Here is a 144,179-nt window from a genome sequence, read left to right as displayed (position 1 = left end):
ATACTAATTAAAAATTTGGTGAATTTAAAAATAAAAAATCAACATCTATGTCTGAAGGCTGGGACTTTTCACCCGATGTGTTACCTATGCAATAACAAAATGCAAATTGTACAGGTGAATATTTTCTATCCTGTGATTTTTTCATTTATTTAAAACTCTGGTTAATCTTGGGAAAGAAACTCTAAAGGGGATCGTTTACTTTTTTTAAAGAGATAAGCCGTAAAAATATTATACTATACAGGGTAGGTCAGCAAAACGTGGACTGTTAATTAATATTTATTTTCTCATGATTATGGAAATTTTTAGTTACTATTTTTTGATATTCTATTTCTGCCGTCCTTTTTATATATACAAACTTTACTATTAATTTCATCATTATGAGCAAGCAACGAGATGAAAAAAAATTGAGAACCCTTCTGCAGGACGTCAGGAAGTGGAGGGCATAATTTAAACAAGGATACGAAATGTTTGTTAAGTTTGGAGAAGATTATAAAAGAGGATTTCACTAAGTCAGTGAATCACCTCCCCATCGGTTTTTCTGTGGCTCCTAAGGCCATCAGAAGGGCTATAAAGTACAATTTAGGATTAGTTTCCAGGAAGCTCGAAAGGTACAAGATAATTCTCACATGGATCAAGGCAAATGGATCAATTGTGAAGATGCCTCTGTTTTTTTTCCATGCTGGACAGAAAATAAACTAGGAGGCCTACTCTAAGGTGATTAGGTACACCATCTTGCTATGGCTGCAGACCAATTACCCGGTGGGTCACTGCATGTGGACTCAGGACTGCCCCCTTTATCACATGTCAGCCAAGTGCCAAAAGTTATGCGGAGTGAACATGGCTCGATTCTGGTCAAAAGAGATATGGCCCCTTCCTCACCAGATTTGACCCCACTTGACTTTTTTGTATGGAGTAATTCGGAGAATGAAAGCAACAGGATATCACACCCAAATGTGGACTCATTGAAGTTCTCAATAGTGACTGCATGGTACAGCTTAACAAAGGAGTTTTCCATTAACTCCTGCATACCCTTCAGGTGATTGATAATGATGGCGGCTATATTGAATTAAATAAGTTTTGCAAAAACCTTGTCTACGTATTTTGTACACACTTTTTTTTTTTTTTTTTTTTGCCAATTATTAAAATTATGAAATTATTGATGTATTTTTAAATCTATCTCTCGAGAGTTTGTTTTGCTTCCCTACTCTGTATATAAATTAACTATTACAAGGTATGCATTTATGAAATTAGACTTTTGGCTATTGGTCGCCAGTTAGATATTATAAACCGGTGCAAAAATCTAAATGCTTATTTTGGCGTTTGACAATAATATTTAACTCATTGTTTGTATAGTTTCATTTAACAACGTACTTTTTTCGCTCGTAAAAATGTCTTATTTTGTGCCTACAAACTACGATGTGCGGATATCATTGTTTTTCTGTTACCAATTGAAGAAAAACGCCTTTCAAGCTCATCAAATGCTTGTGAAAGCCTATAGTGGGCATGCTCTAAGCAGTGCTTCAGGTAGTTTGAAAAATTCCAAAGTGGTGATTTTGACGTGAGAAATGAAGAGTGCGAGCGGCCCCTGAAAAAGATTGAAGACGCCGAATTGAAGGCATTTTTCGATGAAGATGAAAGCTAAACGCAAGAACAACTCACAAAACAATTGGGTTTGATTATCGGACCGCTGGAACCATGATATACGCCAAAAATGCCGGAAATATCAAGCTAGGTAACACAAGGTAATTTTCCTTGATGACAACACACCAATCCATCGTCTCTATAGCCACCCACCAGCATGTTGAATCATACAACTGGGAACCTCTTGATCATGCAACTTACTCAACAGACTTGGTGCCTTCCTATTATCACTTGTTTGTGGGCCACGCAATCAATGATTAACGCTTCAATTCTCACGCGCAAGCCAAAAAATGAATTGATGGCTGTTTTGCAGCCAAAAACGAACAAATTTTTTTTGGAAAGGCGTCCATGATTGCCTGAAAGATGGGGATAATGTGTGGCTAGCGAAGGAGTATACTTTGAAAATTAAATTTGAAACCATTTTTTCACAATTCACGTTCATTTTTTTTTTAAATCTAATTTCATAGGATTAAACATGGTATTTTTAACCTTCATTTAGTTTATGGGACTTTAATATGGTCCATGTATGCCCAAGAGGTAATTCTTGATAAATTTTGAAAAAAAACATTATCTCTTGTTTTTGTTCTGATGGGCCACATCTTTATGTTGAACATTGGATGTAAATTTCATTGCATGAATAATATGAAACTCACTTCATTAGGAAGGATCTTATATTCTAAATCTTAAAAATGTTGAACTGTAAGGTTTGTAAAATTTTTTTTTAGGCAAAAGACATCGTATATAAATTTTCAACGGTTTTTAAAAATATTTAGAGGTAGCTCAATGGCTACAAAGTTTTGAAATCTTCGGATTTTTCTCCAAAATGAGTTTTTTGGCCTAAATATCATTTAAACACTTCGTTTTACAACAAACCTCAAAAAACAAGAAATTTAAGTAAATAAATTTTATATCAAAAATGCGTTATAGTTTTTAGACCAACGTTTTGTACTACTTGGTCAAAAAGAGCAAAGACTAGAATCGCATTTTTATCCGAATCTCCATCAGATGCTCGATAAAAAGAAATTATATCTTTATTCGTAATTTATTATTATTAAACAATTGGAATTTGTTAATTTATTTCTTCAAACGTAAAAATCAGATTATGTTAGAATAAATTTAATCTTTTTTTTGACCTTTTACTAACCTTTTTTCGAAAAAATACTTTATAAGCTAAATCCTTTAAATAATTTGTAATTTGAGTATTAAGAGATACTCATTGTAAAGATATTTACCCTCTCTGACCTTTACTTGATCCAAAAAAATATTATTGGTAAAATTTTAATCAATAAGTAAAATAATTATAACTCTTTTTTTATATGCTGAGATAAAAATTTGGAGTACTGCTATTTTGTTCCAATTTTACGTGATCAAATTCAAGGCATGTGCTTTGACAAAACAAGTTAAAATATGGGTAGAACTGCTAGAGGTTGTGATCATCATCAGAAAAGAAACTTTTACCTCTCGCATGTAGGCATCATATTATGGAATTAATAATAAGCACAGCATTCAATCATCTTTTGGATCATAGTCTTCTCCTGATGTTCAAATTTTAAAAAAAATTAAAAAAAATGTTCATCCAATAATACATCTAAGTATGATACTGGAATTTAAAATAGTGAAATAGTTAGTTTCGTAGATGATGTGCTACAAGAGACCCTTGATTATGCGAAGAAATGTATGGAAACAAATCTTTATATACCGGTAGTTGCATAAATACGCGGACTATTTGTGGCAAATAATTAAATGTGTAATCAAGTTCATTTGACGTATTTTTTTGAGAATTATATAATAGAAAATTTATTCTGGTATAAAATTTAATATAATTACTGAATTTAACCGCCATCATCTGCTATGACACCCTCAAAGCGCCGGCGGAAGGCCGTACACACATTGATGATATAATAGTCTTCCATGGATGCCCATTGCTCATTGACGCTGGCCTTCAATGAGTCCACCTTCGGATGGCAGGGTGCACAGGCATTTTGCTCAATTTACCACCCCACACTGTAGTCAAGGGGATTCAAATCAGGTGATTGAGGTGGCCAAATATTTTTGCTCCAAAACGGCATGTTGTCAGTGAGACAATCCTAAGTGATTCCAGAGGTATGGGCAGGTCTTTCAGATCTTTTCCCTCCTTGACAAGCTTGTGGACCTTGAACACAGTAGTCCTGGATAGGCCAGTGTCCTTGATTATCTCCTTGACAGACCTACCGGCGCGGAGGAGAGTGGCAACCATATGACGTTTGGCCTCGTCATTTATCGTAAACGACTTTGTTTGATGCGAGTAAGAAAAAAAAACAAAGCCAAAAGATTTACCGAGTTACTTGTGCTAGAATTTTTTATTTCCGGTCACGGAACCTCGAGATATATGCGTTTAAAAATTAGTCTTCGTACTTATACACTGCCGGTATACGAGAATAAAGAATTACTTAATTTGGTAATTATATCCCTTGGTGATTTGCATCCACAAAGTGTAAAATTTATATCACTTGGTTGCTATAGACCAAGCCCGATGGCTATCAAAAGTTTTATAGTCCCAAAAGTTTGGATGTTTCAATCTCAATTCAAATTGACAGACATAGATGAGCAAGGATTGCTCAATATTTGTGTGTTTATAGTAAGAGCGTTACTCCAAGTCTGGAGTTCTGCTTCCCAACCCATAAGTGCATCAAATCGTGACTTGAATTTAATAAAATCTCTCTTTAAATATTCCTCTATTAATTCAGACAAAATCAAAAAAAATATTATATTACTAATGGTCTTTACTCTCAAATGAATTAAATACAAAAACTTGGAAGATTTCCAATATTACTAATGGTACTTGTCCGTGGAACTTGTTGGATTAGTTCTATTTCACAGTGCATTAAGTTCAAAGTCCAAAAGTCATAAAATAAAGGCCATTCAAAGTTTGTGTAATGAAACTCAAGAAATTCCGTTCTTTACTCTCAAATAAATTAAAATACAAAAACTTGGAAGATTTCGCAACAGAAAAATCAAAGAAACTCTTTCAATGTCTGCACATCCAAAATACATTTCTTGAGAGAATCCTTACCTATAGAATAATCTAGATATGTACTGACAAGCCATAAACACTATCATATACTTTAAAAGTTTTTATTTATCTCGCTGAGCGTGGAGTTGTTCTTATTAAAGAATATAATGGTCTTCTAAAATCTGATAAATTGCAGCTCCAATTCCTTCTCCAATTGGTCGAAAATCATTGATGCTTATATATTCCTGATTCAAGAAAAAATATTCTTTTAATATTATGATTTAAAAACATATGTTCAATAGAAATTATTAGAACTGTATTACGTTATGTTCAAAATATAGATTAATAATAAATTATATAAAATAATATAAGAAAGTGTTGTCATTATATTTTCTCAAGGTTGGGATATTTCTTAAGCTAACTCCATAATAATCTTGTATTAAAATGATACTTCTAAACTAAAACTACCCCATAATAGTTTTTCATTATGACTACTATAAAGGTTTTGGAAATATAAGTCGAATTTAGATTATTAAGGCTGCTTTTTTATCTCTAAAAAGTGCCATAAAAGGTCAAAAAAAAAGTCAAATTTATGGTAATTTATCTTGTTCTGTATACTTCAATATCTAAATTTACCATTGTTAATGATATTGGAAACATAAATTGTCAATATCGATAATATTTCTCTTACGAGTAAACAGATAGGCATATACCAAAAAATGCAAGTTAAGGGAATCTGTGCTCTTTTTGACCAGTTATAACCAAACGTTAACAAAAAAAATATATAAAGTATTTTCGATTGTAAATTTATCTAACTTAACTTCTTGTGCTTTAAATTGTGTTGAAACATAAAATTTTTAGTTGATATTGATTTTTTTTTTAAATCCTAAAATCTCAAATTTAAAATATAAACTCCACCTTACGCTTCATCTATGATCTTCTATGTCTATAATTAATCATTGAATAGGGTAAGTAGAAGGTTGGAAGAGTAGAAAGCCTTATTTATAATTATTATTTTTTTTTATTGGAGTTTAAAGTATTAACAATCTGTTAAGGGTATTTCTCTCTCTTTGCATCAATATGATGTAGATTGCTATTGGCAGAAAGCATTAATACATTATAGAATTATTAGTATGTTTTAATTGGATGCACGAACAAAAAAAAAAATATATACATTGGTTTGTAGGGTACATACATATAGTATGTACCTTTTTTTCAATAATTTATTTTATATTATTTGTTCTAATAAATGAAAATGTATTTACTTATTTTATAAATCCAATTAAAAGTTTTTGTATAAATTTAAATGTACAAACAAAATATTAATTTTTATCATAAAAAAAAAGTTTTAATCAAGTTAGATCAATTTAGTTGATTAATATAAAGATCCCTCCTACCCCCTCATATTAAGAATGATCTTGTTTGTTTATTTATCATACGTATCTAAGATAGGGTTATAGGAAGATTGCTCACAGGAATATTCTCCTGCGAAATATTGTCATCAGAAAATTGCTCTCATAAATATTGTCATTAGTAGATAATTTCCAAAAATTAAACTATAAAAGTATTTATTTATTTACCAATCTGTTCCAACAAAGGATTCGTAGATAGTTTAATCATCTTCAGAAACCCCCATTGAACATATTCGTAGATAGCCTCCTTCAAACTGCCGTTGTAAAAAAGTATTGGGAATTTTAAAAGGGTACTTTATGGTTCTGTAGCACATACACGAAACTAGGTAGAAACTGGAGGATTACAAGACTCCCCCCTGGAGGATTATTTAGAGGTTGAAGAGGTCACAGGAGGAGTCCTCGAGAAGAGGAGCACTATCATTGACCGTTCCTCGAGGAGGTATTTCGTCTCAATACGAAATAAACTGACAATACAAGTATGGTATGTTAACAAGGATCTTAAATGCCAGTCTTACAAGATGCAAACTGGCTAGATCTTATAAGCAAGAACTCGTTGCCCACAGCAGCCCCAATCCTAATCTAATGGATAATTTTGTATGAGGTTCTCTTCTGCCACACACTAATAGACGTATCCACACAACTAAGTCAAGTCTGGTGACCGCTATCATGGATCACTTCACCTCTATGCCAAGGTATCTCGTCATTAAGGTATGCTCCTGCTTCAGAGACCGTGTAAAAGCTGAGGTCAATTGTATCGAGTTAGCCTCAAACCGCAACATCTACAATGACCTTGTTTTTATTTTACGGATTTATGCTCTTTTTTTTTTGTAATTACGAGAAAGGGAGCGGATTTCATCTTTGTGCTCTGTATATGACCATATCTTTTGCAGATATTCTATTTGTTTTAAAAAAGTCTACATTATTTGATATAATTGTGTAGAAAAAAATGAAATTACATTTCATTTTCTTGTTTATTTTAATTGTTTTTAATCAAAGTCAATAAATGATACAAATGTAAATAGTTATAATTTTTTCTTCTACTATTTCATAAATAATAAATTTTAACTTTGTATGTTACAAGTATAGTAAGAAATAGTTTATACCAAACAGTCTTGGACTTAAAAGTATCATATACTTTATCATGTTACTAAGTACATATTATTTAGATACGTAAAAAACTGTTTGTTAGGATTCAATATAATAATTAAATAGCATAACACTAAGATATAGATATACCTTAAAAGATGTGTTTCTACTCTGATATTAATTTTCTGAGAACAATTAAGGAACATAAAACAGTAAATAGATTTGGACTAGCTCCATAACAACGTTTTTCTTTTTATTACTTAATAAAATATATACACTAATGAGAAGACAAGGGAAAAAATAAAAACAATATTGGACAGGCATATCCATAATATTTTTATCTTAATCAATATTGCATGTTTGTAGACAACTGTTATATACTAAATATTTTTTTTTAATTCCGAGGGAAGTTCTCTTAACCTTGTAAATGTTAGGTAATAGTATATCAGATGTCAAATATATCATATTTTATTGTTTCATTGATTTGAGTCCGAAAGTATCATTGATGTACATAACAAACAAAGAATTCATATCTATGAAACTGAGTCCATTTATATGGTTGTATTATTGTTAGACTCTTTTGTCATTGGAAAAAAAGTGGAAGACGATACTGGATAATTAATTTAATGTTGTCCCCTTTTCAAGATATCTTTATCAGCAAAGCTGTAAAACATATTCAACTCTCCTATTGCCGTCAAATATGATAAATAAATATGGGAGCACTTACGAGCAAAATATGTTTATAAATTATCTGTGATCTTATCACTTTAGAAGAGTTATATTTGAAAATAGGAATTTCATTTAACACATTTTCGATAGTTAGTGAGTCGGAAGTGATTTTCTGAATTAATAAAGCGCTTGTTTTAATTGTTTAGCCTTATAATATATTTGATAATTAACTACGATTTACACTTTTTATAATTATAGACTTCTAAATATCTAGATATTTAGTAAAAAAATGAAAGATTTTTGTTGAATACTCTCAAGGACCCCTTTTAATATATTATAATACACCCCAGACTGTACAAGTGAACCACTGGTCCAAAATGTTGATTATTACCCACTGCCCGGCTTCCTTGAGCATTAAAAATCCCTTCTAAAAGTCCATTATAGCCTTGGAACCACGGATTGTACAAGTGAACTTGTGTATGGAAATCCCCATCGCTCACAATCTCAGAAAAATCATGTGAGGGATTGTATCACAAACCATAAGCATCAGTAATTGCATATATATTTTTTGGGTTTGTAATCGTAAGTCATTAGTTTTTGTCAGAGTTTTTGTCAGTGTCATAATTTAATCTTCGTCAGACATTGTCATTGTTCCGTCGTAGTTATCTTTTATTTCGTCTTCTTGAGAATTTTGACTTCGTCATGGAAAAAAGTTTTGTTAACGAAACCATTTCGTCTCGTTAGGGTTGACGAAGCTAACACAACATTTTGAAAAAAAGAAAATGATACTTATTGTCAATATCTCAAATATATCTTCTTCTTTTTTGAGATTGGGGAGAGGGGGGAAATTCAGTATATTTTGTTTTCAATAACTTTGAATAAAAGCAGGGTACAATTCAAAAATTATCCAGAGTAAACCAACTTTTTACGATATAATGGGTACAATGTGCATATTCTACATAGAAAATGTATTAAATTAACAAATACATATTCAAAAATATTTCAAAGGATTTTTCTCATATTCATTTATTGCTTGTATTGCTCTAAATATCTAATTGTTTGCCTCATATAGAACATGGAGCATGTACTCCAAAACTGTTCTGTAATGTGAGGCAGAAAAATAGCCTTGGATAGGGTATAGCGGGAACTGTTCCAGCACTTTTTACTTTTGGCTAATTTTGTTTATATTTATTATTTATTTATGCATATCACATCAGTCAAAAATCAAATCATAAAAGTTTGTAATCCAATACAGAAAATATACAATGTCCAAATAATAATTATAAAAATAAAAAATACTAACAAGTCAAGGTAAGAATTTGAAATATTATATGTTTAATTAATGGCGGAAGAAAAGAACAAAGAAAACCCGGTAGATAAGTAATCAGATCAAGAAGTGAGGGTCTCAAGCGAGCTCTTTATAGACCCCTCGCTTGTTCTTTTCCTTTTCTCCAATATATCATTCAGTATATTATATGACGTAGTATCGATCATTCTATGTTGACGTGATTACGGGGGAATTTTGTTGATTTATTTAATTTTATAATAAGTAATAACACCCAAGAGCCATCCCGAATCCCTCTGGTGTAGAGATTTCCTTGGTGCGTCGGTAAGCTTTATACATGGTAATAATTCATCATTTTCCGGTAATCTCTGACTGGGAGAGACGGCTTCTAGGATCTCCATTCCATATCCCATAGAAACAAAAGTCCACTTTCCATCTTTACGCTGTAGTCACGAATGACCTAGGTTTTATCATCTAGTTTACTTTCTGAATCCAGTAAGGAAACATTGAGCTTCCAGGAAGATTTCCAGGTTGAGGGAGGACGCTTAAATGATGCTAAAACTGGGTAGTGATCTCAGATGTTCGATGGAAGCATGCTGAATTCGTTTAGGATGTTTGCTACTCGGTGTGAAGCGATTATACAATCAAGTCTGCCCCTTATTACTTTGCTAGTCCTCGTTTTTCCATTAAAATTCATTTTTGGGGGAGGTTATCGCATGTGAGACCTAAGTCTGGTAAGTTATAACCTGATATTATTTGTTCCAGATCTGAAGCACTCTTTTTATTGTATGAACCATTATAACCCTGGGCTTCCCGACTTGGTTTTTGGGTTTCATTGAAGTCCACGCTACTAATAATTCCTTTCCGTCCAAAGGGACTAGTTTTGAGAACCAATTTTTAGAATCATGGTTTGGGCTATAAACTGCAAACAATGTTGTTTTGTTTCCAAGGAAATCCAAAGAGTCGACACCGTAATTACCTAACGGACTATTCCAGTTGGCCTTGAATTTTCATTGATTAGCACTATTACTCCTCTTGCGGGGTGAGTTGACTTTCTGATAGCCTTTGAATAGAAAAGGATATGTGCCTTTGGGAGAAGATGGGTGATCTTGTTTATATCCTGTACTCTTGAATCGACAAGTGTTATATTATCTGGTAAAGGCAAGGCACTTATGTAATTAAATCCCTTGGAGGCCCTGCTAGATGAAGAAATTGAGTTTACATTGAAAGATACAAGAGGTGTCATAATAATAGTGGTGGTTTAAAGTTTGCTAAAAGATTGATAAAAAGTAGCTCTTGAGAGCTTCTGAGGATGCCCAAGAATTATCTGGAACATTAACCGATCTGACATCAGCCAATGACTTTGAGATACCGACCAACGAAAAAAAAAACTGCTTCAGATAAGTTGCCATTGCTGTTTTCGAAAAAAAAAAAGACAAAAAAAACCTTCAATCGGTTCTCTTCACTGGATATGGCAGAATCATTTATTTGTACAAAATCAATCTTTTCAGGTTCCCTCTCCGTTTGGATTTTCTCTGACCCGGAAATATTAGATGAAGACAGTTCCAGAAATAATATGGGATTTTTCAATGTCTTGTCATCGGCATTTTTACCACTGGGATTCATATGAGATTCTTCAATTCCTTCAAGTGGATGTCCTTCAGAGATTCCACAACGACTTTATGTCCCTCAGATCTCTCATCTTTGGTTTCTATAGGACTTTCCTGCCTCAATCTTTGGACTTTGCTTTTTTATAGACCTTAGAGCCTTCATATTTGGTCAATGAGTACCCAAATCTGAAGCAGTTACTATATTGTTAATATGATTGATCAAAAACCAATTTGATGATATTTCCTTTCAACGGTAAAAGTTGAGGAATTTTACGAGGATCTCCCGTTACTTCGAGCAAGAGAGATCCCGAACCAATGGTTTCAACTTACTCATTTATCGCTGGATGTTCTGATAAACTTTTTTGATTTTTTGTTGATCTCACAGGTTCAACCACCGACACTATTTTAGTAAAGAGCTTCAAATTCGAGCCTAGGTCGGCCCCTTATACTTCGAAAATTTATCGTAGTGCTTGGTTTGGAATGGGTGATTTGTCAATTTTTGATGTGAAGATTTTAAGCCTATGACATCAATTTTAAATTTTTATTCTGTTTACGTCTATTTGTAGTCCATGGGAAGAGTTAAATTTGAGAATTTTTGTATGATGTAAATAGGCATTTTTGTGCATACAAATGCACAATCCGGGATCCATTTCTGCACTTATATGTGATAGGTCATAGGTAGGCAGTACAAGTTTATTGATCGCTACTTCGTAGTCTAGGAAAACTTCTTCATCTGGAGTACTGTCATTTAAGTAATTTACTAGTAGTTTAAATAAAGGCCATAAGGAAGCTTTTGGTATCGAAGGTACTGCAGAAATTTCTGCAGCCTAGGGGTATTCATTATTTCTCGATGAAACATGATCTGAGATGTTTTGAACAACGACCGAGGAGAGTTTCCTCCCTCTCGTTATCCCTCATCCAATGGAGAATAGATTAGACGTTAGGCGTTATAAAGGTAGCCTAAAATGCTTAATTTAAGTAATTGCTATAAGTGATCAAACGATAGTTCAATCAGTCGATCAAGAGGAGTGAACAACCATGATTGTTTACCTATATCTATTAGACTTTTCCAACTCTATGGAAGAACGCTAACCAAAAAGCTAGCCGTGATCTTAATGTTACAAAGGTAATTACTATCTTTTGTATGGCAAACGTAGTATATGCAAGGGATGAGAAGGAGTACACACTCCCATTATTAAAGGAAAAATAGGACGTCAACCCAGGTGAATGAAAAGGGAAAGAAATCTCCTTATAATAATCTTACTGTTACTGGTCCCTTACCTTTGACGGTCTATAAGCAACTCTCAGGCAATCCTACGGCGTAGCTGAAAGTCCAAATCAATCCCCCTAGGTTTCCGATACTGTCAGAAAATCCTCACTACATAGTTTAAGCCCTCAGAATCGAACAAAAAAACGGCAAGAGCAAGAACGGCACTTTCACACTCTATCAAAATCCTTTATACTTTTGGCTAATAGACTCAGAGTAGGTTGGGTTTAGACATGTTCAAATGTGTCACACTATACATATATATGTCTGGTATTTCTGAATATATTTAAAAATGACAACGTGTTTGCAACACTCCCTGTCACAGGAACAGTTGCTGGGAAGGTTAAAATAGTGATTAACGAGTTTCAATTAGAAATTAAGAAAATTAGACAAAACAATATTTTTTGAAGAATAAATAACAAGACATTTCAGGTGTTTAAATTTTATATTAACGCACATAAAAATAATTTAGATTTATATTAATTATATTTGCTTGCACTCTCACATAGCCCTCTCCAAGATATTGTTCTGACCAAATTTATTCTAATGAAGTATAAAAAATATATATATATAAGGACATATAACCATCCCCCTTATACTAAGTTACAATACGACAAATTTCTTCATAATAGTTTGGTTCGGACATTGATATACTATGTCAGATGGTAACAAAAGGAACAATAATTATAATATATAAGAGTTATTGGTACCCCAAAGACAATGAAACCCTGACTCCGTTATTACACAAAAAATTAGTACTCTAAAACATAAGTAGAAACAATCTGAAAATCAGATTGTATCCAATATTTCGAAGAAAAGCTTACAAAAGTTATAGTTCTCCCTTCCACGCCCAGGTGAGACCAATGTACCACCTTAATCTTAATATTAGATCATTTGCTTATCGTAAATCGAATTTTCTTGTTTTTTGTTTAATTGCTAAGTTGCCAAAATATATTTCATATTTTATTATGATTTTGAAATATTTTCACGCTAATCTGAATGTCATCACTTTTCGATATTTAAAAAAAAAAAACATAAAACCTAAATAACTTTTTTTTATGAAGAAAATTATCTGTCTGTCAGTTATATGTATTTAAATGTATTGATACATAAATCGTTATAATATTATTAAGTAGTAATGCATACATTAGAAGTTATTTATGTTTAAATTATTTTGGGCACTGGGTGCCAAGGGATTTTTAACTAAATTTGAGACTCAGTCCAAGACGGGGGTTTTATCTTAAAGTGTGGTTTTTCTTGACCGACTTCGATGGATAATTTGAACCAGACCCTAGACCGAAATTCATTTGTATTCAAATCGTTGAACATTTTTTTTAAATCTCAATATCCAGTCCATTTTTTTTCGATCTTAATCTCGGAACCAATTTTTGCCCACTTCTCATTTATGAGTTGTACGAATATGATTTATGCGCCACATTAGACTTCGTATGACGTTATTGTGCCAATGTTTACAATTTTACAAGGCACATGATGTTATCAACAATTCATCTATAGAACTGGGCAAAACCAAATTTGAAGCCAGGCATCCTCCTCATCATGATTTCAGACCGATCCAGGACTTTCAGACCAAAGCTGGACACTGCTAAATATGTACATTGAAAAAAGTAATTATGAACTAAGTAATTAAATTATAACTCAGTAGAGCTAATGTATTTAATTTTTCTAATCTATATGAAAAACATGTACTTTGGTAATAAGCTACATTATCCTTGTATAGAATCATTACTTGTATTTCGATCGTATTATTTGTATATGTACAAATCCAAATTCAACGTGGCATTCTATATATCATTATATAGAAATGATATTAAATGCATGCATATTTAAAAAATTAAAAGCATTTATAATGAAAGATACACAAGCCTAATATTTCGTTTTCTATTCAATATAAATCTATATATTTATTTAGTATGTATTTGTTTCAGTAACTGAAAGGAAAAACTGTTTTCTTTGATGTGAATATATGTAGTATAAGCTTTTGTGAGTTTACTTTGTGTAAATATATAATTTAGAAAAAAATGTTTAAGAATGAACTATCCTATATATATATATATATAGGATAGTTTGGCAGGTATATTTTTTTATTTTTTCATAGTCTTCTTTTTTTTTCAAAGAATTCCGATATTTATTAGTTAGTTGTTTCACTCTTCCCCCCTCCCTTATTCTTCTTTAAATATAAAAAATATCTAAAGAAAGAAACAAAACTTTCAGATATTAGTAAATGCTTTATGATAATAAAAACCTTTAAATTATTCTTATAAATAAATTTTGTTATTGAAGAATCGAAAAATTTGAAATATGAAACAAAACTGCATTATAAGAAAGGCCTCATTTTATGTATGTAAGTAAGGATTATTACTACGGTCAAGTATTATAGGAAGGGACAGTAGGGGGCAAAAAACTTAATTTTTTGTGAAAAAGTAAATGATTTAGGTTAAAAATCGGTACCTAATTGTACAAAAAACAATTGTTAACAGTTTTAAAAAAACATTTAGAAGTGGCTCAACGCCCCTAAATTTTTGAAAATTTACATTTTGTAAGAAAAACTGAGTATTTTCTTAAATACGTTTCATATACTTCAAATTTAAGGTTTTTTGTAAGTACAATCAATTGAGCTACTAAATTTACTTTAAAATTTATTTGATAATTATTTCAACAAAAAAAAATATTCATATGATCAATATAATTTCAATTGAAGTTGATTGAATTATAGCCCATGAATCTGTTTTTATTTCTTTAGCATATCCCAACTCAACCATTGGACTGATAAATATGAAAATTTGTAATTACGTTTAGATGATATTAAATTCAACGAAAAAATTTAAATTTCTAATTACTATGGTCTTAGTGACCTTTTTATGCCCTTTTCACGCAAAGTTACGATTTTAATTCAATTTTAACACATAAAATCATAAATAAAAATCGAAGTCATCTTATTTGAAGATGGGTATAAGGTAAAAAATTTATACTATTTGCTTGAAGACTCCATTAATAGAATTAGTTAGTTGAACTATTTTCCAAGAGTGTTGGGTGCCACATTGTCATGAGATGTTCTTTTTTTCAAAAAATTCAAAGAAAATTGGTCATACATAAACAAAACTAACTATAAACCTGTAACTGCAGATGAAGAGGCGGGCAATTTTTTGGAAGGAACACGATATATTACTATTGAATTTTTTTTTTTTTAATCCGAAAAAAGGTATAAAAGAGGCTATTAATTATATTTTGTGACAATGCCCCTGAGTGTAGAGTTAAGTTTATGTAGTCTGGTGCAATGCACTCTAATGTAAGAGTATGTATTTAAACTTTGGTCAAAACATCTTAGGCTTCCAATTCTTCTTTGAACGATCTCAGTCTAATGAAGTTGTTTATTGAATATTCTCAATTAATAGACAAGCTTATATATTCACTTTTTGCAAATTTTCCAAACATTTGTGGTATTTGTCGGAGGAAGAACTCATTGGACTCCCTTTCTTCGACGATAAAGTTAGTTTAGGATTTTATACATAAAAATATTGAAGACTTTGTCCCGAAGAATTCAAAAAAATGGAAGAAATTTTGTGGCTGTCTGATAGTTTTTTAAAAGTTGACCCAGCACTTTAGAATAGTAGGGGCATCAGAAAAAATTTCTTCGCTCCACGTATACTATGATATTGTGGAAAGGGGAGGCGATCATTATATAATATAGCGGGTGAACTGAATAAATATTATAAATTAAGTACTTGTTCATTTATTTGATATATCATCAAGAAAAAGAATAAATATGTATCCAAATGAACTTTTTTTTTGTAGGTAGTATTTTCGACTAGGGTGACCTAGATTTATATTACTGGTTTTATGTGTTTAAGTTGAATTAAAATGGTCACTAAGGTCATAGTTATTAAAAATTTAATTTTTTTCACTGAATTTAATTTGATTTAAACGTGATTGCAAATTATATTGTTTATCAGTTCAACAGTTGGGTTACAATATACTAAATAAATAAAAAATTGGTAATAAGCTAAATTTTAATTAACTTCAATGACTTTTTATTGTAAATTTAGTAGTTCGATTTATTGTTTTTACAAAAAAAAACTTTAATTTAAAGTATATGAATAGTATTTAAGAAAATACTCAGTTTTTTCTTTCAAAATATAAATTTTTAAATCTTTATGTCCGTTGAGCTACCTGTAAATATATTTTTTAAACTATGGAGACTTTTCTTATATGTTTCTTGGACAATTAGGAACCATATTGTAACCTAAGCAATTACTTTAAAAAAATGATTTTTCGTCACCCTAAAGGACATTCATCTAAAATTATCCCTATATTACACTAGTCAACAAAATTTCCACTATCCCCTTCCCATTAAATTGGGGTGTGTTTCTGATTGTTTTTACTTCAAAAACATACCTAACATGACCTTCATAACCTAACATATTTGATGTTATAGTAAATAAAGTGCATTCTTGAAATTATTTTCCCCACCATTCACATAATTTAGTGTTTATTTTCCTCCTTGAAAGACATATATATATATAAGGTATAAAATATTGTTTTTGGATTAAAAATATTTATCCAATACTTCTGTATCTTTTTTTTGAGAAAATAATTCCCTTTAAGTACCAAAAATAAAGAATTCTTTCTTTGAAAGTCTATTAAATTTCTCATTTTTTATTACAATGACATAAATAATAGTTTTTTTTGTAAAATGTATGATTAACAGAAGACCCCCAAGAAATAGCTCAAGAAACTGGCAATATTTATTCTAAGTAATATGGTTTCCTTTAATGTTCTCCAGACTCCCTGTGCGAATTTTGCTAGAATGGGTCCCACATAAAGAATCTTTTAAAATGTAAACCATCTTTACAATGATCCTTGCCACCTCAATATGAAGAAACAGACAATCAAATTAAATATACCCTTAAAAATATACACGACTCAACTAAAAAAATTGAGATTACAAACTTTATCAGTAATTACAATAAAAGATACAAGTCTACGGGTCTGCAGGTCTACCCTTTTAATTTTATCGCATCATTAATAATCAAAAACCCCTTTTCGACATGCAATCTATGAGAATATATTTAAAATGGGATTTGTTCCAAATTTGATCAATACTGGATCTCTGGCACGGATACTAAAGAAAAATCGTTCGGGTTGAAGAAATGAAAAAATTTACATACCTATTTATCTTTTAAATACCATTTAAAAAGATCTTACAGGTGTTTTAAATAATGGAATTGTCAAATTGTCGAAGACACCATTGACTGCTCAGAAAATGAAAACTTTATTGAATTTATATTTAACTTTGAGAAAGCATTTCATAATATCTCCGATAAATTCATAATCAGGAAACTGTATAAATATAAATTTCTTGATGGATTATTAAAAAAATATCTGCCTTGCTGACGAACTCTTCTTTGAAAATCGACATACCAGGCACCAAAATACGTTTGATGTCCATCGAGAAGCACGAAAAACAGATGTACCTTCTCCATCTGTATTTATCAGTTATATTTTCATAAAGCACATTGTAACCCTTATATATGCAAATGAGCTGACGTTTTTCTGTAAAGGAACTAGAAACTAGAGAGGAAGTGCTACAATCAAGCGAGACTTGAAACAATACAAGGGTTCATAAAAACATCAGGAGTGTCTAAAAATATTGGAAAAACACAAAAACTTACCAATTGTGAGGAGTAGTGGAGGACATAGTATGGCATTATTTCCAATTGAGACTCACCCAGCTGAATTGGTTTGTCGTTACATCTCCTTCAAATGACGAGTGTCCCAAAATAGACTACATTGTTGTCACTATCCAGGTGTTAATCCTCCTGGCAAAACATACAAACAAAATTATTCCACTCAGAATCCAAGGCTTCATGTCCACCTTTAATTTTATTATCATGGACTCCTTCTCCGGTAGAGGCACAAAATAATAATTCATCGCACTGTTTACAAATAACATCCTACCAATGAGCGTTGTTTGCCATTCTTAACCTGCTTCAGTATCTGAGAAAAAAATTTAAAAAGAAAATTTACTTGTTTTTAATCCTCCTTGAAAGGGGGTGGGAAGAGGAAAATAAGAGGTGTACCTTTTCTTAAAAAGAAAAAACAAGTTTTTGACTTTTTACTGTAAAATCCATAAATTTATTAGCACTGATCTTTTATAAACTACTAAAAATTTATATAATCTCAATTTAAATGATTAATTTTTTTTTACATTCGTTATAATACATAAAATTGTTATTGTTGCTTATATTTTGTTTTGACCTTATAAATTCATAGAATCTCGTTTTTTTTGTTTTTCGGTTTTTTTAAACCTTTATTGAGACAGAAAATAATTTGTCAAAGTTGAAATTATCCAAAATTTTCTGGTGAAGATGTATTGATAAAAATATCATTAAACACTATATTTTAAAATTTATTCACCAGATTAAGGCCTTTAAACATAAAATATTAATATATCTAAATTCAAACCCTTAGCATCTAAAATCAATAAAATACAAACATAAAATATTGATAGCGAATCTACATCCAAAACAACAACTAGCACGTTTTTTTTCTGCTCCTTCTAAAAAAATTGAGTATCTTCTGGAAAAGTCCGAAAATGTCTTGATGTGTTTGAAGAATGATATCTAATAATATCAGTGGCCCAGTCCCAAGTACCCTCGATTGCCCTGGGTATCTTCAACTCCAACGCTCCATATTTTCCCACCTCCGAAATTAAAATTCGCCGAATATCCTCCGCAACCACAGGTTCTCCTACAGTTATATTCTTAGCTAGGTAACTCTTTACAATGAATAAAACATTTCTTATCGACCTAGGTTTAGAAGTACTTTCTTTCTTTTTTGATGGCATGCTGAATAGAATTATCGCCGTTATTATATTAACATTATTGTCCTCCAGACCCTTAAGGTTTAAACTAATAAATGATGTCAGAATATGTAATTGTGGTCATTCGGAAAAAGTGTGTCTTATGGTATTGAATAGTTTACCACAATCTTTACATGGATTGCTGATGAGTTTTCTTCCATCAGCAATTCGGGAAGTCGAAGACATAATCCTATGCATCCAATTACGAGATAGATTTAGTTCCCTAATCCATCCCTCACACCTTGACGACGCAGAGACCACTTCTAAATTATAAAAATTCATTTTCAAATGCCTAGGGACTGCTTCATTGTGTAGCTTGGCATGTCTAATGAGAGGAAATTTAAACTTCCCGGTAAAAAAAAAAAAAATAGAGTGACTATCAATATCATGTACTGTTAGCTAATTTTTTGTAAGTGTCTCCCATTCCAAAGACACAGGGACAAGTAAATTCATAAAAAAATATGGGTTTTTTTTCATGATTTTTAAGAATTTTATCCACAGTCGTTCCACAATCTTAAGTGGGAGTCGCTTTTCTAAGAAACCTTTGTGTTACCAAGCATAGGGGAAAAGTCGTCGATATATCCATTATTAAGATCAGTTCCAAGTATAACATATTCATAGTATGACTATATGTTATCATATATCTCCACTCCATCTTGGGATTCTCCGTTATATTAACAAATTATTTCGAATAAATTTTTGTGATTATGTCCACAAAAGATTTGAGGCCACCACCCAAACGATTTCTATGTCTCTTTAAAGCAGAAATGTAATTCCCATAAAAAATATTATCTAACCAAAAAATTTCCTCCAATATGGCATCATCCGCCAATATTGATAAAGAGGTAGCACCATACCAAACATTTGAAATAACAAAAGTGTTAAAAAGGTCTATTCTTTTTTTAAGGTTAAAATTTTGCCAGCCTTTGATAAAATTATTGACTCACATTTTAGTTCCAGCCAATTTAAATCTGAGGTATCAGAGCCAACCTATTTAATGTCTAAAACAGTTATCAATTGTATGGTAGAACAATTTAAAATTTTCTAACCTTTTTCCGGATGCCATGAGCCAATCGGGAGAATTGCAATCGTTGATTTATTGATTTTCAATCCATACTTTTTTTCGAACGTTGTAAAATAGGATAAGATAATACATATTCGTCTTTGCAATTGAGCTTCCAAGTTCGCTTCTATCATCACGGTCACATCATCGGCATAAAGATCTATAACTTGTTTAATATTTCAAAATTTACACCGAATTTTAGATATTTTCTTGTCATGGCGGTTCTTAGATCTTCCATTGCAGCTACAAAGAGGAGGGAGGCCAAAGGATAACCCTGCCGACAACTTTTACTCAAGCTAATCGGTCTGCTCTTTTTACTTCCAACAGTAACTGTCGATGATCCCGCAGCAATTAATGCCCTGCAGGGATAAAAAACGGCTTGGTATTAGTTTTTTCACCAATCTCAAAATGTGAGAATAAGAAAGGGAATCGAATGCTTTTGAAGAATCTATCGCAATAATAGCTCCAAACCGCTTGTTCCTATCCACTGCTTCAATTGCTGTCCGAATATTCCGGGAAATGTCAGATATTTTATTTCCTTTCAAAATCATTTTTGCTTTAGGCCTATCTTTTTATTTAAAATAAGTTCCATCCGACTTGCTATCACTCCAGAAAGTATTCTGTATGTTTCGTTTAGTACAGTGATTGGTCTCCTATTGTCAAGTTTTAAGCCATCTCCCTTTTTGAGGATAAAAACAATTCGTCCGTAAGTTATATCTTCTGGTAGATATCTCTTTTTTGCCATAAAGTTTCCCATTTTATATAAATACAGGACAATCTCTTCTCTGCATGTCGTAAATATCTTTCCCCCAATCACATCTGGATCAGAGGCCTGATTATCTTTAAATAAATTTCCTAATATATTCAGATAATATCTCGGAAGAGAATATAAAATTTATTTTCCTTTAAGTGAAATTACTTCTGAACCCACCAACTAACTTCTGGAAGGTTTTACGAAATGCCTCTTCAATGTCCTCTTGTTTTTTTAAAGTTTTACCCCATACTATATTCTCTTTATTACTGAGGTTGAGTATTTATTTCTGTTGGTAAGGTTTTGAATCCTTCGATGGGGATTATTTTCATTTTCTATTTTAGACCTCACTTTTAACTCGGCAATTTCCGCAATCCTGAAAGAATTATAAAACTCAGAAGTTATATTTCGTTGAAAAATGAATCCATGTTTAAGGTGCGTTCCAAATTATAGTTAAAATCCTCCATCACTTTTCTTTTTTCACTAATGCAGCTTCTAGCAGTACTAAATATATATTGTGCGTTAAAGTGAAAAACATAATTTGTTTACAAAAAATGAAGAATTAAAACTATATGCAATATTAGTTTTCTTTTTTTTTATGCATTTTTCATCATCGATCAACCACAAAGGGAGTTTCCGGGGCTTTGAAGAAGTTTCGAGTACAAAACTAACCACTACCATCTTGTGATCGGACAATGGTTAAGAACTATAGAATGCATTCTCAGTATTTTTATAGATGAATTTTGACACAAGTACTAAATCAATTCGCGACGTTGATCGGCCTCTTCTCCATGGCACATTATTACTGGGGCTAAAATAGGCTGTTAAGTCAATCAAATTTAATTCACATGTAAGTTTCTCCAGATATTTTTTATTTTGATATGAGTTGCTGACACAATGCAGGTCAACGTTAAGGTCTCCTACAAGTAAGATTTGTTACAAAATAGGAAACCTGATTAAGACATTATCTGTACTAAGTTTTTTAGTTTCCCCTACACAACCGCTAAATACAGATTTGACTGTATATAATCAACTGCCTTCATATTTACGTAGTTATCTATTATGTGTGCAAGCTATCCATAACGACCCTTTGGTAAGATCTCTTGGGCAAACACTGCCATTAAGAGAGCTTATTTTGTATTATTAAATATCATATTCAATTCTGAACCAGTCCAAAAGTATGTAATCCATTGAGTATTTCTTTTTTAAATGGCACAGGGTCCGCCTTGGAATCGGTACCAGGAGTGAGAGCATTACAACTGCTGGAACTCTGGGACAACCAGAACGACAGGTGGTTAACCTTTTGCTCCAAGGATATATCAATTGTCATGCAGACGAAATTTCCGCCCAATGTAATGGTGTTTGGGGACGTTAACTCCGAATACATCGTCCAGCCCCTCATGATTTCCACAAGGCCTCAGATTCAACACTGCTGCCTACTTGGACACATTATAAAGGCCATGTTGAAGCCTGGATTGACATGGTTTCCAATGGTTGGCAACCATTTTGAAGACTTCTTCTCTCCGGACTTTTGGCCTCAAAACTTGCCAAATCTTATTTCAATTGATTTTTTTTATTGTTGTGTGTTATCGAACGACAAACAGCCGAAGTCCTGCAACATCACAACAAACTTATCAGTTGGATCAGTATGGAATTTCAGGATTTGCCAAGGGACCATGTGGCGAAGGCCTGTCCGCGTTTTAGGCCTCGTATAGACACTGTAATTTGAGCTGGAGGTGATTTGATTAAATTAGATAAATCAGTATCCTTCAAGCTTTCAGGATATGGTTTTATTTTAATTTAATTTTTCTTTTCTGAATAAAGTTTAGTTATATTATATGTATACATTTAATATAATGGAGATTTAAATATCACAAAGAGAGAGAAACATAGAGAAAGGTTATCAAAATGATACATTAAAAATTCTCTTTGACAAAAAGCAATAGAAAGAAATTATGAAACAGAATACTTGAGTGAGTAAAAAGAAGGGGAAAATGTGTACCTAGAAAGCCAATTTGAAAATATAATTTAATTTTGAAATTAAATATTTTACGATGAAATATTTTTTCATTACTTTAAAAAAAAATAGTGTATAATATATATGTATGGGTATTTTAACTTAATTATATTCCAATATGTGATTCAAAAAATATTAGGTAAAGAAAAGAGAGAGCTTTTTAATAATTCATAGAATTTCCACTATAAATTGTTATATAGCTATCATAATTCAAATAGTATACCTACATATATATATGGAGTGAGTTGACACAAAAAAAATCTTGCAAATAAATTACGAAACGAAGAAATGTCCAATTTATTTTTTTACATCATAATTCCTTTGTACATTCTAATATATCATAGACATTCAAATCAAATTTAGGTTTTATATTCCGGTAAGACCAGATAAGTCTGAGAGGATAAACTATAATTTAAGATAACTTTAGAAACTATGATATTTAATTTGACCCGGATATACCCTTTCAAATAAAATGTATCTATTTATAGGTCTTTCAGAATGACAATGAATTTTAACTACTTTAATTGGAATTTAAGGCCCTGCAAGGAATGAATAAGAAAAATTTGATAATAGATAAGATCCAAGAATACAATTGTAATTTAGGTTCAATTTTCAAGAAAAAAAATTATAACTTACTTTTGTATTGACAGGTTGCATATTTATATTTTCAATTCATAAGAAGTTTCAAAACGTATACCCCTTTGTTCATGACGAAACTTTACAAACCTTGTGTCTTCCAAATCTTAATGGACAGATCTGAGATTTAAAATATTTCCAGAAACTATTTGATAAAGTCTCTGAACAAGGTAAAAGTAAGGCTTGTGTCGATTTTTTCTCCATTGGAATATAACGACAAATAGCCATGCAAAATTAAAAAGACTTTGAATAATCACTCTATATGATAAACGTGACATTATGGATGTTCAATTATTATTCTCCACATAATTTTAAGCAAAAATATAAACCTATTACTCTCACCCTGAATACTAAACAAAGATACCTCTTCCAGGAATCTCTGATGACAACACCATCTACCTTCCAAAACCAAATATAGACATTTTAAAGCACAGTTTTTATTATGTATTGGCTAGTCTCTAGAATGCTATAACCTCTATGCATTCGTCAGGAAAGTGAGGCTAGCCTCAATCGATTATTCTTTTCTGTGTTGGTTGGGGAAAAAAGTAACTTCGTATTTCCCTCCCCTTTTTTTTAACTAAGTAGGTCTTGTTTATTATTGGTCACATCGGAATAATACGATAATTAGTAGTAAAGGTGTGAGTGCTTACTAAAAATGCTTCATGGACAGTATTGCGCTGGGTCGGTTTAGTCTTGAATTGGCATGCGTTGAGTATGGGGGTCTCAAATTCTTATCTATAGCCAATTTTCTTTGGGGGGAGGGGATACAAATTTGGCCTCAATAGAGGCCAGTGGAAATTGGTTGTCCGAGTTTTTACCAATTGGGACAAGAGCTTCTATGAGAAGGGCATTATAATGTTGAATTCTCGTTGGCAACAAGTCATCAAACAGAACAGGCATACATGACATAAACCGGATGATTGTAAAACTTCTCATAAAGCATTGAAATAAGCGAACAATACTTAATTACTTTTTCGCCTACCTATAATTTATGACATATTTAAATTTTGGGAATAATTTGTATATTTTATAAATACTTACTATAATTCTACCGTTATAGGCTTTCAAATAAGCTTTTAGCTTTGTAACAAGCTTGTTAATGGAACGCAAAATTGAACATCTTCTTATTAATACAAAACCATACTCTAGTTTATTTACATCGACGAAAAAGGGCTACCCAACTCCAACAGGGCTAGCTTCGCCGATGATCCTACAGCAGGGAGGTCACGTGATCCTGATCCCATCCTCGACCCAATGTTGCGTCTTGACGAAAGTTAAGAGGTTCCAATTGTTTAAACCAATGAATCAAGGACGACCAAGAGAAATGAGGTGAAGGAATGCGTGGAGGAGTAAAACACTTTTACAAGAACATCTGTCTTCTTATTAATACAAAAACCTACTCTAGTTTATTTACAAAATACATGACTATTTATACTACGTAAAATACAGTACTTATAATACATACAAGAAGATAAGAACATGAAAGGAAATATGAAATACATAACAGTTCTCAAATGAGGTTGCCTCTGAAACTTTCAAAGTGGAAGTCGTGATTTACTATAATACAGTGTATTTTATGATTAGAACGCTGAACAGAACAGAAATAATGGCTTATTGCTGAAAGAAAAAAATTTAACGGAACGCTTACAAACCTGAATATAAATCTCCCTATATCTAATAATTGACAACTAACTTACTCTTATGACAACATTGATTGTCCATGATATATACGACATTTATTTGTGCTGTATAAAGTTACTATAAAGGACACTAACTAGTCAATTCATTCGGTTGTTTGTCTTGTCGTCGCTTATAAGACATTGCAAAGTAACTAATTTTAAGCTATGAGGAGAATTCAAATATAAGCCGTACTCAATTTAGGAAATATTAATATAGCTTACTTTTTTGTTGACGGGCCAAATATGTAATTAAATAGACTGAAAGACCAAATGAGTTAAACTTCCCAGGTTAAAAAACACTCGTTAAGTGGTTGTTGTAGATAGTCAAAGAGCATACATTTCAAAATCAGATACTTGTTTTTGGCATTCGTTTCTAAAACATCCTTTTTAAATACCCCTTTTTTCATTAATTTTTATAATCCAACTTCCTTTTATTTCATGATAACTTTTTTTCTTTTAAAAAGAAGGAAATATGTACCCCCTTTAAAAAAAACTTTCAATTTCCTTTCCCTTACGTCACAAGTTAGTTTGTAAATGTATATATATAAATATGCAAAAGCACCGGCTCCAAACCGTCTCTAACATCTACATACATAATAAAAAAAAGTATTCCTTTTTGTGGCCGTTGGATTTTTAAATAATATTTTTAAGAACATATAAGAAAGGAATGAACTTCTTTCATTTAGAAAGACATTATTTATTTTTTCAAAATCTAATAAAATATTTGCTAAAGTGTTTATTCATTTATTGGAAAGAATAGAGAGAGATAATATTGAAGAAATTATTATTGACTTAATCTATTTTCATGATTCCATTTGCACATGATGAGTTTTGACAGATTTATATTTTATTTCTTGGCAATTTTTTTAAACAAATAATATATTATTGTAGAAAAGAATTTATGTTTTGTATACTTATTTTTATGCATTTTGTTTTTAAACTGTACGCATGGATTTGCAAAAAAATCATAATTGAAGAAGGTTTTTAGAGAAATATAAGTTAAACATATTAATATTAATATCGATAAAGAAAATGTGTTCTTCACTCGAAAAAAAAGGTATTAAAATATCTTATATCTCTTGTTTCGTTGTACATTAAGGTGTCCTAAGACGTATAAAATTAATTTTACATTTTAAAATTTGACGAAAAATTCCCATATTTTTTTAATTACAACACTTACACAACACAAATATATATGTAAATAATTATCTATAATAGAGGTTCCCAAACATAGTTTTTGAAGCACTTGTGCACCATGGTGCAAAATTAAGGGCTCTGTGAGAGATTATATAGATAATAAATAAAACATTTGTTTAAACTTTTTTTAAACATTTGATAAAAAAAGAGTATAGGGTTCTGTAATGTTAAAAAGGTTGAAATTAACTGCTCTAGAACTTAAAAAAGACCTTAAACTTTATTTCAAGTGTTGGGAAGCACTTAGGACATTTCATAGTCAAAGTTACAGAAAAATTACTTAACGTACGTATTTTTCAACTAGTTTGCTTTTTAGTAAATATATGTTCATTTGTTGTATAAAAATTTGGGATCTCTAATTTAAAGTCTATTTTGAATCCATTGATATTTTACCAAATTAAAAAATAATATATAAAAGTATTTTGATTGTTCTTCGCCATTATACAGGTAAAAAAATTTATCTTTTTTTTTTTTTTGCATTAACATTTCTTCTTAGAGAAACAAAAAAATTAATAAAATTAAATTGTCAATTCTAAACCAAAATATTCCTCTCAATTTTAATCTACTTCAGAAGATTAAAATATTCTAATGAACAACTACATTGGAAGAAATTATTATCTTGAACTCAATGTGTATAGGTTCGAAACTTGGTCATTTCGAGAAAAATAAATATACTTCAAAGACAACTCCAACCTAGATTGAAATACTATATAATTTACTTATACTTAATCGTAGTTGGATTTTCAACATTTAGCAAATTCGATTTCGGTTTACCCAACAAAAGTTTTTATATGATATTAAAGTTACCTATGCAAAGTTTCAATCTCCTATGAGGTCATCTATAGGCTGCACATTTCTATCAAATTATAAAAAAACACAAAAACTAATTAAAATAAATTATATAAAAATTATTTTAATATTAATTAATTTGATAATATTACTTTTTGGCCTCAAAGTAAGAAACGAGAGAAAGAGAGCCATTATAACGAAAAGGTCTCAAAATTCCAAGCAAGAGTATGCTGTGCTACAAAGGTTCTGAAGCCTACGCGTCAATTTCTTTATGTGGACATTAATAATTATATATAATTATTTAATATTTTATGGATATTTTCCAGTCATTTGGTGGTACATACCCACTTTGAAGAAGAAGAAAAAAAAATCTGATCAATTAAAAGAAAATATTATATCCCTTGGAATAAATTGGAGCTATAACAAAGTGTATAAAAGTTGTAATTTGAACGCTTGTTAAAGGAAAGAAAATGATTTTTTAAATTTTTATTATACCAATAGAGATATCAGAGTTGAATACCATTTTTTTACAATTGGAATTCCCGTATGATATATCAATGAAGTTCTTAAAAACTTGTTGTAAGAAAAAAAACAATGTGATGTCATACACCGATGTATCAGCTGAAGCATTTGCTCAATCTTGTCACTACTAAGTGTTTTACCGATGAGAGAAAAATTTCTTCTAATCTAGAAGAGGCAGTTGTTGAAACTTATTGCTACTTGTACATATTTGTATAGCTGAGATCAAATAAATAAGAGGTATGCATTTTTCAAGATACTCTATGTTTTTTTGGAAGGGTATTACATATTGTACCCGTATTGCTTAAAGATTAATCAATTCGTCAAATACACATAAAGGTATGTAAATAATTGTGCCTATTTAAATATATATGCATGTATCTTGGGCTTAATCAACAATTAAGTAATCTCCAAATTTTATGTATTTCGTTTTGTTTGTTATTTAGGAAAGAAAAATCAACAAATTGAAATTGTTTTATGGATATCTAATGTAATTGCTATGAATTAATTATTGATTAACATAGGTAGGTAAGTACATATTAGTAAGGGTCAAACGAGAGAAAAAGAGGTGACACTATAAATAAATCATTTTTTCATAGATTAAAAGCTACAAGTGTTCCTTTCCTTGAGTACGTTACTGTTGCCTTACATATAATTATTACAAAAAAAAAAGAATAAAAAGAGGAAGTAATAACCATCAAACAAATGGTTTGTTCCTTTATCTTATTAGCATATTGTTTGAAAAAGCACAATATGTTACAAATTTATAATGAACTTAAAAATAATGAAATAATCAGTTTCTTTTTTTTTTTTACTTAATTTATGGTTTAGAAGATGTAAATAAATACATAAATGTGTAGTTCCTACATTAACCGCTCAATAACTCTTTTCAATTCAATCTTGGTTCTACATCTTTATGCTAATTTAACAAAAATACTGCATACTGGGCATGAGCTCTATTTAACAACCAATACAGTTTTTATATAAATGGATTTCTCCTATACTAGTCATCCGATTTTAATAAATACCTATGTTAAATGAAAGATGAATTAAAATTTTATTATTATTATTTTATATAATTGTCTTTAGCGTCAATAACAGTCTCGACTCGGTTAGTAGATTCTACAATCCTCATATATTCCCTCTTTTGAGTCGCAATAGGATCCATTGGTGTGTCGCTCAACTGCACCAATCACCTAGAAATTTATTGGTTTGAGATCCTGTGAGTTTGGAGGCCAAGAACTGGGTCCAAAAAAGTGAAGAAAAAAATTGAAAAACAGGTAAATGTTTCCTTTACAGTGGGGTATAAGGTAGAGTATTGTTGCCAGACGAATGGCCTCCCAGCTCCCACTTCCTCAATCCTGGGTTTGACATGTCCAGTTTAAAGAAGTTTGCAATCTCAATATGGTGTCGTCCGGTGCAGATCGCAACAAGGACAGTCTACCTTTTCCACGATTGTGGAATGAATACTTTGTTGGTTGATAACATTTTTTTTAAATGACGTCAAACACTTCTGTCTAGCCCACAAAAACAACAAACAACGTTTACATGTGCATATCTTACTAAACAATGGCCTGGATAAACTAGAGTTGGTTTTCGATATGAAATGCTTAGACCCGGGTGAGTGAAGGACCGAACTAATTCGGCCATTTAAAGAACCTCTGTCAGGACTGGGCAAAAATAAAAATATGGACTGGATAGGTCTTACAGATAAATCGGTTTGGATTATTTGAAAACCTGTCTAAGTTTCGGTATAAGGTCTAAACTGAAATATCGGTCCAAAACATTTTAGAAAAATCCCTTATGACTGAGTAGAAAAAAATTGATCTTGAACCGACTTTCAACACTAATATACACAGACAGTATGAATAAGCAGTAGGTATTTATACAAGTTTGCATCGAATAAATATTTTTTTTAAACAAACCAATGAATGAAAAAAAGGTTTTTTTTTGTTTTTTATATTCAAAATATTTATATGCTGGAATAATATTTTTTCTTAACTAGAAAATGAAATCTTTTTTTTTTTCCCCTTAATTTGTAAAGGCTTTTATCAATTATTTTTTTTACCATAATCGTTTTAAAAAAATATGAAATTTTTAAGGTCTAAAGTTTTTTCTTATAACCTTACAGAAGAAGTTTCTTTTATTATTATTTAAAGAAGACATTCAATTACTTTTTCACAAATTTAATCAAAACTTTTATTTAGAAATTATCTATCATTATTATATTAATATTTTTTTCTTGTATAAGCGGTCCGTTGATTTTACACAAAAAATGTCATATATAAAATATTTAAGCAGCTATTAAAATATTCACTTTATTATCAAGTATACAAATCTAAATTGTGATAAAGCTTTTTGTTTTGCGTATTCTGTAAAAACAATTAAAATTCCTTACTTTCTATAGTTTAATATTAATTAGGAAACATAAAATTAATTATAAAGGAAATTTCATTGGCGCATGAATTTGTAAATGACTGTTATTTTGACCACGATATTTGTTGTGTTGGATAAGGAAAAGGTTTTTCATTTTACAAAATTCATATTTTGTCATATTCATTAATTAGACAATTTAAAACATATAAAGGTAAAAATAAAGTTCTTCAAAAATATTTGAACTCACAAAATATTTTAGTTTTTAAGCTTTTTTTCTTTCATAAACTTGATAAAAATCAATATAAGTCGTATTCTATAGAACTACAATAAATATATCTCAAATGTGTGTTTTATTTGACAAAATGTAACGGCTTATTTTCCAACTTTTGCTCAACTTTATTTTCGTTTATCAAACCTCTGTTATAGAATTCAATAGCACGTCTCAATAGAACTCATACAAAGGACCAGTTTATTGGAAAAAGTTAGACAATCATTCATCTTTTTTTTAAATGTTATGAAATATTGTATTTTATGTTGTTGTTTTTTACTCTTTTGATAAAGACACAAGTATTTAATTTTGACAAAATGTATCCTCCTTATTTAACTCCAAAGCAAAATATGTAAAGAAATGTACACATTATGTACTCATAATTTTATTTTCTAGTCTCCATAAAAGTCATCCTTACTTAACTTTATGGGGGGGAAAAGGATATATTCATTTCAATTACAAATTTAATTATGTATATTTTAGGTACTTACATCTTATTTATGTACATTGGTCCTTTTATAAACTTCTTTTGAGTCATCAATCAATCTCTACGTATAACATATGTTGATATATTATGTAATGTTTATGTATAAAACGATTCCTCTCACTCTCAAAACGGTACTTGAGATCTACTCTCATAACTCCAAACAATGTTAAGAAGTCAAAACGTGACACATACTTACATATAGGGATTGAGATTTTCACTAGGTATGCTGCAAGGATCTAAGAACCTATATATGACTCACTTAATATCAAGCTTGGAGATTGAAGGAAAACATGATCGAAGTTCATGTTTTTTGAACGAATGAAGGATTTACGGGAAAAAATGAACAATGAACGCAAAAAACAAATGGCTTTCATTTTGTGATTCTTTGACGGAGTCTTAAATAAAATAAATATATATTGAAAGATATGGATCTAATTTTTTGAGTACAATTATCAATTACTATATAAATTGATTACTTTTTATAAAATCTCTCACAGCACACAATTTTCAAATCACTGGACTATGGAATTTGTCGTGTATGAAAAAGGTATTCCAGGTTAGATTAGAACTTAATTTTCTACATACCAACTCATTTGTTATTCTTATATCTTTATATTTTAATGTAATTTGAATTCTATTTAAGAAACGGTGATGAACGTAGTGTAAAATCAATCACATTTTTGAGCATGCTTAAAAATTTCTAAGGTTGAAATTTTTTGTTGCCTCGAAATGATTGGTCTAAGATTATGTATCACTACTCACCAGGGCAGTGATGTTAGGAACAAGTTAGAAGTAATAAATAAGGTTTCAAATTTGTTTAGATAATATCATAGATTATTTTTGGTTCCTTTACTTTGAATCTTATTCAACTGGCTGATTAAAAGGTAGATTTTTTTTAAACAAGAGAGCATAAATTTATTAAAAAGTGGAAGTTACAGCAAAGTTTTCTTTTCATTAATTATAATCTTTGATAGTTACAGAATTGCCATATTATAAGGGAATTAATACAAGTTCAGCAAACATATCATATAAATTTAAACTATCAATTCAGAGGCCCCAGAACGCAAATACATATATATGTAAGGAAAATCTATCACAAGGGTTCTGTATTAAGATTTAAAAGAGTTTGTTTGTCTCTCCGACTGTGGAGGACAGATTTAGAGGTACATGTGTTGCTAATGCTCGGTGCCTCATGTTAAAAAGAAAAGGGAAGTGCATATTTGATGCGTCAACATAAAATAATTATGAAAAAAAATCAAGAAAAGGGCCGAAAATATCAATTTATTTGATTACATCATTTATACACACAGCCTAAATTTTCATAGACATCGTGTCAATTATAGACATTGTTGTTAAATTTTTGGAATGAGTAAAAATACACAAGAATTTGATTACAGTTTAAAGACTTTGTTTGATTTAAAAGACTTATATTGTCCTCGATGATGTCTTTAAAATAAATATATCAATTTCTCATTTTTTTATTATGGAAATCAATTTAAACTATTTTAAGTAGAATTTGCTGCACATACGAGGAGTTAATAAGAATACTTTTTGATAAAAATGGACGATAATTTGTAGAAAAATATAAATGTAACCCCCACTCAATTTTGAGGAAATTCATTATAACTTGATTTTTTCTCGACGTGCCACATATACCTACATATAAAACTCAAAAAATAATGAATGTAACTTTATATTAGGTGTAATAACAAGCATGTGTAGCTGAAGTCCAGTACATCAAATTGCAATGTAAAAAAGGAGTAATCGTGCATATCTACATTTTTAAAAGCAAAGTTTATCGACGCTTAATAGCTCCGATTAATGCAAAGTACACTTATATGGACAAAATCTGACTTTACTGGATTCGTTACCAAGTTGTGGTAATATTATTTTTTATCGTTCCCACAAAACTTTATTCTTCCCCATTTTTTAGACTACAAAAAAATGAAAGAATGACCGCGAACGGAAACTTTTCATAAATTGAACAGAAGAACGGTAAAAGGGTGAACGTGTCCAAGCCAGTATAATATTTACTTACAAGGATGGTGATATTAATCGTGTGTTGTTGTTTTTTAAGCTGGCCTACTTTTTTGGAGTTGGTAATCTGAAGAATGAATTTTCTTTTCCTCAACTGATGTCATTATTATTTAACTCGTGAGTAGCGAACTTCTTTTAAAGCTATATTTAAATATATTCAAAACCTGATTCCAATTCTGTGTGTGCTCATAAAAGACGGAGAGTAACATAAAGAGTTTGTAGCAGAGATATAATTGCTAGTCCTCGTTGGACACAGAGTAGAATGGAGGATGACAATTGTTCATTTTCTTCCACCACCACCACCACCCCCTCCTAGGTATATCACAGCTGATCTAATGAAATGATATAACAGCTAAGCTCCTCTCCTCCAAAACATTCTTCAAATTGTCAGGGTTACCACTTTGATTTATTTTTTTAAGATGCCCAAAATACAAATGAACTTGAAGACGATAGATGTATATTACTAATAATACAGAAATTCAGTAACAAAAATTACTAGGAACGGTGATACGCATAAATTTCTGATGTAGAGTGAATATTTACCAGAGCTGGGCAATGTACATCTCTATACCTCCCACATGAAACAGATACGGAACCATCTAAAGAAATGGCTCGGATATACGCTACGGACTAAAATGAACTTAAATCCAACTCAAATCTACAAATATTGCATTTTATCCATCAAATAATACTTCTTTATATATGTATTAGTTTAATCTCTCAAAACCTCCCATATAATAAAGTAGTGATGGATCATCATAAGCTTTTTTAAATTTTCAGTATATGATTTTTATTTTGCAAAACTCTTCGAGTTGACTCGTTACACATCACTGATAAAAAGGAGGGTGAATACAAAGGACTTCAAAACAGTTTGTAGTTTACTCATTGTAGAGCTCTAACATAAGTGTTGCGAGCAATGGCAAGCCGCTCGGGTCAACTACTTTCTCTGCTTTTGTAAATTTTGGCACAAAACATTCACAACTTATGAAGGTTATTGAGGTATGCAAGACTATGAAAAAAAGATAAGGAGGTACGGAAAACACAAACGGACGTACACGTACAGAGGTACGGATATAGAATATAAAAATAAAATGGTACGTTGCTCCCAGATTTTGGCTTGTGTTTAAATATGTATTTATACTTTTCATCAGGTTTAATATTTGACAGATACGAGTATCTCTTTCTTTGTGCTTGCCTATGTGTTCTGAAGAAATTAACGAAGACACCTTTCCACTTACTTGAAGCTACTACGCACAACGTCTTCCGGAATATTTGTCTCGACGGCTACCATTGCCCTCCCTTTGACCATACCCTACATTGCAATGTCAATGTGGTTAAGATTAGGTGAGGATGGATCCCAAGAGTTTTTATCCCTAAAATGCACGAAATTGTATTATTGTTAGTTTTGAGCTTCCTTTCGGGTGTGGTCTTGAGCCCCATCCCACTGTACCAATATTTCTGATTAGGGTATTGAAATCTCTACAACACACAATACCCTTGATTTAACTCTAATTCTCCAATTAATCAAAAAATCATAATACGTATAAATCAATGTGTATATGTAATTTTGTACTGTGGTTATAGAGACTGATTGAAACTTGTACTTATATACTTATTTTTCTGCCTCTCTTTCTTTCTTCCTATCTTGTGGTGGTACTTGAAGAAAATATATATATATATACATTTGAAAGGAGGCGACTCTTGTTTTGTTATTGTTCTTTGAGTAGGTAACTTTTGTGTGTGTGTGTGTGTGTGTCTTTCCAAGTTTAATTATAAAGGAATATATATATATATATTGACTCAGTAAAGAAAGGTATTTATATAATAATAACAAGAGGGAAGGAGGGGGGAGGGGGTTCCTTCTCTCTATAACTTTAGATAGCTTCTGTTCTTCCTTTCTAATTTCTTCCCTTTAATTTCTTGTCACAAAGGGGCAATATCGAGTAACTTAGAATTTTTAACAACCTTCTGTATTGTAGTTATTGTTACTGGGTGTGTGTTTTGTATTTACTCCTAGTACATGCGTACATTCAAATCACACTATAGTTATATACATATGTAATATGAATGTATTTTGTATTATTTTGGACTGTGGAGGGATATCAAAACGTATTATAAGGATCTTCTGTTACTAAAAATTATTACTACCATAATCGATTTTGCCAGATATTTATCTCAAAGAAGACTACTTTAATTATAAAATGTGCATGTGTGTTTAAAACTTATTGTTCTACTAGGTGTAAATTTTATTCAGGCATACTCTATAAGAATGAAACATTTGTGTACTTTGCTCTTAAACATATATGTATTACTACTTAACACTAAATATTTTGTGATACCGTATAAAATGTATAATACTCAGCTTTTATCCAATATGAATATACGTGTATATATATATAGACAAATAGCATCGGAAGAAGAGTAAGTCTCACAAAAATATACTTTATATATATAAACCTATATATACACTTAGATATGTACACGCACGATAGATGTGGTATCCCGCCTTAACACCTTACAAACTTATTCATACACGAAAATATGTTAGAGTATTTGAAAACTTTTTTTTGTAGACTAAGAACAATAGCAGCTAAATACAATGTATTAACGAAACTTTTGGAATCATCATACCTCTAAAAAATCATTTAAGAAAGTACCTTATGATGAAATTCTTATACATATATCTATGTTAATGAAGCAAAATCTGACTGTCTGATCCTTTGCTCCCTACTTTTGGCGAACATAGAAGTACAAAACAATCAGATATTTAAATGTAATTTTCTTTTGATAATTGATAGGGCCTAAAATTACTTTTCATTCCTTAAGACCGGAAGAAGTTGATTTCTATGTTCGTAAACAGTTGGAAATAAAAGTAGGCTTAGGAAATCGAAGAAAAAGGGATCATTTATGTCAAAAGATGCTCCAACTCGGAATTCCGCACATTCCATTTAGGATGACAGGATAAAAATTCACGCAAGAAAAACTACTAGGCCTCATAAAAGAGTATAGCTGACTCCTTCTTTGGGAAAGACATTACAGGATAGAAACAGTGAAGATTACTCTCATTAATTCATTAGCAATTTTATGTGAATTTGTACGATGCACAGTATTGAGTATTAGTTATTACTATTTATACGGGTATGTGATACTTTTGAATATTAATATAATATTGTCTGTTTGTTAATACACTATCATAAAAAATGAGATTATTCAAAAAATTCAAAATCGAATTAAAATCCATGGAAATGCATACTTTTGAATATGTTTTTATTTAAATAGAAATATTTAATATTTTTCTATCCTATTTTTTATCTTTATGAATGATAAATGAATTATAAGTTTTTAAAGAAGACTGTCGTTTTTTATCCTTTTTCATTATAAAAACGGAAATATTTCGAGTCCAGAATAAGATACAGAATCAATAAAAACACTTTTATATTAATAAAAAATACTTTAAAATAAGTTTTACTTTCAATTTGGTGATAGTCTTAATTGTGAAATGAATTTGAACAAAAATATTTCTGAGTTAGTATAATCCAAGATATTTCTTAATCCTGATGTATCATAGATAAACTGAGATCAGTTTTAGGTTTTCCGCCCAAATATGACTTTTATCCTTTTTTTTAATTCAATTGTACAAACTTCGTTTTCCCTAGTATAATACATAAATATATGATCCTTCTAATGTTCTTCATGAACCAGTGCTTGGGAATCCTGATGTAGATAGTATAAAAAAAATAGTTTACAAAAATCAATTTGTAGAACACAAAAGTATAAATTTCAAACTAGAAAGACAATTTATGGATTTCCCAAGATAAAAGTCATCCTTAACATATTATTTTATCCATGGGCAAAAAAAAAAGATGATATTTTATGAGAAATTATGTATGTAGTCTATGGCAAACTTTGGTTAGTTAGCCAAAAACTTAACTTACATTTTAGCATATTATTCAACATGTATAGGTAATAATGATATATAAATGTGGTTTTTTTCCAAAATCATATGCAACTTTTTACACTAATTTCAAAGTAAAGTTAACAAAGAAAAAAATGTAAAGTTAAAGTTTTATCAATTTTAATGTTGGCAACTGTTTAAGCCTACTTATCCATTGTACAAGTTGGTAGAGTAGAAATAATCGATAAAATGCAGTATTTGTCTGTATAATTAAGATCATAATTAATATAACCAATAATATGAATTTCAAATATCCAATTAAAAAAATTATTATATACGTGCATATAATTACAGAAATTAGATAATAAATTGTTCAAGCTTAACGTAATCACCAATTGGTAGTTAAGATTATGTAAATTTAAAAAACAAAAATAGGTAGAGGTTTTCGAACCTTGTGTTAATTTGATATTGTTATTTTTTTATTATTGTCCGAACACCGCCCAGCTACTTTTTGAATTTAAACACGAATATCTTATTGAATAATTCACAAATTTACTCCATTAAGTCTTAAATGAACCACAAATCATTACATTACCATAAAATAATTAAGACTTGATTAAACAATAGTGTGTTTGTCAAGAAAAATACCCTGAAAACTAATAATCTGAATTCGTAAACTAAGAAAATAAGTCACAGCTTAGGATTGAGTGTACTCAATTCTCTCAAATAGTCATAGATAATGCAGCAATATTTCCAAAATGATTGATCCACAAAAGTGGTGAAGGACAACTCGTAGAAACTTTTTAGAAATTGAAGAAGGTCAATTTACATCTAAGCACCTAACAAAACCCCACTTCCACATAATAAAAAGTGTTTATTCCTTGTACGCTTTATTTTTTCATTATAATAAGGCGATAGAAACGGGTAGTTACCATGGTATTTTATTACCAGGGTGTAATTTATAGCAATCTAACATTAATTACAAATAACTTTCAAAATTACAGAATAATACATTTACGCAACTAAGTTATAACTTAGTTGCGTAAATGAACTAGTATAGGTGACAAAAGGGGCATTAGCCCATCACTTTTTGAAATACAATAACAATTAATGTGACGTCATTTTTATGGACCTGCCCCTCTGACTTTTGAATGGGTTTTAGTAACCCAAGTAATGAGTGAGAACGCATGAAACAAACAAGTTATACTTATATTTATGATGACGTCATAAATAATTGAACCAACGAAAAAGTATAATTGGAAGTTGTAGTGACAGTATTTCATTTAAGAATAAACAACCACCCCTTTGACATTCACCAATATAAACTAGAAAAATAAATTAGAAAGAAAAACCTCCCGAATAAGCTTGGCACACAAATTTTGAGATACTGTATCCGATATCTGTACTACCAACTCTGTCTTGGGAAGCAATAGATTATATCCAGTGTAATGATATACTAATTCCTGGGATTCCTACTATATCGCATTTACTGTTTATTCCTTGCTCCGGATTCTAACTCCAGCCAATTATGAATTGAGTGTCTCCACTTATCCTTTCAAAGACGTTCTATAATAATCTACTGTTGTCTACTCCTAACTCTTGTAGTCCCATTGATTCATGTATGTATTTTCGGTCGTCATTTCCCATAAATAAGGTTTTTTTTTGTTTTGTTTTTTTAATACATATATTTCAAAGGAAATATTCAATTTCGCAGAAACACAGGGCCACTCTCCGACGCTTTGATTACAGGCTAATACAAGTAAATCACGCTCATGCCCTATTCATTTGTTCAGCTAGCATTTAAAGTAAAATGTTGGTATTTTTTACATTGATATTATGGTAGTGGTATAATCCGAACACATCAATGCATTGTAAATTTATTTATCTAATGTTTCATAATTTCTTATTATTAAAAAGCAGGTAATGACGTATTATGTGTAGGTATTTGTTAACTTTAGAGCCCATAATGTATACAATATTTACAATACTTTGTTTCGACATAATGTCTATTTTTTTTATTTTTTGTTTTTGTTAACATCAATTTCCACATTGAAGTGACAACTCACTGTCAGGGATATATTTTAATCATATTAAAAGTACGCATACTACTAGTAATATTATTATTATATAAGAGGATTAATATTACTACCCAAAAACTTTAAATCACTTTTCTTTTTATAAAATAAACCTTCTTCAACTTGGATCTGTTTTTGAGATTAGTATATGCTTTCCTATTTTTTCCTTCTAAATCCTATTCTTTTTTTTTTCTACTCTGTACATACATATTTACAAATAAGATGGTTTTTAGGTAGTAACAACCAAAGTCTAATAGGAAAGTATATTTTTTTACTTCACACATACATAATTATTACTTTTTTCTTACTAAAGCATATGTAGGTAGATTAATATGAAGAAGAATTAATTTGAGGCGATAATATTTATGCCCATAAAAGTTATGTATAAAGATAATTACGACTATATAAGGTAAAAAAGGTTTTAATTTGATAATGAAATAAGTAGTCTAAACTTTTATTTTACTCCTTCACGCACACACATCTATATACCCCCGAAGTGTTGGACAAAAATTGGAGTTAAATAGTTTCTAAGAGAAGCCAGGGACAGTTGCAAAAAGTCATTTTCATCAAACATCTAAAATACACCATAGCTACATCATAGCTTTTTTTGACAAATTATTGTGAAAACATATCAGACATTTTGTCAATTTTTTTTTTTTTTTTTTTGGGAGATATATTTTTTAATTAACATATTTATTTTGAAACTTATTCATATAATTTTATTAATACATCATGTACTTTAATATAAGAATTGCACATGTATAAATATTATCCTAATTAGTTATGAAAATAGTGTGTATAATAAGCATGTTAAAAAAACGAAACCAACATGGTAACCCTAACAATTAAAAGAGTTGGAGTTCACTCGAACCATAAACGGTTGGATTCATTGTTTACAAAAGAAACATGGTCTCTCTTCCGAGGTTATACTATGTACACTACCTAAAGATAGTAAGTTGGTAACCACTCGGATTTACAACATAAACGAGGAATAATCTAACATCATATTGTGAAGCCCTTTGACTGTATCCCCAACCGAGGCTTTAAAGTCAACCCAATCATTCATCCTTTCTATATGGTCTAAAAATTGTTGTTTTTTTTGTTTTAAATACTAAAAAATATCTATTTTTACATAAATTTACACCTAACAACAAACAGGTTTGTTAGTCAGGACAGGGTTTTGAAAAGTCTGCTAAGAGTAAATTTCTTCGATTTATAATACTGATCATTGTTGTACAATTATTAGATAGTATTCATTTATTACATATTAAAAGCTAATAATTATACCACTTGAAAGGTTTTGCTATGTATTCCTTAAAAAAATATCATTATGAAAAACTTTTAGATTTTTAACTCAACTTAGATTTATGTAACTGTTAAAATCGTCCCCGATACGGAAATAATTTCAAAATTGACAGGATGAATTCAAATGCAATTTTATAAAAAAGCCAACTTATAATTTCTAGACAGATTCAAACACTAGCAGACCGATACATAGATATTTTAGTTTATTTTATATCCTTAATTTATATTTTTTTAATGTTGCAAAATTCTCTAGAGACAGTTGCAAAAATGTAACAGGTTGCATTTACATGCAATATATGAAGTAAAAAACTGCTTACTGGCATCTTTAAATATATTCAAACAATAGCCAGATATAATTGAACCAAGAGCAATCAGTTAATTTTCTATTTTCAATATTGATCTTTAATATATGACTGGACTTTGTTTCATTTTTTTGTTTTTTATATATTCCCGAATATCACTTTAGAGGTACTATTTCGACTACTTTTACAACTTGAACTTCTTTTGTCGGAACAGTATAAGCGTTTTTCTTGTCTCTAAGGGAGGAAGGCGGTGTATTACAAAGAATCAAGTGGAGTTGTTTTCTTCCTACATTGTTACTTAATTTAAATTTTATACTATTAGCAAATAATTCGATTTATATGTGCATAAGGATAAATTAAGGAATTATTTTGAGTATGAAGAACACTGTTGACGTTTCACACTGTCTCTTCAATTGAATTTATAGTAGCTGCTATATCTTTAGATGCGGAACCATCTCGATTTGTTATACATGTTATAAGCCATTAAATGCATTTTAAATATATATCTCTTAGTATGACCGATGAAGGGATTTAAACATATTTATTTAGGTTGGTAACATTGCTCATTGTTTTAGTGCGATCTGAAGACCAGCTTGCTTGCAACAGCTGGATCTGTCAGTCTACTTCACTAGTGATCCACGATTTTTACAATGAACGATATTATTAAACAAAGATTTTGCCTTAAATTTTATGTTACAAGCCAAATTTAATGTGCTGACGCATTGAAAATGTTAGGAAAAGTTTTTGGTCAATCTGTTTTATCAAAAACCCCTACATATAAGTGGTACAAAGCGTTCAAGGAGGACATTGAGATCGTCGAAGACATACAGCGTTCTGGACAACCTTCGTCCCCTACCACCGAACTGACATCGACGCAGGGAAGGAAATTGGGTTGAAAAACAGTCATACCAGCTTAAGGGAGCTAGCACATTGCCTCAACATTTCTCAGTAATCAAATTGACTAAAAATTTGGGGATTATACGGGTCGCTGCACGTCTTGTTCCAAAATAGCTGAATTTTCGGCAAAAACAGAAACGTGAGCAAGTATTTTTGTACACGTTTGATTGTGCAAATTCCGACGCAACGCTCATGGGACACATTATAAATGGGAATTAGATGTAGGTATACGTGTATGACATGCAAACAAGGCAAATATCATGAGAATAGAGGGAGAAAAACGAGCCAAATTCGAAAAAAATAATCCCAAAATCACTGAAAAGTAAAGTTGCAACTTATTTTTTTCTTTGATATTTGCAGTCTAATGCATCATAAATTCGTTCTGAAGTGAAAAATGGTCGATAAGGAGTACTATTTGGGGGTACTAAGGTGTTTGTGGGAGAAAAATCATCTAAAACTTCCAGAATTAAGGAAGAACAATTTATTGATTTTACGCGACGATAACCCACGATGGTAAGGAGCCACGATTGTGAGCAAATTCAAAGCCCAACACGCTATAAATACCATTGGTCAACATTAACACCATTTTTAAGCTATTGAATCCATAAAACAAAATTAGTGGAAGGAGCTAAAAGCCATGCCAAAAAAGTACCTACAAAAATGTTTCGAAGACTGTAAAAATGTTTAAATATGTGCATTGCATCCAATGGAGATTACATTGAAGGTGACAAAATAAATTTTAACAATTAAATGTGAAATTGGTGTTTTATTTAAGTATTCCCGGTACTTTTTGGAAATAACTTTTTTTTGACTAGCAGAGAGTGCCATCGTTGCAGGCTGAATAGAGGGGAAGAGAAACAAAAAATGAAGATAGATTAAAAGAGACAGAGGGAGAAAGGAAGATAGGAGAAACAAAGAGATATAGAAGAAGATATAGGTAATAAGGTTTTATTTCGGTCAAAAAAAGCCTCTTAACAAACTCAGAGGCCCAAAAAATATCATAGGAATATGATTAGTTATTTTATACGTCTATTTGCTAAATTTGCGACTGATATGTTCGACCATTTTGGATTCCATGTGTGATTACACCAAAAGCAGATTTGTAAATATATACAGAAGTGTCCAAATATTTTAAACCTTTTAGATTTAAAACTTCGGTGATTGGTTGTTATGCAATCTGAGTTTAATTCTCTTCTGATATAAAGATGACCATTAAAGATAGATTTTATTAGTCAAGATGCAATCAGTCTCAGTTTTGTTAAATACAACGTTTAAAATATTCCAGAGACTGGAAACGTTGATGATAAACCAAGAAGTGGGCGCCCAAGGTCCACTTGGAACCCGATTAACATCCGGAAAGTGAAATAAAAAATATACAGAAACCCTAGCATATCAATGGCAAAAGTGGCTAAGGAGATGAACTTGTCAAAGACTTCGATGAATCGAATCCTCCATAAGGACCTATAGATGGTTTTTCTGAAGTTTTGTTACCGTCAAAATCTCACAGAAGATGCACAGATGAAACAGATTCAAAGAAGTAAAACGTTATTAGAACTTTAGAGAGGAAACATTGTCTTTCCGGATGAGAAGAAATAGATCATGGATCAAGAATTCAAACGTCAAAATGACCGAATCCTGGTGTCATCATCAAAATATGTATCAATAGACCAAAGAACTATTCCAAAACGGGTAAATAGTCGATTTCAAGTAAAGGAGATAAGATTCCTTTGGTTTTTATTCGAGAAGGCCTTCGTATGAGGACGGTTGACTACATGTCATATGTTTTGGCGCCTGAGGTCCTTCTGTGGTTTGAAGACAATTCATCTGAAACGATCAAGATTACCTTTAAGAAATATGGGCTCCAATACATGCCAGCGTTCAAGAGTGGCTTAAAGCAAACATTCCTTTTTGGGACAAATCTATGGGGACCTCTTCTAGTCCAGATCTTAATTCCCTCGACTACTTTGGAAGATCTCCGTGCCTCAATACAGTATGAATGGGCGAAACTTCCCAAATATATATGGAATAAAATTTAACACGTTTTCAAAAATATTTAGTTCGGGTGGTTTTCTTTAAGATTAATCTATCACTCAATCTATAAAATTTAAAAAGTTTTAAAAGTTAGGGTCACCCCTGTGATAAAAAAGGGAGGGTGTCTCAAAAACTTTTAGAGTTGCTAAAGCCCCTCCCAAAAAAAAGGACTAGTGACAGCACTGTCACTCAGTGATACATTTCTGGTTCTATAAAAAGGTAGCCTTTATTTATATAAATATTTAATATTTAAAAGGATTCCATGAATAGCTGGATAAAATTAACCATAATCAAAAAGTAGTATAACTGTCATCGATCTCCCACAAAATAAAATATGACAAATCAATTGACATATTATTAACCTCATCTGCACTGAATAATTATTATTGATATAATAACTTAATAAATATAAAATATGTGTATGAAATGGCAAGATATCTATTTGTGCAATATATTTTTTAGAATGCATATAATTATTATGGCATTATAATATATGTGCTCAATATAATATGGTGATGATGAGGTAAGTACCCTGGATATGATAGAATTTAACAATAGTTGTACCATAGATAACTTTAATTTAAAAATGTTAAATTTTATATAATATTTCATAGAAACTTATTTCTCTACAAAGAAACACACGTTGATATATATAGATACTTTTAGCCATGTATTTCTTTTGAGATAAGAAACACAGACATACACATAAATATATTTTCTTATTAAATATGTGAATTTTATCATTCTTTGATGTCTAAAAAATCTTTCCTTTAAAATACATAGTTTATCTTCTTATTTCTCTATTTTTTTCTCATTTTTTCTTCTTCTTTTGTTATTGTTTTTAAAGCTAAATTCAATAATCCTGTGCAGTCGTATTGGAACACCATCTGTTTCTTGTTTGTTTTTCCTATGATCCTATATTTCATATATTATGAACAATGTATATACATACCATATCATGATTAATTTTAAAATATTGAAAATCTTTATTATGATAAAGCAACGTCTGAGTTGAAGAAGAGGTTTAATATTTTTATTTGAAAATACATACCCATATATATATTTATACAAATGTTCTCAAAGCTTTTGTGCTTGGTGAAGCCGGTTGTGTATTAAAAGGTTCCAAAATAGAAGTATAGAAAGAAAAAATTTGATACATTCTTCTAATATTGTGACATTATTGAATACAACAGCAAGGTGTTGTTTCCAACGATTCCGTTTTGGTAATATGGACGTCAAAAATGTCAATAAAATAAGGGTAATCGTCAAGTTGGGCAGTCATGTGAGCACTTATTACATTCCCCCAGGAACTGGATATTAGCCAAAAAAAAACATTTTAGAACCATCTCAATCGGATAATCCTAATTATGTTTCTTGCAGGGTCAAAATAAAACGAAAAACGCTAAGAACTTTTTACTTCAACTAATATATGTATATATATTAGCAGTAATACCAGCCCTTGTCCGGCTTATTAGGCGTCCACGAACATACAAATTTTGCTTCAATAATATATGTAACTCTTCATCAAATCCTTGGTGTTACTCTTACCTTTTCAAGAGCACACTCACACTTAACTACTCACTCAATACCGCATGAGTATTCTCCAAAAAGATGAATACTTGAAGTGATTATTATCATCAAGAATAATAACAGCGTGAGAAAAACTAATACTATGATTTGATGAGCCAGGAACCTCATCTAAAGTCACATTGACTTCTTTTAAATTTTATATAAAGTACTTTCAGCATTTTTTTAAATTTTTAATATGAGTTGAACTACACGCCTGCGAGATTTCATTCATATTATACAGTGTTTTCTGTACATTTAACTCCCATTTTTATTCTTTATACTGTATTGGTATATGATATGCAATAGGGAGCACTATGTACAATACACTTTGTGACTCATTATTAATATAGATAATAAAAGTAATTAAAGTTTATATTTCTCCTTTTCTTGATTTGATTTTGTACAAAAAAAAGTTGTATTAACTCACATCATATATATAAAACTCATTTAAGCATCATCTATTAATAAATCTCCCATGTAGTTTTTCCTTTTAATCCTAATTTGATTTAAATTTATTTATTTCGGGGATTATTTTAATTTCAATTTGTTTAAACTTACAAAAAAAATAAAGTCTGAGTGTTGGCATTAAATTATAAATTCATAAAAAATAAATTTTTTGACCAATAACTGCTTTTAAATTTTATATATATACGCCTCCATCTAAACTTAAATTCCTGTAAACTATTTTTGTAACAATTCTTGCTTAATCTGGTGAAATTATCAAATTTCTATTTTTTTCTCTTGATAGATTGAAAAAAAAGTACCTCTATCTATACATTATTTTTTGTAGATTCTTTTTGGAATAATAATTTTTCAATCTTGTCAAATTCTCAATTTATTAATTTTCTTTTTTATTATTGAAAGATTGAAAAAAACAACTATTTTTCAATTGCACATTACAAATTATATAGCTAAATAATGGCTGAAAATTTTCTGGTCGGATAGGCTTAAATGGATATGAATGACAAGAGGGTTTTTTTTTTTTTGTAAAAACTTTTTAGTTTGTGTTCCCCTCAGATGTTATTAAAACACTCGCTTCATTATAAAATAGGTAATTTTTCATATTACTTTTTAGATAATTGAAAAAATGTTGTGGTTTTTTTATATGATATCATTTTTATCTTGGTTCTGAAAAATAAATATAACCATTGCCATACATTAGGCATTTAAGAAAGGAGAGTGAGTGATAATGATAAGATAATATGGTATACATTTTGTTCCAATCCACAAGTAGATTCGACCTTTTTTTTTTAGACAAAATCTTTTTTTTTATTTGCAAAATACTTCCATCTAAAAAACACTCTTTATAAGAACAACGAAGATTTTAAATTCTCAATGCTGTGTGCATAAATAAATAAACATGTATAGAAATTGATGACCATGAAATGATCAATCAAGAAAAGATTAAAAATATAACATAAAAGTAGCAAAAGATTTTTACCATTTTAATTTAACGAGCCTGATCACCCTTAGAAGTATGTTCATTTTCTAACTCATTGCCAAAATGTTTTATTTCCTCTCATTACAAGAAAATAAGACGAAATAGAGAAATGAGCCATAGTTGACTATGGGATAGGGAAGAAACACTCCAATTTAATATTTATATATTTCATGGCTATGTATGAATGTAGCAGATAATTTTTTTTGAAATATCTTTTATGATGAATATATGTAAGCACATGCAAAGAGATATTTCTTTGCCAAGAAAAATTAGAAACATAGAAGCATAATAATTTTGCTATTAGATATCTACCTTTTCTCAAACAATACTAATACTTTTTTTATCAACAAAAGTAAAAGATATATCGATCAACCCTTCATAAATGTTCTTTATACTCGTAGCCATTGGGACAGTCAGAAAAAAAAAGTTTTACTAAATTGTTCTAATTTATTTGAAAATTAAGTACACTAGGTTTCTAATGATAAAAATGATAAATGCATCCTATACGATTCAAGACAAGTACAACCCGAAATTTTATCTTCAGGAAAAGGAGAAATGCTCAAAAAGTACGGGGACATTGTATCTCTTTTCTAAAGGATATTTATTTATTCATCAATATTTATGTTATCGCCTTCAATGTAATCCTCTTGAGATACAATACACTTTTGAAAACGCTTTTTCCAATCCTCAAAGCACTTCTCATATGCACTTTCGGTATGGTCTTGAGCCCTTCCAGGAATACAGTCTATATCTCCTCAATCGTTGCAAATATCTGACATTTTATAGGTCTTTTCATTTTTGGGAACAAGAAAAAGTCACTTGAAGCCAAATTCGGTGAATATGGTAGCTGAGGAATGATTGTGGTGCTTTTTGTGGCCAAAAAATGAGACAATTCATTTGTTCAAAATTAAGCAGTTTCAGAACAAACTTCGCTGATACTCGTTTCATCCCCAAAACGATTGGAATTTTTTTTTGCCACGATATGTCAATATCTTCAGCAACTTCTCCGATAGTTATTCGACGGTTTTCAATACAAAATTCTTCACTACTTCAACGTTTTCATCTATTGTTAACGTGCTTGAACGTCCAGAGCGAGGCTTGTCTTTTGGCACATTCAACCATCTAGGAAAAGTTTGTAGTACTGGTAAACATTTTTTTTACTCGGAACAGTTTCACCGTATGCCATTGTCAACATATTAAGTGTTTTGGAGCACTAAATTTCATTTGTTAACAAAAAATATGATGCAAATTATTTAATCCAAGTTTCCTAATAGCAAAAAATCACAAATACAAAAATATGTATCTCACAAACAAACTAAACATATTGTTTAGCTGTAACAGTAAATAAATGTATGTGACAAGTGTACTAAGATAATAAAATACCTACGAAATTGGAAAAGTTAACTTACTTTTTGAACACATATCGTATTCATACAGCTCAATATTCTATAGAAATATTTTGATTCTTTATTGGCTTTGGATTCAAATTTCTTGGATGGTTTTAAACAGTTAACAATGTTAAGCATAGATTTCAACCTTCATTAGATTTATAAAATTTAATTGAGCCCCGATATAGTCCCTTTCAAATATAATATGTCTATGTTTTTCTGAATTTCTTATATAGTAACAATGAAATTTGTTTCTATTCTAATTGAAATTTTTAATTTGACAGATAATTAAGAATAATTTATAATTAGAAATTGAGGATAATTTGTCAAAGAATGCGATTGAAGGAAAATGAATTCAGTTTACTTTTGTTCTTACGGTCCACATATGTACATAATTTATGTTGTTGACTCTTTTTACTTTATGTTTCATATCTTTCTAGCTAATGCATAAAGATTAACCCTTTTTAATATATATATATATATATATGAAATATAGAAGGAGGAAAATAAATAAATAGATGAAAAGTTAAATAAAACATCATTTAATTAAAAAGTATTTGGATCAAACCACATCAATTTTTTTTTTTAAATGAGAAACTTTTTTTAATTCTTTTGTTTATTCTTAGATAAACATTTATAAATATGGTATGAAAAGGAAGAAGAAGTAAAAGAAGGGTTAGAAGAAGAAGAGAAAGGAGGAGATCAAAGGATTGTGTCTGAGTAAAGTGTTTTTTGTTGTTGTTGTTTTTTTGAAAAATAAAATATGTATGTTATGTAAAGTCGACATCAACTACAAAGATGGACGGACGTCGCAATCTACATACATATCGTAATGAAGAAGATGTATGTATATATATATATATGTACCTACATTAGGGTGGTGGGGATGCCTTAACTTTTCCATATTTATATTTATGTATATATATAGTTTTTACGTTGAGAACAATATTGATAAAGTTTTGAAAAAAGTTACGGAAACTATGGAAATCATATTGTTGTGTTTTTGTGTGGGACGAATAATTTTTGACTGAGTATCAATTTAATGTTAAAACTTAAAATCCTTCTCAAAAATAGTCTATTTATGAAGTAAAAAAGAAGATTATAATAATATTTTTAGATTGTGAACAGTCAATGAAGCAAGAGGCACAATATATCGTACTATAGGGAAACGATAATATGTATAAAAGAGGCAACACTTCAGCAAGCTTGGACTGGTATTCGAGTGCTCCCAAAGTTAACCTGTTTGTATTGATTGAATGAAATAAAATGAATCCACAATATGCCAAGTTGACAAATTAGATTAGACCGGGACTACGCAGCGGGTAGGAGTTTACAAACTTCAGGGATTCGTTTCGATGTAAATTCAATATCATTATGACTTCGATGGGGGTGAAAGAAAAGGATTGATGGATTTTTATGAAGATGTAGTCTTCCTAGAGGATCGATCTATTAACTGATCCAAGATCCATGGGGCTTCGAATTGGCTATGATTCTTCTCTTGAAGCAGAATGTTCCCTCGCCAAAAATTTTACTCCCGACAGCTGCTATTCTGTCTCTCAGGCATCAGGGCTACCATATATCCTTTATATTCTCTCAGACGTATCCATTGTTTTAAGTTTGTTTCCCTAAGAAATTTGAAAGATAGTTAATCCTTTATGGAGCTAATATATTTTAATGAATTTGATCAAATGTGCTCCTAAGGACCATTACACTATACGAAAGAAAGCTAAAGCGTAATTCTTCTTAATTCTTTTGGGTCCCAGCTTCACCCTAACTTCATTAATAGGTACCCCCTCCTCTTCAATGTGTATGTTGTAGGTACTTTTTCCTTCTCTTTTGATTTGTTTATGTTCTTTTGGTTAACGCTTTATTTATGAATGTTTCTCTCTTGGTACTACATACATACATATTCAATCAAGTTTTTTCTGAATAATTGATCATAATTACGCCATGAAGAGAGTAAATGAGTCTGCCAAGGTAGCCTCATGGAGTATCTACATATTTATATCTGTTCGATTCTGTTGCTACGGTGGTGTCATTCTACCAAACCATGAAAACTATCTTTGTATTTATTTGTGTATGTATGAACATTACAGTGTGGTTCAAAATATTTAACGTCATTGAACAAATAGTATTGTGTGTAGATATTTTGTTACCCAGTAGATAAGCTGCAAGAATGGCACAAAAGTAATTTTGAGCAGTCTTGAGACGAAGCATTTTGGTATTTCTCTTTGCATCACTTTGCAATGTATGATATGGTCAAAGGGATGTCAATTCGATTTGAGATTCTGCAAGATGGTATCTGTTGATGCTGCGTGGAGAAAAGTTCTAAAAGACCCTGTGCGTATTAGTTGCAATTCAGTGTCCAAGTTGCTTAGAACGAAGGCACTCATGGGATATTAGTCAATTGTAGGATAATAATAAACCTGTAAAAAAGGTTATTACATATTCTGATACAAGGCATAGTCTCTCAGTAATTTGATTTTGTCAATGAACCCTGATTCTGGATCACCCTTTATGTAGGTAATCTTGCCAATTATTAATATTTCTATGTATTGATTTGTATATCTTCTTTAATCAAATACGAGTATATGTATGTAGAAATAGTTTATGAACATGTCCCTACCAAATATTAATTAATAATGAAAGCATAACAGTTTGTTGTAAAAATCACGTCATTGTCTAATTAACAACTAATTTATAAAGCTTTTATTCCTCCTCCTTTTTAGAAGGAAAGGTTCTGAGATGCAATGAAAATGTGGTTTGATTGGATACATATTTAATAGAATACAATAAAATTTGTTCTGCAGGGAATAATTAATGAATTGACTACAACAAAATTTGAGGCCTCTCAGGAAATTTTTGTGATGAACAGACCATTCTAATTTGAAAAAAAAGGATTTTCAAGGTCAGAATTGGCCATATTTAAGCTTCTTGTGCCGTCTCCAATATATTGTACATTTTATTTTCTATAATATTGGATTAATCCGTTCAAAAAAATGTAAAATTTGTTTTTAATAATTAATAGGGTATCAGATATGCGTAATGATTTCCATTTCCCCTCTTTTATCAAATACAATGTTCTTTCGTTTTGTTCAACTGTTATCACTTCAACTAGAGTTACAGTAGGGAGGACAAATCAGGGAATTCAAATCAGTCCCGTGGAGTATTGGCGTATTGTTCCTCATTTCGTTGGTCCAGTCTTGTCTAGGACTATTTCAATTTACATCATAAAGATTAAACACCTCAATAACGTCACGAGTTTACCTTTCAACGAGCCTAGTCCTTGGTCCAAGATAATGACCGACAGAAGACTACTTTGAAGTAGTCATTTAGAAAGAGGTATGTATTAGAAAAGGGCATTAAACTCTCTTCTAGCTCTCTTCAGAAAAAAGTGGTATTTGTCCAGGAATAAGGTTCATTTCCGTCATGGAGGATTTCCTTTCTTGAATCTACTTATTTTTCAATGAATCTGGTGCTTCTACTTCTTTTCACTCTCTCTGTCTTTTTATTTTCTTCTTTCTTACGCACACATCTGATCGGAAATAGGTTCCTTCTCCTATAAAAACAATATCAACATCATCATAATATATGTATAATACATTTTATGAACAACCATTGAAACCTCTCTCTTTCTCTCTCTTCTCCCTCCCTCTCCCTTCCTTCTTCTTTGACAACTTTATTATAAGGAAGAAATTCTAATAATAGAGACGAAGCAGCACAAACAGTGTACAAAGAGCTCAAATAATGAAGGAACTGTGTAAGTAAATAAGTACAAGCCAGTGATGGCAATTCTCTTCATAGGTGCCAATGTCCATTTTGTCTATTTCTCCATCTCTCTTTTTCTATTGTTATTTATATATATATATATATATGCATTTAAAGACAATTTTTGGAATTCACACGTGCGTTTGTATTGTTTTTTTATACATACATATTTTTTCCCTAGATGCGTCGCCGATTTTTATTTCAATTTACCTCTCTAAAAAGACATTGGAAATGTCTCATTGTTTTATTAACTTTTTTTTTTCCTTCCTTTTTTTCTTCTCCTCCTTTCTTTTCTTCTTAATTTTCCCCTTCTTCTTGTTTCAACGATGAAGAGAGCGCTTTTTTCTACTTCTTCTTCTTCTTGGAGGAAGAGGGAGGTAGGGGGAAAAAGAAAAAAGAAGAAATCGCAATCCCTTTAATATTATAATACATGCGCTCTCCTTCTTTTTTCTTAGCGCATTTTTCTTCTTCTTCTTCCCCCCTCCCCCAGTTTTTCTTTTATATTTTGAAAAAAAGAATAGTTCTTGTTTTGTTGCCCTCCTTGTGAGACTTTTTATTATTTACAACTACTATTATTATCATAAACTATACCTACTACTACATCATAGACTCACACACAACACTACAAGAAAAAAAATATCAATAATTTCCACACAAAAGCAACAGCAGTAGTAGATCAACAATCCCCCTAACCATACATACAAAGGACAACTAACAAAGACTTTCATCTATGAATCCCTCAAGGAGCGACACAGCATTTATCACATTCTTCACAAGTATTTTGTGATTTGATTATCATCCACGGAGAAGGGTTGTCATCTCTATGACTGACTTGCACCCTACACAAACACCACCAGGTAAAGTCAGAATCAACATCATTTTTTTTTTTTTTTTTTTTTTGAGTATGTTTTTGTAAAGGAGTAAGGATAATAAACTTTATAAAGGGTTGTTGCTTCCTGTGAAAATTCTAAGTGTGGTGATATGAAAAAAAGGAATATCTTCACACATACACACACATTATTCTGTACATGTTCAAACACTGTTCTTTCTTCTATTTCTTCTGCTTCTTTCCCTCCGCTTTCTAAAGCTCTCCTCTTCAGCTTCTTTTTCTTCTAGTTTCCTACTTCTTTCTTTATTTCGCTTTTTTTGGTTGTTATGTACTTAGTCAGTTCATTAAATATAATTACCCATTTGTTGATTCCACAATAGTTTCTTATGTTTGTTTCTTTCGTCAGAGTCCCTTTTCCCCTCCCTACCTTTAATGCAAAGGCTCAATATATATTATTACATAAGTATGCCTATAACATTTAAAAACCAACAATTCACCCCCTTAGTCTAAGTGTTACCACCTACGTATATACGCTCCAGTCATAAATCAGAGACATTGAAGCCCTGCAGTCTCTGCGTCATTGCCCTACTTGACAAGGACATATTATATACGTAATCAAAGTCTTCTTTATGACGGTTTATGAAGACTATTATTCAGGATTGCTAATTCCGTTTTTTATTAAATTTAGTGTTTTTTTTTATTTTGTATTTAATTAGTCAGACAAAACATTCAAAAAAATTGTTTCGTCGTATAATCGCCATGCAAAAACAGTCATAAATAACACTTTCAATTTTGTCAGCTAAGATTTGACGAAATGATTTTGTATAAACACAATGCTTGTGTGATAATATATTACATATATAAATATATTAGCTGTTACTTTGTTGTTGTGCGTTGCTAACAAATAGTTATTTATGTTAGCAATGGTGCGGTTTGGAGACTCAAACTACTATTCACTTTTTGTAATCGAAAAAGTCAAAAGAAAATGGGTTGAGAGGAGGGGGGGAGAAGTAATCCTCTTTATCAAAAGTTTTGAATGTAACAAACAACAATAAGAAAAGACAAAAATAATAAAAGTAATATACCTGAATGTAACACAAAAAAGTAAAGTTTTATCTCTTGGATTCAGGCAATGATTTGTTGACTTTCTATATTATTATTATTATTATTGAGTAAAATATAATAAAGTTGTAATATAATTGAACAAAACAATTCGAAAAAAAAAAATCAGTTCTGTAAGTACATACATAATATCAAGATTTGAAACTTTTATTTTTGTGTCTCGGGAGTGTGGAGAGAAAGAAAGACTGAGGCGGAGTAAGGAACCCTTTTCGAAATAATATATTACATATTTTCATTTGATTAGTTCACATTTTACTTATCAAAAGAAACTCTAAGGAAAGAGGAGACAATACGGTTGGCAAAAAAAACTCAGTTAAACACCGCACCCCCCTCCTTTTAGAGACCCGGTTTCACCAACTCGAACTAAAATTTAGAGCAAGCTTATTTATTGTGGCGTTCGTAGTTTAAATTTAAGTCCTGTTGCTGCAAATTCATGCAGAAATAATAAAACTATAAAATTAATCTACGAAAAAGAGCTTCCCCATAATATCTTCGAAGGTTTTACCTGCATGGGAAATTCAAGTAAAACTTCTGCATTTAATTAGTTTATAACCGTAAGTTCCATTAAATACATATTTAAAGTTTAAATTATGTCCAACAAGGCACAAAAAAATTCAAATGATGGAACTTATCTGAATGATCTGGACTTATCTGGAATGATGCAATATTATATGGTCTCATTCCTTTCCCTCCCCCTATATATAGAGTAAAGTACATATGGTTTATATGTACAAGTGTATCATATTTTTCTAGTCTGATGGGTGGGAAAAGGAAATATGGAGTAGGTCTCAACCTACAAAACTCGAACAATATTTATGCTGTTGGTAAATGTTTTGTAAACTAAACTACTTCATATTTCACAAAAGTTATGTGTTTTTGAAACAGTGGGGGATGTAACCTTTTAAATATCTAATATTTTCATAAAAGAAAAACGTATATTCTAGTGATGCACGAGTTGACTTTTAGCCCACAAGTTGGATTGTGTTTTTCATAATTATATAAATTTCACCTTCATAAAAATTATTTAGTGCTTAAATTTTTTTTGTAGATTGTATTGGGTTCAGGAATCTAAAACAGTGGGACCCGTGGGCTCTAAAAATAACAACTTGTGCACTTTGAGTGGGAATGATACAAATAAATAGAAAATATATTGATAAGACTAGCTTTAAACTTATTATTTCTTCTTAAAATGTAAACATAAATATTTAAATTTTGCAATATTTACTACCCAGTCATTTAATAATTTGTTTCCGGGGGGAAAAAAGGAACCCAAGTATATGTGCACCTTTCGACACATAACAATTTGTTTGTATTTTTTGAACTGCTTCAATATTGAAAAAAGAGATATAAATCATTATGCTAAAAAAAGGAATAAATGAGGTTTTGTATTTTTTCAAGTTTTCATTATAATTCAATGGTGTTCAAAATATTACTCAGTAAATAATTAAATGAATAATGTACCCTTTGCCCTAAATTTAACCAACTTTGATCATATTTAAAACCTTCTTCTTATCTTTGCTTCTATGAAAATATTAGATATCATACTATAAGATCTCATATTACCTTGTCATTTATCTTCCTATTGACCTATCTCCTACTAATAATATCTAAAGACCATAACCAGAGGAAAGAATATTGTGCAAATTGCAGTGAATGTTAAAAAACCACGCCTGAATGTTATAAAAGTATGCTAACTTTGAGAGGCGACATATTTGTTGACAAAAATCACTATAAACTGTAGTTATCTTTCCTGAAGATTTTATTTAAATATGTATGAATAATCAAAAATAAGAGCTGACTAGCGTAACATATACGGTGTTGTTACTAATTTACGCTAACCTCAATTTGAGCCATAGTCCTATCCCTCACTATAATGCCTATAAAAGATTAACTTATTTTGAAGAAACAGAAATTAAGATAATTAGGATTTACAGTCGTTGTGATACATAGTTGGTAGGCCCTCACAAATAACTAATAAATGAAGAATTTTAAATAAAAAAGATAAAGACATATTACTACAATATCAGAAAATGATAAAACTGTTTTCCTTTCACACAGAATTTTGATCAAAATATTAATCCCATTATTACTTCTTATTCCATAATATACTACATTTAAACAGACCAGTATTTGAAAATTTATATTTGGTAAAATTTAGATTACATATATACATATAATACAGTTTTTTACAAGAATGAGTCATTCTTAGCTTTGTAGTTTTGACATTTTCCATACCTTACAAAATAGGATTTTTTTATCTGCACACACTAATTAGGAATGAACATTTCATTAAATCTTTGGAAAAAAGAAAAAATACTAGACCAATTCCTTGCCATTCATACATATTTGTACTATGTACTATATGTATACAATAAGGAATGTCTTGGGCACACGTGCTTGCTGCCGATTCAAAGTGTATTTGAATAACTTCTTCGTCAATATTGCATTATTTGTGTGTGTACCTAAAAAAAATTGCAAAATATCTACTACTTATATATACAGTAGAGTACAATTAAATAATATATTTTTATGACCGTTTTATTTTTTTTAGAATCTATTTTCATTTATTTAAAAGATAAATGAATATAGATAAAAAATATGTCAGGATAGAGTTTAAGAAAACAAAAATGAACTAAATAAATACACACCTATGCTTTCACGTGGACTCGGCGTGTTGGACATTGTTATAGTGTACATATATATACTTGTAGGTATATTTATAAGCTTGAAAATATGTATATGACTGATACTTGATAACTTGAGCTTTAAAAATGTGGTAGAGTGTCTGTTCATTGAGTTATACAGATAGAATTACAATATTATTGCAAATAAATCTTGCATTGATCCTATATTGGTACTTAGAATAAAAATGTCCTATCAAATTACATTTCAAAGTGGTTCAGGAAAGGCGAACTACATTTTCATGCCCTCTAAAATTTATATTATAATTATTGAATATAAGATTTGCTACAAACTAAATTTAATATCTCCAAGAGTCACAATAGTTAAAGTATTGGAAAATATTATTTAACAAGATGTAAATGGACAAAGTAGTAGTGATAACTAAATTTTTGAAATTTGCCCCGGTTTGACATTTTTATCATGTAGTAGCCTATTTATGTATATAGGTAATTTGTATTTGTAGAAATACATTAATCATAATTAGAAAGCTTACAAAATAATTATTATTTTTGAGTAAGTGGACCTTAATTAAAGATTCATGTAGAATCATTGTTCGTTAAATTTAGGGTTATAGCCTTTTAAAGCTAAAGTATCAGATAGTTAGTTAACTCAAGCACAAGTCTGCCTTACTTACAGTCATCATATGAAAGAAAATAAAAGTTGCCTGTATATTTTTGTTTCTTAAGACTGCTGTAGATATTGTATGTACGTTTGTATTGAGTCTTTGTCAGCGGTGGACAATTGCCAGGAATGAATGTAAAATAAAAACTATATATCTGTACACTTATAAAATAACTCGTTCATATACATATGTGTTATTCTATTATTACTACAGCTACTAGTTGTAGATGTGCACACTAATATATGTTTTGTGTATAAATTAAATTGATAGAAATAAGGTTTAACTGATGAATATTGCAACGCATATGTATATGAGACAAAGAGAGATAAATACATTTTTTCTACAAATACTTATCTCTTAAGGTCATTTTCTTCTTATTATTATTTATTTTTTTGTCTTAGCTTTCTTCTCCCATAAGCCTCATTAAAAATATTTTTCCTGAGGCATAGGATGAGAAAAAGAAGTATAGTTATAAACAATATAACTTGCCGGTATGCTAAAAAAACCTGTCAAATAACATGGTAATGCCTGAAAGGTGAGCAGATTAACTCTCATATCATTTCTATAAATTAGCTGGGAGAATTACAAAAATTATCCCGACCGTCTGAGGTCATACTTTTTACAACTCTGGGCAAAGTCATCCTTTAAACAAGCAACAATTCAATGAAGCTATGTTAAGTATAAATGCAGGTAGCTGACAATAACTTCATCCATCAGGATTGTTGGTCATATAAATATTTATACAGCATTATAAAAATGTCTGCATGGAAAGACGGAAAAAAATGTTATAAAAAAAAACACATTAAAATTCTTTGATACAATAACATGTTTAGCATTTTTGGAATAACTTTTATTGAGCAAGGATTTTTTTTTATATTGACTCCTTATCTTTTTTTCATACACACACACTTCATCCATCCAATAGATTGGCAACCTCTCAACTAAATACTGTAAATAAAACAAAAATTAATTAGTAAAGGCGTGTTTTTACGTGAAATTACAGTCATACATACAAACAAAAAAGATGTCAATTAAGATAAATATATCAAAGTACATAGAGGGGTGAAATGAGAAAGTAGTAATTGATGATGATGATCGGTGAAAAAAAACGTGCTACTTATTGTGTGTGTGTATTTTGCAAACAGGAAGGGAAAGTGTTTTAAAATGACATATACTCGTCTGTATATGTAGAAAAAAGATTGAAAGACAATGTTTGTTCAAGTAGAAAAAAAAATCAGCTATATTTTGTAGATGTGTGGTCTTATTTTTAATAATATAAATATCATCATATATGTATGTTATATTTTGTTCATATTCTATCTATTCGGGAGAAGTCCAAATATTTGTCTTCTATTTTTTTTTTTTTTTTTTTTTTTGTATCACTCGATCATATTTCATACTGTGTATAATTTGATTGGTAACACCGGCTCAAAAGAGGAAGAAGAAGGGAACTAAGTAAATAAATAAATAGAAGGAGGGAGTGTTATGTATCAATATTGGCTTTCTCTTTAATATTTATATACATATATATGCAAATAGCTTATAAATTAAGCTCAACTAATGATATTATACGTATTATTCATGGAAATAGTATAATTATATATATTTTTAATTTTAATAAATAAATTATTTATTTTTTAAATAATTTAGAATTTTAGATTGTATAGAGATAAAAGTTGTTATGTTTTTTTAGTGTTTAAAAAAGAGTTTATGGGTGTATATTTTTTTAATGTCTCATCCATTCGTCAGATGAGTTGCAATGATTAATTATAAGTAAACATTAAAGTATTACATTTATAACTATCACAAATAGGAATTGTCTATAAAGTGCATATACGTAATGTCTACTTCCTACTCTATGAGCGACCGTGAATCGAACCAATACGATTTTATGTTCCAGATAATAATTTGCCCTGATAGTGTTGTCCATTGAGCTGCATTGTTCCATTCAAATTTTAATTCCGATTCCCTTTTACTAATAAATGGATAAGAAAAACTACACATTTTCAATAAAATATATTTTTTTGTATTATTCTTTTCAGGTAAGAACTCTCTGCATTGATACGTACATAGACTCATTGCAAATTTTACGAAAAACTTTTTGCATGTTGCGTAAAATCTGCACCTATCACCTATCAATTATCCTTTTTCTACTTTTGTTTCTGTTTTGTTGTTCTTTTGTTTTTTTTGTTTCATTTGTTCCTTTCTTTTTTTTCATTCTAGAGACGTCTTCTTTTAATATCATAACAAAATTGGTTTTTTGAAACGCACAAACATATAAAAAATATAAAAAACTCTACACCTCTTCCTCTCCACTTCTTCTTCTTCCACCATCACCTACTCTCCTTCTTCTTCTTCTCCTCCATCTTAGATAAGAGAACTCCAATCGCAAAGGACGGGATCTCCAAAATAGATTATATTTCTCACACTTCACTCAAAGCAAAACAAAACTGATTTATTCAGTTGCATCGAAGCTTATTTATATATATATTTGTATATAGATATATATACAAATACTTTTTTACAACTCTACCCTTTACCTCCCTTTTGTATTTCCCTATCACCTTCATCCCAAGAACCACCCTTACGTCAAACACCCGTATTTGCTTTTTGCAAAATCAACAAACAATAGATATCATTCATTACATACCTCAAAATAACACATCCTGCATAAAAAATAAATAAACTTTTTAAACAATGGCGACAATTGAGAAAAACAATGCTGGAATAGTGGAGAGCAGCAATATGAACCTAACCATACGACTCATCATGCAGGGAAAGGTAAGAGCATCACGAAGAATTATTATTTCAAATATATATATACATACATACCTTTTGAACAAGAGAAGTAACATTACTTAATAAATTAATATTAGTATTCGATTCAAGTCATCATTTTACAATTCGGTGGACTTAGCAGGGGGCGTCCGCAGGATTATATTGTGGAAGGACTTTTGTTTTTGGAATTTATTTCTTAAAAAAATCCAAAAATTAAACTTTCTTGAAAAAATTTCAAAAATCCATATTCACAAAAAACTAAATTTATAATTCGAAAAATTCAAAAATTAAATTGTAAATATTAAATTTTTTAGCTTCAAATTTAAAAAAAATATTTTTCAAATGTTAAATTAAAAAAAAAAGTTGAAAAATTATTGTTTGGGAAAAAATTAGGGCTATTCAGCAAAAATTTCAAATATTATTTTTTTTTTTGCCCTTCTGAATTATTTGTAAAAAAAGTTTTACCCCTATTTTCGCATACAATTTTTCCATCCTTACCAAAAAAATAATAGTAAAACGCAGAACTCCTTAATTTGTTGGGGACTACACTCCCTCCAGCTCACCCCCTACGAGTGCCCCTGCTTAGATTTATTGGAGTTTATACAATATCTATATCAAATTTTGAGTTTGAACTTTTAAGTATTCCCAAATATATATACCAGTGTTGTTCGGATTATCAGTACAAATTCGTTACGGAAATTTTGTACTGAAGCATTTAAGACGGTACTATACAAAATTTTCATTAATACACTTATTGCACCTTCACTACAAACTAAAAAATATCCCACAGATTGTGTAATCCATCATGTTTTAGACCTCCCACTCCAAACAAAATTGGCATTAATAAAAAAGCAAGTAGATTTATTTTTTATCTGAAACTTTTGAGTTGCGCCCCACTTCAAACAGAAGTTATACGGGTGCCTCTATGTGTACATGTCAATTCCTCTGAACCAAACTTTTCTTTTATATTGTGGATCGAAAAAGTACAGGAATACTGATACCTATATTGACATCGGAACCGGTACAAAAATTGGTATCATGCACGGGTGCCGGAGTGTATATGCAAATGAGGTCGACAAATTATATTATGGTGACGTCATCAGTAGTGCTCAGATGGATTTGGGGGAGGCAGGTTCTTGTCACTTATATAAATTTCGGGAGGATGTTTTTCTTTTATATAAAAGGCAAATTTGACATAAAAGATATCTAAATTTTTGGAAAAAACTAAATTTGAACGGATTATCTTCTTTTTTTTTCTTTTTCTTGTTTGAAAAAGAACATAAATTGAATTTTTTCGCCCAAAATTATAACATGTAATATTTTTTGATACAAGAGGATTTTTTTATTATTATCAACATAAAAATTCCACAAAAGGAGGAGTCAATTATCCCTATGATTCTGGTGCTACTGATATCATGGTAAGACATAGTACCTGTTTAATGTGATTTCTCCTTTCGTATACAGCATCCGCATTTCTTTTAATAAGAAAGGAGAATCTTTAGTTATTTTACTGTGCTTTTGAGATGTGCTACTGTATAGAAATTTGACTAATCAATGCATAAATATTTCAATTTGTTTCATTATAACGACAGTTCAAGTAAAGTCCATTTTTGAAAAAAAAAAAAAGTACAAGTTTTATTAGTTTAAAGGAAAAAATATCTATTTAATTAGTAGAGCTTAGTTCGAATAATAATCAAATATAATACAGGAACTAAATAAGAGAAAGAATAAAAAAAAGACAATAAAAAAGTAGATTAAAGCAACAACAAACATACAATAGGCGTAATCATTTTATTTAGCTTTACCGATAGAGAGTGTACATCGTAGAGTCTATGTATTGATGAGATACCCAAGTATAGTAAGCCATAAAAAAAAGATATGTACATAATATTTAAATGGTTGATTTCATGTAGTAGTAGTAGTATTAGTAGATTTACAATGGGGTTGTGTAGGATTGTTGAATTATAAATGAATGGGTTTTGTGTACATATGTACATACGATATACCTATAGCATTCCAGAGATAAGGATATCTTTAATTATCTTCACAGTATATGTACATACATACAACATACGTATATATGTACATACATAGGAGAAGAAGGAAAGAAAGAAAGTTAGTCCGTATCATCTTCCACCGGCTTTTCATCTTCTTCTCTTTATATATAAACATATATTTTTTTCTTTTTCTTTGTAGGGCTTTTAAAAAAAAATTTAAAACTAGGAAGGGAAAAAAGGAGAGCTGGAAGCGGAGATGTGCTTCTTGTAGTGTGCTTTTGGATTTTTTTTTTTTTTTAAAGTAAAGAAGTTTGTCCCATTGAGGGGGATTCTCTTATATAAAAAAAACAACAACATACTATTTGAAATCAAATATAAAAAAAAACAAGTCAGGTATTTGAGAGAGTTGATATTATTATTTTTTTTTAATTATTCGTATTATTAGGGCAAAATAACTACCTACTCAGTGATTCCTAACTTTTCCATACCTTTCGGGGCCCCTGGTTGATTTTGTATACCTTTATTGGGGGGGAACTAACTTTGCTCGAATATTTGAGTAATATCATTGAACAATAGCATAGTGGACAACGTATACAGAAAGAGTTACTCTTCTGAAGTAAGTCTGCGTTATTTCGAATCCCAATCGCTCCTAAAGATTAAAAAAATCATTTATTACTTTGTATTTGGTGCAACCTCTATTTGAGAATTAAAAAAATACAAGACATCCCCTCATATTTTTGTTGCAGGAGTATCTGTTAGTATGTCACTCAACTCCACCTCACACAAAAAAGTCCATGGAGTTGAGGTCTGATGTGCTTGGAGACCAAACACTGAGTTGTTTTTTTTTTGTTTTTTTTATGACTTTTTTTTCCAAAATACATTCACTGGTAAAACCTCCTCCAGCCCCGATTGGGAATCACTAATACAGCCATACAAAAAACAAATTCGTAAATTATTTCATTACTTTAAAATTGTTCATTCCTCATAAATCAACTTGCCTTTTTTTTTTTTTTTTCTCTTAAAATAAAAGCTATGGTCAAATTGAAATGCAGTATTTTGTTTAAATAAATAATTTTTATTGTTTATTTTGTTTGTTTTTTTAATTCAACTTTACGCATGCTTCTATTAGCTATATGTAAATATATACAATTCATATGTAGGCCCTGATTCCAATTGTCACCGATTAAATTAATGACTTTGAGTAGCTCCTTATTTTGAATTTAATGTATGGTCATATTAGGTTAAAATTATATACATACAATATAAACGAATTAGTCAAAAAGCATTAACTCATTGTCAAAAGGAAAAAAAGAAATGTATAATTATCATCAGAATGTGTAAGCAATTTAAAATAACACAAGCATTTAAATTTATATTCTACATATATTTCCTTTAGAAACATTATATATAAGATTTTATCTTTATAAAAAGGGTGTCAATAATAATGACAGCAATCATTGAAGTTGTGAGCACGGAGTGAGTTTAGAGCAAAACTAACAGAGTGTAAAAGTAGAAATGTGGCTGTTTGAAAATAAACTAAATCGGACGCAAAAGATGTCGATGACACAATCTTAACTAAATGAGGTCAAAAAGATCTCAGCCAATTATGTCATCCTTAATCAATATTCATCCCTTTTATAAGAAGAATAAATACTTTAGGTATGTTCAAATTAAAAATGATGAATTGATGAAAATAGCAAAATTTAAACACGGTGATCAAAATTTGTGATCAACTAATGGTCGTGACGACACTTTTTCCCCCACAAGAAGTGTTATATATGGATCCATAACTTAAGCAAGGCGTTCAACAAGGTGCTGCAGGGTGGGCTCGAACACAAACTACATTGCATTGGGATTGAACTATTGTAGTGATTTCATCTTGGCTCAGAAATCGAGAACAGCGAGTTCTGATAAACGGCACTGGATCAGCTTCAATAAATGTCCCATCCTCTGTACACCAGGTTAGTGTCCTTGGACCTACCCTCTTCTCGGTCTATATAAACGACCTGTGTGATAACCTCAGATCCAAAATATATATGTATGCTGACCACACAAAGCCTGTTTGCCACTCAGAAGAGAAGGCCAAACATGACCTCAGAGAATTTTTGAGGTGGAGCGACCGTTAGAGAATTCCTGTAAATCATGAAAAGAGCTCCTTTATGATTTTTCGGGGTGGTGTTGTTGATCTTGGAGGGATGAAGAATATGGAGTCTTTAAGGATTTTAGAGTGCTAACATCTTCTAATATGAAATTCAGCACTCTCATTTTACAATATCGTTAGAAAAGCAAACACAGCACTTGGGTTTATAAAAAGAGCTTTAAACCAAGAAATATGAAGCTGATGAAGAAGCTTTATGAAGCATGTGTTACACTTATTTTAAACAATGCTTCTCAGTTGTAGAATCCAATGTATAAAAGGAAATCAAGGCTCTTGAAAATGTACAGAAACGCTTTATTAAGATATATTCTATGAAGTTGGTTAACATCTAGTCGGGCTCTTGGTGCTTGAAAAGAGGAGGAAACTTCACGATGTGGTTATGATGTTTAAAGTTATTAATGAACTGACTAATTGTAATGTCAAGCCCAAAGTATGTTGTAAGGTGTACAACACTAAGTCGTCTTCCGATTTTCACGTAGTTCAGCCATCAGCAAATACTAAACACCTCCAACATAGCGTTTTTAATCGAACTATACGGAAATGGAACAGCCTCCACGAAGAAGTGAGAAAAACGTCATCCCTTTGCAGTTTTAAGAGACTTTTTTTTAAATAATCTAGATTCCACACAACATTATATCATTTCATTTTACCATATTATTACATGAGATTTTATCATATTGTTTTATTATAACTGATCATGATTCGACAATATCGGGCTTTTTTTGAGCCACTAGTCGGAACCAACCAAATAAATCAAATTATATAAATAAATAACTACGTGGCCTCTATGAATTCACCCTTCTAAGTAAATTAACAAAATTGATGCCCTTTAGAGGGTGTTCTAAAATGTGAGATAACTTAAAAAAGAGCGATATTAGAAACATTAGAATCCTAGTCGAAAGGATTTTTTTTTACGTGGCCAAATTTAGAAATTGTTTTGTTTTTCAAAAAGTGTAAAAAAATAGGAGTTATATGGCATTTTTTCGAAATTAAGGAAGAGATTAAATCTAGATGTAAAATTACAAATATGAATATGTATGCCAGTTGGTCCTGAGTTGGAGTCCCATTCACTTTAAAAAATTAAATTAACTATCGTATTGATATTTCGTTACCCAAATCATAAAAATTGTGGAAGTAGGATGGGGCTCACAATGTAAATGAAGTGAAGGAATTGTGCAAAGACCATTTTGAGCACTTTTGGGACATTTTTTTGACTTCTTCTTCTTCATTCCTTCGATTGCGAAACGTAGGCTATAGTCAAGATGTAGTCCAATAAGTTTTCAGGCTTCCCTGTGTTCAGTGTACGTACTAACTGCAAGTGAGTAACAGGACGTATCCACCAAATTGTACAGAATCAGGACAAGAACATTGAAAAAAATGTTTGTAAATTGTTGGACAATATTAAAAAGTCATGATATATATTTTTTATGGCACTTTAGTTATGTACCACAGTGTATCGTATATAATATTATTAAAGTCAATTAATTATGACAGGTAATTAACTATGATGCAATAGATTATTCGGGATATAGAAGGAAGTAGTTATGGCGAGTGATATAGTCATTATTTTTTAGTATCATTTTGTCCCCTTCTCTTCTTACCTGGACCCAAAAATACAATAACAACAATAAAATGCGATAATAATAGACTTCCTTTGGATACTTTGAAAAATAGACTTTAAAGAAGGTAAATACACACATTTTTTTGTCTTTAAATATCTCACACAAAAAGTAAAGAATAGAAAGCAAATGCTAATTGACAAAAAAATAAAAGATGTTAAATAATTTCTTCTTTTTGTATAATAACTTCATTTAAATAAGTATTTGAATTGAAAAATATACATGTACACACACACAAAAAAAAAAGGATCTGACCTCAGCATATTTTCTGTTATATTATTTTTATTTTTTTACAATAAAAATGTCGATATTGTATTGCTACCTTTTTATGCTCCATAAATGTAGGCTGTATTTTTTTCCAATAACAGTCGGATTGTACCTCCTAACTATGTTTGTATGTATGTATCTTACAAAACAAGCTGCAAAATACCAGCTTATGTTCCCTTGCTTTGTTTTTATTTGCTAATTAATTTAACTTAGATTTGTTGCATAATTATTAGCTTAAAAAATAAATACTTTTTTTTTGTTTTTGGGAAAGCATACACACATATTTATATATATATAAAAAGTTAGGTAGAGAGAAAAAAGATTAAAAGCTTATATTTTCCATGTTTATTTAAAAGTTTGTTTTTTTTTTTTTTTTTTTTTTCATTGTTGTTGTGAAACGGACTTGAATGAAAAATAGAAATTATATTTTTTTAATTCACTCTGTTACTACTAAAAAAACAATAAACAAGATTTTTTTTTAACTTGAAAAATAATAAAGTTATATATGTACATATGTATACCCACAATGTACCTATATGAAAAGCTATTCGTATAAAGAAGTTAGAAAGAGGGGTATGTTAAAATAATATATTTCACAAAATGATGAAGAAGATTAAATATAAAAATTAGATTAATATTTTGTCAAATATTTTCTTTAATATGTGTATACACCTATTTATTTATAAGGGTAAGTCCCATGAAATTAAACTCGATACATTTCGTAATAATTTTATATATCGAACTATATCATAATTTCTACCTTCTCCATCCCCCTTCCCCCCATTTTCTTTCTCCAGCAACCATTTTAATACATAAATACACACACATCTTTAAGGTGTGCCTCGTAATAGAGTTTACCCATCCGTAAAATCAGAATTTATGCTATTTTTAGTGTTTGTATACTTTTTTACTATTTCCATTCTAATAATAAAGAATATTTAATATGATTATTTTATTTTTTTGAACATTTTGAAATTTTTGACAAATAATTAATTTGCTTAACTCATGTTTCTCTTCTAATTTACATTCCTAGATTAATGAGTGCCCCTTTGAATACTACAACCTTACCCAATTTATATCTAAACCATTAACTCTGGGTGTTACACTTCACATAGACCGTTCACATATATATATACATGTGTATAATAATAATATGCTATTTTTAAACATGTATGTAATAACATTACTGATGTGAAAATATAAATTAATTTTCCGGTTCATTGGTTTAATTTTTATTGTTATTTAGAATAGGATATTTTACTACATACATACTATTAGGAAGGAAGAATTTATTTCGTTTTTATAAAAGCAAATGTACCTGTATAAAAATAAAGCATAAATAAGGTAAATTGACTTTTATGAATATGAGTTTCGGAGGAAAAAGGAGGAGGAGACATTATATTATTATTTTGATGAGGTTTTATTGGGTCGTATAAATGCTTACATGTACATACAACGTATCATGTCCGGTCTTGAGTGTATGTATGGTTGTAAATATGTGCAATTTAGGGATGTCCTTCTTATGAAGCATACAATCGATCCCTCCCTTTCTTTCAGTCCATTCCTATTATCCGACGTTGACAAACGTTTCAAATCGGAAAGCACCCTCTTCAAAGCATTATTTTCCCTTGAATTACTGTAAATTAGTTTAGTAATACCTTAAGTATCTTTATGGAGGAGAATATTCGACCGTATAATTAATTCAGACCTATTTTTAAAAAAAATTATTCTTATCATAATCCTTTGATGGGCATACCTTCAAAATGATGTAGATTGATGATATTGAAGATAACCTTCCTGGCTGATACTCGGTGCGGTGAAATTAATTTTACACTTAGCTTTGCTTATCTGCTGTATGTTTATTAACCAGTTTTGTGTCATAAAACAAAAAATGGATCAAAATGTACTTTTTGTTTCAATCACTGATTTACAAAAGAAAAAAATGTCTGAACAACGAAACAAAAGAGTCGAAGGCTCTATTTTGTTCCGTTTGAAATAGTATCTTACTGAGATTGCAAAGCAGACATGGGGCACCCACGCTACCGTCTACAACATCAAAAAGTGTTGGGATGACAACAAAGATATGGAATGGAAGACCAATCAGGTTTAGAAGAGGATATTGAAGTTGAGAGTATCAATAAGCTCTTGGAAACAAAGACGACAAAATTAATTCGCTTCTATACATCCAAAATTGGTCTGTCCGAGTGAACGCTTTGCAACACCGTTAAGAACAATGACAGGAAGTGTCTGGTCCGCGTGGAGATGGCATTGTCAAGATTTGAAGTCCGTGTACGACGTCTGCAACACTACTGAGCATTTCTGAATCACACGTAGTCTACTCCAGTTGCATCATTTACAGGAATGAAAACACTATGTCTTCTGACCACATTTCCAGGCCAAACATCTTGAATCAGGTACTCGAACGTTGAGACTCTGAAAGCATTAATCAATGAGGAGTGGAAGTTAATGGGAAAATATTATGGATAGAATGTGTTTGCCAGCTTTGACGTATGACTTATTGTTAATTAAAGATATCTTGTATAATTTGTATTAATAAAAAGTCTTAAACTAATGTCCTCCCACACGGTATCTATATTTTAAGATGTCAATGAGGAAATGTTATTCAATGAACCGGTTTTGGCATCCAAATCGGACGTGTTTTTTTTATTTAGAAAGGGATTTGACTACATCTCTTGTATATATTAGATATATTCTGATAATATTAGTATATTGAGAGAAGAGTTTGAATAGGTTTTTATTCTAATTTATGAAGATTAACCTGACCATTAGAACGACTACAAAAAGAAAATGTGTGTGGGGGGCTTAATGCAGGAGGGAAAGCACTATTTTCTTTCTCCTGTTTCTTAAGTGATTAAAAAAATATGTTCGACTAAAATAAGAAAGTCCATTAACATCATAAAATAAAATGATGGCATATTGTAATTTACTTATCTAGCTATGTATAAACATATTTAAAATAATAAAACTACACTCAATGTCACGTAAAATCCTAATGACTAGAAATTTTATCCCTTATCTGAGAGTGTGTTTAAAAAAAGTTTATAAAGAATAAAGTTTTTTAACTTATAATTTACACTTTTCTAGGTATATAATGACACATAACCGCAATAGTGGATTCTTATATACCTACGTATATGGCCTACCTAAAAAGGTACACATGTGTCTATAATGACAAATAATATATCAATTAATTAATTTTTACAAGGGCGCCCTCATATATTTTCTCATCTTTTTTTTTTTTAACCGTTGTTCAACTCTTTACAAAAAAATAAATGTATTGTATATTATACAACAATTAAAATGTACATTATGTAAACATAGTTATTGACTCATGCTATCTATTTTTTTATTTCTACAGGAAGTTGGAAGTATTATTGGGAAGAAAGGAGAAATTGTCAAAAGATTCCGTGATGAAGTAAGTAGTACATTTTTTCATGCCTTTATTTATTTTACTCTTTTTGCTGCCTTCCCTTTATCGTATGTGTCTGTGCGTGAGTCAAGTTCTTTGTTTTTAAAGACATACTCATTAAAGGGATCCATGAAGGTAACAAAAAAACTAAAGATTATTAAAAATAATTAGGCCTAAATGAAGCTAATAAAAAAACTTTTATACCTACGTGACACTCGGTAGGGTTTTTTTCTCTTTCTTTTTTTAATTTGGATAACTAAAAAAATATGAAAAACTTGTATTTTTTTGACATGAAAAAAATAAAATAAAACATATATCCAAGAGAATAAAATCTCAATGGAATATGTATAATATTATATACATACTTTTTCCTTCTTTTTGGAAGTTACTTAATTAAAAAGAGGGGGGAGGCTGTATTTTGAACCACAGAGTTCATCTAAATGAAATTGCTCCTAATAGAAGTTAGTTTCCTTAATATCTTGAGTAGTTTTCCTTCTTCTTTTCTTCTTCTTCAAAGAACCCCAAAGGAGCAGTGTATAAAAAGCTTATTCGATATTAAATAGTTGATGTACTATGTACATAATTGATAAATGTCTACAAAATTAGCTTCATTAAGATATAAAGTCTCATAAGTAATAGTATATACATATATTATTATATAAGCAGTTTAATTTATCTCCCTCCCCCCTCTTTTTGGCAGAATGAGTAGGAGTTAACGATGCCTTAAAAATATAGTCGTATACCAAGGTATGTATGTGCCATAAAGATGTTGTATCTTTAAAAAACAAAATGTATATATTTAATCCTACATACACATATGACCTTTTGCATCTTACATTAAATCAACACTGCGTTGGGGATGAAAGGCATAATATATAGATACATATGGTACAAACCTACTCGTACATATTAATAAAGAAAATGACGCAGTGAACTCTTTCTTTCTTTCCTTCTCTTAGAGTGTTTTGTTGCATCAATGCCCGCAGTGGTGGATCATTAATTAGAGCTTCAAGTCGTGTGTTTGTGTGAGGGTCGTTTAATATCGTCATTCAAAGACTTTGTAATTTTTAGTATTGAAGAGGGGAGGGAGAAAGGATCTCTTTTGTAGGGACTTTTATCTCCTTTTACTATGAGTATACATAATATGTGGTGAGGGAACACAAAAACAATCTTGAGGAATAATCAAGAAAATGTGAAAAATACCCCCCTCAACACAGAAGCTATCTGCAATGATTTTTCTCAAAATTGAGTGTGTATACGATATATAGCCTTCTTGACAAATTATCGTCAATTTCTACCAACAAATTATTTTCATTAATCCTTTGAGTTTGTCGCAAATTGCACTTGAAGTAGCCAAATTTGATCGCGACAATAAAGGAATGAGAAATTTATAGATTTAATTTGAGGGGGACCACAACGGAGGAAGTATAAGTCACATAAATCAAATAAAGTTTATAAACTATAGTTAACTTTCTTGGGTATCTTCGCTTAGTCCAGTAATTTGAGTGCAAATCCTATAGTTGACTAAAATATGCCTATTCTTGATTTTTATTCAATATTGATGTTATGTTGACACACCCCAAATGTCCAATATATTTATTTGCATCATAAATACATGCAACCTAATATGTCATAGAAGACGTATTATCCCGTTCCATTAAAGGCTTTGTATTCAAATTTCTAGGATAATTTGATATAGCCAAGAAAATATAACTATCGTTTAAAGCCTTCATTTAATATATGAAACTTGATTTATGACTCATAGGGTCTTTCAAACAAAATACGTCAAATTATACCTTCACTGTACAATTTTGTAGAGTCATGAAGGGATCAATCAAAATAATTTGATGGTACAAAGAAATGATAATTTGTTGAAGAATGCAAATTTAATCCAAATTCAATTTTGAGGACAATTACTAAAGCTACCTTTGTACTTACAGAACCCATATGCATTTATATAGACTTAATGAGCAAATGAGTTAAGGTTCCCTGATTAACAAATGCCTCATTCAGTGGTTGTTGCATACACTTGAGAATGAGATCCTTGTTTTAAGCATTTGTCTCTAAAACATCATTTTAAAATCTATGTAGTATTTGGTCCTTAACTTTGAGAAAAATCATACTATCTCTTAGTTGTGTTCACGGGCCACATTTATGCTGAAAAATACATATTTTGTGAATGAAGATGACAAGATTATATATTATTCCCTTCTAAAATATCAGATACATTGAGTATTCAATAAATAAAAAATATGAAGGAAGGAACGAAAGGAGGGGTTGCCATTCAGACATATACATACACATACATAACGATGAAATGGTGTTACGATTATTTTGAAAAGAAACTGTCAAGGAAATACAAACATGCATGAGCATACCTATTCATTCAAAATATAAATAAATAATAAATGTACATCATGTAGGATATTGTGTTAGTTTTTTATTTCAATTCAAAATTCGGTAGAAATGAAGACGGGAAACAGAATAATAATAACTAAACCATATCTAAAAGTATGTACATATATATGGATATAAATACTATTCATCCATCCCCTTCACTTCATTGAAAAAAAAACTATGCATTTATTTGTAGCTTATCAAAAAGACCTAAGCAAGCAAGCGAATAAATGTATTGTACATACTTTTTAAAATTTTATTTTAAAAATGGGTAAAATGTAGAGAAAAATAACAATTATATTTTTAAGAAGGAAACATGTTTGGTTTTATTGTCATTTTGAGAAATTATGTTCATCTTTTATAGATTACCGTGATGAATTCCCACTTACTTGAAGTTGACTTTTAAATTAATCATAAAATAAGGATATATACATATGTTTAAATATAACTTTACATTATTTTTCCTTCACTAACGTCATTGAAATGTTGAAGGTTCTCCTCTCTATAATAGTAAAATATGTTCTTGTTCAAAAATTACAGTACGGGCAGCTGATATCCAATATTATAATAAAAAGTTCCAAATGATATTTTACAAATAATTCCTCCAAGCATTTGTTTTGTTTTTGTCTCAATTGGTTTGTTTCGTTTCCCAACAGATTCATTTCCGAAGGATACATTTTTTTTTTTTTTAAATCAGAACTATATATTTATTATATTATTATATTAATTTGATCCTATTTTATTGAAGCTGTTTTTAGATGGCTGTTTTAAAAAAAGGAGCAATTTTAATGGAAGGCAAACTTCACAAGCTATAGTAATGATATATATTATCTTGGATTTTTATTAATTGTTAGACAAACATTGTGTCGCAATCTTTTTAATATGGCATAACATATGCATTCATTCATCAATCTGTTGTGAGTATTCTGTGTGTTTAGCATTTTCTGAGACGAAAATTTATTAAAAACAAATTAATTTATATTTGTATCAAAATTTCTAAGAACTTTCTTTGATACCAATGCGATGGAAATATTGGATTTTTTGCTCAATATATCTGTTTTCCGTTTCTGATTAAATATATTTGCCCACATCTAGACGTAACCTCATCTCGCACTCAAAGAAATTGTGCCCTGTAAGTGGGTTTTTCACTTTTTCCAAAATGATATCTGCTTTGACAATATGGACATCTACTTCATACTCTGGGCATATATATCCTAAAGAGTTAGACCAAGTGACAAAATGTGACTGTTAGCTTGAGTAGATTAACGGTATATTTGAAATATTTTTCACATGCAAGACATAACTTTTTATGATACCACAGAGGACGTCTCTTAAACATTTTTCTATCCTTTTCTCTAATGACATATGCAACTTTTTTCCTTTTGCAGAATTAATCTATTTAATTTAGCTAAAAGGTTGAATTCATTGAGGTTACATAGTTAGTTATAGAGTAATATTCAAGCACGTTCGACGTCCCCAGTAGACGAAAAATTTATCGTGTAGACAAGAAACTTGGTGTAAAACTTTGGTATATCCTAACTACATAATTTTATGAATGTTTTTTTAAAAATTAAACGGACTAGGATTTAAATTAACCATTATCTTATTTTTATTTGCAGAGTGGAGCCAAGATCAACATTAGTGATGGATCTTGTCCTGAGCGGATTGTTACAGTTGCGGGTCATACAGAAGCCATATACAAAGCATTTGCACTTATATGTAATAAATTTGAAGAGGTAAGGAGTTGATTACATACTTATGCGAGTATCTACCTTTTCTATCACGCATAACATAACCTTAGTTATAAGATATCTCTGAAATTTATCGATAAACATTATCTTTGACGTGTAGTAAAATGGTTTTTCATTCTTTTTTCTTTCATTTTACATATTTACTTACTTTTTTGTAATGATACATTTTCCTTCAAGAGAGAGTGTGTGTGTTGTAAGTGAGAGAGAGTAAAATGATTGCATTCATATCTCATTGCTAAAAGTTATTTTTATTTATTTTTCGTGAAAAATGAAGTAGTTTAAATAAATTATGTTTTTTCATTTCAATTTAATATGATACTCTTCTTGTTCTACATAGATATGTAGAACGTTTGTATTATATTAGAAAATGAGAGAAAGTGTTAAGGAAAGGTAGAGTTGAGTTGAGACAAGCATCATCAGTAGTAAGACGAATCTATGAAAATAAATCGATTATTCAATAAATAAATAAAATATCTCCCTCCTTGATGGAAATAATCTTTTACACACGTGTATGTAAATAGTTCTTATTGACGTCACAAACTGCATAAGAAAACGGAATGGACGCCATCTTGGAAACCTATATAGATTTATATGTAGTCATGAATCCAAATCAACATATCCCATAAAAAACATTGAGGAAATATTGAGTTTTTTTTCTTTTACTTATTTGGTTGTTTTTAACGTTTTGTTCATTGGTCAGATCAAGTTGCACTGATTTAATAGAATTAAATATTATAGTATTATGGTCACTGTATCTTTACTGTAACTGTTTTTGAAGTCCATACATACATATAATATATATTTATTTCTCTAGGAGCGACCGTGAATTTAACCTACGCACATTGAGTTGAAGAGAATAATTTTTCTTGAGCGTGTTGTCCACTCAGCTCCGTCGCTCCATTAATTTGATTGTTTATTCCTCCCTCAAGATTGACAACTTTTAGAAGAATAACGTCACGTTAAGAATCTCTATTACAAGTTTTCCCTGACGTTACAAAATGCATTATAAGTAAAAGGCTTCTTGAGGCTTATAGTTGACATTTTAACTATATAATACATATAATTCTATCAAATGGCTTTAAAAATGGGAAAAAAAGACCAAACACTTGTATTGAATACTACTTAATGGCAAAGAAAAATTGTGACATTTGTGTTAAATTAAATATCTACAAAATAGCCGAATACGCACAAAAAGAGTAGGATAATTGGAGAAAATAAATTATTTTGTTAAGTTTGGGTACCCAAGATGGTCGTCATCAACAAGAAAGTTGTCATATGAAACCGCTCTATATTTACAAACAATAGTTACACAGGCAAACAATTTCCATGTGACAATTTATCATTAGGTAAATGAAAGTAAAATCCAAAGAATAAAAAATCAAAGGAGAGGCATATTTTTCAATAGCTTTTTTATTATATTTTTATATAAAATAATACTATAGTATTACTCATTGTGTACTATGAAGGAGAAATACGTTATAAAGGCCAAAAGAAGAGTGACGTTTTCCCTCACTTTTCAGCCTTAAAAGCTAAATAACGCGAGTTTAGAACAAGATACAGAAACTGTAAAAACATAAAGCCATTTTTTTTAAATTTTATTTATCAAATATTCAATTTTCATATGGTCTTATTACTAGTGAAAAATGACTCCGGCTGCTATTAGTTGCAAATTACTTTGAAACCAGAAGTGCACTCATAGATAAATTCCATCCGTATATAAAAATGCATATGGTAAAAACTGGGATCCTCACATTATTATAAATGAGAATATTATTATTTACATAATATACAGAAAGATCTAAGAAAATTTGAATAAAGAACATGTATCCAGATATAATTCCTTCCCTTAGTGAGATAAATATAAATACTCCCATATATCTATATACCGGGTGAAAACCTGAATCATACATACTTGTATTACATTGATTTGATAGGTTCTATGTGAGGAAATTAGAACTGTCGACAATGGTATACGGAGCCATATATCTCAAGCACCTGTTGCTTTTTGAATTTTTTAATCTGTACGAGAATTATCATGAGCAAATTCAAGCAATAGGGTGTCATCTCTTCTTCTGGAGGGGCACACTCCAACAGCGGTCTACAACTGTCGTAATGACCATTATGTTAGTAAGGTAAATCAATGAAGATGTTCGAATGGGCACCACGACCAAACAAACATAATCAGACATGGCACTAGGTATTTTTAACTCCAAAGACATTGTGGCACCCTTGATTGGTTCGCAGAGGATCACATGCTCAAAGCAGCTATGTATATCGACGTTTTCAAGGCCAATTGCTCCCCTAGGCCCAAGAAAATTTATCCGACGGCAATATCGTCTTTCAGAAACATATTGCCCTCGTTCACTTTCAAAAAATTACTCAGCCCTTCTTAGCTAACAACGTCGCTTTCTAGGACAAAAAAATGGGGCTACTGCATAGTTCAGATGTAAATCTCTTTGACTTTTCATTCTGGCTGCACATCGAGAGAAGGGCCTATAGTATCTGTCATCCGAATGTTGAAGCCATAAAGGCCTCCGCCGACGAAGAGTGGATTGCCATGGAGCCGAACTTCACGTGCAATACTTGAAATAATTTTTACAAGAGGCTTGTCACCATCTCAGAGGCCAATGACGGCCGAATAGAATACATCAATTTGACAATTTATATGTATCAGAAAAAGATTAAATGTATAATTAAAGAATGACAGGCTAATTTCTGTTTTCTTTCCAAATCTGTAAGTTATAAGTTTCCACCCGGTATATATGTATGTATAATGTATTTTTATGTAGATAAAAGCTTCAGGATTAGCCAAGAGAGGAAAAAACAAGTTGTTGAGTGGGCATTGGACCATACATATTCTCTTTCTTTCTCTCTAATAAACGTTTATGTATACATACATATATCTGTCATTTACATTATTCGATCAACAACAACTGGACAATAGGAAGATGAGTAGGAAAGGGGGGTGGGGAGAAGGGATATCATTGTATGTATGAGACCCAGCTTTCATATTGTGATTTACAATGCGTAAATAAATACATACTTATGTCGAGGAGGCCGAATAAAGATCCATGAAGGAATGAGTGTTTTTATATTATATTTTTGCTATATGAATAATTATGATAAATGTATTGACAGATTTTTTTATTAAATTTAGTTCACAAAAAGGTAGGGATTTGATAAGGATTTGCTTTGGAGAAATAAGTGTGTGTGCGGGGGGGATATGATTAATGATCTATATTTTCGTGATGAAGGTTAATAATAGAAATTTAAAGCCCAATTTCATTTCAATAATAACAATGTGTTAAGTGAGGCTCACACAGTCTCTTTGTTAAAAGTATATACATACATATGATGGTGATATATTTTATACCGTTTATAGCAAAAGAGTTTTATTTGCTCAATGGAAAAAATAATAATTAGTTAAAAGTATTTTCAAATAGAGTGTATGAATAACATACTTTGAGAGAGTGTTTTATTGCACTAGTATTTCCATATATCAATAGATGATCTATTGAACTTTAATTATTCCTTGTTATGATATCATCATAGTAAGGAAATAATCACCTAATTAATTAAAACTGGCCTTCTTTGAAGAAAATTTTGAAAGATTTCATGACAGACATTTAAATGGACTAAAGTCTTTTAAAAGTAAATAACTTTTCCCCTAATTCACTGAGTGAAAATACAAAGACCCAGATATGACAACTTCTTATTTTTTCTTATCTCTAAAATAAGGCAGATCCTTTGCCAAGATTATGATAAATTATACCTTATAACTATGCTGAAGATACAATGATTAAATTGATGATTGGTTTAACCCATCATAGGATTTTATTATAGTTTTTTTGACAATTTAAAAAAAAACAATTTCATATCAGAACGATTAATTAAGGTTGAAATAATTTTCAAAAATGACCGCTCTGATTAGGCTTGTATGATTAGTTACAAACATTGAATCTCATTCTATTAAATCAAGTATAATTGTTGATTTTGTTTTTTAACATTCCAACAAGTTGAAGTTTGATTTTTAGGGGGAAATAATATCAGAAGAAATCGTCAACTTGGGGGACCGATTAATTCAAAAATATTTAAAATGGAATAAGTTTGCTTTACATCGGTCGCATCCTAGTTTCTACATACATAATATGAAGACCTGTAAGTTTCATCTCCGTTCAAAAATATCGGAAATGAACTTTTTTTTAGAATCATGGGCATTATTATCAGTTGCATGTAATTACATTTTAATTAAATAAAATCTTATAATTTTTAGAATAATCTAATTAAGGCACATGTGTGAAATGCACGTCTATGAATCATATTTACAGTGTTACAGAGGATTCAAAAGGACTCAGAGCCTCTTAAATGATATTTAATATGTGATTTTATACAGGGTACAATGCTCCGCTTCCTCCCGCACAAAATATTGGCAAGTGACCCGCAAATAATGAAATTTTCTATAAGATGATACTTTCTTGAATATCTAATAAAATGGTTGCAATTTTTACATTCAGCGCATATAATAACAATTATATATTTTTTTTAATATACAAAAACCTGTATCAAACCGCATAGGTATGACTATAATGGCGGTGTAAATGTCAAATTAGGCTAACGAGGTGTTGATAGATAAGGGGAATTAAAGGTAAATGATTAATTTCTCCAGATGGCGTATTATTAATGTTCAAAGATGTACATATACAGCGATATAAATTTAAAAAAACGCTTAGGATTTAGCCTACGTTTTTATTTATAAGCATAAAAGTCCATTAATAATTATATAAATGTGTATGTACATTACTACTACACATGTATTTTATAGTTAGATATGAAAAGGATTCCATTGATATCAATGGGATTCTAAATATATAATAGAGGGTCTTTTTCTTATAAATAAATAAATGCGGGTAATTTTTTAATTTAATCGCTTCTAATTTGAAGAAGAAAAAACCTACTATGTATTAATCATAAATGTACATACATGTATTTATTTATTATGAAATTGCAAAAAAACAAAGAGTTTTTCTTTGTTTCTTTGCAATTTTGTGAGTAATTCTTTCTTGCTTTTTTATCCCTTTTTGTTATTAATGTTTGAGAATATTTATGAACAATTATTGTTTATGTATGTTTAAATGTATTCGTATATAGGACTTATACCAATTAGAAAAACAATGTATGCACTATAGAGGGGGGAAAAGTATAGAGAAGGAGTGCAAAAAGACCAATTCATTGACTGTATCCAACAAAAAGAAGGAGTATGATGTTTAAGGGAGTCTCCATCAATGACGTTACATTCATTTTTGAATACATTTTGACTTAATATTTGGTCATTTCAATTCGCATTTACAGCTGGATATACATACGCATCTTAGACCGAATTCGAACACTCTGGATTCTATTTTAATATGACTTTCATTGATTGACCCTTTTAATAATAATATTCAACAATTCAAAGCAATGAAGTGTCAGTTTGTTACACTGTAAGTCTGAAGCAGTCTAGATTTAAATACTCGAGAGGAGTAGTTGTTTTTTACTGAATATAAAATTTGGAGACTGAATCTATTGATGACGTCTGGTTTTTGTATAAAAATTTTAAAATATGCAATTTTTGACAGAACGTTATGCAAAAGTTTTTTGAAATTTTTATTTTACACTCCCGTATTTACGAACCAGCTTCTAAATACTATTAAAAGGAGCTCATATACCTCAGTTTGAGAAACATTCATCAAGAGGAGCTCCACGGAATTAACCATCGGATGAATTGGGATATTGTTGTACCTTTAAATACATGTAAATATTACTAGGCTCGGTTTTACAGTGAGTGGGGCTGGAGGTAAAGGCAAACGGCCTTTTATTAATAATATATATAATACGTCGGGACTGTTTTTTTACTTTGTTAACGTGAGGGGCCAGGTGCAACTGCTTTCAATGTCTTCACCTCTAAAACTAGAACTGTCTATATACTTTTTTCCCAGTTTACTTTATGTCATGATTTAAGATTATAGATCTACTGGTGTCCAATTTGCCGAAATGCCAATAGAAAGCTATTAGGCTCTTATTTCTCTAAAAAATAAATTAAAATTTCTTAAACAAGAAGTTTAAGAAGGGACAACTCATTTCCTTGACATTAGGAACACTATACAAACCTATAGTGTACATTGTTCATATATAATAGAAATTAAAAATATAATAAATAACTAGTAAAAAAGAGATTCAATTCATCAAAAAGAATGAATTTTTGATATATCCGTAATGGGCTCAGGTAATAGGAATCATTTCTCATTTTTCTTATATTTATATTATTCTTTGTACTCGTACATCTCCTTATCATTATTAATATTATTCCTATTATTTCTGATGGTAAAAAGAGGAAGAAAAATAATAAAATATTGGGATATAAAGAGAAGTTAAGGTGATATAGGATCAATGAACAATATTTATTTAAGGGGCTTAAATTTTTCCACTTGTACATATATATAAGTGTCTGGCGTACTACACTAAATTGATATTGGAACCGGCTCTTGCAGCCCCATTTCCTCAACAAAAATAAATAATGACGAAACCAACCAAAATTTTGAGCTAGAAAATTATCCTTTATAAAACAAAGGAAGAATAAAAGTTTTTTATGACGTCATAAAATTTCTGAGGAGGCCCTCTTCCCATTGACTAAAAAATAAAAAGCCAGCAAGCACTACTGTAAGTGCATGTCAATTTACATATCTTTAGTAACGAAAAAAAGAGTATCGAAATATCGATACTAATTTTGGTACCAGAACCAATACAAAAATATTGGTACCGTGACAACCAATTATGTATATCTTGTGTTTGTGTTTCAGTCTGTAAATTCTGCTCTCGTTCAAGCCTATTATAGGTACTTTTTAACCTATATAGTTTAATTCAAGTTCGGTCCATTGAAAAAAAGGGTTTTGATCAATATCATCTAAAAATTGGCTATGGGTAGTCTATTTGATTAGCTATTAATCAACTTTTTAAATGAGACAACATTGCTTAGATGACACTATGCAGTGACAGTAGTTGAGAATTTTTATCATAAGATGTTAAATTCCAAGTTTCTCTTTTTTTTATCCTAATCGCTTTCAACAATTAGAGGATACATTTTTGAGAACGATATAAATTTCGGTCCACAACGCTATGAATTTAATTTAAAAATAATTTGAAAAAAAAAAATCCTTCACAACACTTATAGTTGACATTTATGAAAACCTAGAATTCATTGTTAAAGAATATATAAGTGATTAAAGCGTATTCTATTGTATTTATAGGCTACTAAGTTGAAATATGTCAAGTAAAAAGTTCATTTTTGAATTTATGAACTAACATTGATATGCTATGAAAAATATATATATTTTAGAGGGCTATTTAAAATGTATGTACACTTTTAGGATATTTATAAGGATTGAAACTTTAAAAAACCTGGTAAAAAGGAGTATGTTACTAAAGCATACCTACTGGTAATTGAACATATATATAAAAATAATATTATTATTATAACCTATGCCAAAAAAAAAAAGATTAAAATGATTATACTATAACACTTGGCATAATTTCTAGTATATATATCAATATAATATAACAAAAATTGCAATATTGTGACTATTTCCTACACTATAAATATATACATATGTTTCAAGGACAAACAAATTAGGACATAAATATAACAAAGTATCAATAATAAGGATGTTTTAAAAGACAACAATAAATTTTAATAAAATCAAATTCCACTCAATTATGAAATAACTCAATACAACTCCTATTAAAAGTTGTTTTGTTTTTTTATAAAATACTGAGAGTTAAAAGGTTAGAATTGAGAAAATTGTTTAATATTTATCTGAAAATAGCTCCTTACATCCTTTTGTCAATTTTCAATCAAAATTTTAAGTCAAGGAATGAAGAAGTAATTTTTTTCCTTCTTTTCCCTTCATCATTGTTCTGAACGTTGATTGGTTAAATTCGAATTAGTTCTTGTTAAGATGCAGTGAACAATTCAGAATAATTATTGTATAATAATTCCATTTGTAGTTGGAGAAGAATGGGCTAACTACCAACTGCTTTCTGGTCTTTTTTCTGGTTCTTTTTGGGGAAGAGGTTGCGAGGTACAATAAAGATAATGGAATGGTCTGTATTTCTTCTTTTGATTGACTTCTTCAGAAATAGCATATAATGTGATTTCTTTTTATTAATTATATTTTATATTCCGAGTATGAATTAATCTAGCCCATTATTGATTATGATTAATTACTGCTATATATAAAGAAGAATAATTATATATATATATTAAAAACATACATACGTCATAGTGTAAAAACTATGACTACTTCTTAACCTTAATGATGACAGATGTGATAATTGGCTTTTCCACCTCTCCTTCTCTCTCTCTCTTTATTATTTTTGGCTACCTATTCCCCAAGAGTAAACCAATTAGGGACTTGTATATTATATATTTCAATACAATAGTCTTAATAATAGTGGTTTAGTTTTGTATTATATAACGACAAGTAAAAAAAAGTCAGGTGTCTTCTTCCATCCTCCCTGCTTCTTTGATAAAAGAAAAGAAAAGAAAAATGGAAAACCAGCAAACTAGAGATGTGAAAGGGAATAAGGGAGAATATAAAAAGAGAGAATGAAGCTCAGGGATATATGTAATAATAAATTGAAATGAAAAATTTGCCTCCCCTCCCCAACGAACAACTATTTGATTAATGGGACTGTCATATAGTAGTGTAGTACGTTCCAACTCCTTTTAAATATATGTATCTGGGTTTCTCTTGCTAACTACGTGCATCTTAATTTCATTCCCTTTTTCTAGTACAACACGTCATTACCTTTATTGTATCTCAGAACCTTTCCGTTAAAAGTAACTGGGAAAAAATATCCAATATCAGTTGTTAATTAGCCAACTCTACCTACTATAGATTTATAATCTAATAGATGTTGAGAATTGTTCAAAGCTTTCAAAAACTTATTCAATTTCAACCAATTAATGTTGTTCAGAACACGGATACGGGGAAACAAGACGGCCATTTTGAAAATAATACGAATACAATAATATTTTCCTTTTAAATATTTTAATTTATTTCAAAGAGAAGATTCTTGTATGATTTAAAACAGATGACACTACGTATAATGAACTCAAATATATTTTTATGAATATAAGACTTCAATTCAATGTATATTGGAAATAATATCCATTGATAATGTAATATGTCTTTCTATATGATAATATCTAAATAATAAATCTGTACTTAATAATTAGCAATGGGCAATTATAAAAATAAATATATTTTTTTCTATTTTTTCTTTGTTCTGTTGAGGTGGTGAGGAAAAACGCATAAAAATTGACAGCTGAAAACAAAATACCGAATACATTTGTGTATTAATGAGGTACACGAATAGCTTATTTATCTTTGAATAATCATAAGGTAGCTAGTCTTATGGTGTTTTTTTTTTAGAATAGCTATTAATTATAAAATGCATTGAATTGATAATTTAATCAAAATAAGTATCAATGATAGAGTATGAAATAACACGAATTATAAACAAAGGCTATTAATTTCCAATCCTACCTAACCTTTTTTTGAGTTCATAATACGTAGATTCAGCTGCTTCAAATCATACCAGAGTCAAATCATAAAAATTAAATAAATACCTGAAAGGAAAAGTCACTACATTTTTGTTTATTTCAAAAAGCGAGCCGTGAAAACAACGGACTAGACCTACAAATACAATGAACTGAAAGGTTTTGATAATAAAGTCGTGTTTTATACATTACATTTCAAACGAATTATGAAATCCTTTTTTTTTTTCTTTTTCTAATAAAGAACATTACAAATATTATTGGGAAAATATTAGTAGGTACATTGGTTTTTTTATTGAAATGTTATTTCAATATCGATATATTGTGAAATATGTATTGACAGTGGATAATGAATGACAGACTCCTTGTGATTTACTCGTAGAATAATCTAACAACATACATAAATAATATTATTATTTTTTACATTTCGATAAATCTTTTTTGATATAAAAATGAAGTAAAATCCTCTATTATTGTAAGCCAGGTTATTATATCATAAAAGTGAAAAATATTCAAGTTCCTTTTCGAATAATTCAAACGTGTACATTTCACATTAAGATACATAGACAATAACGAATAGAAAAAAAAAAATAGAGTCTCCTACGTACATACATACATATTATTGGTCTATATTTCGTAAGAGTATAGTTAAACATACAGGATTTGCTTTTTTGTTCATATTTTTCAAGAGACAGGCATAACATGTACATACTACAATTCATCTATGAATATGAAGTAGTAAATATGTCATATACCATGCTATATATGAAGTTATTGATTTTTATTTTTGTAAAAGTTTATTTTTTATAAGTTAATTTCCGCTTCACTTTTGAAGTATTATTTAAAATATACATATGTATGAATATTGAAATAGAAAAACATTCTCTGCCATATTAAGCATCTATGGGAATAAAGCCTTTCATATCTCTTGGTACTAGGGATAGAGAAAGTTGCAATCATGAATGAATGTGCAAATTAGATGGAGAAACTATTTCATGCTAACATTTATATATTATCTGTACTACCTATTGGAAGACCGTATATAGAGCTAAACTTCTTCCATATTCATCTTTGATTATTTTCTTAGTCCAATAAGAGCTTAGGCTTATAACTCCTCAACAAACCATCATTAATGAAATAGGTCTTTAATGAGCACGCTCATACATAGTTACATAATATTCATATGTTATCTAATCAAGTATATTAAATAACCGTGACAGCAACTTTGAAAAAGAAAAAAACGCTGTTCTATTCCCACCTACAAAAAAAACTGAGCACGAGTGTAAGTGATTAAAATTTATGTCTACAAATATATAAGCACAGTTGTAGTTATATATATAGTCTGATAACCTTTTAACTGGTTGAAATGTATTCAATTACTACATAAAAAATCCAAAATCTGTGTTTTTACTTGGAAATTCGTGTTTTAATCATTAAATGAAGCACTTTGAGGACGTTTAAAGGCGTTTGAAATAACACTTTTGAAGCTTTTTTTTGAGTTATTTTGGAGTCATAATCAATATACATTTGATCATTTAAGCTACTGCCTCAAGTAAAAACTTAACCTGAAACTTGGGTATTCTATAATTTATTGTATATACTTATAGTAAGTATTGTCTTTAGTTATTTTTAAATGTATTAAGGTCGTGGGACCATCCTCTTCATAAAGAGATATATCAACAACGCATAAATGAACAAACCCTTTACCTCCTTCTCATTGAACAATCCTCTTTATCACATTATAAGCCTGAATGAAACATTTATGTAGTCTTCAAAATATGCATAACTAATGAGTTTTTAAAATAATTATTTTTTTAAATAAAACTATAATAAAAATATTCATAAAGTAATTAATTTTTTCAAAGAGGTCTAATGCAGTTATGATTTTTTCTAAATAAAAGGGTGCACGAGAAAGACGCTCTTTTAAGTGCTTCTATTTATTAATAAGCCATCATTCTTAACTTTACACCTCTCCCAAGGCTCTTTCATTTTTAAAAAGTGATTAAAAATATATATGCTTCATTTTTAAATATATTAGGTAATGTTTTTGATCAAAGTAATATATAGTAAATTGTCTTTTATACGAAGATGTACATTTTTCAATTTTCCAAATCATGGTTACTTTTTTGAAAAGTACTTTCTGTTGATAAAGGAAAACTGCCTAAAAGTAAAGGAAAATGTTTATTTTTATTTTTTTAATAAATAACAATGATTAATTTTATGTCAATTTCAGTTGTCTTCATCTTGGAGAAAAAGTTTCTTATTTGTATTTGTTTTTTTTAAAGAACATAATTCATTTTTTCATAAACATATATGGATATATAGAACTTTTTTTGAACAACAAAAATTTATAAATAACCTTTTTTTTTTGTCAAAACATTCCCAAGAGATCTTTAAGAAAGTTTATTTTATTATTTTTAGTATATTATTACTCTCGTACAAAATTTAATTAGAATATACATACATAAACTAATTAAAATGAATAATTATTTATTCATTTATCATAATGTGAGCTGACAGAATTAATAGGATCTTTAATTAGTTTAAGAGTCATGGATGTTATTACTTAAGTACATGACTGAAGAGGCTCTAGATATACATACAATGTATATGAGTACATAGATAGGTTATTATATAGCCAAGGCGGGTTTTAGCGTAAAAAAGAAACAGTTAGGAAGATAAATGTACTTTGGAATTTGCTTTTAAAATCATTAGATTTTTTTAGTTAGACTTTCTTTCTTTTTTTAATTATATTTCTAAAACGACCTTTTTTAGATAAATTATGTTCATATTTAATGGTCATGAGTCTTGTTCGTGAGTTGGAGTGAGTGTAAAGACCACGTCTGAGAAAATGTCATAAAAAATATGGTAACTTGGGGAGGCGACATATTTACATGGTAACCCTAAAAATTTGAAGAATCTTTTGGAGGAAAGCAGCTTAACTGATATGGCGTTTCATTAGATCACCTACAATCAGCTGAGAGGAGGGAAGAGGGGGAGAAAGAACAATAACTTTAGCAAGAATTAATTCCATGTTGATCCTCCATTAAACTCTGTGTCCAACAAGAACTTACAATTATAACTCCGCAAAAATCTTCAAGGTTACTAGCTGTCTTTTATGAGCACACACGAATTGTCACTATAATTTAATATAGTAGGAATGGAAGTTCACTACTCAGTATTTAAATAATAGTGGCAATAGCTACTCAAAAATAAATTCATTCTTCACATTACCAATGCCAAAAAAAAACAGCCATGCTGAGCAATACACACACACGATTTACATTGCTATAGATTGTTATATGTAACAGTACTCCTTATTCCCTAAATTGAAATGAGGGTATTTGGTTCTTTTAAATTTACGTTAATAAAAATTAATCAAATATTCACATCCCTAGAGTCATGTCCTACTGAATATTGAATGACGGTTTTTAGAAAATAGTTCTTGTTTACTTTTTTTAAATCATATTTTTTAGAAAAGGTAAAACCAGACCTATATATAACTCAATCTAGTGTGATTATATATACAATATACATTTATATGAGTATACTTTCTTTTTATACCAATGGGCATGCTTTATGACTCTGAAAAAAATGAAATTACCCAATAAAAATTTCCTGATACTACTAAGATATTCCCATCCTCCATATTTTGACTTTCTAAATTAAAATTTATAGTCTGTAAAATGTAGCCTCTTACTATTATTTTTATATCTTGAGCCAAATATCTGCCCAACACTTTGAGTAATAGATGAAGAAACCTTTAACCTATCACATACCATTTACAATAATTAATTCGTACTAAATCATTATTAATGATTGATTATAATCAATCACTATCAATTCATGGTTTTTGCACTGACATAATTTGTTTGATTTCTATCTTTCCAGGATTTGGCTAACTTGGTATCCCCAAATACTGTGCCTCGTCCCCCCATCACATTTCGTCTAATCGTTCCAGCCTCACAATGTGGATCCCTCATCGGTAAAGGAGGATCAAAAATTAAAGAAATTCGTGAAATATCCGGTGCCTCTGTACAAGTCGCGTCCGAAATGTTACCAAATTCTACTGAGCGTGCTGTAACCATTTCTGGAGGAGCAGACTCCATCACTCAATGTGTATATCATATTTGTAACGTCATGTCTGAGGTAAGCATGTTCATTCTTATCATTACAACATGCATAAAGTTTGACGTTTTATTTCGAATGGAAGGAAAAAAAAGATAAGTTTTATTCCCAATACTTGAGTTCCTTCGTTAAAACATTTATATAGTATGTTGTATGTACCAAAAGTAGATATAAACTATATTTTATACTTATAAGAGGAGGGAACTCCCAAAGTATTACTATGAAAATGGAAGTAGGTTCATATATCCAAGAGAATGTAAATACGATTTCTACCACAACTAATGTAAAAACTTTTATTAAACAATCAATAAAAAAATTTAAATCTCCTGACAGGAACTCATTATTTTAAAAAAGAGTAGCACACACACATAGTACATAGGTTCATGACATTTTTACGATGCATCAAAAGTAAAATTTCCCTCACAACCCTTTTGATTTTATCCCTAAAAGTTTAATACTTTTGAAAGAATACTTATGATTGGAAATGGAATTCTCTTATAGTTTTGATTTAATTTAATTGTGAACCAGATGTTGGTTCAGATGTAATAACATTTTTAATTTTCCCATCTTTTTTTTCTTTTTTTTCTGAACCTTGTATAAGAAATGATTGTCATTTTTATTATATAAATTAATGAATATTATTTTCTGATAAAGTTGCTATCTATAAATAAATCTTTTTTTTAGTCACCTCCAAAAGGAATCACAGTACCATATCGACCCATAAAACCCGTAACAGTCGCAGCTGGATTAGGAGCAGCATCTGCAGCCTTGCAAGTAGGGCAAGCAACATTTCTACCCACAACCGCAGGACAAAACACAGGAGCCCTTAATCCAGCCGCACTTGTTCCAGTTACGCAGGTGAGCGCTTTTCTTCTATTTAGGGACGGGTAGCTTTACATTTGTTCAATCTTCCATTTATATACAACATATTTTTCTTTGATGAAGAGATACTAATTTCATTTATAAAGATAATAATAATTTATAGTGAATGGATATTAGCATCTCTTGTTGATAAAAATCCTAATTTCCTTGAACATTTTCTAATTATATATGTGTCTTGTATATCTCTATAGAAGCATAGGCTCTTAATTTGTTTCATGTAATAAATTTTGAGAGTTTTCTAACATGATATGACATTACTTGCTAATTAACTCACGCAAAAAAGAGACGAATTTAACGTCTTGAGAGGTTTCTCGTTCTTGTTTTGTTGTTGTTCTCTCGGCTTCTCTCCCTTTTACATAAATTTATTTATAAAAGCAAAATGAACAATTTGGGTGGAGGCTTATCTATGTATCTATGGAGACAAAAGGGATTCAAAGCATGTAGTAGCCAAACAACGAAGTAAAAAAAATAAGATAAACATATCTTTGTTATTATTTTTTAAAATTAGTCTTCAGATAAAGCGGCCACAATCCCACAGAACGTTATGGAAAGCTATTGTCCAACAAATTCTCCATCCTCCAGCATGAGCAATAGTCAACAAATACTTTCAGTGCCTTCCAATATTCTCCCAGTGATTGATCATCAGCAACAAGTACAAATTCAACAGCAGCAGCAACAACAGGTTCAGCAACAACAACAACTACATCAGCAACAACAACACCATCAGCAGACAAGAGTACAATTCTTTCCTCCCTCTTCTTGTAATTCCTCGTCCTCCAGCAGTCCTTCACTCATTCTTAACAATCACAATAACCATCATCATCACACTAACGCCCATAATACAAATGTCACAAATAACAATTATCTTGGCGGCCCTTACCCGACTGAGGGCTTATTTTGGCCAATTCTTCCGCCGGCATATCCTAGTCACCACCTTCCACCAGGAGATTATTATTTCAACAAGAATCCCTTTAATATAAATAACACACTCCTTTGTCCAAACATTCTTTTAACTCCAACACCAGAACGACAAAATCTGGACGTAAGTGTTTATATATCAGAAAAATAATGAGGCCAGACCCTTTGAAATTTAGTTATGAATTAAATATATATATATATATATATCTTCGTCATCATTCCCCCTTCCAAATCATCCTTTAAATCCTTTTGAAAAAAATGATGTTAGTATATCTTTGTATAATATATATATGAATATGCTGTGTACAAGTTTCGATATTGTCCAATGTGTAACTTGTATAAGTAAGTTTTACAAGTTGTAACAAAAAATTAGGTTCAACATTTTGAGTGAAGAATTTAGAGTATTTGTGAGAAAGATAGTGAAAATTCCATAGATGGGCAATATATTCATGATTTTTTATCGAAAATAACTCATTTGTAAGAGTATGTGCATATTATAATGTTCAAATGCTCACAGTTATGCTATTCGTAAATAAATAATAAATACGTAATCAATTAATAGTTGCAATTTAAAATGTATGGGTTCGTAGATAAAGAAGGCATTTCAGGACAAACAAATTGTAACTTGTACATAACATAATATGTATATATATATATATATATATCAACCTGAGTTTGACTCCTTTTGTGATCAATTGAGAAAAATAGTAATTATTTCATCTCATACCTTCTGGATGGAGTGGCTTGATAGTTACTTTTTAATTGTGACACATAAAAAGAAGTTTTGAACTCATTAAAATCTTCACTACTTTTTGGAAAATAAACTCATCTCATCTTAAAAACATTTATCTAAAACATAGAGAGGAGGAAGAGGGCTGATTTAAATATACAGACCTTTATTTTCTTATCAATATTTAACACGGATTTGAAATTTGGTTTCCAATATAATATATATACATATATAAAGTAAAAGTAACAACCAAGAAACCAACCAAACAACCAACCCAAATAGAATATATTCATTTTTATTTTTATCGGAAAAAAATGAGATGTATGATCCTGTAGTTTTGACCAACCATGATTTCCTTCCATTATGTATGTTTATGTTTGTACATAAATATCCCCCGTCCTTAAATAACCAAATTATAAGCTACCCAAATACATATAATTTCTACATTCACCCTCCTTTCGCACTTTTGTTTGTTATATTTTTTTGAATACTCAGCATGTTTAAAAAAAATCATTTAGTTTTGTGCCCCAAATCCCTTACGTTTAGATTTTGTCGAAATAGCCAACACCACCATCATCATATCTCTCACTACCATTTCAATCCTACACTCACCGTCAGTCCAATATCCCTCTAGATATCTATCTACCCATTTAATCAGGTTACACACGCATACATGTATATTTATAATCATCTTATTCTTCGCCACTAAGACGGTGATCTGAGGCTATACTGCATAATATGTATTCATTAATAGTTAATGATAAAGCTTTCTTAGCAACTTAACCTACCTATAATTATTATTATTATGTCAACCACCTCTCCCTCTTTCAAATCTCATTTATCCCAAAATTTACTTACTTACTTCGAATTCATCACTTCAGGGATTGTGGCTCATATATAAAATATATTATTTTATTTTTTTAACCAATATTTTATTTGTTGCTTTCCTTTTTAGTACGTGTAACATAATTTTAAAAGTAGAAAAATGAACAAAAACGACCTTTATGTCTATTATGTTTTTAAATAGCAACTCTTTTTTGTTTTTTTGCAGGCTGGTAAATTAGGTTCCATTCCACTCAGTGGACTTTCCACTCTCAATGGTCTCGCTGGATTTACTAACGGAGCAATTAATCCAGCAGGTAATTTTATCTCTCTATGTAATAAGTGAACATTTATGCTCTAACTGGGAAATTTTCATTTATTAGCCTTGGCCGCATTAGCAAGTCAGCAACAGCAGCAACAACAAAATCGTGCACCAACAGCGGCCGCAGCAGCAGCTCAACAACAGACTCATGAAATGACTGTGCCCAATGAATTGATTGGATGTATTATAGGGAAAGGAGGATCTAAAATAGCTGAAATTAGGTATAATTTTGGGAATGGGCTCGTATTTGTATGTCAAAATAAATTCAATTTAAACGAGGAGTAAGTACAGCAACAACAATAAGACTAAGATAGGTTGTTGCTAGTACTAATAAATTAAATTAAACATACTAAGATATATGTAATGAATATATGTTTCTATCTATCTATCCATGTACTATGTAATTATATTAATCCAATTTGAGAGAAAAAGATTTTCAATCCAATTACGTGTACAATATACGAAACAAAAAATAAAAATAAACCTATTAATTAGATATTCACAAATATTTTAATTCTTGAACTCTTCACAGGCAACTTAGTGGAGCAATGATACGAATATCAAATTGCGAGGAACGCGAGAGTGGAAGTAATATGGATAGAACCATAACCATAACCGGAAATGCAGAATCTGTAGCTCTTGCGCAGTACCTGATCAACATGAGGTAAGAAAGATATTTAACATATTTTACATTCCCTCTTTAAAAAAAAAAATAATGCTCATCCGCTTTTGAATAATTTTCAAAATTGTGGTTCATTGGATTAAATGCTTTTATTCTATCATTTATTTTTATTGAGTGAGAAGATGTCTTCCATGCACGTCTTTCCTTGTTTCAAGTTTTCTTTTGACATTAACATTGACAATTATTCTTGATGATTCCCTTCGCTGTTGTATTTAAGATATTTTTTCAGAGATTAGAACCCAGCAATTTAAGCGTAAATACATAATGTATTTACAATAAAGATAAATGACATTTTTTGATCAAAGCTTTGATTTAAAAAAAGTCCATATGTTATTTATTTTACTTAATTACTTATTTACTATTTTGTACTAAGTACATACACCTATACTTATACTATATGAATAAATAGTTGACAAAAAAGCTGAAAAAATTAGGGCAAACTAAGTAAGAGAAATGTTTGATAATTAATTACCTACATACTCAAAGTTGAATTAATCATTTAAATTAATTATTTAGGATTGATTAAGACACTGAAGATTATTTTAAAAAAGTTTGTGTTACTCCTCATGTTTGTTGAACCTATATTTTTTTATTCAGTGTCTTAAAATGTATCACTTAATTGATTTTACATCAATTTTACTTTATAAATTATGAATCCTTTTATTCACCGAAACGTATTTTTTAGTTACAACCAAACCTCTTCCAGTTTTTTAAGAACTTTTTATTTTTATTTTCATATTTATTTTTCTATTAGATGTTTTTCCTTTTCTGTTGTTTTTTTCTCATTTTTAAGTTCGTTTTCTATCGTGTCAATGATAAAGAAATTGACTTTTTCGACATTGTACTTTGACTTATAGCTTAGTTTTAAAAAAAAAAAAAACATAAAAAACACGCATAAAAAAACAAAAGCAATTCAATAATTTTTTTACTTTCTTTTTTATTAAAAATTATGATTTACTTTTTTTATTTTGTTCTTTGTTTCTAATTTCCTGTTTTCTCCTTTTTTTCATCTTCCTCCTAGCATGGATCTACAAAAAGCTAACCTCCTAGAAGCACAGACAAAGGCATTCCCGAACGCTACTACTACTACTACCCTTCTCAACCCCAACCCCTTATTTCCACATTCGTATTTTCTTGCTCCAACTCTTAAGCCTGATATTATTAGTCACAATCCTCATTATCCATTGGGCCTCGATTTGGCCAACACTCTTACTGCAGCCACAATGAGCTCTAGAAATAATTCTTCTTCCTCCACCTATCAAGTAATACCAAAATTGAAATCCCCATCTTGTAATAATAGCCACCATCATCAACAAATCGGCAACAACGGGGGTCACTCAGCGGCAGCAGCGGCGGGACTGCTTACAGCCTTAACCCAAACTGGTGGTGCCATAAGAATTCGCTCAGATAAATTTACTCCCTACTAAATCCTTGCTCTGAAAACGTTCATTCAAAACAAATTTTAACCTCGAAAATCTCTTCAATTAAATTACTAAATAGCAACCAAAGAATGTTGTGTTGCTGTTGTTGTTGTTGTTTATGAATCAGTAATAATGAGGTAAATCAAATTCTCTTAAGTTTTTTCTTTAACTTTGTAACTTTTCATGGATTCCCTTGTAGTTGTATATGTACCTAGGATGTACTTTCATATCCATGCTACATAGCAAGAAATCCTACTATTTATTAATTATTTATCCACAAAAATTGAGCAAATGTATTTTCTTAATCAAATATGGCAAAAGAATTGGAGTGGTCTGAAGAGTGTGTTTATTTTGATGTGTCCAGTTTTCTCTTTCATCAACTTGTTACATCTACTCAGATTGGTGGTTTAAATATACGATGGCTTTCCCTTGTTTCCTTTTTAACCCCTTCTTAATTGATACACATAGTTAAATATATTTACGTACATACAAATACCAAACATACAGTCTACATACTAGTAACACCCATTTCCCTTTAAAAGTAATGATTGCCTTTGTAGATAAATAAGAAAAAGAAATCAAATAAGTAACAGAGGTAATCAAAAACAACCAACTAATATATATGTAATTATATTTTTTCATTTCCTTATTCTTAGTATCACTATTATTTTTGCATATTTATTTAGTTATAAGACCGTCAATTAACCTCCCCAGTGTTTCTTTTAAGTCATGCAATATCTTGCAAAATTATGTAGTCCTAATATTTCTTCCCCTTCTCTTCGATTACTGATATTTTTGTTGTGCTAGTCAAAAATATATCAACTTTTTTCCTATTAATACATATTGTATATTAATCAGATAACAAATGCCTTAGTCATCATTCCATATCTTTTTACCCGTTTTTCGATCATTTCATATCTTCTTCTTTTAATTTACAAATACAAAACATTTAGTTTATAAATACATACATTTTTATTAAATATACATACATATATGGGAGGAAAACATTTTCACAAAACCAAGAAAATATTTATGTCATTCTAAATTTATTTTTTACATTTTCTTCCATCAGCCCCTCCCCCCTCCCCTTCTCTCTCTCTTCCTTCCAAACCAATTTGAAACTACATGTCAAAAATAATTTTAAATTGATAAAGGATTCAAAAGTAAGAAATACATTAGCATCATATATACTGTTAATGCATATCTTCTTAAAAAGCAGGGAACAGTTTTCAGAAAAATAGGAAAAATAGATCTTATATAAACAATTCAAATAAGTGGTTAGCTTACCTTGTGCTTATTCAGCAAATTCAACCATTTTGAAAAAACTGATTTTGACCATTAATAGTAGTGCAATCTATTATTTTTATTGGTTGAGATGCTCAAAGAGGTTTTGTGATAATTTGTTTTATTTAGTTCCGGTATTTTTACTAAATACAATACCGGTGTAGAATAAGTATTTTATGTATCTAGAACTATATATATAGTGCTAGAAAGACGTTGATCACTACATACATGTTCTATTATTATCAAAAAGAAAAGAATTCCTATGATTATATTAATACATAATCAAGATAAATTATATAATCATGAAAACCCAAAAGAATACTATATATATATATTAAAGAAAGTATTTACTCTTTTTTAATAAAAACTTACTTTAATTAGACTATGTTCTACTTTTAGTATTATTATTATTACATATTATATTGTGATCTAATCCTTTTAATTTTAAGAAGAAAATGAAAACTACGTGAATAAAAAAACAAGGATGATGATTGGGAATCGAATAAAAAGTTGGAATTTATTTAAATTTTATGCATATATTTTTGTACATGATACATTTGTATCCTTCTCACCTTTTCCACTCCCACCTTCTCATATACTACATAATATAGCATGTTGATTTTTTATCCTATTTTATAATTTATATTTCTTGTTATTTGCTTTAAACCCTCATTTAATAAATAGAATTCTTTAGTATATTATCATCGTATATTTTATACCTGAAACACATTCTTTTTAAATAAATATCTTAAATACATTTTTAAACAAATTTAAAAATCAAAGTACATACACACATATTAAAATATGAGTCAAATATATACTATTATTAATGACTCTCTTTTTTTGATAAGCTCAAAGACTTAAAGCCCCCATGACTTTCAAACGACGATTCACTATTTACAAAATATATTATTCCTAATTGGAATTGTGGAGACTTCATAATTACTATTATTAGTATATAATAGTATATACGAATAAGAAATATATTAAGACATTCATTTCTTATGTATTTTTTACTTTAGAGAAACAGAAGGAATTAGTTATTATTTTCTTGTTTAAAATCGTTGAAACTGATAAAGAAATACTTAAGGACAAAGCTGTGTTAATAATCTATATACAACATGGGCATGTATTTATGAACTTACACACTCTTTGGGCCCACACTCACCAAATACTCATAATTTATGAACATACATATGTCTCAATTTGTAGATAATATGTACTCTTTGATATGATGGAAGATGTAATCAATTAATTTTCATTTTAATAAGCCTGCATATATATTAAAGAGTATTCTTCTTAATTGATTTAATAAATTTATAAAAATATTTGTAAAGTTTTATGTATTTATTTTGATTCAATCTTTTTTAGAATATCCATGGAGACTGCGTCAATGGGTGGAATGGCTGGGTTTCAATATATAGCGCCTAATCATATTATCAAGACACAAATCCATTAGTCAGTCAACCAAAAGTCATTTATGAAATATTAAATCAATTCAAATACATGGATGTTGAACCTCTACATATTTCAAAATCCAAAAGATTATAACGCCTATCGATTGTGTGAAATCTTCCAATTAGCTTATGTCTTTTTATCATAAAAAAATAATCATCTTTGATTGATTATACAATTAATTAAACATATTATTATTATTAAATGTATCAATATTTACATTATAAAATATTATATAAATATTTTATGAAGACAAGAAATCAAAAAACAAACAACAACATTGAGTGTTAGAGCTCTTTCATATTACTACTACTTACATATTATAATCATCTTAGCATATCAAAAAACAAAACAATATCAAAACATAATTAGATAATTTTGTAAGGAATCTTCCTTTATCTCTTATTCTTACACATTTAGTAAAAATGTTGATAATTTTAAGATTACTCTACTTAAGTGTTTTTTAAGTCTACGTTATATATATTTTCGTATATTTTAGAATCAAGCTTTTTATATATATTAATAAGTATATATATATATATATATATATCAACAACATATCTCTCTTATCATTGATTTTTTTTTTTTTAATACTTACTTTTTTGTTATACTTTTTTCTAAAAACAAAAAATATTACAAATAAAAAGTAATATATTCAGAGAATGCATACATATCAATTACATATCTAAATAACACAAAATGCAACCCTGGACCCACCTACCCACCCCCACTTGTTGATGATCCCTGATTTATTTATTAGTATCATACTCAAAAATAATTTTAAAACATATCTTTTCTGAGTGATTTTTTTAACGCCTATGCTCATATCAAATAAACCAAAAAATTGCCAAAGTACTCATAAGAAATATTAAAATTTAGAGTCAATTTACCAAAAAACAAATAAAACCATAAGATTATTATCAAATCAAGCCTGGCTTTTTAAAAGAATAAGGGAATAAAATGATTCTCGTGACATATAACTAAACGTAGGTAGTTTTTATTTTATAGGTGTTTTATTCAAATAGACTTTTGATTTTTTTCTAATTTTTAAGTGCCAAGATAAATACATACAGTATTGGAAAAAAAACATATTATATTTCATTTTATTGTATATAAATTTATATCATCACAAATCTCATTGTTAATATATATATATTTAGTTATATATATGTTTATATTTATATTTAAAAAGTGCCAAAAAACAAACTTATCAAAAATAATAATTTATTAATAACTTCACAATATAAGATACATACATATTATACCTAATATTATAACTGCTCAGATGCGCAATAAAATCATCACATAGTTAAATGAAATGAGTGAAGAGTCAATACAAAATTGGTTTTTCCAAATAATCTTTATAATATTACGATAATAATAATAATAATTAGTGTTAGAGTTAATTTTATATAGTATCAATTCTCTTATTAGTTTTGTTTATATTCACTCGGTCAATGTGTTTTGGTCTTTACTCAAATATTATTTGAATATCCATATATGTGGGGATGGGTAATTTTAAAAAATTTCATTCAATTTAAATACAAAAAAAAACAAAATTAGGAGCATTTGAAGTCATCATTTAATATACATATTCCATAAATATATATCTCTTCACATTTAAAACTGTTTAATATCATTTAATTAAATCATTTTATTTTTACCATCTAAAAAAGGGGGCCACTATTATTATTAATATTATTATATGAATATTTTTTTTTCTGTTAAAAAGTATCTATATTATATATATATATATATTATTATTAAACAAGATATGCACTTTGTGAAATTTATATGCACATTTTTTTATCTTTCTCTGTGTTGATTTTATACTTCTATAATTCATATATATTCTGTATCGCATATATATAATACATTTATATATATCATACTTATACAAAAAAAAGTGGCCCCACAAAAATTCAAGAAAGGAATTATTATCATAAATAAATAATATTCTTGCAATTATTTCATTTCTTCTGATAAGACAACAATAAATGATTTTTTTTTTTTTTGTTTTTTATTCGTATTCAACATTTAAAAAACTGTTAAAAATACTCGACCAAAAAATTATCGCGTACTTTTAATTTTACTATGGTTTTATATATATGTGTGTATGGGTGTAAACATATTACATATATATATATATATTCATATATGTACTATGTATAAATATATATCACTACAAATATAAAAGTCACATTCATATACATATATAAATATATATATTATTACTATGAATATTTTCATTTTATGTCAGTTATTAAACAAATAAAAAAATTTTAAAAATCCTAGTGCTTTTTATTTATGAGGAATTAGGAAGTACGAGAGGTTGTGACGGTTAATACAAAATTCCATTCTATTTTATATATCATATGATATAAGTATAATTTACGATGAAAATCTTTTGTATTTCGGGCGAGTTAAAAAAAATAAACCGCAAATGAATATGGTAACCCTGATAATTTGAAGAATGTTTTAGAGGAGAGCAGCTTAGCTGTTATGACAATCATCATTAGATTAGTTGTGGTATAGAAGGAGAGGCATAAGGAAATAAATAATAACATAGGCAATAATTATTCTGTTGTCAATCCTCAATTCTACTGTGAGTCCAACGAAGACTTCTCCGCAACAATTCCTCGAGGTTACTTCCTGTCTTTTATGAGCACACACGAATGTTTATCATGTTTTGAATATAATTGAATGTAGTTGTGGAGAAATTGGATGCCTCAGGAATTAAATAATAATGACAACAGCTAAGAGGAAAAAAAACATTCTTTAGATAACCAATTCCAAAAAACGGGCCAGATAAATATTACATACGATTTACATCAATATGTATGATATATATTTTTTAAGTATGGATTAGAGGGTCCAACTATAGAGAAAGAAATATATCTCTATGGTTCCAACAGTAAGACTGTTGGCATTCATGGATGTTGATGCGAGAGTGTGTTCCAGGGGGAGGTGGTCAAAATCCTAGAACTGGCCGTTTAGAAATTACTAGAGTTTCAGTAAACTGAAAACTGACTTGGTAACCCCTACAATTAGAAGAATGTTTGGGAGGAGAGCAGCTTAGCTGTCATGTCATTTTATTAAATTATCCGTGAGCATCTCTGACAGTAAGGGAATAAACACAAATCCCACTCCATCTATAACAAGGACATAGATAGGAATAACTCCGACGAGAATCCTTAATTATACTCTAAATCCAACAAATACTTACACTTATAACTTCCCGACAGCTCCTACCCATTACTGTCCGTCTTTCATGAGCACACGTACTAGTGATTATTTTATCCCTAGATGTTATCTCTTCAAGAATTAAATAATAATATTATAACAGCTTTAGAAGATTAAAAACATTGTTCAAATTGGCAACTAGAAAAAATATAATAACATATTTTTGTAAATAAGGGTTCCTGTTACTCTTGGTGTTTAATTTAATACATAATAAAATTATAATACATGCAGGTATATTTAAATATAATTATAATATTTTTCTTATTTTATTGCTATTTTATACATATGTAAAAGATTACTTTTTCCATAGCAGTAATTAAATAGAACACTCCAAAATCACAGAACGATAGAATCAAATTGTGTTAACTAGGTATTTAATTATGCAGTACATAAGCATTCTCCAAACAATCTACGGAATGCCCATTCCTACATATAATGTATCAAGTTTGGAAGACGAATAGTTTTTATATGAACCATTGATTCCGTCAAACTGTTTTTATATGAGATTTTTTTTCTTTCAATAGGTTTTCTAAAGGATATTTTTCATCAAAAAGTTTAATTAACTTCAAACATTTATTTGAGCTAAACTATTTATTAATTCGACTTTTTGTATAGCTCATTGCCATTGTTTCTGAATGTTGCATATTAAGCTTCTTTTTTTTTAAACATATATTATTTAAATTAACTATTTTAAGATATAGTATATGTTAACAGAAAAGCAAACTAGAATCTTCTTTAAAATAAGTTGAGTATGGAGTACATTTGTATTCTCCAACAAATTATCGTTGATTTTTATTAAGAAATTATTCTTATTAATCCTTTGGAGGCGCCACAAGAGGCACTTACAGCAGCAAAAATTGATTGCCATAATAAAAGAATGATAAATGGATAGATTTTATTTGAAAACCCATTTCGAGGCCAATGTAAGTTTTTAAATCAAATAAAGGTTGGAAACTATAACTCAAACTCTTGGGTATCTTAACTAATACCACAAGTTTGAATATAAAATATATAATTAACTCAAATATATCTATAAAATATTGGGATGTATGTATATATGAAGTAAAAAATATTGGATTTTCTTGATTTTTGTTCAATATTTTTTTGTTTTTATGGGGGTGCACCACCTATTTTAACTTCCACCCAAATGTTAGATATAATGGTTGGTGTATTTGAAAATATTAATACTCCATTTTAAAGAAATATTGATAATTAGAAAAAACAAATATTCTATGTTTTAAAATCAGATTAAATAACCTACCACAATTGAGAATCCTTAAACTTTGGAATGACATACCAAGAGAGACAAAAGAAACTAGAATGGACACTCGGTAGAGCGCAAAACCTCCGCCTAAAATCAAATTGATTTATATATCTCAAAGTTATAGTCAATTATGTATTTTTTACGTTTTGTGTTGCCTTGACTTCTCAAACTTTAATGGCCTCTTACCGTAACCAAGTTTGATGAAAAAAGATTGTAACTTTTGTCGTATTCCTGGTGGCTAACAAACTAACTAAGAAACAAACAGAGGCAAAAACATAACCTTCGTTTAACTTCGTTCACAGAAGTAATTAGAGAAATCATTTTTTTTTATTTCCTACTTTAGACTTGATTTTGTAATACTTTATCACACTATGTCCATAATACTTTAAAAGGTATATTCTTAAATGAAATATATATGTATATGTATTACATATAATATTAATGGCTTTCCTGGAAGATCAACTATGAAGTAGATGGAGAACCTTTACACTAGGGTAAAAATAAATGCAATATAGTGTTACTGATTAGATATAATTATTTCATTTTTAGAATTATTTTTGCAAGAAAGGTGACAAAATTAGAAAAAACTATTTTTAAATTATTGTTCTTCATCAAGGGAATTGGTTTATTCTCCGGTATCTCAATACATTATACTCATTGATTGGTGTGGAATGCAACGAAAACTATTTTCAATCCTCAACCGTCGATAACATTTGTTCAAGGCTTTTGATATTAACCTTGTTGATCCCCAGGGTTCTCACATTCCATAAGACGTCGTTTTATTCGATATGCAGTTAGCTTGGATAAGTTTAATTCCTTTAAAATTTCAAATAATTGGAATTAGCGCGCAGTATGTCTGAGTTCTTATTGAGAGGTATTTTGGCATCTCAAGAATGTGTAGAGACATTTGAATTTTTTTTTTTTTTTGTAAACCTTGAAAAGAACAGATGAATTATTTTTATTTATGAAACTTTTGAACTATGATCAATCAAACCTCTAAAAAAATAGTTTAAAAAAGTTTTTCATAATTAAATTTTCACCCAGTAATTGAAACAGAATTTTTCAATAAGATTTTTAGTGTCTGTGAAAAAATTGAGCTCTATTTGGAGGTTATCAATAGGACTCCATATTTTACGACATTGAGTTTTGGAATGCCCTATATTGTCACAAAGATGGCACTCCTCACAATTAATTGGACATTGGTTGTATGGATAACTTCGACCACACCTTTGACAATTAATTTATATTTTTATATAATAGGTGCATGCTGTTGGCTGAATAATACCAGCGGAATGTTTTTTGCCATGCCTTGAAATTAATCAAAGTATTATTATGCTCCAAAGGGTTGGGCTTTGAATATGCATCCACTTGGCTTTTTCTCTCCAACTCCAAGATGCTATTGGCAAAACTTTAGGCACTGATTCTTGCTTCATTGTCGAACTCGTATCTGAATTCCACAAATCTTCTCCGCTGAGTCGTAAGATCTTCCTCTACTTTACAATCATCCTGGTAGTATGTAGATTATAGCAACTCGTGTTATAGAAATTCTTCGACTTATGCATATTTGCCCATGACCTCTCTGAGTTCGTTTACTTTCTTTTCCATATGAACTACCTGTTGTTGCTAAAGCTATTTTAGAAGGGGCTTTGATGTCTTCAGTTGGCATCACCTCCATTTCATCGCAAAGACTTCTTAGATCCTTAATAGCTTTCCCTCCAAGAAATCCCGTCTCTTCTAGCTTCCTGAGCACTTTGGAGGCATTCTGCTTCTTCCCCATCTTGACTATTTTTAACGATATTGTCGATTTGTACGGAATACTACACCACCTTATTTTCCATTTCTGAAACTCCACTTCCAAACTTTCCAATCTCGGCATGTCTTTTGGATGAGATTTGGAAGATCACAGTAGTTCCTTTTGATGATAAAGTTGGGTAACAGTTCAAAAAGACTCAATATGACATCATTTGATGGATTGGAGAACCTGGTACACATTCTTCTCCTTCAACTCTCTCACTGAACTGAAAAATGTCTGGATACCATGATATTTTTGTTAGATACACTTTTCTCTTGATATCATTTAATTATGTTTATGTTCTTATAAATACAATTATACGTGTGCTCGCACGATGGAGGAGGTAACCCGCCGTTAGAGTCACAGAGTTCTAAAATACTTTTATTTTACGTCTAAGGGCTGTATTTGTCTACATTTGTGAAATAAATAACCTGGTTATGCGTTTGTATGAGTGGACGGACGGACAGAGATCTACTGTCTATAATATAATATTATAGTAGGTGTTTGTTTGTATATCAGTCCGCTAATGAAAACGCATAACCAGGGTATATATTTCACAAACGGAGACAGATACTACACTTAGACATAAAATAAAAGTGGTTCAGAATTCTGAGTTACGTACCTAAAGCTATGTTTCATTCTGGTCGAACCAGATTCCTGGACTCTGGGGAGGGGGGGGAACGATTGTTTTTTCGCTAATAAGAATTAAAAAAGGGAATTAAGAAGAAGATTACCATGTTTGTCTTGGTATGTATTAATAAAATAATTCAAAATAAAATCTAAAATACGGGTATATCCTTGTGTAGTATAATATTTTACTTAAAGTTGATAATTCTGTAGAGAAAAACGCGTGCAAGGAGAAGGGGAAGAAAGACTTATGGTATCATTGTTTAAAATACTGATGTGATTATCAGCTGCCTGCTTTATTATGATTTTTGAGTGTATAACGAAAGTATTTATTATCAAAATTTTTAATGAAGATATACTACGTATAGTTGACTGAGACGTTTTTTATCATTTACAGTAGATTTGAAAACGTCACACTCCATGAAACTGTAATTCATTATGAACCACATTCTCAGAATAATAACTAATGAAACGACAAAGTAGAGTATTTCGAAATATATTTGAGGTTCCAAGTTTAAAAAAGAAGGCTGAAATTAAATATAATCTACATACTAAAAAATAAACCATCATACATTTATGTTAAATATACTAAATTAAACAATTGTAATCATATACATAACTAATAACAATAAATTATAAATACAGAATATTGAAATAATAGATTGATCCAAATAATATTTTCTTGTTCTGACATGAATTCAGTTAAATATGTCATAACTTTAAGTTGCTAAACAAAAGCCAGATAAAAAATTAATAAAAAAGATCATCACCCCTTTTTCTTGATGTGGAAGTTGCTATATTACAATTGTGCACAGGATAGATATATCTCTACCGATGAGATCTAAATAATTATTAATAATAAAGTAAATGTCAAAATCATAAAATTAGACAATAAGTATACTAATAAAAAAATGTTACAATTAAATTCATCGTAAAGATTTAGTGCAAAAGCTAATTATGTAGTAATGTCCGGCGATATTACTCCTTATTAAGGGCATCAAAAAAGATTTCCCCCCCCCTTATTTATGCTTGTATAACAGCATACCATTATCATGAAGGATACGTACAATTGCTAATTATAATGCTACACTCAATGTAACTACCCCCGTAGTTGTGACCATTTAAGCAGTTGTTTTTGCGTTTTATAAGTTTCCTGAACACCATTTCTTGGAGCATATCAAGCACAGCTAATCCTTAAGTGATAAAAAAAGTAATATTTATGGACTATGTAATATTGGAAAACCTAATGGTCATTACCCAAGTCTTTATGTGAAGAAATTAGTGTCAGACAAACTAGTTGCTAAACATCCAAAGCTACTACTCCCGTTGTTGTGACCATTTAAGCACTTGTTTTTGTGTATCATAATTCTTGATAATTTTAGCTAAAATAGAATCGTATTTTATGATTAGATTTTTTTTTTTAAATGAATACTTACTTTTAGATGGTACAAAATTCAGAGTTCTATTTCGTAATTTGGTGTGGATGACTTTAAACATGCTGAAAATTATATTAACTTCACAATTTACAATGGGGTATTTCTATAAATGATATCATTACCAACATCCTCCATTAATTTAATGATGGTGCCTCGGGAAGGGAAGAATTTACCCGTGTATATCTCCCTAAATTTTTTGAACGTAGGATGATTGCCAATGGATAAGGTTATATTACATGCAATAAGCATCTTTGTGATATCAAAGTTAAAGTCTGACTTGATGTATTCATCGTTAACTTGATTTTATAGATGAATAGCCATACTCTGGTTATGAGATGAGGATAATAAGTGGCGTGTAATTCTAGACAGGGGACTAAAGGCACATTTATATCGTTAAATCTGGTATGTCATCTGTTTCTCATCCGGTAAGTATTTTTCAAATTCCGTGGCCTCCATTTTCAGAAATCCAGAGAGAAGGCTTCGTTATTTTAGGCATTTTATTCAGTTCTCTATCGACTATCAGCATATAATATTTTATTAATATTGAATAATAAAGGCGGGAATAATAACGTTCTTGATAAAAGAAGATGTATATTACTTAATCAATGATGAAATAAGTATTTCTTCTCTTCTCCTCGCACGCTTTTCTATTCTTATCAAAATTAGCAACCTTAATTATACTTATAGTTGATAATATTGTAGAGAAAAACGCGTGCGAGGAGGAGGGGGGAAAAAGACATATGGTATCATTGTTTAAAATACTGATGTGATTATCATCTGCCTGCTTTATTATGATTTTTGAGGGTATAACGAATGTATTTATTAGCAAAATGTTTAATGAAGATATACTACGTATAATTGACTTCGACGTTTTTTATCCGTTACAGTAGATTTGAAAACGTCACACTCCATGAAATTGTAATTCATTATGAACCTTATTCTCAGAATAATAGCTAATGAAACGACAAAGTAGAGTATTTCGCAATATATTTGAAGTTCAAAGTTTAAAAAGAAGGCTTAAATTAAATATAATCTACATACTAAAAAATAAACCATCATAATTTTATGTTAAATGTACAAAATTAAACAATTAAAATCATATAACTATTAATAATAATAAATTATAAATAAAGAATATTGAAATAATAAATTGATCCAGATAATTTTTTCTTGTTCTAACATCGGAATTCAGTTAAATATGTCATAACTTTAGGTTGCAATACACAAGCAAGACGTGGAGTTTAATCAAAAAGATAATCACCCCTCTTCTTCATGTGGAAGTTGCTATATACAATTGTGCACAGGATAGATATATCTCTACCGATGAGATCTAACTAATTATTAATAATAAAGTAAATGTCAAAATCATAAAATTAGACAATAAATATATTAATAAAAAAATGTTAGAAATAAATTCATCTTAAAGATTTAGAGCAAAAGCTAATTATGTAGTAATGTCCGGCGATATTACTCCTTATTAAGAGCATCAAAAAATATTTTCCCCGTTATTAAGGTATGCTTATATAACAACATACTATTATCATGAAGGATATACACAATTGTTAATTATAATGCAACACCCAATGTAACTACCCTCGTTGTTGTGACCATTTAAACAGTTATTTTTGCCTTTTATGAGTTTTCTGAACACCATTTCTTGGAGCCCATCAACCATAGCTAAGCCTTAAGGGATAAAAAGTAATATTTAATGACTATGTAATATTGGAAACCATAATTATCATACCCAAGTCTTAAAACGAAGTAAGTAGTCTCAGACAAACTTGTTGCAAACCATCCAAAGCTACTACCCCCGTTGTTGTGACCATTTAAGCAGTTGTTTTTGCCCTTTACTGAGTTGTGTATCATAATTCTTGATATGTTTAGCTAAAATAGAATCATATTTTATGGTTAGATTTTAAAAAAATTGAATACTTACTGTGAGATAGTACAAAATTCAGAGTTCCATTTCGATATTCGTAAATACTTTTTACTGATAACTTGATCGTCATTTGGTGTGGATGACTCAAAATATTTTTATATGTATTTCTATAAATGACATCAGTACCAACATCCTTCATTAATTTAATGATGGTTCCTCGGGAAGGGATATGTTTACCCTTGTATTTCTCCATAAATTTTTTGAACGTAGATGATTAGCAATGGATAAGGTTATATTACATACAATAAGCATCCTTGTGAAATCAGAGTTAAAGTCTGACTTGATGTATTCATCGTTAAATTGATTTTATAGATGAATATCCATACTCTAGTTATGAGATGATGATAATGAGTGGCGTGTAATTCTAGACAGGGGACTAAAGGCACATTTATATCGACAAATCCGACAAACCATCTGTTTCTCATCCGGTAAGTATTTTCCAAATTCCTAGGCCTCCATTTTCAGAAATCCAGACAGAAGGCGACGTTATTTTAGGCATTTTATTCAGTTCTCTATCGACTATCCCCATCTAATATTATTATATTAATATTGAATAATAAAGGCGGGAATGATAACGTTCATGATTGATAGAAGAAGATGTATATTATTTAATCAATGATGCCATAAGTAATTCTTCTTTTCTCCTCGCACGCTTTTGTATTCTTACCAAAATTATCACCCTTAATTATAACTCATAACTCAAAATAATTAATATAGTTGCAAGAAAAAAATTGAACTTTGTTCATTACGACTTTGTCTAATGTGACATGTGTCATATACAATATATGTTTAAACTAGTTTTTATTTTTTACATTTAATTTGAATTCTCTTTGAAGTTATTATGTTTTAATTCTAATATTAGACGTTACTCAAATTCAATCTTTGTTTTTCAATGGATTGGTTTTATTCAATAATGATAATAACCTTATTGTCATTAGATTCAATTGAGTCAAAGCGAAAGAGGCCCAATATTATTATGTTTGTTGCCGACGATCTTGGCTACGGGGATTTAAGTTATTATGGACACCCAACATCATCAACTCCACATATTGATAATATAATTTCCAAGTCCATGTGGTTTTCTAATTATTACACTACTAGTCCTGTCTCCAGCCCATCAAGGTGATTCAAAGTCATAAATAGCAAATTATATAGGAAGTAGTTTCATTCCTACAAAATTGACAGAATATTACTGACTATTCTAGAGCTTCATTATTTACTGGTGAATATCCCATGCGGTCTGGTATCTATCCCGGAGTATTTTTCCCCAACTCTACCGGAGGATTAGATCCCTCGAAAAAGACAATTATGAAGGAGCTAAGAGACAGATTTGGATACAAGTCAGCTCTAATCGGAAAATGGCATCTAGGGGTTGGAAAAAATGCGGAGTATTTGCCCACTGTATCAAAAAACTTTGATTCTTATTATGGTAATGATTGAGTTATTTATATGAATCCAGTATATTTATACTAATTTTATCATTTATATAAACAATTTAGGCATTCCCTACTCGCATGATATGTGCCCATGTACAGAATGTTTTCCAAACAAAGAGTGCTCAAGTTCATGCAATAGCAATTTCGTACCTTGCCCACTATTCGAGGATAATGGGATTAAGGAGCAACCAACTAATTTGTCGAAACTGACACAAAAATATACGAACAGGGCGATTCAATTTATTAAGTCAAATAGGAACAATTCATATTTTCTTACGTATGCTTTTCATCAGACACATGATCCACAGTTCGCTGGTATGTATAATTATGAAATAAGAGGAGGGAACTTACTATTTTAACTAACCAAATAATTTATTTTTTTAGATGTATTTTTAAACTCTTACCAATTTGTTTATATAAAATAAGGTATACTCTTCATAAAATAAGTGCACTCCTTTTTTTGCTTCCTTACTGTTTTTTTTTATTTAACATTTATTAGTTATTATGAAAATAATAACTAATAAACAAATTTTTTAAATTTCTCAGGACATTCATTACACAACTCTTTTATTTCAATATTCCTTTTCATTTGATAATTATTCTACTAATAGAAAATTAGAAAAAAATAGCCGTTAATTGGTCAAAAAAAGGAAAAGAGTGTGCGCTCTATGTATTAAGTAAGGTTGATAGAAATGAATGGTTATTCCATAGTCCATGACGTTTTTCTCTCTTATGTAGGACTTCCAGGACGCTTTTTAATAGGGACGTGAAAGAGTATAAATGTTACCAAGAGTAGCTATAAATTCCCTTCCTTGACTGTTACTGTTACATCAAATTGGAAATTCTGGCAATCCCGATTACATGATGACATAACCTTGCATTTCTATTAACTTTGGTATAAAGTAATGTTTTTCAGCATTTTTGTGTCTCATTGATAAAACAAAAGATCATTTAGCCATGCTTGAAATGAGCATTTTCTAAAATATAAAAAGCTTTAACGTTATTCGATCGTTCCTATAAGAAATTCTTAATAAAAAGAGTATTTTTTAGAACACACTTTAATTTTGTATTAAAATATAGGTATTGACAGATGGCGAATCCCTCAAGTAAGAAAAACATGCGTTAGGCATTACTATTTTTAAAAAAACTCAGTAGATACAAAAGCCAACTTTCCAGCGTTTCCTTCTTTCACAAAAATCTAATGAAAGAGTAAAAATATTTCCAAAAATTAAAATTTAAAATGCTGATGAACTTGAATGAATCCAAAAAATTTGCAAACACATATCTACATACTCCGTTATCAAACCCTACCCTTTTTTCCTTTTTGACCTATACGATTAATCATTATTGTTTCAATTAGGTTTAAAGTTTGTCAACACATCTATTCGAGGGAGTTTTGGAGATGCATTAAGTGAAATGGATGATGCTATAGGACAAATTATGCAGTTCCTTAAAAAATCGGATCTCCTAACTGAAACCTTGGTGATTTTTACTTCAGCTAATGGGTGAGAAGGTAGAGTTTAACACTCAATTTATTTAGTTAAAATTTGAATATTTCAAAGCCCAAACATATCACGTCAAGGACAAGGAGGATGTGCAGGACCCTTCCGCTGTGGTAAAGGAACAACCTATGAAGGTGGAGTTAGAGTTCCTCTTTTCATGCATTGGAGTGGATTCATTCAACCATATAAATCTCATGTATTAATTACTGCATTAGATATTTATCCAACCCTGATGAGTATGGTCAGTGTTCAGTATAAAAACTCAACAGACGGGTTTGATTTCACTCGTCATATATTGAAACAAAAGTTAGACTATGTGCGTCAAAATTCTACAAATATTTTGTTTGCATTCAATTTGATTTTTATTTATAGAATCCAAGGGAATTGTTATTATACTTTCCAGGACATGCTAATAAAACTATTGGACCTTATGCTGTGAGATATAAGAATTACAAAGCACATTTCTATACTGAAGGTAATTATGCAAGCACATGTATTGACATTCAGAAATTAATATGTTATAGGCAATGAGCTCTCCGATGGTAATAATTATGACATTGCTTGTACGAAAAATGCAAATTTAACGCATCAGAATCCGCCTTTATTATACGACCTCAATCTGGATCCAGGAGAGCGTTTTCCTATGAATATACATGACAACCATGATATTATTTTGGAAATACAGTATGAAGCTTTTAAAAAGCTAAAAACTATCAATTGGGCAGATGGTGAAATGCTCAAGCCGAATTCAAACGATGCTCAACCATGTTCAAGAAAAGGATGTAGAAACTTCCCCGAATGTTGCAACACATTATCAACCTATCCTACAATTATGATAGTATAACTATTACACGAATTTCTTAATGACAACGCTGTATATCAAACCAAAATGTTCCGATACAATCCTCTTATGTCTAAATTTATTAAATGATTTTTTTTCCTAGTTGTTTCTTCTTGGAAGACATTTGAGCTTCAATTTATGTGTTTTAAAGGTGTTTGCATAAATCATTTATATAGATTGACGTAGTTTTACTTGAGGGCACTGTTAAAGTCTGATTTCATAAGAATAGTTTTTGGATGAATTGTTTTTGCCTTTTGTAAGATTATGACCTGAAATAAACTTTATTTATCAATTAATTTGGATATATTATGTAGATATGTGAGGGTCGAGGAATTGTTTTAGAATATAGACATTGTAAGGTCATACTCTTATTAAACATCCATTTTAAATGCGTCCTTTTAGAATTTTTTTAATATTTTGTGGACGAGTATTTTCTAAAAAATACAAAATAAGTAAAGCTTGTAGCGAATAGTTATGATTGATTCTTTTGTATTTATCAATATATTTAATAAATTTTATTTTTACCAAATCTTACACTCAAATAAAAGAATTATTAAAGCTAAAAGGATACCAATACCCAATATAATAAATATGAGTACTATTTGCTGAATTATAATGGGCATAAAGTCATTATTCTTGTTTTTATAATGACACAGTCGACTTTTGACTTTGATTTGAAGTAATTTCCATTCCCTATCAATCATTCCAGTCTCCTTAAGTTTTTTTAATTGATATTCAAAAAACTCTCTATACTCAAAATTCCTCTTATAAATCCATCCCAAGTCAAGCCTTCCTAAGTCGAGTGAGCTTGCTTGAAGTCTACAGGGATAGTCTTTTGTTTGAGTTAACATTGTAAATTCTTCTCCAAGATAGACATATTTTTTATTGGTAGCCAAAATTTCAGGGATTTTATCAAACGGGAAAAAAACCTTCTCCTCATTACCCTCTATTATCTTTTGATAAACCATCCTATATCTATCTAAAACACTGGGGTCAGTCTCGTTCTCCGTGTTAGTAAACCAATCTGTGACAGCAGTACCATTCGCAATTATCAATCGATAGTCTGAATGTGTAACTAAGTCATTTAAGCTATACAAATATAAATTATTTTCTTTAATCAGCTTTTTCAAAAATATGGTATACCTTTGAACTGGTAAGGATGATTTTACGGAGGTGAATACAGAAATAAGAGAACCATTAAATATCCATGAGATTAGAGCACCAAACAATGATATATTTAAAATAAGCAATCGTAGAGATGTAATCTTATTTATGCATGGGGAAGGCTCCTGTCCCAATAGTGTAAAAAATACCATGAGGAATGATGGAAAGACAATGGGTATTTCCGATGTTCGTTGTATAGCCTAGGATTAAAATTATTTAAGAAGTTAAAGATAATTTTATTTCAAAGCAATCCAGCTGTTAATACTCGTCTTATAAAAAAAACAACCAAGGTAAATACAAGTGAGAGACATAAGATAGAAATCCAGAATTGCCAGTCGAAAACATGGAGAATAGAATACCATTGAAACTCTGAGAATTTTTTATTTTGCATAAAAAGCATGAGCTTTGTTTTAAGAAGAAATGTAGAAAAGTCAAAGTCTTTTGTTCGAGCACTTATTTTCGTAAAATCCATAGGACTACATTGTAAAAAGAAATCCTGACTTAAACGATAAATGCTTAGATCGAAAATAACTAACCTTACCTAATATCAACTTCTCCTCTTTGGATCATGCCTAATATTCCATTATACACGCTTCCATTCAATCGGATACCATAAATGTTATCAGGACAATTGATATAATTAATCCTTAAGTTAAAATTATGGGCTATCATGAAAAATAATTCATAGAAAAATCCGGATTGTCTAATTGGGTCAAATATTTCATGATTAAAATAACCCACGTTAATTGTAACTCCACTCAAATTTTTACGCCTCTCTATTAAGTGATAAACAAAATTTTTAGTGGGACGGAGGTTTTGATCGTAGATTTGATTAATGACTCTAGGTAAGTTATTATTCTTTCTATAAATTTCATAGACTCCAGAGTTTGGCTCCAGCACAAATAACTGAGAATAGAGACTTATCCCTGCAAAAAAAAAAATATTAATAAACAAATAATTTCTTTCAATTAATCGACTAAGTATAAATAAATACATTGATTGCATTTCACTATAAGTTTAAGATTTTATTTCTTACCGGATATATAAGTGAAGTTGATTAGAGGAATATCTTGATTCAAAATTAGCCAATGATTTTTTGTCAAAGCATTGGAAGAAATTTTATTTAAAAATTGAAGTAATCCAGGAGTTTCAATTACAATAAATAAGTTGTTGCTATGGGGTAAATTACGGATCAAATGAGGATTTAAATCGAGGGTTGAAAAACTGCTGCCATGGTTTGTAGTTATATGGTAAAGATTCATTACGAAATTTGTATTCCTAAAAGTAATAGGTATATATTGTGTATAAAATTTGCTAGTGTTTTTGTGCTTAAAGCACAAAAAGAGACATAGTTATTTACTCCATTTTTTGCGAAGGATCCATTATTAGAATTGTAGATACAATTGCTCTCTTGGATAAATATGAGAAAAGCCATTCTTGAAGATGAGGTAAAATGGAACACTTTGATAATAATGCAAACGATAAAGGAAATAAAATGATTGAAAAAGAAAATATTATGAAAACTATGAATGAAGATTTCATGTTGGAGTGTTTCATTCGATTGTAATGGATACTTTAGTAGAATGCACGCAAAAAGGAATTACCAAGAATGGGAAATGCACATTTAATTACATACATTCCATTATAATTATATCTAGAACATGTGCAAAGAGACGACGACAAACATGTTTACTGGATTATGTAACATGAAATATTAATCCAACAAGGATTTGTGTACAGAGTTATAATTAAGGTTGTAAAGAGGATATGGTTTTCTTATAACTGAATTTGTAATGAGTCGATTACTTATGCATTTAAATGTATCAGAAAAACTTATAGGGTGGTTACGGGAATCAAGCATAAATAAAATTTAAAAAAATAAAATATCATTAAATACAATTTTAAATCAGGTCAAACTTTGTTTGTCTATAGAGATAATACTTATGGGACATAATCAAATTTATAAGATAGCCTCTCCCTGATTCTAAAAAAAAACCTGAGGAAGTGCAATTGAATTCAACATTTTATATTTATACTAGGTGCGTCTAACCCTTTTTAGGTCTTAAGTTAGGGCTTTATGAGAGATTAAGATGCTTGTTTTCCCTTTGGAATTCAGTCTTAGAAACCCACATAAAAAAACTTTGAGAGATGTATTTAAAGGGGATCTCAAGGTTTAATTTATTGTTATGTAAGATTAATACATTCATAAGATTTTAATCTATATTTGAATATTATTATGCAACTTTGAAAGGCTGTAATGTTATTGATTAATAGTTGATTTCCGTGTGGTTCTTTCACAGCAGAACATGGCTCTGAATCATAAAAATATCCTAAAAAAGTGCTTTTTTTTTAAAAAAAGCTCCAAAGATTAAACCTGCATCTATTGAATGGTTCAATAATTTTGGAATCATGGGACCGAGTCTCATCATTTGGCCGTGAATGTAAGCAAATGGGGCACTAAAAATAATAAATCCTACTCTCGTGTGTTGGGAGGACCTCAGTATAGTTTCCCACTAATTATTGTTTATGATAACAATGTCGCTGGAAGTTATTTACATCGAACAGAGATGAAAAACTGTAGTAATACAGGAATTTGATTTTTTATGTCCTATGTAAGTGAGTTGGGACTCTTTCGAGGAGGGATGTGGTCCCCTCACTTCCTGTTCTATTATAAGCAGGGTTGTACCTATAGGGGTCTATTCAAATTCTTGAACCTTTATAATCGGACCTGATGCAATAGATCCATGACGCCGTTTAAACCTTTTGTTAGTGTAGATTCTGAATCTCCCATTCTCAAATTTTAACTATTAATGAATTATAAATCTACATATTCTTATCAGCCTCATGGTACAATAATTGATTTCATTCTCACAGGCATTCGTTTTCTGTTCCTATTATAAATGACGAAAAAAATACTTGTAATCGCACTGTACAATGAGTTGCTTTTATTGTCATAAGATTCATCAGTTGATTGAAAATGCAACCTATCGTCACCTTTGTCAAGACGCTCAGTACCCCTTGGATATTTCTTGGTTGTGATCCTTCCCAAAATGCCAACACATGTATGGTTTTAAAAATAATACACTCGTGTGATGGAAAAAGACATTTAAAAAAAAATATATTTAATTTTTTGAAACAACTAAGTTAAATTATAATTATATTATTTTTAGCTGTAAGAAGGATCTGCTTCTCAAAATTATCGTCACTAGATACTAGAAGCTATGTCTCCAACAAAGACATCAATGCCTCAGCAACATGCAGAATGTTGCACGAGTATAGTTTTAGGATTTATACTTGTGTGTGAATTTTGGATCTACTTGACGAGCTAGACTACGTAGTGTACAAGATTTATTTTATAACTTTTGAAGGTGAAAGTGTTGGGTGGCAAGTATTTAGCATGGAAAACATATTGGAGGCTAGCATGTAAAGAAGGTTGACGGGGAGGGTACTCGGCGAAAAAAGAGTGCAAGGTGAACGTGTTTGAGGCAAAGCTGCCTGTCAATATATAGTGTATCATGTAACAAATTTTATACATTTACACATAAAGATAAACTTTGCATTGATTCGTTCTTAACACTCAGAGTTTTCTTCATTATTTATAAGTTTAAAAAATTTAAAAATAACTTGTAATGAACCACCAATTATTATATTAAGCATTTATTGAATAAGAGATCTTTAATTAGAAATTTGACAAATGATGTATAGTAAAGTTCACAAAGATACCAGAAAAAATCAATTTTTATTATTTAATCATTGTTAAATCATTTATTTGTGCAAATATTGAATTTACTAAACTCCTTCAATAATAAGTAGTGTTGTGTCGGTTCTTACTTAGGGCTGAAGACTGGAGTCCCGTCCAGTTCAGTCTTGCTTCGGTCCAGTTCAGCCCTGCGTATCAGTCCTAAAAGTTATAAAATTGTGTCATTGACGACATCAACCAAATTTATTTCTTCTTCTTCAATCAGTTCTAGTATTGATAGTCCGAAGGACCAGTCCTAAAACTGGACTAGACCGAATAAATAAGAACTGAGGCAACACTAATAATAAGTAGGTGTCACACCTTCAGTAATATTGAAAATATTATCTTCAAATACTCGTCGTTTCATAATTGTATATCATAGAACGTATTCAAACGTTATCTCCATTAATTATATCTAATCTTTGATATAATTCGATTCAGAAAAAATCATATATAAACGATAATTGTCATATAATTCATCATCATAAATTTTAATTATGAACAAGTTTATTTCAGCTTTATTTTTCTTGGTCGCAACTGCTCTTGCAAAGCCAAATGATGGCATCGCCAAAAGTATCATGGATATGAGACTGATGTATCCTAATCAGTTTGATGGTAGAATTGTCGGTGGTGAAGAGGCAGAGCCTAACGCTTTTCCCTATCAGCTTTCTCTAAGATCAGGCGGCTTACTTTCATATCATTTCTGTGGTGCATCTATATATGACGAAGTAAGGGACTTTATTCATTTTATTTCTGGGTAATATCTTCTTCTTTTTGAACGGTAGAAAACAGCTATTACTGCAGCACATTGCTGTCAAAATCTTCCTAAATATGCTAAAGTTGTAGCAGGAGATCATTCTCAACATTCTGTCTCAGGATTTGAGCAAAAAATCAGAGTCAAATCCTATGTCATACATCCTGATTTTGGAACTTCTGGAGTAAATAATGATATTTGTATTCTACACCTCGAAAATCCTCTTGAATTGAACGAGTTAGTTTTTTTCTTCTTACAATGTGTTCTTAATTAACCTTGAGTATCTTCTTAGTAAAGTAGCAAAGATTGCAATGCCTGACCAAGATCAAGAATTTGAAGGAGAGGCTGTTATCTCAGGATGGGGAACTACATTTTCTGGAGCACCTCCATCATTTCTTCTAAGATGGGCTAAAGTTAATATTGTGTCAAAAGCAGGTAAATGTTTCATTTTCAATGATCAAACATATTTTATGTCAATTTAGTTTAATAATATTTCTGATTTAATTACTTAGAATGTCAAAATGCTTATGGAAGCCGAATTGACGATTCAATGATCTGTGCTGCAGCACCGGGTAAGGATTCTTGTCAAGGAGACTCAGGTGGCCCAATGGTTTGTGATGGTGTACAGTGTGGTATTGTTTCATGGGGATATGGATGTGCTGATCCAAAATACCCTGGTGTCTATGCTAAATTGAGCAAATTTATGGATTGGGTTAAAGAAAATGTTTAAATTTAGAACGAAACAAACTTGATGCTCCATTTCTAATAACCTTTTAGCGTTTTTCATTTCTTTTTCAAAACAAAATTAAATTTCATGTACATCTTATAAGTGTTCTTTATTCAATCAAAAACCAGGCTTAGATATTGAGCAGAAAATGTGCCCCGTTCATCCTTACCGTACATTCTTGAGCACCTGAACAGAAACTAACTTAACTATTAATGGAAAAATATTTGAAGGGCGTTCATGTGGCTTTAAATTATCCGCCCCTCTTTTATTGTTCTCTAAAGACATATTTTGCCAGGAACAAAGCTAAACCAAAATTAGGAAACGAATAATGGCCAAACAATAAGATGTCTAAGAAAAAAAAAAAAGTTTTTTCTTATTATTATTTGACACGTCGTTACCTTTGATGTATTTAGCAACCTTTCTTTCAAACAGAAAAACAGACTAAAAATCAGTTGGTAAGAATTATTTGTTTTCCAATTATATAATTATTGTTTGGAATAGTTTACTGATCAACAAAAGCTCATTCAATCAGCGTTCAGACCAATGATAAGGAGAACAGCACGACCAGCTTTTGTATCAACATATACTGACACAGAGGGAATAATTTTTTTTTTTATAAGACATATAGTAGCCTGCCTTCTGTATTTTTCTAGTACCCAACTCCTAATTATTATTTAGTAGTGTTGGATCGGACTAAAAAGACTGCATTCCTATCAGTCCAATTTAATATAATTTGTTAATCTTAGAACCGGTCCTTAAGGGTCTTTTATGGTAACTGCAACAACTAAAATGACATAGACACTATGTTCTTTCAGTTGTTCAACATAAGAGATAAGATAGCGGAAGTTTAAAGTAGGAGGTATATGGATAGAAGTAATGATTATACGTTATAGCTATCATGAATTATTTTTTTATATTAATTATCAAGTCTTAGTGAGAAATAGCTATAAAAATAGCTAGGACAGTAGAATAGGGGGGAGACTGATTAGACAATCAACCCCTATTATAGAAAATAGTTATTAATGAAAATATATATTATATTGATAATCTTAACAATCACTGAGTAGGAAATGACGAGACTTCTAAAAGCAGTCCTTAGAATGTTATAAACTAATATAAAAATCCAAATCCTATTTAATATATTTTATAAGTTCATAGGACGTACTACTTAGATGCAGCTGCTATTAATCATTCGAGAGATAGCTCATGAAAATTAATTAAAACGTCTGAAAGGAAAATGCACTACATTTTGTTTAATTGAAAAAACGACCGCTGCAGAAGCGAACAATCGACGGGTGCCCTGTATAAGTTGGCCCACACGTCATACTTTCTCTTTCTATCTCGAAATTGGAGACAGCGACAGAGAATAGTTGAAAATCAATTCTTGCAGCCTTTCAATAATAAGGAAATAACTTTGGTACCAACTTATACAGGATACCCAGTCATAAAGCGTTAAAAGAAAGCAGTGCATCGAGGCAGCTTGCCTGTAAAAATTCGGTGTACCCGCGTTGCCATTTTTTCTTATATATATTTTAAAAATTGATATAGTTTGTGCTCCTTTTCTATTTATAGATTTTTTAGTTGTTGTTCAACTTGCATTCATTTTTTTCATCATGGGTGGATGCTCCGTGCTGGGATGTATGAGCCGGGCTCTTGCCAAATATTAAAAAAAAATCATGGAAACATAGAGTTTTTTAAATTTCCTTTTCCAAAAAATGCAAGAGAACTATCTAGAAAAAGACAATGATTACCTAACCTTAAATATTCCCCTAATTGGAAACCAGCTCCAACCTCACTGATTGTGAGAAATATTTTGGGCAAAATGTTTTGCCCCAAATTGCTGATGGGAAAAAAAATAAAGATGTGATGCAATTCCAACGATAAACGTTTTTTTACCTCTGGATAGTAAGAATCGTCAATCCCAAAAATTTTAATATGCTAAAGTTGAAGTTAAAAGCATATTCCACGAATGTCATTTATACTTAAAAGAGATAAAACATTTAAATTATGTTATATCTTTGATATGTAATTAATTGCAGTGATTAGGTTCTTGCACTTAGGAATAATTCTTCACTTCTTCTCCTATTAAGTTACTTCTTTATTATATTATATACAAGATAATATATACGAAATGACTTTACATAAAATGTAACGCAACTTAATATATATAAATAAACATGCAACTCCTCATGCCCTCCTAAGATTTTAAGGGAATATACAAAAGGTTTTAAATGACATTAAATCTTTTTCAAAAAAACATATATGTACACAATTTAGAAATCAATATTTAATTTAACAGTTTTCTTTCTATTCCGGTCACTCCTCCTCAACATTCTATGTTCCATGTTTTCTTCTCCAGATTTGAGATTCTCAGACAATATCCTTGATTTTTTTAGCCTTAGGAACTTCCTATTTAGAATCAATTCACGATTGTTCTTAATGAATATATATGATCTCGGATGTCTTTGATCACGGCTATAGTGTCCAAAGTTTTGGAAATAGGGGTTTGTACCAATACATTGTTCCCAATCTTGAACTCTGGTGGATCACCATTTGAATTCTCGGTAGTTATTGTTTTCTTTCGTTTCTCATAAACATCATATGAATCGATTTTTTCATAATCATTAGGTAGTGTTGGAAAATAACCACGTTGTCTTCTGCTGAACATCATTTGTGCCAGACTAAATCCATCTGCCCTGGGTGTATTTCTCCAACCAAATAATTCTGCTTCTATATTGGTCTTATCTGTTTTCTTAATGATTGACTTAACTGACTTGACTGTTTACTCTGCTAAAAGTTCAATTCTATACTATGGTCCTCTATCAGTACGAATATATTTTGGGAATCCAAACCATTGAAACCATGACAATAGAATTTTTGTAACAGCATCTGTAGACAATGAATTTAATTTGGCTACAAAAGGAAAACCACTGAATTTATCAACCATTAGAAGATAGTAGTGAACACTCCTATACTGAAAGAGATCGGAAGCCACATGTGACATTGCATATTCGGCCTCTGAATTAATAATTGCTCCATCTGGTTTACTTGGGAAAAACTTCTGACAGGAATTACATTTCTCTATCATGTTTTTGATATCATTGTTGATATTTGGCAAAAAGTAGAGTTTTTGCACCGTCTTCCTTGTTTTCACAATGCCTGCATGATGTATATGAAGTAATTGTTAGATTCTTTCCCGCTCGGCCGAAGGAACAATAATACGATTGTTGTCATAAATTAGCAGTGTGTATTCATCATCATCAAATAGAGATAATTGATCCCAGATTGACGTTAGCTGTTTTGCTGGGTAGTTGATTGGAAATTTTTTCATTCCTGTTCCCGACCTGAATGCCTGTAATATCATTTGATATTCACTGTCGTTTACTATTGTGTCGATCAATTCTTGCACACTAGGATCTGTACAAATTTTGTTACATAACACTGTGTTATCCTCAAATTCCTCATCCGACTCCTCAGGTGGGTCAAATACCAGAGCTCTTGATAAAGCGTACGCTATCTCATGAGATTTACCTGGAACCCATTCCAATTCGAAGTTGTAATCAGTTAATTTCTCCCTACAACGTTGTAGGCGTTTATTTGGTATATCCATAACTGATTTTTTGAACAAACCAACAAGTGGACGATGATAACTAAGAATAAGAAATTTAGGTGAACCGTATAAGTAATACTTACAACGAGCAACTGCCCATTGCACCCCCAAACACTCAAGTTCCACTGTAGAATATCTTGATTATGTTGAAGTTAAGCTTCTTGATCCACACTAAATTAGTTGTAATCAGTTGTCGTTATCTCGTTGTACTAGAGCAAATCATATTTTATTCAAACATAAAGCATCTGTTAACAATTGAGTAGACAACTCGGGATTAAAATAACTGGCAATTAGCCTTGAACTAAGCAAGGCTTTTTTTACTTGTTCAAAAGACTCTGTGTGGTCTTCTAGCAATAAAAAATTTACAATTTTTCTTCAGCGGTGGCCGATGTTGATGTGAAGGGATCTGTCCTCTCAAGAATCCTTATTTAAAAAGAGATAGTATCGCATCCAGGGAGTGAGGAAGGAATATCCCTTGAACAGAACCTGAAGTTTTAGAAAGGAGATGAAAGCGATTGACTCGCCCTAAACCATTGGACGAATGTGGATCCCTATATCATATATGTGAATGCTTGTTAGGAAGATCCATTGTGTGAAACCCCTCTGAACACACTTTCTTTGGGATCCAGGGAGTTCTCCAGTTCTTTTATCTCGTATCCCTCCTTTCCTAAGTAATGAATAGCTAATAAACGCTATAATTCCAAGCTGTAGCTGCTAGTATCTATAAGTTGTGCGAGTGAAAAAGAAGTCGTAATCCCTCCATTATATAGTCCCAGTCTTAGAAATTACTTATTAGTATCACTATTAATTAATTATCCTATTACTTTTAAATTTGAAAAATTAAGATTTAATATTTATTAATTATTTACCTACTCAGCTGTTGCTTCATGAACGCACCCTAATGGGGAAAATGCATCTGGTTTTCACTCAAATAATAAAAAATGATGACCAAATAGTCTTTGATGCGCCACTTTCTTTTAATGCTTTACCCGGTCAGTCATCATTTTTTTAACCGCAATTTAGCTGATTTTTGACTTATCTAGCTCGGAAAAATATAATCTAGCTGAAAGCTGGAAATCTTAACTGATTTTTGCAATAGTTTAGTCAATTTTTGTCTGATTTTGGGTTTACAAAAAAAACTAAAATAAGACGTTTCAGGATTAGCGCATATTTGCTGTGTATGTCATTCAGCACAGTTGGTTGTTTCGCACGCAAGTTCTGATACAACGCCCAGGAATCTAGAATTCATGTTTAGCAAAACCTAAACCTGGTTATCTAGATCTTCCTTGAGATAGCAGGCCTATGTTGATTTATTTAACACAATAAATGATGGGCATGAACCTTTGAAAACGGCAAGCTAGGCAGACAAGATAGTTATCTATAGCTTCTGCTGTACAAAGAGTTTTTGATAATTTTTTCGAAGAGAAAAACAACCCACTTGCTAACATTCTTGCGGTGCAATAGATGGTGCACCATCCATAATAGTTTGTTATCGCTGCTTCATCAGTTTCTTGAAAAGTTGTACCTTGTGTACTTGCAGTGCTTTGTGCAATCCATAGGCAGCATCTGGTAGTATACAAATCTTAGTGACCGACTTTACGAATAAATTAATACTTTTACCACAGCGGTAAATAAGATCTAGACACATTCCCTCAATTCCAAACACCTTGGCATTGTAGGATCAAAGTTTTAACGTTTATTCCTACTCACGAAATTTAGCCCACCATAACTTTAACATTTTCCAAGCCGCTGTGAATTGGATAAAGATAATAACATATCAGATTATCACCTTCAAGTGTATTGTGCTCTCCTGGAAGAGTTGCAAAGATACATGTCTTAATGATATCAGGATATTTATAGCTAATATTACCAGATATGGTTGTCAATCTATTCTTAGAAGTCGGCTTTAAGGAAAAAAGGGAAGTACAGCAAGAATTAGTTTTAATCAAAAACGACGGGTACATTGTATAAGTTTACGCACAAGTCATACTTTCTCTTTCTATCTAGAAATTGGAGACAACGACAATGAATAGTTGAAATTCAATTATTGCAAGCTTTTAATAATAAGGAAATAATTTCGGAAAGTGAAGATATATTATTGGATTAGGAGGAGAGGGATCTCGATTTTTTCGAGATATTCGGACAATTAGCACTTTGAAGGATCATGAAAGTAAATGAAAGGTCACATTATCTGGAGGAAGTTATCCGTAGACTGAGAGATGAGGCCACATGAGATCTAATTAAATAAAATACTACAACTTTTTCTTGTATCTACCATGAATCATTACAAGATGAATGTATTCGGTATCATGAAGAGGAACTTGTATGTGATCAAATCCAATAACTCCTGTAACAGAAAATTTATATAAATATACATAAATAGAAATATGAGTCGATATTCCTTTACCCCTATCTCCAATATTAGATTCTTTGTTTCAAAGTGATTTCTTTAGTATTAAAAGGTCGCAATAATTGATTTTAGACTATCCGTTGTAATCAATTTCGAGAAAGTAAGAGAAGGCATGACGTGCAGGCAAGCTTATCAACAATGTAACCAAAATCTATATTGAGCTAAGCCCAAAGTTCAAGATATCATACTAAGATTTTTGGCTACATAAAAAAAGTATCTGAACTCTATCCAGTATTATGAAATAAGATGACATGTATTTTATTGCATTTTCATCATCTTATTGGGTGGAACGGACCTTCAGTGTAAATACTTTGCTTTTTTCAATCAAATGAACAAGCTTAGAATTACCGAACGTGGGGATCTAAGTCTTCTTTTTTAGTAAGAAAAAAAAACCTGATATGGAGGAACTAATATTACTATACGAACACCAAATACACCCATTCCATTATTTTTATTTTGGAAGAAAAACTTGAAATGTGTTTTTAGGGGGGGGGGTGCTAGAAGTGTACATTGAAGCCAAAGGGGCGTCAGCCTGAAAAAGTTTGGGGAACCTTGGTCTAATATAACCCTCGTCAAATGGATAGAAACAAGACACAGTGAAATTCTGGGCAGAGGTAGACATTTACAAGGATGCGTCTAATCTAAGTCCTTTTGCTGAGCTTAAGTCTATTCCCTTAACAATATTGAGTTTGTCTCATTCCGATGCTGAAGTTGAAAGGGTATTCATCCCAATGAATACCCTTTAAAGCCATTTAAAGAATAAAATGGATCCTAAAACAATCTCCATATAAGATGTAATAATAGATTTATAAAAAAAATATTTAACCGATTTTCAGCAGTTTTATGTTGAAACTAACGGATTTTTAGCCGATTTTAGAAGTACATCTAGCTGATTTTCCTTAACCCCACCTTCAAATATTGCAATTAAGTAAAGAGGCACTATGCAAGCATTAATTCTTATGTTCATAGACGCCATAAGTACATATCCCCTATTTTTTGTGGCCATTTCAGGGAATACTGAATAAATATGAGGATATTCCAATCGTAATGAATTTATATCCCTTTCCATTAAAGTACCAATAAATTCAGCAATTTTTAATTACTTTGTATATTATATTTATTTATCTTGGGATGTCTGCAAGTGATCTCTTCATCCAAATGCAAACCTCTCCGTCCAACTTGGCAATTAAAATGATCCCACTATAACGATTCTTTAATAAACTACAAATTGTCCGCTTAGACATTTTGTAAAAAGTAATCAATCTACAAAGTAAATTAAAGCTGTTCACACAAAATTAAATCTATAATTTTTCAATATACATATAAAACTATATTTAAGCCACTATCAAAGATAATAATTGTAATTATACCCATAATTAAAAATAGAATATGTTGTAATTTTGGGAAACAATAATCAAAAAGCACAATAAGAAAATGAACGTCAAAATGAACACCGTTCCTATTTCTTTCCCTTCTCATCGTTCATTTTTTTCCTTTCGTCGTCAATTAGTTAAAAAATTAACAGAAAGCGTGAACACCCTTCTTTTTTCCGTTCAATGTCCAACCCTGCAAATGCATGCAATAGTTTGCTAAATTGTGATATTTACCCGTAGTTGAGTACCCAAAGAATGTTCTTAATAAAACCAGGAAAATTATGAAGCCAACATTCTTCCTTTTTTCAGCAAATTTAGGGGATATATGTAGCCTTATAGCGGTCAATTGAGGGAGTGATAAAGATCACTAATGGTCCTGTTCTTAACTCATGATAATTACTCACATATATATTTCATTCCAGTGATAAGAAATAGGATACTTGGAACGAAGATGGAATGATTCTTTCTGATTTTTAGTGTGTCTATAATTTGGAATTTGATATAAAATCTAAATATAAATTTGCAATCTTTACAGTCATACTCATAAGATTTGAATATAGCTTTGGTCCATCTCACTTTCACAAGAAGAGTCATAAGGGAAGAAAAACTATCAAGAATCCTTTATCCTCTATAAATAACTCTAGAAGGATCTTGACTTATCTGCTTATTAATATATCACATATGATATGAGTAGATCTACCGATGAATCGATATAGCTCCGGCAATTTCTTTATCTATAGTCCATCCCTCCAAAAAGCTCATTTAGTCTTGACTCTTAACGAATAACAATTGTAATAGATTCAGCAACTATCTTAATATTAATCGGGCATAGTAATGTATTGATGCTTTTACTTTTTAAAATATATATTTACAATGTGGAAAAATATCATAATCAATAATATTAAAAGAATGAGAATAATAATATTTTTTACAAATATGGATAATTTTTTTAAATATTTCGAAAAGTTCTTTTTTTTTACTTTTTGGGATATATTTTTCTTCCAATTTTTCAATGACAACTGGAATCATCATCACTTTCCTTAATGCACTTTATTTTCCAATTTATGAAATTGATTGCAAATTATTTATTAAAAATAACGATAAAATCATTATCCCTAATCTTTTAAAATATTATTATATTCGATGAAGTAGTCAAATATACTTAAATGAACAAATTTGAAGTTAATTAAAATAAAAGGATTCTAAAATAATCTATTGTAATTTGAAATTAATCACAATCGATGGATTCCAAGATAAATTATTGTAATTTTAAATTAAGGAAAAAAAGTGATGGGCTATGTAAATAAATTGAAATGGATTTCAATATGCAAAATAAAGGAGCATCTGGATATTATCATATATTTAATAAATATTCACATTCTATAGAAAAAGTCAGATTGATAAGAAGTAGGAGTCTGAAGTATTTATTTCACAAATGCGTGGAAATTTACAATAAATTGTTAAAACATCGATATTTCCTTCCACTCCTTAAGAGATCCGATGGCTCCGATAGACATAGTATTGAGATTTTTATTAATTGTATGAAGAGAAAGTCTTGGTAGATTTTGTCAGTTGTCATTGATTTATTTAGTAGTAAAAAAATAATCATTCCTCAATAAAAAAAATTATCTTAACTTTTGTGAAAAAAAACTTTCCTCTAACATCTAAAAATGACTTGTCACACAAAGACTTTGAGTTGCTTTAATTTACGTTTAAAAACAAAATAAATGTAGGAAATCAATCATTTTTCAATCATCTTGAATAAGTCCTTGGTCACTAAAGTCAAGAGACAAATTCAGAGGGTTTAACTCCTTTGGCATTATCATGCGGCATCTAAATGAGGATGACAGTCAGTTGAAACTTATCTAGGAAATCTTTCCTTCAGTTATTACCGATATATATCAGTAGTTGAAAATAATATTATCTGTTAGTATACTAAAAAAAATTCCAAAAAATTAACATGGTCCTCCTGACAATTAGAATAATATTTAGAAGAAGAGTAGTATAGCCATTGGCTAAGCAGCATTGCTGGCATGACGTTTCATTAAATTGGATTAAGGAAATAAACACAAGCTCTACTCTGTATGTAGCAATGAATGATACAGGGAGGAATTACTCCGATATCGATTCTCAATTCAACTCAGAGTCTAACACTTATAACTCTGCAACATATGCTCAGTGATACTTTCCGTCATTCACCCACTAGTGATTACTTTATACTTATATATTCTCTCTTCAAGATTAAAAGAATAATGATAACAGCTTTGAAAAATAACAACCACCTATTCAGGTAGCAACTACAAAAAGGAGCTCCCTCTTCCATTATCATACTATTTTCATCTACATAAATATCACTATCTCATAGAATACTTAACCAATGAACAATATTTTAACTTTTAAACGAATTAGGAAATAATTACTACCAGAGTATAGTCAAAAGTGAGCCAACTAGCCCTAGAAATAGAAAACGAATTTTTCTAGTGGGCAAATTAAACATGTTTGTTTTTTTTTCCAAAACTGTTAACATTATTATTTAATTCTTGAAAACAGAAGATTTAAGTATAAAGTAATGTGAATGTGCTAAAGAAAGACAGAGAGTAATAATCAGAGTTTCCTCAGTAGTTATAAGTGTAAGTCAATATTGGGCTCGGAATATTATTGAGAGGCGACATCGCAGTAATTTCAGCATATATTACGTCCTTTATATATACGGAGTGGGATTTGTGTTTATTTCCTAGGACTTTGCCTTTAAATATTTTCCCAATATGACAGGACCACACTGATAATAGAAAATAAATAATAACTAATTAAACCAATATTATTGATCAAATAAATTAAAGAGATAATATCACAAATCACCACTCTTAAGTAGCTGTTGCTAATGCAACACTAATAGGTGGTTAATCCACGGAAGTACTCAAGCTTAACTCGTAGATAAATCGAAGAACCACAACTTGCCCCACTCTACCTACGATCACAATTAAGAAATTTCGAAATAAGTACGTAAATAATACTTTGGGAATACATATTAACAATTATATTTCAGAAATTTAATAACTTTAACATGAGAATAGTAATAAAATACTGAAATAAATTCGAGGTCCGCGGCATAATTATATTTTGAATCAATAGCAAAACAAAATACAAACACGATATAGTCACAGAATTCATCAGTGTAAATTCACAATAGAAAAATACTACAAAAACTAGGATTCTAAGCATATGAATATAATATATATATATATATTAATATGTAACACCTTTCATTTATACATAAAATATTATCATTTTTAGTTTATAACTTTACGTAAACAACTACATTTTCCGGCTTTATATAGGTATAGCTTTTTTTCACCATTTGGTCAAGCTATTAAATAACTGTTTTAAAAATAAATAAATACTTAAAAAATATACATGCTCGTACAGAAACAGACAAACACACGCATAAAGTTAAAACATTTAATTTCTATACAAATAACGACTAATAAGACATTGGTTCAAGCAAAACACTGCTCTTCAACAATTCTACAATGATTGCATCCCCCTTTCTTCAATTCAAACACAATCTACAAAATGTAAATAGGTATAAATTTGATATGATTACTTTTCTTATACATATGATAAAGAATACTAAACATAAGGCAATCACAGTTAGAAACAAAAAAATATGAGAAGAAAAAGTGTAAGTTCACATACTGGAAAGATACTTTTAGAAAAAAAAATAAATGCACATTAGTTTGATAATAATAACCATTAAAAAAGAAGATCTCCTCTGATAATTACATATTTTACTTCACTCACAATGTGTTGATGTATCACATTCTTAAGTAATTTTCTTTACAGTATATTTAACCTTTTCAAACTTGTAAAATAGATTAGCCCCAAATATCCTCATCGTTGAATCCAATGATGTTACCGTTGAGCTCTTTAAAATGACCATAATTTATTGAATTATTTGTCTTATTATCGTTATTTTCAGGAGCAATTCCTGGAGAGGGTAAAAGGGAATCAAGCCAATCTCCAACATCCTGATCAACGTCCATAATTGTGTGCTTATTATCATTAGAATTAACAAGTTCTTCAGGAATGGCATCAAAGGGTAAATCCGACAGATCCAATGATGAAAAATCAATGTTATTCGATGAAAACGGTTGAAAAGTCGAGGAAGATTGAGTTTTGGGTAATGGAGGAGGATTAGGAATCTCTCCACATAGAGAGGCAGGTGATTTTCCAGTTGAAAATTGCTGATCACTAGAGGAATCAATACCAGTATCCTGAGATTCCAGGGAAGGATTCCCTAGAAAAAATGAAAGAGTTAAGATATATGTAGATTATTTATGTTTTTGTTAGGTAATAGGTATAATATATGTGTTAGTTTATTAACCTTGAGTCCGTAGTAAAAGATCAAGAACATCATCGCCAGGAAGATTAAAATTATCACAATCCAGAGATGCAGAGGCAGGAAATTGATCTTCAGTATTCATGGCTTTCATTGGTCCACTAAAATTATTCTGATTGTTGTTGATATTGATTACATTTTTATTGTTTGAGTTGAAACCCAAGGTAGAACTATATTCATTCTGTGAATGTTAAGGATATTAAAGTGTTAAAAGAATTCTCAAAATTAAAAGATGGGCTTTAAATACTTACGAGTACTAACTCATTCCCTATCATTTTAGTTAAATCTTGATTAAAGTTTGGCAAGGATGAGCTTCTAAAAAAAGGAAGATAAAAAAATTAAATAGATAGTATAATAGGGATTCGGTGTGATCTCACTTTATAACAGGATTGATATTATTGATATTTTTGTCAACAATCTCAGAATTAGTAACATTTTGAAGTTGTTGTACGTTCTGTTGTTGAAGACGTTGAAGTTCCAATTGACTTTGAGACATTTCAAGAGCCATTTGTAGTTCTTCGATCTTTTTTCGCTGGGATTCAATGATCTGGGAGGTTTCAGTATCCTCTTGGGGAGGAGGGGGAGCTTGATGAATAATTAGTCGGAGTTGAGATACTGGTAATGGTGATTGTGGAAGTACAATTCCTGTCGAACCTTTTTTCCTTGATGGTGGAGGTGGTGGCGGTGGAGGAGGAGGTGGAGGAGGGGCGGGTGGTGGACTTGGAGATGAAGGAACAGTTTTAGAATGTATCACAGTTGGAGTCAAAGTGTCTGTTTCCATGTTAGTTGTATCTGTTGTAATGACGAATGGACTTGAAGGAGCTGATCCTAGATCCATTGCTACTATTTTTGTTCAATGGTAATAAATAATGTAGTTCATTAATTACATATTCACATGTATATTTTGAATAATATAAAATATTTTATAGGATGACTTACCTGAAAGTGCAGGTGAGGACGGAGATTGGACAACAACGGGGCTATTTTCGCGAAGACCTTTGTTGAGATGCCGTGCATTTACAACCACAGCTTCTAAATGAGGCTTTAGTCTATCAATGAGCAAGGGTTTAGGACCAGAAATGGTCAAGTTTCTTTTCTTTAATTCTGCTTTCAAATCGTTCACTATATGCACACAAGGAAAGTAAATCATCAAATTAGGACAACTGTATATTATACATAATATGCAAATGTAGGACCTTCAGGTCACAATATTATAATCCAAGAGATAAATTAGTTAATTTTTTTTGTTTGATATGATCAAATAGTGAAAATGCAATCTGTAGATTAAAAAAATAACTTTCATGTAGTTCCTTAAAACATACATACATAATTCAATAATATTAATTTCAACCAGATAATAAGATGATAACAGAACTAATGTACAACATTTTTTCAAAAATAACAATTTAAAAATCCAGGGGAGGTTGATAGAAATTATTTTTTTCGTGGGAAGAGGAAAAAAAAAAATGCAGATACATAACTACTTTAAATAAATTGCATTTGCAAAAAAAAAGTGTATTGTATCTTTTTTTCAAAATGTGTAATTTATTTTTGGATACTATTACATGACAATATTGATCCAAATATATCATTACATAATGACAATAAGAACAAAAACAACAAATGGACAGTCGAAATAATAATGGGATATGATGTATCATAACATACAGAATCCCACACACTCATTTGCCAACAACAAAACAGCAAAAACAAGAAGGAAAAACGAGTACATATTAATGCTGTTGCATTTTTAAGAATTAAGTAACCTTGACATCCGCATCATATAGGCAACTAAGTATGCACTTATATATATATATATATATAAAATGGATTGGAAACAGATAGTGTTTTTAATAAGTAAGTATAATTATTATTAAACTTTAAAAATAGGAAGAACAAGCGCCAAAGGATATTCAATTTAAATATACTTTACTTTTTATTGTGTTACGTATGAGAAAGCTCATGTCCTAAATGAACAATACGATGCATCAGCTGATAAACACATATATTTCCAGATAACAATTTGTATTACTAATTATACTATTCTTACTTTACATATCAAGTATGTGAGTAAAAGATATCTTCTCTCAATATGTGTATGTATATCATACAAATGATGAATAAAAGTAAGGAAAAGCGAGAAATGGATCTCATAGTGTTGTAAGTGTAGCCTACCTTTCATGTCATCAAGTCTGGCCAGCATATGAATGGCATCATTCACTTCTTGTTGCGCTTGTAGGGAATTAGAAACTATTCTATTAGGAGTAGTAGATCTTGGTGTTTGAGAATTGGGAGATCCTTTACCTAATCCACTGCCAATAACTGATGACTTCGTTGAGGTAATTGATGTGGTGGCTGGTAGAATTAACTGTTGATATTTTTGTTGCTGTGTTTGAAGCTGCCATTGCAAATATAATTGTTGCTGTTGTAGTAATAAATCATAGGCTGTGTAGTCTCCATCCGATAACTTATCAGATAAAAACTTTCTGGATGTACTTGGAGGACCCTGCATAATTTAAAAGCAAAAAAATAACTATTTTTGAATACAAGGTATCAAGAGTTCGACATCTAGTAATAAGTTCCATTGTGTCTTACTCCATTTTGATGGAAAAATATATCAAAGCCATCATTCATTATTTAATTTGGATTATGCAACTACTTAAGAACAATTTTAGACCCTGTAGAACTTATTTTATACTTTGATTGAAAAATGAGATATGACAATGGGCGTTGCTGAAGCTCTATCTAAGCATGAATAAAGCAGTTAAAGAAGCTATAAGTTTGTATGATCACATTCTGCTTGAGAACAATCCATGTTCTCAAGCAGAATGTAATATATTATTGATAAGTATAAGATGGCATTTTATAGTAACTTTTCACTATAAAAGAACTTTTAGAGTCGTTCGGGTGCTTCCATTTCAAGTAAATAACACTTATGTCTCCATCGTTTAAACAAAACAAAATTATGAATTTTATGATTAAAGTGCGCCTTGCTTACTTTATACTCATGAAACTTGATGGTTCTCTGCTTATTTCCAACAGCACCTTTGGATTTTGATTTTTTCTTGCGAACAGTATGATCCTTTCCAGGTGCAGACCTTTGACTATACGATTTGGGAACAATGAAAATTTGCTTTGGAGAGGAAGAGGTAGATAAACTACTCAAATAGTTAGGTGGTTGTGGAGGAGGAGGTGGAGGAGGAGGTGGTGGTGGAGGCGGGGATTGACCACCACTCGCACTTTGAGGGCTTCCCTCCGAATTGGAGTCCTCGTCGGGTTCAAGAGAGGATAAGAACGTTCTTAAGCCTTCATTAGTGGGAGTAAAAGTGATTTGTCCTTGTTTCACAGCTTGCTCAACACTATCGTCCTCTGTATGCAAAATATTTTTTTTGATTAATTCCAAGGGTCCTGGGCGATGAGACAATTGATTGCTCAAAGTGTCCGCAAGCTTAGCACGTTTAAGTTGCATTTGTCGCTCACAAAGTGAGGGGTCCACCCCCGGGCGAACATCTTCCAGAATATGGCGGTGTACAAGTTCCTGACGATCAGGACGTTTGGCTATTTTGGCGCGTAGCATATCCCCCATTTTAGCCCTCTCGAGTTTGGTGCGTTGCTCATGAAGAGCTGGGCTGGTCTTAGGGGACGGGAGGATCCCTTGTTCCACAAGCGCCGTCATGGGGCGTCGGACCATCAGCTTCACCTTTAATGCTAGGCAACAGAAAGAAAACACAAGGAATTAGTCATTACACAATTCAGCATTCTTACATTCTTTGTTTCTTTGCAACTCATGATGGAGTGGAGAAACGTCCGCAATGAGGTTTCTAGACCTTTTGGGGATCGCACCCCCGAAGGACGAATCAACACTCCCTCCACAAGAAGATGCCGTTTCTTCGTCTTGTTCCATTTTCTAGGAAAGTGAGTCAACCTCCATATTCATTGCCGAGGAATTAATTAATCCTTATTAATAATTGGATTTGAAGGATCAAAGAGGGAAAGAAGAAGGACGTTTTTTCAACTCCCACCCAACACAATATTGAAAATCTAATTTAAAAAAAGAATAAAGATAGACTGATGACTGAAATAGAGTGTAGTGTATGTTGTTGCAGCTTGTCGCTGCTAGAGTAGACGTACCCGGGCGATCACAACTTTGAATGCTCCGGCCTTCTCATCTTACGTTTCTAGCTTCTTTCTCTCAGTTCCCTCTCTCGACATCCAATGACGTCATTTCTATAACCTATCAACAATATATTAGATTTTCTAATTATAAAACAACTAAATAGCGAAATGAAGACCACGTGAGCAATATTTGGACAAGGTAGTGGTCATGACAACATTTATTTTTTCCGCTTGAGGAGTGTTGAATGGTACTCTAACTACGGTATAACTCAATCCATGAAGTCACCCTTTTAACTGAATGTACAAGGTACATTCTGAGAAGGGAAGAAAACGTTGCAGACGACAAAATGACAAAGTGACGTCATCTGTGGTATCCTGAAGAGCGACATCTTACGTGAGAAAAAGATGACTATGGTCTGTCCATGTTTCTTATTGACAATGTATCTCCACATCCAAACAAGTTCGTTTCCCTAATTTATTTTAAAACTTTAATGTTTTCGTAAAATGCGAACTAATCCCTTTTGCCACTAACCACTTCTGTGCCCATCTTTTCTTCATCGAAAAATCAGACATTGCTTGTTTCAAACAAGTATAAAATTTAAAAAAATTATCGTAACCATACTGTTATAATGCTTATTTAAAATAACCATTCTAGTGCGTCTGTATTAAAATAATGTAATTAAGAGTGAATTGAAGGTTCCCGTCAAATAGTCCAATAATATAACAATAATAATGACGTCACTTTCCCCATTATTTGGAACTTTAGCGCAGTGCTTGTTATGCTCCATTTAAAACCTTGAATATTTTTGATATATTAGAGAAAAGTATCAAACTATTTTTAAGAGCTATACAGAAACTAGAAAATCTTTTTTTTTTTAAATATACTTTCAAAAATAGTATTATTCATCAAAATATTACAAAATTGTTCATTCTTAAAATGAATTGGATACATATAAATTAAATTAATTATCTTTGAAGAGATTTATCAGGGAAAAGTATTATATATAATATATTTATTTATACAAATAGTAAAAATATTTCACTCAACCTCTCAAATGTAAATATACATTTTGGGGAAATCCCCATTATCTATCGTAACTTTGTTCATCAAGGTCTTTCCTTTTTCAAAAATAACATTACATTCTTGACTCTCTTCCCATAATAAATAGTTTCTCCAAAGATATGAATAAACCCATAATTTCCAACTTTTTCTAATGGTGTTTGTAAAAAAAGAAAAAGAAATATTTAAAATATTGAATGGAATATTATAATAAGGGAAGCCCCTTTCTTATTAATTATTTGAATCACAAATTCATTTATTGGGACTTTTACTTTAAATCACTAGAACTTGTTTGTTCAGTGTTCTCACAAAAACTAATTAGCATTTCCCAAAAGTATTATTATTAATAGTTAATAAACATGGATTACTCAAGCAGCATTTTAATTTTAGGACTATACTATGAGCAAAACAAATTTCAATGTGCAATTTGACTTATCTAAAGAAAATATTACAGTCCAAATATTATTAATTAATCAACGTTCTGACCAAACGAGAAAGAAGGGAATTACAGCAGTCGAAGGTGCTCTAACATTTGGTCCTTCGAGCCGGATATCCTCTGAAGCTAATGCTGACATCGATCCTAGGAACGGTAATCTCTGGAAATCGTCTTAAATACTTTTGAAACTGTACGGAACAATTTAAGCCATTGTCAATGCACCCTTTCATATTTCTTCATTATATTTCGATTTAAATTATATTATGTATTAATTTTGTTAAAGTTAAGTTTAATAGTTGCTTTAAAGACCTTTGACTTGCTTTTTCTGATCACTGTTTGGTGTTTATCGTGCATATCTTTATATATACAGTGTTCAGAAGCAAACGTGGACTGTTAATAAATACTAATTATGTAATTAAAATAGAGGTATTTTGTGATTTTTCCTACATATTCCGAATCTCCTGTCCTTTTTTGCATAAATAAACATTTCTCAAGCCTTTCATTATGAGTGAGCCAAGATACTAATAGACAAGGTGTCAGAGACGCTATTTCCATGAAAATTTTATTGGTCCACACGGCCAATTCTGTGAAGTTATATATATAAAATATCAGGATGTATAAATATAATTAAAGAACTTGTAAACTGAAACAGCTAACTATATTATGTTTTATTAAGCTAGGGATTGCTTTTATTTGTCGTCTTGACGTCATATCTGTCTGGCGAGATTAAAAAAAAATGATGACTGACCTACCTTGTCTCTAAGTATCTTGGAGTGAGAAAGAAGGAAAAAGGCAGAGGATCTCTGACCTTCTGGATGCCATAATTGAGGTTGCAGAGATTATGGACATTGTGAAGTGCTCCAGGAGCCTCATTTTCAAGGTGACCAAGATGAAAAGGATGGAAAAGACCTATCAAGGAAAGAAAGAAGTGAGAGACTCAACTTGAAAAGGGATTCTGAGGGACTTTAAAAAGAAGATGAAGGAGGGCCCCACAAAATGCATAAATCGACTCTATAACGAGTTTGACGTGGACGAGGGGAAAATCAGGAGGGCTGTGAAGGAGGACTTGGGGGTGTCCTCTTACACAAGGACCCCACGCCACTTGTTGACGGACACTCTGAAGGAAAGGAGACTGCAGAGGTGCAAGATAGTTTGTGCGTCAAGGCAAAGGGATCCGAAGTAAAAAATTCTCTGACAAGAAGATTTTAGCCGTGGACCAGGTCTACGACCGTCGGAACGACCGTTGGCTTGGGGAATCTCCAGAGAAGTTCAAGGGGTGTTCCGTACAAGACAATGGTGCTGGGGGGTCGTGACGTCCTACGTCAAGAAGATGCCTCCCTTCTTCTTTAAGGCTAGGGAGAAAATCGGGCAGGAGGCCTACTACAAGGTGCTGGGGTTCACCATACTCCTATGGCTCAAGGCTACCTATCCAGAGGACAACTATGTGTGAACCCAAGATGGTGCACCCTCACACACATCGGCCAAATGGCAGAAGTTCTGCGACGACAACATGGCTGATTTTTAGCCCAAGGTCATGTGGCCATCATTTTCGCCGTATTTGAACCCGTTGGACTTTGTTGTGTGGGTCACTTTGGAGAGGGAGGCTAATCAGACATCTCACCCGAACGTGGACTCCCTGAAGTCTGCCATTGTGAAAGAGTGGAACAACTTGTCCGAGAAGTTCATTATCAACTCCTGCAAGGCTTTCCGCCGCTGTGTGGAGACTGTGATTACTGCTGAGGGTGGCCATATTGAGTGAACATGTTCACAAAGGTCGTGTCTCAAAGTTTTGTTTAAAAAAATTTCAAAATTATTGACATTTTTCTAAAAATCAGTCATTCAGTCCATGTTTTGCTTCCGAACCCCGTATTAGTGTTCTGTTTAAGTTAATTTAACATATAAAAATCACTAAAGGGTCGGAGGTAATATACCATAAAATTAGGGATAGTTTTTTTTTACAATTAAGTCTGATTTCTAGGTGAGCTAGATTAAGGTAATTTGGATCTTCAAGAATCAGAGTCCTTATTACACACAAAATATCAAAGAGTAGTTATTTTAGATGCTCATGATGAGGTTGAAAGGAAGTTTTCAAAATGGAGTAGGATACTTAGATCATTTAAAAGAGAGAAGTTAAGTGAAGAAGCTGAGGATAAGAAGAAAGAACAAAATGACGAGATGAGTAGGCTTAAAGAGATTATGGAACTTAAGATTAAGGTTGGCACTGTTGGTTGTACCCCTAAATTAGAGAACTGTGGTTCTGATAACAGGTTGCCTTCCTCACTAAAGTTGACTCTTCCCTTCTTTGATGGTAAGGTGGAAGAATTTTAAAGCTGGTTAGAGACATTTCACAGTATAATTGGTGATCAAGACATTTCTTCCGTATCAAAATTCACATATCTACGTTCCGCATTAAATGGCTCAGCGTTGCTACGAATTTCAGGTCTTTCCATTTCTAATATGACGAAGCTTTCAAAATACTCACAGATTCTTATGGTAAGGGTCGTGTAGTGATTTCAATGCTTATTGTTATGTATTGTCTTTTATTTACTTTTAGATCATGACGTAGGGATTTGTTTTAAATAGTTAGTAATGTACCTTGTGTTTAACGAGTTGGTATATTTTAATAGTCATATAGTATGTACATCCTTTTAGATGTAATCCCTTATTGAATGTATATTTTAGTGTATGATTGTACCCCCAATCCAAAGGTGTTCTTATCGACTTTACTCCGGTCCGTTGCTTCCGTTTGTTGGTGGTGTTCGTAGAACATTACACTTATACATCAACTCATTAACATACCAAGTGTTAAAGATAACTCTAAAGATCTACGCAAATTTCATGCGACATCTTGCTCCTACAAAGGTCTCTAAGGGGCAACGATGTTTGTATTGGTAATATAGATACAAGAAAATTCATTCTGCCAATTTTGGAATATATATTTTTAGGAGTTTAATTCATTTCTAGAAGCTTTTACTTTAAATCACTAGAACTTTTTTGTTCAGTGTTCTCACAAAAACTAATTAGCATTTCCCAAAAGTATGATTATTAATAGTTAATAAACATTGATTACGCAAAGAGCATTTGAATTTTATGACTACACAAAAATAATTTTATAGGAGTTTTGAAATGAGAGTAGGTATTTATAAGTGATTTTTTTTTCTTTCTCAGATCCCATTTCGTATTTTTTTATACTCTAAATGCTTCTATGAATTCATTTGTTATAAAAATATTGTTTTGAAATTTGTATTGAGCTATTTTTTCTTATATTAAAAAAGTGTTGTAAAAATAAACCAAAATCTGAAACTGGGTTCCAACATGTAAAAAGAAAATAATGAATTGGCATATAATTACCAAAATGGAATTTATTCTAAATCTTATACCTATTGTTCTATTGTGTTAAAAATATAACTATGTGGTGCGTCAACATAAAAACAATCCTGAACAAAAATCAAGAAATGGAGAAACTCCCAATTAATTTTTTTATTTGATATATTTACATATAGACCATATTGGCAGAAATTGAAGATATTAAACAAAAAAATACAAATCCAATCCACCCTCAATTTTGAAAAAAATAGCTAAAAAATATCATTTTAGCTTGCTTTTGTGTTGACGAACAATATATATATAAAAAAATGTTATGATGTTAAAGTAGTTATGTTAGATTTTTTTTTAAATGATAACATTGTTCCTGTTTCTTTACTCTTTGAATTAAATTTTACACTGTATTACCTCACTAACATAAATATTGACCATGTATTTTTTAAGTCCTTAAGTAATTTTCTAAATCATGTTAACTATCATTGATTTTAAATATAATAATCTAAGTATATGTTATAACATTTTGGAAATTTATTTTGAAAAAATAAAATAAAATGATCAGATGAAAACCGTTTCATATGGGTAGATATGATTTTTGGACACAAAATTATGTAGTGAAAATATGAAACTTTACCTTTTTCTAAAGATATATTTTAGAAACGGGTTTCCAACATTAATCCCAGCTTTTACACCTACGATCACCCAGATGGAAATGACAATTATTATTTATAGCTTGTGCTTAAATGTATTTACATCTATTTATACATAAAATAAATTCTTAAAAGAGTTTGCTAAGTTTGGCTTAGCATTTGTGCAAATAAAATGTGTACTTGTCATTAGTTTTAGAAGTTGTTGAAAAGTTAACATAGTGAATAGAAGAATTAGATATACATAATAAATAATAATATTATATACTTGTATATAAACACCCGAAACTTTTCAAAACTCTAATGCAAATAATTAATTATTTTTTTAACTTTGAGGATAGGTATTTTGTAACATTTTCTTAGAAATAGAGACTGTTATTAAAGTCTATGTTGATTCTCGGATCTTCAAATTAATAGCTTGATCCTAATTGATTATAATAGGTATATTTATTGCTTATAGAATATCGTTTACTGACGATGGAAAGGTTTTTGTATTGCAGGATGGTCCTGAACGAGATAAATTCAACATTATGACTGCATTTTGTGAAAAAAAATGAATGCCTTAACTATTATATATCAATCAAATCTGATGGAGAATCTCAATCTTATACAATAATATATAGAACTCAAATATATATTTTGTGCATATATATACATCCACATTTAGTGAAGAGGTAAGAACATTCTCTTAATTGCCTTTGTTGTATTTCGCAATATTCTCAAAACATTTCAAAAAAGAGGCTAGGTAACTCATACTAAATAGACTTTAAGGGAAAGATGAGCCATGTATATCAATCAAGAATGTTTTTTCCTATCTCTAATTCTGATCCGTCTAAAGTAATGTATTTCTCTTTAGATTTAATCACAAACCTAAACTATTAATTAAAACAATAATTCATAATATCTCAATCATAATTATGCTCCAAAAAATTATATTATTTTAAAACAAAAATATATAACCCTAATCATCAACGAAGGGTATTTATATTCTAGATTTTTTAATCGAGGTTAAGTGAATCATGAACATAATTTGTATTCCTAGTTTTTGTTTACTTTTTATTTCAACCATCTTGTCTCTTCTTTCCTTTTTAGTCTCTTTCACCAAATTATATTTAATTTTATAATTGTAGCTAATATATAATATTCATGTTCGGATAAGACCTAATATTTTACTTAATTATGATTACATGTATCACATCGTCTTTTTTTTTTTTTTTTTTTATTCAATTAGAATTGTAGACTCTCGACGAGGATGTATTACTTGACATTAACCAATTCAGCATATCCGAACATGAATATAAATATAATATAATGAATAATAATAATATAATGAATATAAAACATGAAGCTACCAGAATAAAATTAAATATATTAAAAGATAACATGTAAAAATATTTGAGTAAATGGATTGACAAATTATAAATATAAAAGTGTTTTTCATTTGCTTAAATTGATTTTCATTCATTAAAGACGAAAATTTCTTTTTGAATTAGGACAAAAGAAGAGACCCAAGATACTTTATCCTCAACAAGAGATGCTCGAATTCCAATATCTACAGGAGTGTAACAGAATGAAAATTTAGCTGAAGAAGAAAACCGAACAAAACTAAGCTTCATACTAGAGTAGAATCGACACTTTCATTTAGTGGGAATCTCTCCATCCATATAAAACAATGAATATATTCAACGGTTGAAATTATGACGGGATTCATTTACTTTCAGATTCCGATGAAATGCTCTAGATGTTAAATATATGATAAATAATTTGTTAATTATGTACTAAAACTAAAATATACAACAATTTAAATGAAATTTTACTTTGACAATTTTTAAAGCCTAAGATGTTCTAATGTTCTCCAAGAATTAGGAGCAAAGGAAAATACATCCACCTTGATCCTCCATCTCAAAAGATACTCTTAGTCTTATTCGGAACTCCATATTCTACGAGTGATGACGGGATGAAAATTCATTGGAGAAAAGCTACAAGGCTTCATAAGAGAGTAAAGTCGACTCCTTCATCAGGAAAGGGGAGTCCATGATAGAAACAACGAAGAAATCCATTCATAATGAGTAGACAATTTTGATATTCAAAATATACCTCATTGACATTTGTAATTAATAATTATTTTGTTTGAATTTGTGCGAATCGCGGTATTATGTTTATTACGGATTATGAAGTCATTATAAGTACATTTAAATCGTAAACTATATAAGATAATCTTGCATATTTGCTTTTACATCCCCTTAAAAAATGGGATCTCTCTAAAAATACCAAATCGAACTAAAATCCTTGGAGGTCCTTATTTTTTAAATAAAAGATGGAATATTTTTCTAAAATATGAGGTATGTTACTCCTTATCACTATGAAGGATGAATAAGTTATAATGGTCCCAAGAAGAGTCTCGTTTTTCATCATTTTTCAGACTAAAAAATGGAAATATGTTGAGTTCAGAAGAGGATACAGAATCAATAGAAAACATTTTATAATCATAAAATGCCTTTTTACAGCAGTTTTATTCGTCGTGCTTCAATTTGGGGATTGTCTTAATGGTGAAAAATGTCTCTGAACGATAATAGTCATGAATTACTATAATCTCAAATATTTCTGAAACTTGACAACCCGGAGAAAAACTGAGATCAGTTTTGGATTTTGCGCTCAGAGATCAATTATATTCTTGGCTTAATTTCATTGGTGAAATTTGGTGCTCCCCTGTGTTGTCAAACAGCGATTACTTTGCAAAAAAATATTTCAAAAATGCAACAAATAAATACAATACTCATATCAAAACTCCTGTTGAACTCGAACATGACATTTTTTTTCTAATATAGCCAAATAAAGACGCAATATTTTCATATTATCACACACCCAAAATATAGAAATGTTGAATTTAACTGCAAATTATTTGAACCTCGAACTTTAAACTTTTGTTTCTCAAAAACCATATCGTCAATCGATTTGAAATTTTACAGAATTATTTAGAAATGTGTTAAAATTACATAACAATCTCATTTGATATCTTAGGTTGATGTGCTAAAGAATTGTTGAGACTTAACCGTTAAGTGTATGACAATTTGGAACGTCCGACGATGCGTAACTTACCCTAATTACAATTTATTTATAGTACATAATGATAAACTTAGGACCATGCCAAAAAGTATGAAAAGCAAAAAAAAAAATTAACTTATACTGATATTAATATCTATAAAAGTAAATCCTTTCTAATACTTATTTCCCTTGTTATGAAACTTGACGATATCCTTGTTTGATACTTTATAGAATAATAAAATCAATTTCAGAACTAATTATTAAGAAAGTCTAACATTAATGTGTAAAGAGTATATATTAATAATAATGTATATTATCTAATTTGTCATTTTATTACATAATATAAGAGCGATGAATAAAAGCATAGTTATAAGTAAAAATTACAGGATACATCTTTTTTTTATATACACACATGAATAATAAATATTAATTTGTAAATTGACCAATCTGTCCAAGTTTTCTCAGATTAGCACTTGCGTTCATCAGTTTCACCTTTTTATTAAGGTTATTTACTTTAATGCTTGTACTTGTTTTCACAAAGGATTTGATGACTTCTTTTGACCACTTAGGATATCATTCAATTTGATGATTATGTAGCCTTTCAAATACGTTAGGTTTTCGTCTATTGCGTCTTCATGGTTACAATGAAAAGCTTTGAAATGTTTTTACATCCTCTTTTCAGTATCCTCGATTGAAATTCTTTAAGGGATCCAAGATTAATAGAAATAAGCTTAACTTTACTTGTTTACAAGGGCTATAGACAGTATATTGAGGCAAGGTTTAGTATTGGAGATAGGGTGTACGGTTCAACCTTTTTTTTTTATTAACAGGATTCAACGGTTTACATGTACTAGTGGCGCCCACTTTTTTTTTTTAGGTGTTTGCTACCTGCGAATAGTTTTATAATAAACATTATTTTAGGGTTGAAGCAGCTGATTGATAATGACACTTTATTGATGTGATGTGTTTTTTTTCATACTATATTTACTGCTATATACAATTGTGGGCAGGATAGATGTATCTCTCCCGATGAGATCTAAATAATTATTATTAATAAAGTAAATGTCAAAATCATAAAATTAGACAATAAATATACTAATAAAAAAATGTTAGAGTTAAATCCATCGTAAAAATTTAGAGCAAAAGCTAATTATGTAGTAATGTCCGGCGATATTACTCTTTATTAAGACATCATTTTTTTAACTTCGCCAGGAGATATGACGTCAAGACGATAAATAAAAGCTCTCCCTAGCTTAATAAAACTTAATATAGTCATCTGTTTCTGTTTACAAGTTCATTAATTATATTTATATCGTAGTGAAGCATATTAAGCTAAGTCTCCGTTTCTACAGAGGATCACTTTGCCATAGTGTACTACAGCGAGGAACTAAGAAGATTGTCAGATTTCACAAAAATCCATTAGGAAAATTAAATTAAATTGAAGGTTTATTATTCATTACTTATTAGTTATTCTGTGTTAACTCTTCACCCTTGTCATTATCAATTCTGTCATCCAATCCAAGAACAATATATTCAATCCATATATATTGTAATTACTTATAAGTTATTTGTATTGACTGTCATTTGTTAGGATGGCTATAAATTATTCCTTCATCGAATAGAAGATACTAGATGAAGACTCCTTGGAGAATGTGTGGAGTTCAATCTAACAAAAGATCGTGTTACCACGTCACTCCCGGCATAAAAGAATAGGTCATTGTGATAAAGTGCAACACAATTACATATACTAGGGATCATGAATTTAAAAAAAATCATAATGTGCATTGTTATGTAATGATTTAATTAAACTTAAGGATCTTAAAACGAATACTTTATTGAAATAGAACTGATTAATCCACAGTCAAACAGTTCCCATATTGACTATTTGTGGATTAGAAACAAGAAGAAAACTTAGCTCCCAATAGCATTACAGTTGTGTTTGAAAAAAATGTTGGCCATCCTATTTCCGAAGAATTGCTTGACAAGGCTTTTAGACTTAGCTAGAACACAGGCACTCACACTTCGAAAGTTTATTGTTTAAAATTAAATAAGGAGCCTAAAAAAGAATTCTATAAATTATGTCTCTATTTTTTAACTAATGAAATGAGCAGTTTTTGCACGTTACTTGCTATTTTTCTTTTTATGCGACTTTTGTTTTCAATATTAAAATACTAATGAATGTACGAGTGCGAATAAAGTTTTATAACTTCATATTCTTCCTTAGGATACTTTTCCACAATTATGCTGATGAGTCGATCCACCACATATGTTTCGGTATCAAAAAAATTCCCATGAAACTTAATGAAGTGCTTCTCTATTTTTTCGCAAAATTCCAAAAATATTCCTATGGTTCAAGCGGTCCACCCTCTTGACATTTTTTTATGCCATGGACTTGGAGGAACTTGGATTCTGGAAGTATTACACCCCAGAGTGGGAAATTTTTGATGTAACAATTTGGCCACATATCCAGCAACATAAATAAATCATTCATCTTTACAGACTTTAGGAAGATGTAAATCATTAAATGGTTGTTCTATTGTATTTTCATCATTATTTATATCTTCCTCAATCTCACCTTTAATGATTAGAGGTGAAATTATATCATCAAAGTCTTGATAAAATTATGTGTTATCTTCTGTATCTGCTTCGCTCAAAATAGGACTTAAGAGGAGATGCAGCATTAGTATATATATGTACATTAGCGCATTGGTGATACTACAACCTGTAATTTGAAGAAACATAGAAACAAAACATTAGTCTTCTTCAGATCTGACGGGAGCATTCTCAACAAACATTTCTTCTGAGCCACTTATTACGAGTATCCGAAATTGTTCCGTGGCTTCTACCTCGGTCCTTTAACAAAATCCTCCTCATTCCATTTTCAATGCCTCTTCCTACTGATAATGAGTTTACATTGAGACTTAGTAAATCTCTTTTCCAGTTCTCCTTTCATCGCTTCCTTAAAATTAGATTTGGATTTTAATAATCTATTTTCTGATTCAAGGATTTTCACTTTTTCGTATAAATCTGCATTCTGTTTCCTTAGTGACTCGAGTTCTAGAGTGAGTGGATCTTTTCTGGTATTATAAACCCTACTAATTTGTATAATCCGGGATACACATGCTTGATTAAATGCGTTAACCTTTTCTAACACAAGTGTTTGAGTTGATTTTACGTTGGTTTGGGATGATTTGTCTAATGTCTCCAAATATATTTCATTAGAACCTCTTCAAAATGGTCCACTATCTTAATTTATTTCGTTTTCTTTGGAGCTTGCTCAAATACTTTTCCTGATATGATACCTCTAGAAGGGATAGCATCTGGGTCATTCCATGTCAAGTGTACACACCCTCACGGCATGACCATCCCCGATTGGGATGATTTTTGGTGAGCTGGCTTTTTTATATGAAATAAGAGAGTCTGTGAAATATTTGGGTTCTGTGACTCACCTGGTCCGTTCTAGGCCCGTTCAAAGTTGGGCCTGATGCGTTGGACCTGTGTTGTTTAGAAGGACATAACTCCGCTCATAGTTGCTCGATTTAAAAAAAATACATCTAAAGATACACAAGAACACAAACTTTAACTTATATTTAATCATAATCTTATTTTAATCAAAAATAAAAGTTTGGGGCACTGGTGCAGCCTTCAAAATGGCGCCCCTACCAAGCAGCAGACCCGATTTTGTTTTAATTTTTGTAGAACATGTGTCAGTATATGTTTTCAAAGATATCCAAAATTCAAAGTGGGATCTTAATGGGATCACTTCCAACAAGAGCATTATTTAGAGTATATAGAGCTGCTTTTATGGGATATTGGTATTATTGTTCTATATTCAAACTGTTATTATTTATAATATACATATTTTCTGTTTATTAATAAAATAAAATAGGATTCTTATTTAACTATAATATGATTAAAAATTTATATATTTTATTAAATATCAATAAAAATAACACTATCATATTGATAAAGTCAATAAGTTAGTATTCATAACAAAGAAATTACGTACTCAATGTACTTTAAATCCCCACGTACACCCTCGGGGTTACTATTATAAGAAGAATAAGTAAGCTATGTC

At 30.4% G+C, this 144,179-nt stretch overlaps 5 protein-coding genes and 4 long non-coding RNA genes across 20 annotated transcripts; 4 read left to right on the top strand and 5 right to left on the bottom strand.

Annotated features, from left to right (window-relative positions):
• Positions 1-17,514: 17,514 nt before the first annotated feature.
• On the bottom strand, positions 17,515-17,963 carry LOC121123035 (uncharacterized). Its single transcript, XR_005865899.2, has 3 exons — positions 17,856-17,963; positions 17,653-17,799; positions 17,515-17,581 (listed from the first exon to the last, which is right to left on the bottom strand). It is a non-coding gene; the product is annotated as an uncharacterized lncRNA (long non-coding RNA).
• Positions 17,964-51,840: 33,877 nt separating this feature from the next.
• Positions 51,841-97,511, top strand: mub (poly(rC)-binding protein mub). 6 transcript variants are annotated; one of them, XR_005864107.2, is made up of 12 exons: positions 51,841-52,186; positions 58,808-59,365; positions 68,783-68,839; positions 72,850-72,966; positions 86,468-86,725; positions 87,389-87,562; positions 88,095-88,628; positions 90,286-90,373; positions 90,440-90,599; positions 90,911-91,042; positions 92,082-92,618; positions 95,137-97,511. XR_005864107.2 is itself a non-coding variant. In XM_040711503.2 (11 exons), exons 2-11 carry the CDS (start codon positions 59,282-59,284, stop codon positions 95,222-95,224), a joined length of 1,692 nt encoding a protein of 563 aa, XP_040567437.1. In that variant the 5' UTR covers positions 51,842-52,186; positions 58,808-59,281; the 3' UTR covers positions 95,225-97,511. The 6 variants fall into 6 exon arrangements, 2 of the variants coding, with proteins under 2 accessions (XP_040567437.1, XP_071744169.1); XR_011779902.1 differs by having other exon boundaries at positions 58,627-59,365; XR_005864108.2 differs by lacking the exon at positions 58,808-59,365.
• A 7,199-nt stretch (positions 97,512-104,710) lies between these two features.
• LOC139905263 (uncharacterized) lies at positions 104,711-106,215 on the bottom strand. The gene is made up of 3 exons (XR_011779900.1): positions 105,519-106,215; positions 105,327-105,466; positions 104,711-105,265 (listed from the first exon to the last, which is right to left on the bottom strand). It is a non-coding gene; the product is annotated as an uncharacterized lncRNA (long non-coding RNA).
• Positions 106,216-106,241: 26 nt separating this feature from the next.
• Positions 106,242-109,596, top strand: LOC121117156 (arylsulfatase A). Its single transcript, XM_040711487.2, has 7 exons — positions 106,242-106,643; positions 106,727-106,950; positions 107,021-107,272; positions 108,318-108,462; positions 108,520-108,775; positions 108,832-108,934; positions 108,984-109,596. Exons 1-7 carry the CDS (start codon positions 106,414-106,416, stop codon positions 109,301-109,303), a joined length of 1,530 nt encoding a protein of 509 aa, XP_040567421.1. The 5' UTR covers positions 106,242-106,413; the 3' UTR covers positions 109,304-109,596.
• Positions 109,597-109,693: 97 nt separating this feature from the next.
• LOC121117148 (glutamate receptor U1) lies at positions 109,694-112,068 on the bottom strand. The gene is made up of 6 exons (XM_040711482.2): positions 111,825-112,068; positions 111,501-111,742; positions 111,006-111,390; positions 110,730-110,940; positions 110,444-110,664; positions 109,694-110,389 (listed from the first exon to the last, which is right to left on the bottom strand). The coding sequence occupies exons 1-6, from the start codon at positions 112,019-112,021 to the stop codon at positions 109,822-109,824; spliced, it is 1,824 nt and encodes a 607-aa protein (XP_040567416.1). The 5' UTR covers positions 112,022-112,068; the 3' UTR covers positions 109,694-109,821.
• Positions 112,069-114,615: 2,547 nt separating this feature from the next.
• Positions 114,616-115,786, top strand: LOC121117147 (trypsin-1). Its single transcript, XM_040711479.2, has 4 exons — positions 114,616-114,931; positions 114,989-115,194; positions 115,250-115,392; positions 115,470-115,786. The coding sequence occupies exons 1-4, from the start codon at positions 114,701-114,703 to the stop codon at positions 115,685-115,687; spliced, it is 798 nt and encodes a 265-aa protein (XP_040567413.1). The 5' UTR covers positions 114,616-114,700; the 3' UTR covers positions 115,688-115,786.
• Positions 115,787-126,099: 10,313 nt separating this feature from the next.
• Mrtf (Myocardin-related transcription factor) lies at positions 126,100-131,933 on the bottom strand. 7 transcript variants are annotated; one of them, XR_011779897.1, is made up of 10 exons: positions 131,608-131,933; positions 131,242-131,517; positions 130,475-131,184; positions 129,652-129,982; positions 128,416-128,598; positions 127,854-128,316; positions 127,728-127,791; positions 127,462-127,657; positions 126,879-127,374; positions 126,100-126,643 (listed from the first exon to the last, which is right to left on the bottom strand). XR_011779897.1 is itself a non-coding variant. In XM_071888049.1 (10 exons), the coding sequence occupies exons 2-9, from the start codon at positions 131,378-131,380 to the stop codon at positions 126,953-126,955; spliced, it is 2,508 nt and encodes an 835-aa protein (XP_071744150.1). In that variant the 5' UTR covers positions 131,381-131,517; positions 131,608-131,933; the 3' UTR covers positions 126,100-126,643; positions 126,931-126,952. The 7 variants fall into 7 exon arrangements, 5 of the variants coding, with proteins under 5 accessions (XP_071744150.1, XP_071744143.1, XP_071744141.1 ...); XM_071888049.1 differs by having other exon boundaries at positions 126,931-127,374; XM_071888042.1 differs by having other exon boundaries at positions 126,100-127,374; positions 127,854-128,319; positions 131,608-131,710; positions 131,769-131,883.
• Positions 131,934-133,312: 1,379 nt separating this feature from the next.
• Positions 133,313-133,968, bottom strand: LOC139905254 (uncharacterized). Its single transcript, XR_011779899.1, has 3 exons — positions 133,841-133,968; positions 133,536-133,609; positions 133,313-133,478 (listed from the first exon to the last, which is right to left on the bottom strand). It is a non-coding gene; the product is annotated as an uncharacterized lncRNA (long non-coding RNA).
• Positions 133,969-135,442: 1,474 nt separating this feature from the next.
• Positions 135,443-138,867, top strand: LOC139905252 (uncharacterized). The gene is made up of 3 exons (XR_011779898.1): positions 135,443-135,581; positions 137,557-137,730; positions 138,550-138,867. It is a non-coding gene; the product is annotated as an uncharacterized lncRNA (long non-coding RNA).
• The last annotated feature ends 5,312 nt before the right edge of the window (positions 138,868-144,179 follow it).

This window comes from Lepeophtheirus salmonis, chromosome 1 (genome assembly GCF_016086655.4).
Source record: "Lepeophtheirus salmonis chromosome 1, UVic_Lsal_1.4, whole genome shotgun sequence".
Lineage (NCBI taxonomy): Eukaryota > Metazoa > Arthropoda > Copepoda > Siphonostomatoida > Caligidae > Lepeophtheirus > Lepeophtheirus salmonis.
Note: the sequence above shows the minus strand (reverse complement) of the source record. Positions and strands in the feature narration are given on the sequence as shown.

Bases quoted from the DNA above. Each gene is read 5' to 3' on its own strand.
- LOC121117147 (XM_040711479.2), top strand. From the start codon at position 114,701: ATGAACAAGTTTATTTCAGCTTTATTTTTCTTGGTCGCAACTGCTCTT. The intron at 115,195-115,249 runs GTTAGTTTTTTT...GTATCTTCTTAG, and splicing joins AATCCTCTTGAATTGAACGA to TAAAGTAGCAAAGATTGCAA. The intron at 115,393-115,469 runs GTAAATGTTTCA...TTAATTACTTAG, and splicing joins TAATATTGTGTCAAAAGCAG to AATGTCAAAATGCTTATGGA.
- Mrtf (XM_071888040.1), bottom strand. From the start codon at position 131,380: ATGGAACAAGACGAAGAAACGGCATCTTCTTGTGGAGGGAGTGTTGAT. The intron at 129,983-130,474 runs GTAAGCAAGGCG...TAAATTATGCAG, and splicing joins TCAAGTTTCATGAGTATAAA to GGTCCTCCAAGTACATCCAG. The intron at 127,375-127,461 runs GTTAATAAACTA...CATTTTTTCTAG, and splicing joins TCTTTTACTACGGACTCAAG to GGAATCCTTCCCTGGAATCT.
- mub (XM_040711503.2), top strand. From the start codon at position 59,282: ATGGCGACAATTGAGAAAAACAATGCTGGAATAGTGGAGAGCAGCAAT. The intron at 72,967-86,467 runs GTAAGGAGTTGA...CTATCTTTCCAG, and splicing joins TATGTAATAAATTTGAAGAG to GATTTGGCTAACTTGGTATC. The intron at 90,600-90,910 runs GTATAATTTTGG...AACTCTTCACAG, and splicing joins TCTAAAATAGCTGAAATTAG to GCAACTTAGTGGAGCAATGA.
- LOC121117156 (XM_040711487.2), top strand. From the start codon at position 106,414: ATGGATTGGTTTTATTCAATAATGATAATAACCTTATTGTCATTAGAT. The intron at 106,644-106,726 runs GTGATTCAAAGT...TGACTATTCTAG, and splicing joins CCTGTCTCCAGCCCATCAAG to AGCTTCATTATTTACTGGTG. The intron at 108,776-108,831 runs GTGCGTCAAAAT...TTTTATTTATAG, and splicing joins TGAAACAAAAGTTAGACTAT to AATCCAAGGGAATTGTTATT.
- LOC121117148 (XM_040711482.2), bottom strand. From the start codon at position 112,021: ATGAAACACTCCAACATGAAATCTTCATTCATAGTTTTCATAATATTT. The intron at 111,743-111,824 runs GTAAATAACTAT...TATTACTTTTAG, and splicing joins GATCCTTCGCAAAAAATGGA to GAATACAAATTTCGTAATGA. The intron at 110,665-110,729 runs GTATTAACAGCT...TTTTAATCCTAG, and splicing joins TTGTTTTTTTTATAAGACGA to GCTATACAACGAACATCGGA.